This window comes from Salvelinus alpinus, chromosome 18 (genome assembly GCF_045679555.1).
Source record: "Salvelinus alpinus chromosome 18, SLU_Salpinus.1, whole genome shotgun sequence".
NCBI lineage: Eukaryota > Metazoa > Chordata > Actinopteri > Salmoniformes > Salmonidae > Salvelinus > Salvelinus alpinus.
This window is the reverse complement of record NC_092103.1, coordinates 39,635,890-39,780,068: the sequence shown is the minus strand read 5'-3', so window position 1 is coordinate 39,780,068 and position 144,179 is coordinate 39,635,890. Positions and strand designations below refer to the sequence as shown.

At 43.1% G+C, this 144,179-nt stretch overlaps 4 protein-coding genes across 13 annotated transcripts; 2 read left to right on the top strand and 2 right to left on the bottom strand.

Annotated features, from left to right (window-relative positions):
• The first annotated feature begins 23,595 nt into the window (after window positions 1-23,595).
• Window positions 23,596-100,489, top strand: LOC139544318 (solute carrier family 12 member 2-like). 2 transcript variants are annotated; one of them, XM_071351297.1, is made up of 27 exons: window positions 23,596-24,679; window positions 57,740-57,859; window positions 61,182-61,257; window positions 61,686-61,781; window positions 67,253-67,392; window positions 69,851-69,961; window positions 70,220-70,328; window positions 70,674-70,801; window positions 70,993-71,077; window positions 71,156-71,322; window positions 71,988-72,095; window positions 72,340-72,463; window positions 72,683-72,784; window positions 75,189-75,344; window positions 76,688-76,787; window positions 78,583-78,694; window positions 81,886-82,026; window positions 82,941-83,047; window positions 83,741-83,820; window positions 84,869-85,009; window positions 87,157-87,204; window positions 90,269-90,385; window positions 91,363-91,474; window positions 93,500-93,586; window positions 95,443-95,578; window positions 95,870-95,937; window positions 97,294-100,489. In XM_071351297.1, exons 1-27 carry the CDS (start codon window positions 24,143-24,145, stop codon window positions 97,427-97,429), a joined length of 3,444 nt encoding a protein of 1,147 aa, XP_071207398.1. In that variant the 5' UTR covers window positions 23,596-24,142; the 3' UTR covers window positions 97,430-100,489. The 2 variants fall into 2 exon arrangements, with proteins under 2 accessions (XP_071207398.1, XP_071207399.1); XM_071351298.1 differs by lacking the exon at window positions 87,157-87,204.
• A 5,958-nt stretch (window positions 100,490-106,447) lies between these two features.
• On the bottom strand, window positions 106,448-136,179 carry LOC139544316 (F-box/WD repeat-containing protein 2-like). 7 transcript variants are annotated; one of them, XM_071351290.1, is made up of 9 exons: window positions 118,108-118,538; window positions 117,772-117,888; window positions 117,054-117,340; window positions 114,114-114,336; window positions 113,645-113,839; window positions 112,972-113,105; window positions 111,434-111,520; window positions 111,070-111,239; window positions 106,448-109,155 (listed from the first exon to the last, which is right to left on the bottom strand). In XM_071351290.1, exons 3-9 carry the CDS (start codon window positions 117,318-117,320, stop codon window positions 108,843-108,845), a joined length of 1,389 nt encoding a protein of 462 aa, XP_071207391.1. In that variant the 5' UTR covers window positions 117,321-117,340; window positions 117,772-117,888; window positions 118,108-118,538; the 3' UTR covers window positions 106,448-108,842. The 7 variants fall into 7 exon arrangements, with proteins under 7 accessions (XP_071207391.1, XP_071207392.1, XP_071207389.1 ...); XM_071351291.1 differs by having other exon boundaries at window positions 117,772-117,872; XM_071351288.1 differs by having other exon boundaries at window positions 117,772-118,538.
• On the top strand, window positions 118,535-122,463 carry LOC139544317 (uncharacterized). Its single transcript, XM_071351296.1, has 10 exons — window positions 118,535-119,479; window positions 119,567-119,743; window positions 119,834-119,895; window positions 119,978-120,064; window positions 120,152-120,193; window positions 120,262-120,435; window positions 120,515-120,550; window positions 120,649-121,203; window positions 121,485-121,596; window positions 121,691-122,463. Exons 1-7 carry the CDS (start codon window positions 119,416-119,418, stop codon window positions 120,548-120,550), a joined length of 642 nt encoding a protein of 213 aa, XP_071207397.1. The 5' UTR covers window positions 118,535-119,415; the 3' UTR covers window positions 120,649-121,203; window positions 121,485-121,596; window positions 121,691-122,463.
• Window positions 126,061-131,925, bottom strand: LOC139544315 (zinc finger protein 271-like). 3 transcript variants are annotated; one of them, XR_011668844.1, is made up of 4 exons: window positions 131,489-131,925; window positions 130,998-131,157; window positions 127,215-129,122; window positions 126,061-126,645 (listed from the first exon to the last, which is right to left on the bottom strand). XR_011668844.1 is itself a non-coding variant. In XM_071351286.1 (3 exons), exons 1-3 carry the CDS (start codon window positions 131,615-131,617, stop codon window positions 127,351-127,353), a joined length of 2,061 nt encoding a protein of 686 aa, XP_071207387.1. In that variant the 5' UTR covers window positions 131,618-131,925; the 3' UTR covers window positions 126,829-127,350. The 3 variants fall into 3 exon arrangements, 2 of the variants coding, with proteins under 2 accessions (XP_071207387.1, XP_071207388.1); XM_071351286.1 differs by lacking the exon at window positions 126,061-126,645 and having other exon boundaries at window positions 126,829-129,122; XM_071351287.1 differs by lacking the exon at window positions 126,061-126,645 and having other exon boundaries at window positions 126,829-129,122; window positions 131,004-131,157.
• Window positions 136,180-144,179: the final 8,000 nt, after the last annotated feature.

The following is a 144,179-nucleotide window of genomic DNA, read 5'->3' as shown; positions in this document are numbered from 1 at the left end:
ATTACCGGACCTGGCTTCTGGCCTTTAAAACAGAATCTATTGGCGCTAATGATGATGTGGTTTTCTAGTTGTATTGGTTGCAACCTCCTAGGCAATTAATATGGCTATTGCCTGAATGTGATGTCAGAGATGCTAATGCTATCGTTAGCATCTGTTGTGGTTGTCTTGGGGAAATACATTGGCTAGCTAGCTGCGTGTTCTGTCTCCATAGCCTACAGCCAGGTGGGTGTCCCATTGGGGAAGGCAATACGTTAAATAAGCTTACAGTTAGCTATTTACAAATCCACAGACTGAAATGTTTGAGTCAAATCCCACTGGGCACAGAGGTCAATTCATCATCTATTCCACGTTGGTTCAACGTAATTTCATTGAAATGCCGTGGAAACAACGTTGATTCAACCAGTGTGTGCCTCATTGAATAGCCCTGAGGTATTTTTGCAGCTAAACACAGACAGTCCACCTCAAAACCAATACATGGAGTAGTCTAAATTAGACTGTGTGTTGTGACTGGGCAGCACAGGATTTCATAACACCTTCCATTGCATCTCTTTCATTTGTTAGGGAGTGAGCACCATATTAATATGAATAATTTCTGCAAACTAATGACAGAGAAAGGATTGTTCAGGGATTAGAAGCATTATTCCAATCATTCATGTCTTAAAATCTCAGACTTGTTGAGCTCATTTCCAACTTTAAACACTGGACTGGAAATTCTACTTTGGGACACTTTGTTGCGCCCTGCTATTGAAATAGTGGTACAATGGTGGTCTTCTATACTCTATATCGTCTTTGCTTTTTTTATAGACCAGTAGGTGTAACCTAACATAGTATTGTCAAACTAAATAGTAGTGAAAACACTATTTTGCTTTTCAATGATTGGATTTATATAAAATATTCCAGTAATTTGGTAAAGAGACATCTGGTGTTCTATGGAATAAATGTCATAAATTACATTTTCATTCATTGACTCATTTCAAAAAGGCTGTAGTTGGGTTATTGGGTTTGTGATCAAGGTGGAATATGCCTTCTGGGCCTTTGTTATTTGACATTTCCGAAGCATAAAAACCTGCCTACCTGAGGAGCACCATCAATATTGATACCCATAATGTTTACTTTAATTCAAAGTTCAGCCACTTGAGCAGCTAGCCCTTCATTACTTCACGCCTAATATCCAAATCTAAATTCTGGGGTTAGAACCTTGTGTCATGTCACAACAAACACTGGTGGCCAAAGGGGAATTGGCAAAAACTTTCCGTTCAACGTCCCATTCAAAATCAATCAATATCAAATCAAATGTTATTTGTCACATGCTTCGTAAACAACAGGTGTAGACTAACATTGAAAGCATATTTATGATTACTTTACCAACAGTTTAAAGTTAAAGATAAAAATGTAATCGCTCAAGGTGGGGTGAAACCTATGTATTGGGTTTGTACACTGAGTATTCAAAAAAGTAAGAACACATGATCATTCAAATCAAATTGTATCTGTCGCATACACATGTTTTGCTAATTATATTGTGGGTATAGCGAAATGCTTGAGTTCCTAGATCCAACAGTAAAGTAATATCTAACAATACACAACAATACACAAAAATCTAAAAGTAAAAGAATGGAATTTAGAAATATTTAAATATTAGGCCGAGCAATGTCGGAGTCTGGAGTATATACAGTACTAGTCAAAAGTTTGGACATACCTACTCCTTCAAGGGTTTTTCCTTTATTTTTACTATTTTATACATTGTAGAATAATAGTAAAGACATCAAAACTATGAAATAACACATATGGAATCATGTAGTAACAATTTTTTTTTTATACAAATCTAAATATATATTTTATATTTGAGATTCTTGTCACGGCTTCCCACGAAGTCGTTCCCTCTCCTTGTTCGGGCGAAGTTCGACGGTCGACGTCACCGGTCTTCTAGCCATCGCCGATCCACCTTTCATTTACCATTTGTTTTGTCTTGTCTTCCCACACACCTGGTTTCAATCCCATCAATTGCATGTTGTGTATTTAACCCTTTGTTCCCCACATGTCCTTGTCTGGTATTGTTTGATTGTAAGAGTTTGTGCACGTTATGTATGGCGTGCGAAGGGTTTCGTCCCATTGTATTTATTTATTGTTTTTGTTCACTGTGATTTTTTTATTATTAAACTGCACCGTTGTAACACAGTCTTTGCTCTCCTGCGCCTGACTTCTCTGCCGCACGCATTTCAATTCTTCAAAGTAGCCACCCTCTGCCTTGACGACAAGCTTTGCACAAACTTGTTTTCACATTGTCATTATTTTATTTGTATTTTTTTATTTAACCTTTATTTAACTAGGCAAGTCAGTTAAGAACAAATTCTTATTTACAATGACGGCCTACCAAAACGCAAAAAGCCTCCTGCAGGGACGGGGCCCTGGGATTAAAAATAAAAAATAAACACAATATAAATATAGGACAAACACACATCACAACAAGAGAGACAACACTACATAAAGAGAGAACTAAGACAACAACATAGCAAGTCAGCAACACATGACAACACAACATAACAACAACATGGTAGCAACACAACATGGTAGCAGCACAAAACATGATACAAACATTATTGGGCACAGACAACAGCCCAAAGGGAAGAAGGTAGAGACAACAATACATCACACAAGGCAGCCACAACTGTCAGTTAGTGTCCATGATTGAGTCTTTGAATGAAGAGATTGAAATACATCTGTCCAGTTTGAGTGTTTGTTGCAGCTCGTTCTAGTTGCTAGCTGCAGCGAACTGAAAAGAGGAGCGACCCAGGGATGTGTGTGCTTTGGGGACCTTTAACAGATGTGACTGGCAGAACAGGTGTTGTATGTGGAGGATGAGGGCTGAAGTAAATATCTCAGATAGGGGGGATTGAGGCCTAAGAGGGTTTTATAAATAAGCATCAGCCAGTGGGTCTTGCGATGGGTATACAGAGATGACCAGTTTATACAGGAGCATAGAGTGCAGTGATGTGTCCTATAAGGAGCATTGGTGGTAAATCTGATGGCCGAATGGTAAAGAACATTTAGCCGCTCGAGAGCACCCTTACCTGCCGATCTATAAATGATGTCTCCGTAAACTAGCATGGGTAGGATGGTCATCTGAATCAGGGTTATTTCGGCAGCTGGGGTGAAAGAAGATCGATTACGATAGAGGAAACCAAGTCTAGATTTAACTTTAGCCTGCAGATTTGATATGTGCTGAGAGAAGGACAGTGCACCGTCTAGCCATACTCCCAAGTACTTGTATGAGGGGACTACCTCAAGCTCTAAACCCTCAGGGGTAGTAATAACACCTGTGGGAAGAGGGGCATTCTTCTTACCAAACCACATGACCTTTGTTTTGGAGGTGTTCAGAACAAGGTTAAGGTTCATTAAGGGAGACTGTGTGTAGATATATTTTATCCATTTTGAATTCAGGCTGTAACACAAGAAAATGTGGAATAAGTCAAGGAATATGAATACTTTCTGAAGACTCCTTATGTACTGTATTCCTTGCAGGGGTCCCCAATTACATTCAGCCGTGAGCCAATTTTTCCTTGAGCGGGATGTTCTGGGGGCCCGAACCTGGTTATAAATAATTTATACACTGCAAATTGACTGCAAGAATCCGAAATAGATTAATTTAAAAAATTGATTACATTGGGATACGATCACATACAGTATGCCTCTCCATTTATGCGTGGGAATACTTGGGAAAATATTTCCTAAATTAAAATCACTTTCAGCTCATTTCCTGGTGCTTTTACAGTATTTTATGTCCAAAAACGAAAAAACATATCTAAAAAATGTAATCTTTAACCATGTCCTGCCCTTCTCTTTGCAATGGGAAAATGGCATAGTAAGCCTCCACCATCCAAGGATCGAGGTGTTAGTGTGCTCACTGGCAGACTCACCATTAGATAGAATAGGCAATTGCCTCAGCCCTCACATCATCAAGGGGCCTCATGAGCTGGGCTTTAAAAATGTAAATAAAAAACTATTTTTATATTAACAGTTGAAGTCGGAAGATAACATACACCTTAGCTAAATACATTTAAACTCGGATTTTCACAATTCCTGACATTTAATCCTAAATATTGGCCCATTCCTCCTGACAGAGCTGGTGTAACTGAGTCGGGTTTGTAGGCATCCTAGCTCGCACATGCTTTTTCAGTTCTGCCCACAAATTTTCCATAGGTTTGAGGTCAGGGCTTTCTGATGGCCACTCCAGTACCTTGACTTTGTTGTTCTCAAGCCATTGTGCCACAACTTTGGAAGTATGCTTGGGGTCATTGTCCATTTGGAAGACCCATTTGCGACCAAGCTTTAACTTCCTGACTGATGTCTTGAGATGTTGCTTCAATATATCCACATAATTTTCCTGCTTCATAATGCCATCTATTTTGTGAAGTGCATCAGTCCCTCTTGCAGCAAAGCACCCTCACAACATGATGCTGCCACCCCCATGCTTCACGGTTGGGATGGTGTTCTTCGGCTTGCAAGCCTCCCCCTTTTTCCTCCAAACATAACAATGGTCATTATGGCCAAACAGTTCTATTTTTGTTTCATCAGACCAGAGGACATTTCTCCAAAAAGTACGATCTTTGTCCCCATGTGCAGTTGCAAACCATAGTGTGGCTATTTTTGATGGCTGTTTTGGAGCAGTGGCTTCTTCCTTGCTGAGAGGCCTTTCAGGTTATGTCGATATAGGACTCGTTTTACTGTGGATATAGATACTTTTGTACCTGTTTCCTCCAGCATCTTCACAAGGTCCTTTGCTGCTGTTCTGGGATTGATTTGCACTTTTTGTGCCAAAGTACATTCATCTCTAGGAGACAAAACGGGTCTCCTTCCTGAGTGGTATGAAGGCTGCATGGTCCCATGGTGTTAATACTTGCTTACTATTGTTTGTACAGATGAACGTGGTACCTTAATGCGTTTGGAAATTGCTCCCAAGGATGAATCAGACTTGTGGAGGTCTACAATTTTCTTTCTGCGGTCTTGGCTGATTTCTTTTGATTTGCCCATGATGTCAAGCAAAGAGGCACTGAGTTTGAAGGTAGGCCTTGAAATACATCCACAGGTACACCTCCAATTGACTCAAATGATGTCAATTAGCCTATCAGAAGCTTCTAAAGCCATGACATAATGTTCTGGAATTTTCCAAGCTGTTTAAAGAAACAGTCAACTTAGTGTATGTAAACTTCTGACCCACTGGAATTGTGATGCAGTGAATTAAAAGTGAAATAATCTGTCTGTAAACAATTGTTGGAAAAATGACTTGTGTCATGCACAAAGTAGATGTCCTAACCGACTTGCCAAAACTATAGTTTGTTAACAAGAAATTTGTGCAGTGGTTGAAAAACGAGTTTTAATGACTCCAACCTAAGTGTATGTAAACTTACGACTTCAACTGTACCCTACTGTTCAAAAGTTTGGGGTCACTTAGAAATGTCCTTTTTTTTTAAAGAAAAGCAATTTTTTTTGTCCATTAAAATAACATCAAATTGTTTAGAAATACAGTGTAGACATTGTTAATGTTGTAAATAACTATTGTAGCTGGAAACGGCTGATTTTGTTAATGGAATATCTACATAGGCATACAGAGGCCTATTATCAGCAACCATCACTCCTGTGTTCCAATGGCACGTTGTCACGTTCGTTGATGGAAGGATCGGACCAAGGTGCAGCGTGGTAGGCGTACGTCATAAATGTATTAAATGAACACCAAAAAACAAGAAAGATAAACGACACGTAAAGTTTTGTAGCGCTAACACAGCAACTATCCAAAAACAAGATCCCACAAACTAAGGTGGAAAAAAGGCTGCCTAAGTATGATCCCCAATCAGAGACAACGATAGACAGCTGCCTCTGATTGGGAAGCATACCCAGCCAACAAAGAAATAGAAAACATAGATTGCCCACCCTAGTCACACCCTGACCTAACCAAATAGAGAATAAAAAGGATCTCTAAGGTCAAGGCGTGACAGTTGTGTTAGCCAATCCAAGTTTATAATTTTAAAAGGCGAATTGATCATTAGAAAACCCTTCTGCAATTATGTTAGCAGAGCTGAAAACTGTTGTGCTGATTAAAGAAACAGTAAAACTGGCCTTAGACTAGTTGAGTATCTGGAGCATCAACATTTGTGGGTTTGATTACAGGCTCAAAATGGCCAGAAACAAAGACCTTTCTGTTGAAACTCGTCAGTCTCTTCTTGTTCTGAGAGATGAAGGCTATTGCATGCGAGAAATTGCCAAGAAACTGAAGATCTTGTACAACACTGTGTACTACTCCCTTCACAGAACAGAGCAAAATGGCTCTAACCAGAAGAGAAAGAGGAAAAGAGGAGTGGGAGGCCCCGGTGCACAATTGAGCAAGAGGACAAGTACATTAGAGTGTCTAGTTTGAGAAACAGATGCCTCACAAGTCCTCAACTGGCAGCTTCATTACATAGTACCCGCAAAACACCAGTCTCAAGGTTAACAGTGAGAGGCAACTCCAGGATGCTGGCCTTCCAGGCAGAGTTCCAAAGACAAAGCCATCTCAGACTGGCCAATAAAAAGAAAAGATTAAGATGGGCAAAGAACACAGACACTGGACAGAGGAACTCTCTGTAATTCGCACACTGCTCATCACTTTGTGAGAGTAAGGGCACACACAATAATACAGTAATTCAGAACTGGAGCACAACAGTTGAACAATAGCAATTTTTTGGTCACAAAAGGTCTCCTCGCCCAATGGATTTGAACCACATTACTGTTAGTTGCAGTTTGAACATACGCTAGTCATTGTAGGATTCATCCAAATTTGAAGTTCTATCCATACACTGAAGTTCAATTCCTTTAGCCGGCAAATCCACAGTGCCTCTTCCTTGAGTATAAATATTTTCACCTGCATCCTATCTGTAATGGAAACCCTCTTGTGGTGTTGTGTTTGGCAATACAGTATATTTTCTCCTCATTGGAAGAGAACTAATACTAATCTAACACCCTTTAACATCTCTCTTATTGTAAAGGGAATTTCCAAGTAAACAGAAAGGAGAGCAGTCGTTGATAATGTCAGTCAAAGTTGCAACAGGGAGACAAATCCAGATAAAAAGCTGAGAAAACAGGCCTTCTCTGAGAATGAACTACACAGCACCGACGGTTCTGTAAACACCAGCCCGAGAGGCTTGTAGGAAGTCACAACATCAGCTGATACAGAATCACACATTGTCACAAACACAAGCATTTTGCTACACCCGCAATAACATCTGCTAAGCATGTGTATGTGACCAATAAGATTTGATTTTGACATTGTCAGTGTGTCCTCGGTTCAGCCTGGCGTCAAACTTTAACCATTCAACACTGGCAGACATTTGATGCAGGCAGTTAAACTGGTTAAAGGTAGACACATCAGTACCAGTGGCCGTTGGTGACGTTTAGGATGAGGGAGGACGATCATTTTTATTCTTATTTCTATGACAGCATATTGGATGACTGCCATTTTATATTCCATTCCCTCAGCTCAATGTAACATCGATAGGTTTAGGCTAATACATGATACTCTAATTTCCCTATACCCATCATGAGGTTGCTACAACCTAGCTTTGAAATGAAAGGTTGCAGCGTACAGGTTGAGGGAAAAATTTGGAGTAATCAAGGTGACAGACAGTGACACATTCAATACCGCCTTGCACACCCTTCCCTGCATCTAGCTAATCTGGGGTGTAATCATTAGTCCAACAGATGCAAACAAGAGTTTTTATTGAACAAATTCAGGTATGTTTATGCCCGTTTCGTTACGTTTGCTTCCATTTAAGAAGCGTTTTTTCAATAGAATCGGCGGTATGATTATACACATGATCACACAAAAACACAGTTCACTTTCAGACCAGCCACATACAAACAGCATGAACATTTTGATCATTGATAGTTCCTTCTCGCATCTACACGCTCTCCTCCTCTCACCTTTTTCCTTTGCTTGTGGACTTCAGTGCACAACACATCAGCTGTCTGTGACCAGGCAAAAAAAACTTTCCAGGCCAAACCTTCATATCATAACTGCTAACCTCTACACACAGCCTACATTGCTGTAACTATATTAGCTAACGTCATAGTCTACATAGCTACTACAACTAACGCGTTAGTAAACCTGCTACAGTCATGCAGTGCAGCGTACAGTCAGCAAGCAGTTTAGCAGTTACACCCACGGGCCCCGGTGGCAATAAATTAATAAAACCAAAAGCCTTGACTTGGAAGAGTTCCAGTGTTGGATAGCCATAGCCAGCTAGCTACCATAGCATCCCTTTCTGTTTGAGCCAGGCATTTGAGTAGGCTAAACTAGCTAACTGCATTCACTAGCTAAGTGAGAGTGAAAAAATACAACTAAATATCTCTCTCTCTCTGTCTCTCACTCTCTCTGTCTCTCTCTCTTTATTTCGCTCTATCTATCTTGTTTCTCCTTCCTTTTTAAATGAGACATTTGTTCAAAACTGTTAAACTATTGTCTTTCTCTCTCTGAGTCAACTACTCACTGCATTTTATGAACTGCATGGCTAGCTAACTGTAGCTTATTCTTTCAGACTAGATTCCTTCTCTGATCCTGGAAGGACAACATGTCAGTTCACACTGCAAGAGCTCTGATAGATTGGAGGAAGGTGTCATAATTACTGTGTAAGGGCCTCTCGAGTGGCGCAGCAGTCTAAGGCACTGCATCGCAGTGTTTGAGGCGTCACTACAGACCCGGGTTCGATCCCAGGCTGTGGCCGGCTGGGATTTCCCTGTACCATCGTGCTCTAGCAACTCCTTGTGGCGGGCCAGGTGCCTGCAAGCTGACTTGGTGGTGTTTCCTGGTGTTTTCTCTGACACATTGGTGCGGCTGGCTTCCGGGTTAAGCAAGTAGTGCGGCTTAGCAGGGTCATGTTTTGGAGGACGAATGGCTCTCGACCTTTGCCTCGCCCGAGTCCATAGGGGAGTTGCAGCGATGGGACAAGACTGTAACTACCAATTGGGGAGAAAAAGAGGTAAAAGTACAAAATAATAATTACTGTCTATGGAAGGATGTGAGAATCAGTAGCCTCCTAGGTTCAATGTACCTTAGAGGAGGTCGGAAACTAGCTGTCCTAATACCATACAATCCCACATCTCTTCCTGTTGAAAGTCTTCCCACGATGCTCAGTGACAGTTATTAACACAGACCTTAGCGTGGTTTAGGAGGAAATTCTCTAGTCAACGTCTTGGATCCCTTTTGACTGAAAGGCCAGAAATATGCCCCGACAAACCAGGCTGTGTTGACAAATAATCTCAAACAAGCTTTAACTTCCTGACTGATGTCTTGAGATGTAGACCTTGAAATACATCCACAGGTACACCTCCAATTGACTCAAATGATGTCAATTGGCTTATCAGAAGCTTCTAAAGCCATGACATGATTTTCTGGAATTTTCCGAGCTGTTTAATAAAGGCACAGTCAATTTAGTGTATGTAAACTTCTGACCCACTGGAATTGTGATACAGTGAATTATAAGTGAAATAATCTGTCTGTACACAGTTGTTGGAAAAATTACTTGCGTCATGCACAAAGTAGATGTCCTAACCGACTTGCCAAAATTATAATTTGTTAACAAGAAATTTGTGGAGTGGTTGAAAAACGAGTTTTAATGACTCCAACCTAAGTGTATGTAAACTTCTGACTTCAACTGTATGTAAAAAAAAAAATGATGTTGCATGAATACAACCAGTCATGGTGTTTTCATCTGATTGTAAAACAAATCACTTCCAAACGTAGGTTACCTTAGCACGTTAGCATCCGATCGACTGAAACAGCGATCGGATGGAGCCCTATTACAACAGAGATTACAATATGTAGCCCAACGTATCCGATGCGGTCTGGCAAAAAAGACAATGTCATACCATACTCGTTTGGTCCAGACAGCATCAGATACATGGTCTAGGCCCGCCCTAACGTACCTCCTGGCCCGCTGAGGCCCGCCCTGGCTGAGATCCCAGCCACTAGGTACCACTGTAAAGGACGTCACGCTGCTTGCTTAGCGAGTACCACTTCTTCCTGATTCGGCTCACACTGAGTCTCGAACCCAGGGTCTCTGCTTTGCTAGCACACGTGACCACCCTCACAAAAAGTCTTATCAGTCGCGTCGCATGGAGGCAGAAGTTTCACACATCCCCATGTGCTACACACGCACTAGAGTATCTAGCGTCCTGCCTAGCATATCTTTGCTCTTTTTATAAATAAATGATGAAAGACAATCATTGTAATTTAGAATTCCATGAAGTGAGACGAGAAAAATTATTGTTGTCCATCAACAATGACAAGCCACCTGGGTCTGACAACTTGGATGGAAAATTACTGAGGATAATAGCGGATGATATTGCCACTCCTATTTGCCATATCTTCAATCAAAGCCTTCTAGAAAATGTGTGCCCTCAGTAAGTAAAGCCAGTGTGGCTATGTATGCGGATGACGCAACACTACTGACGTCAGCTACTACAGCGAGTGAAATCACTGCCACACCTAACAAAGAGATGCAGTTAGTTTCAGAATGGGTAGCAAGGAGTACATTTGTCCTAAATATGTAAAAAACTAGGAGCATTGTATTTGGGACAAATCATTCACGAAACCCTAAACCTCAACTGAATCTTGTAATAAATCATGTGGAAATTGAGCAAGTTGATGTGACTAAACTGCTTGGAGTAACCCTGGATTGTAAAATGTCATGGTCAAACCATGTTGATACAACAGCTAAGATGGGGAGAAGTCTGTTCATAATAAAACGTTGCTTTGCGTGTTTAACAACACTATCAACAAGGCAGGTCATACAGGCTCTAGTTTAGTCTCACCTGGACTACTGTTCAGTCATGTGGTCAAGTGCCACAAAGAGGGACCTCGGAAAATTACAATTGGCTCAGAACAGGGCAGCACGGCTGGCCCTTAAATGTACACGGAGAGCTAACGTTAATAATATGCATGTTTATTTTATTAATTTAACCCTTATTTTACCAGGTAAATTGACTGAGAACACATTCACAGCAATGACCTGGGGAATAGTTACAGGGGAGATGATTGAGCCAATTGTAAACTTGGGATGATAAGGTGACCATGATGGTATGAGGGCCTGATTGGGAATTTAGCCAGGACCCTAGCACACCCCTACTCTTAGGATAAGGGCCATGGGATCTTTGAGTGACCACAGAGAGTCAGGACACATCCGAAAGACAGCACCCTACACAGGGCAATGCCCTGAGGAATTGGGATATTTATTTAGACCAGAGGAAAGGGTGCCTCCTACTCCCCCTCCAACACCACTTCTAGCAGCATCTGGTCTCCTGTCCAGGGACTGACCAGGACCAACCCTGCTTAGCTTCAGAAGCAGCCAACAGGTCGTGAGATGCAGGGTGATATGCTGCTGGTGGTATGCTGCTGGCATGTAAATCTCTCATGAGAGATTGACTTCATCATTACTTGTTTTTGTAAGAAGTGTTGACATGCCTTGCCTAGTCCAGTCATCTAGCCCCCTCCACAAAATACAGCTGAGAGATCTTTAAAAAAATAATTATGATATAACATGGGCTTAAAAATGAAGTTTAGTAACTAAGAACTGGGAGCAGCACATTGGATGTCTTCCAAAGTAGCTATGTTATATTATATTGAAATGTTAGGTGGCCAACTGTAAGTATCAATTGCACTGGTACATTAAGGGAGTATCATTTTGATTGGCTTATGGGACTTATCCTCATCATCCCCCTACTGAGTCATAATATAGTCCAGATGGTTAATTGGAGAGAATAATTATATCTTAACGGGACAAAATTAGGTTTTGAACGATTTGACAACTGAACATCAATCGCCTCGTGTTTCGCCCAGTATAAGGTTGAAATGTCAAGGCATAACTATGTTTCAAATGACATTGTTGGTCGTCATGGCATCCATTTGATACAGCTAATCCTGTATTACAACGTTGACCTTTCAACGACCTTTACTTCTAGGACAGATGTGTCCTAAACTAATCAATCCGTAAACCAGTCGTGTGTACATTGTGCAGAGCCACCAATTGGTTCCATCGAAGAATTATGTAAGCAATTTCTATTTTACTGAGAGGAACTAAAATCCTCCTATACTGGGTTTTCCATGTCGTCAATCGGATCAATGACTGAACTGGTTTCAATTTGGAAGAGAGAATGGAAAAACTTTCTCACTTCTAACATCATTATATCAGACCACAAACATTACTTTTCTGGCTCCATTTGGCTTCCAGTTTTCCTGGAAAAATCTCAACTCCTGATATTACTGGCTACGAAACAGGATGTGAGTAATATAGCTGCTATAAAGAATTTTAAAGCAATATTGAAGTTCTAATAATAGGCTACACATAAAGGAAGTCAATGATACTAGCACTGAATTAATGAGATCATTGCCGATGACACAACAGTGGTAGACATCGACAACGACGAGACCTGGCTGTGTGGTGCCAGGACATCAACCTCTCCCTCAACGTGATCAAGACAAAGGAGATGATTGTGGACTACAGGAAAAAGAGGACCGAGCACACCCCATTCTCATCGATGGGGCTTCAGTGGAGCAGGTTGAGAGCTTCAAGTTCCTTGGTGTCCACATCTCCAACAAACTAACATGGTCCAAGCACACCAAGACAGTCGTGAAGAGGGCACGACAAAACCTATTCCCCCTCAGGAGACTGAAAAGATTTGGCATGGGTCCTCAGATCCTCAAAAGTTTCTACAGCTGCACCATCGAGAGCATCCTGACTGGTTGCATCACTGCCTGTGTCACAACTTCCGCCAAAGTCGGCCCCTCTCCTTGTTCGGGCGGCGGTCGACGTCACTGGCTTTCTAGCCATCGCCGCTCCATTTTTCATTTTTCCATTTGTTTTGTCTTGTTCCCTGCACACCATGTTTTCATTCCCCAATCACACTACATGTATTTATTCCTCTGTTCCCCCTCATGTCTTTGTGTGAGATTGTTTTGTGTTACGTGTCTATGTTGAGGCGCTTTACTGGTATGCGTTTATTCCGTGTTTTATTTCATGAGGTATGTTCTTGTGTTTATACAATATTATTGTGACTGTTTGCGCGTTTGCACTTTTGCATTGGCTGGAGGTTTCGACGCAGTGGCGTCCGTCTGTTGGTTTCTACTGCCTCAATAAAGTGTGCGCCTGTTCACAACTCTCTGCTCTCCTGCACCTGACTCCGCTCCCAGTACGCACGCCGTTGACAGCCTGGTATGGCAACTGCTCGGCTCCGACCGCAAGGCACTACATAGGGTAGTGCGAAATGCCCAGTACATCACTGGCGCCAAGCTTCCTGCCATCCAGGACCTCTATACCAGGCGGTGTCAGAGGAAGGCCCTAAAAATTGTCAAAGACTCCAGCCACCCTAGTCATAGACTGTTCTCTCTGCTACCGCACGGCAAGCAGTACCTGAGCGCCAAGTCTAGGTCCAAGAGGCTTCTAAATAGCTTCTACCCCCAAGCCGTAAGACTTTTGAACAACTAATCTAATGGCTACCCAGACTATTTGCATTGCGCCCCCCACCCCCTTCCTTTACACCGCTGCTACTCTCTGTTGTTACCATGTATGCATAGTCACTTTAATAACTCTACCTACATGTACATATTTCCTCAACTAACCGGTGCCTCCACAGATTGACTCTGTGCCGGTACCCCCCTGTATATAGTCTCGCTATTGTTATTTTACTGCTGCTCTTTAATGAATTGTTACTTTTATTTCTTATTCTTATCCTTATGTTTTTTTTAAACTGCATTGTTGTTTAGGGGTGCGTAAGTAAGCATTTCAATATAAGGAATACCTGTTGAATTCGGTGCATGTGATTAGTAAAATGTGATTTGATTTGATCATTGAAAAAGCCTAAGCTATGCCTACGCATTCAAGTTGTTGCATTTGACTACACATCCTGCTGGTTCTGTGACCCAGTCACAGTTAATGATGTGTTGTGGTGGTTCCAGGCTCTGTTGTGCACTTATTGGTGCTTTCAAGAGGACTGGGAACGAGGTCAAATCATGACTTCAGTGATCTTCAGGTTGGAAAGTCAGAGCTCTAGAAAGATGCCTGAGTTTCCGACTTGGAATTCCGAGTTGGATAACCTTTCAAAACTATTTTTCCTTGTTCTCAGTTGTCCTGAAAGCACTGAAGTCGGAAGTCGGAGATTCCCAGTTCCCAGTTGTTTTGAAAGCAGCATATGAGCGCCATACGTTCATAGTCAACGAGCCTGCTGTTCGTTATCGAGCCTGATCGTCTCTCATTGCGTCACCCTCTCAGGGGACTCTCGGGGTACCTGCGTCATGCAGTCTTTGTTTGTGTGCAGTGGCTCAGTCTTGCTCACTGGCTGCAGGGCTTACGTGGTTTAGGCTACCAGCAGCCTGCATGGCTAAATGTTACATTTAATGGGGCTGCACATAGACACTTATCTTGAAAAAGCAAATAAGATGGGTTGTGTGGTTTATTTTTTGGGTACTGATAATATTGAGATGAATGAGTCTATGTCGGTTTCAGTGTGAACAGTAGACTACATTTAGAAATCTGGATCATATTCTTTGAAAAGGAATGGACACAATATTTGTGCAGTCAGTACTGAGAACTACCAATTGGACATGCATACAACAGTTAGATCACTAACATTTTGGAAGACACTTTTTAACAACAATCTAGTGTCATGTTCTGACACCTGACACCTCAGAGGCCTCCGTCATCCTAGAATGCCACCACTGCCTCTGTCCTCCCGGATCTCTACCCAGAACTCTCCTCTCGGATCTCTACCCAAAACTCTCCTCCCGGCTCTCTACCCAAAACTCACCTCTCGGCTCTCTACCCAAAACTCTCCTCTCGGATCTCTACCCAAAACTCTCCTCTTGGCTCTCTACCCAAAACTCGTCTCTCTCCCTAAAACTCTCCTCTCGGCTCTCTACCCAAAACTCTCCTCTTGGCTCTCTACCCAAAACTCTCCTCTCGGCTCTCTCCCTAAAACTCACCTCTCGGCTCTCTCCCTAAAACTCACCTCTCGGCTCTCTCCCTAAAACTCTCCTCTCGTCTCTCTCCCTAGAACTCTCCTCTCGGCTCTCTACCCAAAACTCTCCTCTTGGCTCTCTACCCAAAACTCTCCTCTCGGCTCTCTCCCTAAAACTCACCTCTCGGCTCTCTCCCTAAAACTCTCCTCTCGGCTCTCTCCCTAAAAACTCACCTCTCGGCTCTCTCCCTAAAACTCACCTCTCGGCTCTCTCCCTAAAACTCACCTCTCGGCTCTCTCCCTAAAACTCTCCTCTCGGCTCTCTCCCTAAAACTCTCCTCTCGGCTCTCTCCCTAAAACTCACCTCTCGGCTCTCTCCCTAAAACTCACCTCTCGGCTCTCTCCCTAAAACTCTCCTCTCGGCTCTCTCCCTAAAACTCTCCTCTCGGCTCTCTCCCTAAAACTCTCCTCTCGGCTCTCTCCCTAAAACTCTCCTCTCGGCTCTCTCCCTAAAACTCACCTCTCGGCTCTCTCCCTAAAACTCACCTCCATTTACAAATTCAACACTGCCTGTGTCCTCCCGGCTCTCTCCTCAAAATTCACCTCCATGTACGACAGGCAAGCCCGCTTGGTCGCTCAATTGGCTCTAAGGGCATCAAACCATCACTGAAGCTGACACGCAGATATGACACATTCCCTTGACTTTGCAGTGAGTGTCCTAATAGATGTCATAGTAGAGGTTTTGGTGAGTTACAGGAAGTAGGGGCGGCAAACATTGGTCTCATTTTCTATTAGGCGTTAAACCAGGGTAACTACCAATGTATAACTTATGTCATTATTACCTTCTATCGAAGTAGGTACTTTTGTTTTACTATATCGTTTTCCCACAATGCTAATTTCCCACATTTTTTCAGGGAGGTTCTCTATGAATGGAACACAATACAAGGAATACAAATATGCCATTTTTTTAATCTTCTGAGAACACTTAATTAACTGTGACAAGTAGCTACCAGTATTTATATAAACATTTATTTTGCTTATATACAGTAGTTTTGAATGAAATATAATTAGGACCTTTGAGAAAAGCATCATTAGGTGTCATATTATCATTACTGATGGATGTTTATTGGATCTTAGTGGAGTCAAGTTATTTTCTAACCTTAAATCACTATTACAAATGTAAGAGTCATGAATTGGGTGTTTAAATGTCATGGTTCGTAGGACACAAGTTTCTCACCAATCACACTGGTCTTTAAAGAGCACTTAGGTGCGCTCATGTGAAACAAATGGTTCCTGGATTTAGTCTTAACAATGTAATCAACATAGTATGGCTTGTTCGGAGAAAAAAAAGCTGTTGGAGAGATGACTGAAGAACGAGAAACTTGCATATGTAAGGATTATTTACACCAGTGACATCACTGAGTGCTCTGTAAAAACACTTTCATGAGAAAATAATTAAAATTGGAATAACCATCAATAAAACATGGAAGTCTGTGGGTAAGGAGTTTGTGACCGACCGTTCATAAATGCCATACTATTTATTTAAGCAGGGAGTCATGCTGAGACCACGATCTCTTTTGCAGATGAGCCGTGCATGAACACAAAAACTACACTATACATACAGTATCTATATACACATCAATTACACAATATATAAAAACAGAAAGCAATGAAAGCAAAACACTTCAGTAAAAAGGCCCTCTAACTTCCGCCTGAATCCAGCCTGTATCACAACCGGCCGTGATTGGGAGTCCCATAGGGCGGCGCACAATTGGCCCAGCGTCATCCGGGTTTGGCCGGTGTAGGCCCTCATTGTAAATAAGAATCTGTTCTTAACTGACTTGCCTAGTTATATAAAGGCTGGAGGTTGAATGTTTGAAGGATGTTAAAAAGTTTGGGAACCATTGCTTTAGACAGGTCAATAAAAAGGGCTGTGTTTCTTCTTATCCAACCAGTTAAGAACATCATTTACAGTGGGGAGAACAAGTATTTGATACACTGCTGATTTTGCAGGTTTTCCTACTTACAAAGCATGTAGAGGTCTGTAATTTTTATCATAGGTACACTTCAACTGTGAGAGACGGAATCTAAAACAAAAATCCAGAAAATCACATTGTATGATTTTTAAGTAATTCATTTGCATTTTATTGCATGACATAAGTATTTGATCACCTACCAACCAGTAAGAATTCCGGCTCTCACAGACCTGTTAGTTTTTCTTTAAGAAGCCCTCCTGTTCTCCACTCATTACCTGTATTAACTGCACCTGTTTGAACTCGTTACCTGTATAAAAGACACCTGTCCACACACTCAATCAAACAGACTCCAACCTCTCCACAATGGCCAAGACCAGAGAGCTGTGTAAGGACATCAGGGGTAAAATTGTAGACCTGCACAAGGCTGGGATGGGCTACAGGACAATAGGCAAGCAGCTTGGTGAGAAGGCAACAACTGTTGGCGCAATTATTAGAAAATGGAAGAAGTTGAAGATGACAGTCAATCACCCTCGGTCTGGGGCTCCATGCAAGATCTCACCTCGTGGGGCATCAATGATTGAGGAAGGTGAGGGATCAGCCCAGAACTACACGGCAGGACCTGGTCAATGACCTGAAGAGAGCTGGGACCACAGTCTCAAAGAAAACCATTAGTAACACACTACGCCGTCATGGATTAAAATCCTGCAGCGCATGCAAGGTCCCCCTGCTCAAACCAGCGCATGTCCAGGCCCGTCTGAAGTTTGCCAATGACCATCTGGATGATCCAGAGGAGGAATGGGAGAAGATCATGTGGTCTGATGAGACAAAAATAGAGCTTTTTGGTCTAAACTCCACTCGCCCTGTTTGGAGGAAGAAGAAGGATGAGTACAACCCCAAGAACACCATCCCAACCGTGAAGCATGGAGGTAGAAACATCATTCTCTGGGGATGCTTTTCTGCAAAGGGGACAGGACGACTGCACCGTATTGAGGGGAGGATGGATGGGGCCATGTATCGCGAGATCTTGGCCAACAACCTCCTTCCCTCAGTAAGAGCATTGAAGATGGGTCGTGGCTGGGTCTTCCAGCATGACAACGACACGAAGCACACAGCCATGGCAACTAAGGAGTGGCTCCGTAAGAAGCATCTCAAGGTCCTGGAGTGGCCTAGCCAGTCTCCAGACCTGAACCCAATAGAAAATCTTTGGAGGGAGCTGAACGTCCGTATTGCCCAGCGACAGCCCCGAAACCTGAAGGATCTGGAGAAGATCTGTAGGGAGGAGTGGGCCAAAATCCCTGCTGCAGTGTGTGCAAACCTAGTCAAGAACTACAGGAAACGTATGATCTCTGTAATTGCAAACCAAGGTTTCTGTACCAAATATGAAGTTCTGCTTTTCTGATGTATCAAATACTTATGTCATGCAATAAAATGCAAATTAATTACTTAAAAATCATACAATGTGATTTTCTGGATTTTTGTTTTAGATTCCGTCTCTCACAGTTGAAGTGTACCTATGATAAAAATTACAGACCTCTACATGCTTTGTAAGTAGTAAAACCTGCAAAATCGGCAGTGTATCAAATACTTGTTCTCCCCACTGTATATCCAAAGAAGTAGCAGAGATGGTGCTATGACCTAGTCTGAAATCTGACTGGTGTACATTTAGAATACATTTCGTAGTTAAAAAGGATACATCTTACATAATACCAATTCTGTTCATAATCGTATGACATAATGAATAGACTTGGTTGACATTTGAGTAGTGTATCAGTGAGAACTCATGTGGGAGACGTTGTCTTTTGCTGAGCACAAACTGCAAGTCTATTTCAACCTAATCAGAGGTGTAAAACAGATCTCAGTCATTGACAGTTTTAGGTCAGATTTGAAAACAATATTTAAAAAATAATAATAATGTAGCATACCACTAGTTGTTCACCCCGATAACATTTAGGTACATTTTTTCGTCAAATGGATTAGTATTGACTATACTTTAAAAACATAAGATAAAGTGTAAGTGACCCTTTATAAAACCAATAGAATCTCCACAAGACCTGTTTCACCTGACCCCAAACCTCCCAGGCACCCCTGCTTTGTTGCCAGGTGGATTCCCTCCCTTTCAGCTGCAAGAAGCCTTCAACCCTCAGCCCAGGTGGGAATTTATATATATTTTTTCAGCCAGGAGGACACAGAGAGATAATCTCTGTGATTCTCTGTGGCTCCAGAAAGAAAGGGGGTAATTGTGGGAAAAGACTGGAAGAGACCAGCGATGACCTGTGAAGTCCCAACGGCGAGGCTTTGTGAACAATCCCCTTATCCATCCTCCAAAAGTGGCTGGTTACGACACCCCTGCGCTCCTCTTCAGTGACTCTGTCAAAGGAGCCTTCCTGTTAGTGTGGAGGCTCGGAACAACTGGCTGTCTGTGAGAGAAGCCTTACTATAATTCACTCAAAAGGAGTGTAACTACTAGGCTACACACTTCTGAAATGGCTTAATGCAATATCATACGGCAAAATGTACAATTCACAAGAGTTTAACTAGTAGGACCGGTACACATTCATAATTCAATGTTCACTGTGAATAACAGAGTATACTGCTATAACCTAAAGGGTATAGTAGTAATCACTATTTCCAACATTTAATATCATGTTATTGTTGGAAAATAGAGTGTGTTATTGCAAGTGGCTACACCTACTAGGGAAAGTCGAACAGTCTTCACCAAGGTAAGTGTGAACACTCCAAAATGGATTACAAAACTAGTTAGAGGTGTAGACATTCAAGTGGGATGAAACTTCGTCTCCTGTGGTTTTAGAGACAAGCTGTGATTCCTGACCAAGAGGTGAAAATGATTTTCAGAGAAAGTGACAGAGGAATGATAAAGAGGGAGGTGTGGGGTGTCACGGTAACAGAAGAGAGAGAAAGGGAGGGAAAACAGAAGAGAGAGAGAGAGATGGGGAGAGACGGGAAGACTGGGAGAAAGGGGAGAGACAGAGAGACAAAAAGCCAGAGTGGAATTTTTCTCTTTCAATGACTCATTTAAATTTGATGAACAATGAACTTTTTTAGTGTGACCAATTTTATTTCATTTTTTGTAATTTCTTTCATTGCAGAGGTTACAGGTACAATATACAAATTCATATAACTTCATATTCAGTTGATTTCGCATTTATATGTGGGCTACCACTCAAAAATTAAAAATAAACATTACAAATTAAAAATGAACACAAAGTATTGATCATTTTTATCATATTACAGAGTTAAAAAGTAATAATAAATGTACTTAGAAGTTTCTCTCACCCCCACCCCTAAGTCACCCCCACAAACTTAAACATCCAAGGTTGCTTGGCAATCAAGGATGCTTTTCCATCCACCCTCCCACTCATCCTCCCAGCGATCAGATTATTGCCCTGAATTATTCACTTTTATAAAAAAGCACTTCTTTCATTCATTCACACAAAATTCCTACATTCACTTACAGCACCTTCGGGAAGTATTCAGACCCCTTGACTTTTTCCACATTTTGTTACGTTACAGGCTTACTCTAAAATGGATTAAATAAAAAAAGAAACTCAGCAATCTACACACAATAGCCCATAATGACAAAGCAAAAACAGTTTTTTTGAAATGTTTGCAAATTTATTCAAAATAAAAAACAGAAATACCTTATTTACATAAATGTTCAGACCCTTTGCTATGAGACACGAAATTAAGCTCAGGTGCATCCTGTTTCCATTGATCATCCTTGAGATGTTTCTACAACTTGATTGGATTCCACCTGTGGTAAATTCAATTGATTGGAAGTGATTTGAAAAGGCACACACCAGTCTATATAAGGTCCCACAGTTGACAGTGCATGTCAGAGCAAAAACCAAGCCATGAGGTCGAAGGAATTGTCCGTAGAGCTCCAAGACAGGATTGTGTCGAGGCACAGATCTGGGGAAGGGTACCAAAAAATGTCTGCAGCATTGAAGGTCCCCAAGAACAGTGGCCTCCATCATTCTTAAATGGAAGAAGTTTGGAACCACCAAGACTCTTCCTAGAGCTGGCCGGCCAAACCCTCCCCTAACCCAGACGATGCTGGGCCAATTGTGTGCCGCTCTATGGGACTCCCGATCACGGCCGGTTATGATACAGCCCAGGATTGAACCAGGGTCTGTAGTGACACCTCTAGCACTGAGATGCAGTTCCTTAGACCGCTGCACCACTCGGGAGCCATCTAATTCAGCTGATCAAAGTCCTGGGGAGTTGCCTGGCCATAACCAGACTAGTTCAGCTGATCAAGGTCCTGGGCAGTTGTATACTTTTGTTTTAAAGGCCATCATCGATCCATTATTTCCGCCATTTTGCTCTTTTACTTTCACAAATACACTGCAACCATTTAATTTCAAATAACAGATTACCTTCAAATGAAAAGACCTGCGCAAATAATGAAATAATTTCACAACAACAGATGGGCTGATGCCTATTGCCCACCAGTGCATGCAATGGAGTCTTCCACATTTGCCAATCTGGACAAACATGCGTTGATGCTGGTAGTGTACGTATGCATAAGAAGCATTCCTCCTCTTCTGAACCAGTCTGGCCTTTCCACATTTCATCCCCTGGCCACTATGCCCCATCCTAAACTCTCTGCTTTTCATAAGGACCATTTGACAGGCAAGGATCTTATACATTTACTTACCCTCAACCTCTCCAAAGCAAATTTTTTTATAATTCAATTATGTGACCAGCACACTTATTTGACTGGGTCGTGAGTGTCGGAGCTAGTGAGCTAGCTAGCAGACAGACTGAGTAGGTGGCTGTCATTGCCTGACCTGGCTGACTGGCTCACTGTAATGAGCTCTTGGGCTGTAGAGAATTGTATTAACAGGATTAAAGAGGAGCTAGGTAATGAGGAGAAGAAACTTTCTGATGGGTCTGACCTCTGGCCTTAGAACACTGCTGGGCAAAGATGTTGCGGTGCCAAGAGCAAAGAGCTGCAGTGCACACTGAAGCAGCAAGCTCTCCAACTTCCACAGTACAGGCAGACCTCCAGACCATTGAAGTGGAAATCTTATAATTTGCAACCAAATGATGGAGAGTGGACAGTAGTGTATTATGCAGTGAGGAAAGAAAGCTATGGGATTCATGGAAAAAAATCAACAGACAATCATAGGGCTCTAATTAATAATGTATTGTTCTAAATGCACTTGTCATTCATTAAAATTTCATAATCAATCACGATGATGTCTTCATGTGGTGCGGATGTAATTTTCTATTATACATTGCCATTTAAAATCCCCTCTATTGCCAATATCCAGTGGAAACATATTCCACATTTCCAATATTAATATCCCATATTCCCAACTTTAAGCCCCAACTTTTTTGTTAACAAGGACATTGGTTGATTTGGAGAGGGTAGATAGGGTTGTTGGGTGGGAAGGGTCAGGAATTAGGGGTGTGGTGTCACATTGCTGACAATCCATTGATATGAGTATGATCTATTGGTATGCATGTGGATGTAACAGTAAACAAACCCACAGCATTGTGCACTGGACACAGCTCTTCTCCAGACAGACATCCAAGGTCCTTATTACGCGTCAGAAAGGTAGCCTGCAAAAAACAATACTACAAACCCATGCAATCCAATGTCTTTTGTTTCTTCTGTATCTAATCTAGACTATAATGTATGTGTCAAACTCATTCCAAGGAGGGCTGAGTGTTTGAGAGTTTTCAAGCCACCCTTGTACTTGATTGATAAATTAAGGTAACTAATTAGTAAGGAACTCCCCTCACCTAGTTGTTTAGGTCTTAATCGAAAGGAATAACCAGAAACCCTGCAGACACTCGGCCCTCCCTAATGGATCGTTTTCTGCTGGACAAAAGTAACAATGAATAGCAACATTTACAACAAGTTTAGGGTGGCCCTAATTGAGCATGTGATAAACAAAAAGTACAACAGCCGGTGCATTTGACCCGGCCAACCTCCAAACACAGACCAATTACTGTTTGGTATAGTGTAAACCGTAATTTTTTTTTTAACATACCGTACATGATCATAATGTGTGGGCTAGTGGACCAATCCAAAAAGCATTATCTTTTGGACACATAACTCACTTGTAACTTTGAAATTATAAAAATGATTGAATTAAATTGCGATAAAACTCAAACCAAATCCTTGGTTTTGTCTGGACCTGCAAGTGACACTATGAATTGACACTTAGTACTTCAAAATTTTAATATTTTTTATTATCAGAATGTGTGTGTAATATATTTTATAGTATTTGAATGTGTATGTAGTATATTTTATATTATTTGAATGTGTGTGTAATATATTTTCTGTTATTTGAATGTGTGTGTAATATATTTTCTATGATTAGAACGTGTGTGAGGCAACTTTAATTTCATTATCATATTCCTTCTCTGTGGTTTGGGATGATGTATATACTATTTACCATACGCAATTGCACGAAAGTTACCCACATTTTTGCATATCTATAGGTGGTGTTACTATAATGATTGTACTTTTTTCTCTACCTACAGACTCTGGAACATCCTTTGTATTACGTAAAAAAAAAACATACCTCAGTGCAAATAACACGCTGCGCTGAAATCTCGCGAGCTCTACCTCCCGTTTGGAACCCACCCTAAAGCGTTGCCTTACTGCAGTGTGTATATATGAGCGAGGCGAGGGTTGTTTTGGGAATCTCGGAAGAGTTGCGGCAAGGTCGATAGAGCATCCTACTCTTAAAAAACCCCATCACACCGCGGATTTTATTCGCTTTCGTACAAGTGTGCGGAAAGCTAGAGGACCGAGAGGCTATTTGGAGATTTCATCTCTTGATGAGTAGCGTTGGCTAGGGCTGAAAGTTGATGCCTTTTTTTTAATCTCTGAGAGCGTATACTGAGACAGCTAGCAAGCCATCTTTCTCCATTTGTAGCTCTGCATGTTTTGTGGTTGTGCTACCTTTTTGAGAGGCAGAAGTGGCATTCGGCTTTTTCTGAATTCGAAAGCACCGCGTTTCTCTGGGACCAACTATCCAGACGGTCTTCCACCACTTGGGCGGTACCAGGAGTGTGAGCTGACTACTTATATGTCGGAAAGAACCGGGGTTTAGAAGCAGTGTAGTTTTGCTATTGCACACGAGTTGTGCCGGACATTTAGCTAGGATTTTTTCCCCTTAAAGGTCCCTAATTCACCGGTAATATTTGCAATGTCGGCGCCATCCTCCTTGCCTCCCGCCCAGGGAGAGAACCCCGCGCCAGAAAATGAGGGTCTGGCCGTGGATACAGGTTTGAAGCCCGCCGGCCCGACACCCAGCTCGAGTCGGTTCCAGGTGGACCTGGTGGCTGAAGCAGCCGGTGCCGCTGATAAAACGCTCGCATCTGGCGATAAAGACGCTCCCGCCCCCGAAGGTTCGGAGCCAGCGGCGGGTGGCGAGGAGGCAAAGGGTCGGTTCCGGGTAGTGAACTTTGTGGATCCGAGTGGAGCAAGCCCACCAGAAGCAGTGCCCGCTGAAGGTTTCCAGAATGGAGACACCGTGATGAGTGAGGGCAGCCTACATTCTTCGACAGGAGGCCAACATCACTACCATTACGACACCCATACAAACACCTATTACCTAAGGACTTTTGGTCACAACACCATCGATGCCGTGCCGAACATCGATTTCTACCGGCAAACTGCTGCGCCTCTGGGGGACAAGCTGATAAGACCCACCCTTTCGGAGCTGCACGACGAGCTAGACAAAGTAAGCAAACTCATGGCTTTGACACGGATGCTAGCGCGTGCTAGGACAGAGCACACATGGGGCGCCACTGCTGCATCAACGTTCCAAGCTTGTGGGGCGTAAATTTGTTAGCTTTAGTTTCTGTATTTAGACCACGTTGTGGTCAGTGGCTCATTTTACAGTCTCATGTTCGTTTATTGTACTTGGTTAAAAGGATGGCTAGCTACATGCCTGTCATTAGCAACATTGGTGGGATGTCGGTGTGGAACAGAGGAACTGTGCGCATTCTTCAATAGAAACGCATGTGGATAGGCTCCACCACGTATTCATTGTACTTGAATGATGTCGTCACACATTATTTGTCAGTTTTACAAGCGCATAGAATGCATGGTTTCGGGTCACAAGAATGAAAGCTTTTGTCACAAAGTAGGAAATTGGAATCAGGAATTGACAAAATTACGTTTTACTTAGCAAAAAATATATTTGTTTACCTAGCTATGGCAAGTAATCGATATTTAGGTATATTTTGATAGTTCCCAACTGAGTAATATATTAGAGTAGCTAATATTTCCCGAATATGTCCAACAATTGTGCTCACGTGAGACCCCCACTAGGATGAAAACAACATTTATCTCGCAGCTCAGCTATCGGTTACACTGTATCTAACTAGGCCTACTTATAATCAGTCATTCTGGTAGAGCTATTATTTAAGTATTCTATTGGCGTTAGTTATGCAGTTGTATTCACATGATAGGTTGTTGACGTATATTTGCTTGGATACATTTTACTTGGCTTTTGATGTGGTCTGTAGACACCCGGACTTCCTGCTTTGTAACATGAGAAGTTTTCTGACCCAGTAGTCAAATAGTTCATCCCGTCCTAATTTAAATTAACTTACCTGATAATATTGGTTACAACTAAGTAATACAATTTCAGTGTCTAGTAGCTTATGGGTTTATCTAAGTACTGATGTAATCTTTTACACTTGACCATGACAAATCAATCCCAAGCACACTGGCCATTGTCCACAATGTCAGCCCTTATATTTGGTCAGCAAATCTATGTAAATCCTGCTTTATTTAAAACTTGCCCCCATTAATAACCCCAACATAGCTCTCAATTCCAGAGCATTACTGCTAAGCATTGACACATTTCCCTGGCATTGAGATGGCATGCCAGTCCTGTGCTCTTCATATCGTTCTGTAAAACTTATTGGCGGATGAAAGAAAAACAACTGAAGGCCGGGTGCCATGTTGACATTCCATGGGCCATTATGTCTTGGAGGACTGGTAAGCAGGCGGGGGCGTTCCTGACTGACACATGGGCCATTATGTCTTGGAGGACTGGTAAGCAGGCGGGGGCGTTCCTGACTGACACATGGGCCATTATGTCTTGGAGGACTGGTAAGCAGGCGGGGGCGTTCCTGACTGACACATGGGCCATTATGTCTTGGAGGACTGGTAAGCAGGCGGGGGCGTTCCTGACTGACACATGGGCCATTATGTCTTGGAGGACTGGTAAGCAGGCGGGGGCGTTCCTGACTGACACATGGGCCATTATGTCTTGGAGGACTGGTAAGCAGGCGGGGGCGTTCCTGACTGACACATGGGCCATTATGTCTTGGAGGACTGGTAAGCAGGCGGGGGCGTTCCTGACTGACACATGGGAGGACGCTCAAGGTTAACTGGCAGCATGACCCCTCCCTTTATCCATTAGTCTTTGTCTAGGCTCCATATCTCCAGACATGAATTTCCACTTTTCGCCCATGTCTTCTCAATACCTACATTTTTTTGTAGTCTTTTTTGTTGTTGTAGTATTCTAATGGTGTCCATTCGAGCTGCCAGTAAGTATGGAGACCGTTCCCATATGGCTTTTATAACCACACGCCTTACAGCTTGTATGTAGAGAACATGGTTATGATATTGATAAGGCATGTGGGCTAATATATTTGGCATGATGAACTCATGAAGCGACAACCCTCTACATCAGGGCTGTCAAACTAATTCCATGGAGGTCCTAGTGTCTGCTGGTTTTTATTTTATTTTCAATTAAGCCCTAGACAACCAGGTGAGGAGAGTTCCTTACTAATTAGTGACCTTAATTTATCAATCAAGTACAAGAGAGGTGTGAAAAATCTGCAGGCACTCTACCATCTGTGGAATGAGTGACACGTGCTCTACATTTTAACTTTGACATACTGTATGTCCTTGAGGGCATTTGTGTGCTATGCTCTTGTGGCCTAATATAGGCTACACAATGAATAATGGTTCATTCTTACTCAAGACTGAGAATATTTTCTAGTCTTGTTACAATCGCCGCTTCAGTTTCCTACTATAGATCTGCGGTCGTCTCCTTATCCCAGCATATATCTCAGCAGCACAACACATTGCCATAGACATTTTGAGATCCAGACAGTTCCTGTTCGAATACATATTAAAGGAATGCATTAGTTATAATGTACACTGAACAAAAATATAACACAAAATGTAAAGTGTTTGTCTCATGTTTCATGAGCGGAAATAAAAGTTACCCGAAATTTTCCATATGCACAAAAAGCTTATTTCTAATTTTTTTTGCACTAATTTCTTTACATCCCTGCTAGTGAGCATTTTTCCTTTGCAAAGATAATGCATCCTTGACAGGTGTGGCATGTATGCAATTTTGTCACAACACAATGCCACAGATGTGAGGGAGTGTGCAATTGGCATGCTGACTGCAGGAATGTCCACCAGAGCTGTTGCCAGAAAAGGTAATGTTAATTTCTCTACCATAAGCCACCTCAACATCATTTTAGATAATTTGTCAGTACATCCAACTGTTCTCACAACCGCAGACCACGTGTAACCACGCCAGCCCAGGACCTCCACATCCGGCTTCTTCAGTTGCGGGATCGTCTGAGACCAGCCACCTGGACAGCTGATGAAACGGGGTTTGCACAACCAAATCATTTCTGCACAAACTGTCAGAAACCGTCTCAGGGAAGCTCATCTGCATGCTCATTGTCTTGACCTGACTGCAGTTTGGCATCGTGACTGACTTCTGGGGGCAAATGCTCACTTTTGATGGCCACTGGCACGCTGGAGAATTGTGCTTTTCACAGATTAATCCCGGTTTCAACTGTAACGGGCAGATGGCAGACAGTGTATGCCGTTGTGTAGGCGATCGATTTGTTGTGAACAGAGCGCCCCGTGGTGGGGTTATGTTATGGGGAAGCATAAACTACGGCCAACAAGCACAACTGCCTTTTATCGATGGCAATTTGAATGCACAGAGATGAGTGACGAGATCCCGAGGCCCATTGTTGTGCCATTCATCCACCAGCATCACCTCATGTTTTGACATAATGCACGGCCCCACGTCGCAAGTATCTGTACACATTTCCTGGAAGCTGAACATGCTCCAGTTCTTCCATGACCAGACATTTCACCCATTGAGCATGTTTGGGATGCTCTGGATTGACATGTACGACAGTTTCTGCCAATATCCAGCAACTTCAGCCATTGAGGAGGAGTGGGACAACATTCCACAGGCCACAATCAACAGGCTGATCAACTCTATGCGAAGGAGACGTCGCACTGCATGGGGCTAATGGTGGTCACACCAGATACTGACTGGTTTTCTGATCCACGCCCCTACTTTTTATTTTCTTTTCCTGAAGTATCTTGGACCACCATATGCATATCTGTATTTCCCAGTCTTGAAATCCATAGATTAGGGCCTAATTTAATTTAATTGACTGATTTCCTTATACAGTGGGGAGAACAAGTATTTGATACACTGCCGATTTTGCAGGTTTTCCTACTTACAAAGCATGTAGAGGTCTGTCATTTTTATCATAGGTACACTTCAACTGTGAGAGACGGAATCTAAAACAAAAATCCAGAAAATCACATTGTATGATTTTTAAATAATTAATTTGCATTTTATTGCATGACATAAGTATTTGATCACCTACCAACCAGTAAGAATTCCGGCTCTCACAGACCTGTTAGTTTTTCTTTTAAGAAGCCCTCCTGTTCTCCACTCGTTACCTGTATAAAAGACACCTGTCCACACACTCAATCAAACAGATTCCAACCTCTCCACAATGGCCAAGACCAGAGAGCTGTGTAAGGACATCAGGGATAAAATTGTAGACCTGCACAAGGCTGGGATGGGCTACAGGACAATAGGCAAGCAGCTTGGTGAGAAGGAAACAACTGTTGGCGCAATTATTAGAAAATGGAAGAAGTTCAAGATGACGGTCAATCACCCTCGGTCTGGGGCTCCATGCAAGATTTCACCTCGTGGGGCATCAATGATCATGAGGAAGGTGAGGGATCAGCCCAGAACTACACGGCAGGACCTGGTCAATGACCTGAAGAGAGCTGGGACCACAGTCTCAAAGAAAACCATTAGTAACACACTACGCCGTCATGGATTAAAATCCTGCAGCGCACGCAAGGTCCCCCTGCTTAAGCCAGTGCATGTCCAGGCCCGTCTGAAGTTTGCCAATGACCATCTGGATGATCCAGAGGAGGAATGGGAGAAGGTCATGTGGTCTGATGAGACAAAAATAGAGCTTTTTGGTCTAACTCCACTCGCCGTGTTTGGAGGAAGAAGAAGTATGAGTACAACCCCAAGAACACCATCCCAACCGTGAAGCATGGAGGTGGAAACATCATTCTTTGGGGATGCTTTTCTGCAAAGGGGACAGGACGACTGCACCGTATTGAGGGGAGGATGGATGGGGCCATGTATCGCGAGATCTTGGCCAACAACCTCCTTCCATCAGTAAGAGCATTGAAGATGGGTCGTGGCTGGGTCTTCCAGCATGACAACGACACGAAGCACACAGCCATGGCAACTAAGGAGTGGCTCCGTAAGAAGCATCTCAAGGTCCTGGAGTGGCCTAGCCAGTCTCCAGACCTGAACCCAATAGAAAATCTTTGGAGGGAGCTGAAAGTCCGTATTGCCCAGCGACAGCCCCGAAACCTGAAGGATCTGGAGAAGATCTGTAGAAGATCTGTAGGGAGGAGTGGGCCAAAATCCGTGCTGCAGTGTGTGCAAACCTAGTCAAGAACTACAGGAAACGTATGATCTCTGTAATTGCAAACAAAGGTTTCTGTACCAAATATTAAGTTCTGCTTTTCTGATGTATCAAATACTTATGTCATGCAATAAAATGCAAATTAATTACTTAAAAATCATACAATGTGATTTTCTGGATTTTTGTTTTAGATTCCGTCTCTCATAGTTGAAGTGTACCTATGATAAAAATTACAGACCTCTACATGCTTTGTAAGTAGGAAAACCTGCAAAATCGGCAGTGTATCAAATACTTGTTCTCCCCACTGTATGAACTGTAACTCAGTAAAATCTTGAATTGTTGCGTTTTATATTTTTTGACAGTGTAGCTCATGTTTATAGTGTAGTCTAGTTTTTAGCCTTGTGTACATACTGTATGTGGATTGTGTAAATTCTGCGTGCATTTGGAAAGTATTCAGACCTCTTCCCTTTTTCCACATTTTGTTACGTTACAGCCTCATCCTAAAATTGATTTAAATTTAAAAAAAAATCCCCTTATCAATCTACACACAATACCCCATAATGACAAAGTGAAAATGGGTTTAGATTTTTTTGCGAATGAATTAAAAACAGATACCTTATTTACGTAAGTGTTCAGACCCTTTGCTATGAGACACGAAAATGAGGTCAGGTGCATCCTGTTTCCATTGATCATCCTTGATGTTTCTACAACTTGATTGGAGTCCACCTGTGGTAAATTCAATTGATTGGACATTATTTGGAAAGGCACACACCTGTGTATATACAGTTGAAGTCGTACGTTTACATACACTTAGGTTGGAGTCATTAAAACTCATTTTTCAACCACTCCACAAATGTCTTGTTAACAAACTATATGTTTGGCAAGTCGGTTAGGACATCTACTTTGTTCATGACACAAGTAATTTTTCCAACAATTGTTTACAGACAGATTATTTCACTTATAATTCACTGTATCACAATTCCAGTGGGTCAGAAGTTTACATACACTAAGTTGACTGTGCCTTTAAACAGCTTGGAGAATTCCAGAAAATGTCATGGCTTTAGAAGATAGGCTAATTGACATCATTTGAGTCAATTGGAGGTGTACCTGTGGATGTATTTCAAGGCCTACCTTCAAACTCAGTGCCTCTTTGCTTGACAGCATGGGAAAATCGTTCATCTGTAAAAACAATATTATGCAAGTATAAACACCATGGGACCATGCAGCCTTCATACCGCTCAGGAAGGAGACTCGTTCTGTCTCCTAGAGATGAACGTACTTTTGTGCGAAAAGTGCAAATCAATCCCAGAACAACAGCAAAGGACCTTTTGTGAAGATGGAGGTAACAAGTACAAAAGTATATATATCCACAGTAAAACGAGTCCTATATCGACATAACCTGAAAGGCCGCTCAGCAAGGAAGAAGCGACTGCTCCAACCACCACCATAAAAAAGCCAGACTACGGTTTGCAACTGGACATGTGGACGAAGATCGTACTTTTTGGTGAAATGTCCTCTGGTCTGATGAAACAAAATCAGAACTGTTTGCCCGTAATGACCATCATTATGTTTGGAGGGAAAAGGGGGCGGCTTGCAAGCCGAAGAACACCATCCCAACCGCGAAGCACGGGAGTGGCAGCATGTTGTGGGGCTGCTTTGCTGCAGGAGGGACTGGTGCACTTCACAAAAGAGATGGCATCATGAGGCAGGAAAATGATGTGGATATATTGAAGCAACATCTCAAGACATCAGTCAGGAAGTTAAAGCTTGGTCGCAAATGGGTCTTCCAAATGGACAATGGCCCCAAGCGTACTTCATAAAGTTGTGGCAAAATGGCTTAATGACAACAAAGACAAGGTATTGGCGTGGCTGTCATTAAGCCCTGACCTCAATCCTATAGAAAATTTGTGGGCAGAACTGAAAAAGCGTGTGCGAGCAAGGAGGCCTACAAACCTGACTCAGTTACACCAGCTCTGTCAGGAGGAATGGGCCAAAATGTATTGTGGGAAGCTTGTGCAAGGCTACCCAAAACGTTTGACCCAAGTTCAACAATTTAAAGGCAATGCTACCAAATAGTAATTGAGTGTATGTAAAACTTCTTATCCACTGGGAATGTGATGAAAGAAATAAAAGCTGAAATAAATCATTCTCTCTACTGTTATTGACATTTCACAACAGGGCCTTAGTCAGCACATTTTGTTTTAGATGTCACCATTTTTGTCCTGGATGCATCAGTTGAACATGTGCCATTTTTGGCCACATGCTTGCCTTTGTACACGAGCAGCTGTACATTGGCAGCTGTCAGTAACTGGACACTGGTAAAATGTACTGTGACGCATCTTGTTTTGCTATGACAATAAATATAGATGTCACTTTTTTTTCTGCATGCATGCATGCACGGAATGCTGAAGCTTAGCATTCACTGTCATGTAGAAAAATAGCAAAGTAAATCCAAAACCCTAGGCTCTTAGCTATCGATGGCGATCAAGAGGGTGACACGCTGTCCAGACATCCAAGTTTTTAATGAAAAGTAGTGTCCTATTGGTCCAAGGTCATGTAGTTGGCAGAGCAGCCCTATTGAATTCATTTTAGGACTAGTCAGGCACTATTAAACGTTATTTCATCACCTTAGAATGACTTGTGCTCATGGCGTTAACTGATACACATGGTTCAAAACACGAGGGCATTTGCTGTAGTTGGCAGTTGCCCACATATCCTATATGTTCTAGTCAATCAATGTCAGTGTATTATGTATGTCTGTAACAGTGTGTCATATCTGATTTGTATTTTAATGTTTTAAGGAGTCCTGGAAGATTAGTCCAAATGAGGACTAAAAGAGAATAATCAAATCAATGACCCCTCATCCTCAACGCTAGATCATTTTTTTGCTCTATGCCACAGATGAAGCTTTCAAATGCAGTCTGTTCATTCTAGTTGCTTCAAGATCTCAACTAACATGGATTTGTTTTTTTACATATGTTTTTTTCCCCTTTCATCAGTAGAGCGAACTAACGATGGAAATTGGAAATTCCATTGTGGAAATGGAAATTCCATTGTAGCTAATCGACCTGTGCCTGTGGACTTACACCTAAATCAATGAGTAAACCAAATAGCCATTGTTAGTGCTGATAAAAGTGGACTTGAGTGATAGCCTGCTAAAGTTACCTGGCCATTGCTGGGCACCCTGGCTCCGTTCCACACACAAACTCTGTAACGAAACCAACGGCAGTTGCGAATTCCATTCAAATAAAATAAAAAGGGGCAGCATTTTACTGTGTTCTCATTGGGCCCTGAACCCGTTACCCGGCAGTAGCAGCATAAGCCGCATGAGACCCGTTATATTGACCAGCCAGAGGGGAAACCCTGACAGGACAGATTTATTCTGCGCCGGGCAGCCAAGCAGATTGTACTGAAATATTGATGTCTTCGCACTGCCACTACAGTGAGGGCACAAAGTCGACGAACAGGCCAGCTAACTTCCAACTCTAGTATGAGTCGGTAGTACTGTGTGCCTTCTTGGCCTTAGTGATGGGGAGCAGACATGTCTGCCTGTAAAGCCTAATTATATTTTTAATGCAATTTGAACATGTGAGACCCAGTAAAAAAGTGTGCGCAGCTCATGGTAAGCCTTTTGTATTAGCTAACCTTTTGTCAAAGTGTAATGCCTTTTGATGCAATGCCCTTATTGCTCCCATTACTACCTCTTGTGTGTTTCCAAAAACCAAGGAGTTCAAGTTGGGTACACTACAAAGTGTTTTGCTGCATATGCCATTGCTATCTGTTACAGGACAATGACAAACATATGTCCGCATGTTGCTTTTGTTCTCCTACATTCTTTGGATGGTGATGCCTAGTGGCGTTATTTTACTGTGTTCCTATTGGCTCATGTCGTTACACGCTGACCAATCCCTTCTTCTCTGGCAGCTAGCAAGCGTAGTATGAAGTCTTGACCCACTCTCTCTTTCTCTGTGGAGTGTTGGGTAGGCAGGGCCTCTCAATAACAAGAGGCCATATTAATAGGGAATTATTAAGAGACTGGTGTTTCTCCCTATAGACATTGTTGTGCTTTTCACTGGCTTAGCCCAGTCAACCAAACCCTTTTTAGTTATGTTTCCACTAACTCAAATAGGAAACGCTGGTGTTGGGGAAATGTGATGTGACACCCCACTCTTTTATTTAAATGTATGATAGGTAGCCTTTAAACATGAATCCTATTCTGAATGATTGGATAGTCTTACATTTTGACATGAAGCAGTCTGCTGAAATTACACTCCCCATAGCACATACTAGTTTAGTTGCGCTTCTCCAGTGAACTCATGTTGAGAAGGGGAACATGTTCCCTTGTTATTACACTTCTGTTGTACTGCTTTGAAGGATCTCCAGCTAATGTTACTTTCTTGTTAGGGACATTTTCTATTGGATGCAGTGAAAACACAATTGGTCATTTGGGGCTGAATTAAAGGGCTTTGCGTGGCAGATGTTTCCCAGCAGGTCAGGCATCACAAAAGCCCCCGTCTCCTAGCACTCATGTCCTTGGTCTCCATGGCGATGCCAGTCCTGTGGGCAGGGCTTACTGTCAACAGGTTGTCTCTTGTGGCCCTTTTCAGAGCAGGAGGCATGGAGATCAGGCTAGGTCTAATTAACTGATTGAGCTGGAAGTGACAATGTAGTGAGCATGCAATCCACAGCTAGGCTTTGCCCTCAATACTCACCATCAATCTCTCACACTTATGCACATTCTGTTGTTCAAAAGCGGAAGTTGTGTTCCGATGAAGATTTCACCTCAGTTGCCATTTCCTGTGTGCAATGTCACTAATTTCTTAGATCTAGGCTAGATCACATGTATCCAGATAAGCCCTCTTTGTTGAAGTCTTTTCATTATTGATAACCGGATATCAGTTGTAGCTTCTGGTCCCATGTGCTTGGAGCTCTATCACAACTGAGCATCAACGCTGGGAGCCTCCGCCTGCAATGGCAGAGGTCTGTCTGTCACTCACACTGGCGTGTTTGTGGTGACTTGTGAAAAAGTCCATCTGTCACCACGGGTTTACTGCAAATATTGGGGGGGTGCACCCTTCAAATTGAATAGGCCTGAGTTATGTCTGACTTCTACTGTAACCATAACAAGCCCAATGTTGTGTTACATTTGGATCCCGTGTCCCTGTCCAAATATTAAAACTGCACCCCATTAACCCCCATCGTTTTTGTTCTGGTACATTCCATTGTTATTAGTTCATTACACAGTCCGGTCTTACCAGTCTAAGCATGTCTTTTTTTGTTGTTGATAAAACAAAATGGATATAGTCTTTGTATCACCAACCACTGTATCAACCCTTCCTTTACAGGATTGTCAAGCAGGATTAATAGTTGAATGTTGTTTTGTAGCCAGGCTACCTGTAGCCTAGTTAGTTTCTTTGCAAGTAAACAAGGTCTGAGGTAAGACTTTGTTGCATCGTTTGTCGCAGTTAACCTCATGACGGCGTCCCCTTTTAACTAGCTTGCACAAGGGAGGCTCTGTGCAGTGGCCTGGCTAGGAACAACTCCACGTGGACTTGTTTATTCTCTCTCTCTCTCTCTCTCTCGCTCTCTGCCTCTGCGCTGGTTGTTCTCAAGATTGTATGCAGTGTCAGAAACAGGAGAAGGAGCAGGCTTCTGGTCTGGCCTGCGAATGGAGAGGGAGGCCTTTATTCAGTTCTAGACTGTGTTGTGGGCCTGCAGCTTGTGTAATGTATACACGCCATTTGGCAGTCACTTGTAAGTGCTTGTGCGAATGTTCTTGTATGCGTATGGTTTCTCTCTTGCCCACGGTCATATCTATTAGTGTCAGTGTGAATGTCAGAAATTACTATTTACTATCCCTTCTTGGAGTAGGCCTACTCTCTGGGAAGGACATAAGATGGCACTGCTACACAGTCACAGATGGAGCAATGTATTCACTCCTTTTATGGACTAAATACTTCCGTACTGACAACTGGTATTTCTATGGCTAGGTTTCCATGCAATTGGCGACAGCTTTTCATGTGAATATTCTAAAATCCGCATAGGCAATATTTCCATCGAACTGACTTGCAGATAAAAGGCTGTGCGTGATGACGTCATGCACATGAATAACTTTTTTAATTATATAAAAAACCATTTGAAAAAGTTAAATGGGTTTCCATTGCATTTTCAACTCTACTGATGGTTTTGTCAAAACATTTGTGTTTCTATAGCGATTGTGCCCACTCTGGTCTTGGACCATGTGCTCTATCCAACAGCTTGCTAATACAGTGCAGGGATAGCCTACTACATGATATTATGTACAAAAGAGTAAGATCATTTTAAGTTGTCAAACTGCAGCCAAGCATTGATCTTCATGCCACCAAAATAAGACTCTGTATTTATTGGAAAGGAGCATCAAGCTCATCACTGCACTTTCACCACCTTGTAAAGTTCATGACTTTATTTTCTCTGTAGCCTAATAGACTGCGTGTTTTCCCAAGTCATAGTGGAAGGACCAAGCAACATATCATCACGTCACTCCAAGTTTATTTCCATATGATGAGTTTAATATAGAAATATTTGCTCATAAAGGTGTTTCTGCTGCCACTCTCTCATAATACATTTGACAGACACAAAAATGATCCACCTCGTCTAGTGTATTTTTTGTTTTGTCGACATTTGGAAAGTTTCCAGACAAGTTTGGTGTTTCCGTCAGGCCTGTCGTGACATTTATCCAACGTGTACTTTACTCCCATAAAAAGGTTGGATGGAAACCTGGTTGGTGAGTGTAAAATATTCGCGCTATCTTTAATAGAAGACTTGTGGCTAGTTCTTATTTGCTGAATAGTAGCCCTTGACATGACCACTGATAGGCCACATTCTTATCACATGGCTTCTCAGAACATTTCCTTCGGGACAAAACACCTTCACGTAAACATATTTCCTGTCGCCTGCTATTACATATAGCATCAGAACCGATGACTGACTGATTCGCTGCTTGCCATGGCCACATGCTATCATCAGTATTGGTGACTTTTGAATGGTATACAACTTTTTCCCTTCATGCTGCATCTTCAAGAAGTCTCTCTCATGACCGACCGTCCTTAGACCTACATAACAGGTTTATTTATTTTTTGCACGTTGAACTGTAAAGTTGGGAAAAAAATTTGGCTATTGGGCTAACAGTAATGGCTTTTTAGGATATATTTTTTTTCTTTTTCTATGTCTCGCTTTCTCTGGGTCTCTGAGAACCATTTTAGATGCCACGGAGTACCCCACTTCATTCATTATTCATCTCCCATGTTCAAACTCTCTGGGAGTCGAACCCAGGGCTCTTAGTGTGTCGTACTAATGGAACTGCAATGGCCTGCCTTGTGTTGCTGCTGGCTGTTGCCTTTTGAATTGTGTTGAATTACCGCTTGGATCACCACAGTGAAACCGGTGACGAGTGAGTCCCCCGCAACAATGAGGGGCTTTGTTGCTAAGCGAGGTAGTCCCATCAGTAGAAGTGAAAGACTGGCTCAGGCGTTCTCGTTTGGCGGATTTGATGAAATAAAAAAACAAGCTAATCTCATTTTATATATATTGCTTTGAAGAATAAAGGTATCGGTCAGATATTGCAAACAACTTAAACCTACATTTTTGTTTTTTACCTTAATTTTTGTTTTGGCTGTTACAGCCTCAAACAACCAACCAACTTTTCGCCAGGTACGAAAGAACATCTTCTTTTGACCTCCGTTTGTTCTTAGACTAACTTTTCAACACGCTAGAAACCTCAACCAAGCCCATGGCACCTGCCACGTGTATTTTGTATGTCACCCCCCTCCCCTCACTACTCAAATGAACAGCATGTGACCCCGCAAAGCAACAATGATCTTATCATAAATGCACAGCTGGCTGATAGACAGAGTCCACATGACAATCAGCTGCAGCCTGCTACTGCTAGTAAACATGGTCTCCTTTTCTTTCCATCCCAACCCTGTTTGGTCCCTTTTTTTTATTCACACTCCCATAGACCACTGCTGGATTGTACTAGCAGCTCTGTGTGTGGGAGAGCGCTGCCTCAGTGTGTGGTTCACCAACTGTGGCCAGTTTAGTAACTATATGTTTGTGTGCTGCTACAGGCTTTCACTCCTTCACTCCACTTTGCATTGCATGTCAACTGGTCTTTCTTTGCCTTTTGGGTTAACCACTGGCCAGTCATGAGTACCCTCCTCCCATCGTGGTTTGATTGGAGGGCAATTCCACTGTAACGGAATTACACTGCGACTCAGATTTTTCACTTTAAAATGTATACCAAACAAAAAACATTTGATTTCTAAGTTTAACAAACCATAGAACTCTATGAACAAGGACTACTTAACCATTTTGAATTTCATAAAAACACATTTGCAGGAAGAACTGTGCAGATACAAAGTTTTGTAACAGAATAAAATTATTTATCAAACTTTGCATCTGCATTTTTTCCAGTAAATGTTTGAACAATTTACACAGTAAATAAATAAAAAGTTGTCATTGTGTGGAGATTTTGTGTGTTCAACTTTTTTAATTCAATCGGAGCCATCATCGGTCCCAGACCTCAAAAATTATGCCGATTTATATGGGAAGATGGTGTGATTTCAGATTTTTTACAAGGAAAAAAAGCTTGTATTGCAGTTTGTCTCCACACTTTTGTCTGTATGCGTCATTCAGTCGCTGTAAGTGGGTGCACATATTACATATGGTTTCCATTGATTTCATCAGTGTTTCTTTCGGCAATGCAGCTGGGATGTATTTGGGCTGTGCGACCATATATGGGTAGTCTAGCACAATTTGATGCTGTACTTGGGCACAAATAAGCCAGATCCCGTGTGTGTGTGTACGCTCATGTGGAAGGGTGCAAATAAACATGAACAGGAAGCCTGCCCATTTTAATCAACGCTGTCATCTGTCACTGGGTCACAACATGGAGGGGCTTGAGTTTGGTGACGTCATCGATCCTAATGGATCCAGGATGCTCCCAGAGCCCCTTGAAGAGCTCCAGTGTCCTGCTGGTCATCAATTATACTACTTTGATGATCCCGGCTTTCTCCCTCCGTGGGGAGACTATATAGGCAGTGGCCACCATTACAACTCGACATTCACTGACCTCTGAGCGTCTAGTTATCTAGATCTTTTAATTCCGAAAAAAAAGTGCACTTGTCAACAGCTGTATATACCTGTGGTATGCCGACTGCTAATTGCACTCTATAGACAAAGGTCTTATTATGAATGGGAGGAAAGATGGCGGGCGATCTTAACCCCAGCTCAAGGTAAAACCTTATGAGTGGGCCAGTTACAGGGGTTTGGACAGGTTTCATTTTCATTATTGGGCAGGTATGAGAGGAAAGGTGCTCATTTCCTGTTTAGAAATGAGCTCACCCTTGCATAAGGGTCACCTATAAAACGCAACCCAACAAAGCTGCCTGTTTAGCAGAGCCAAATTGGAACCTGGGTTGTGATGCAGGCAGTCGCTATTTTGTTCCGTGATGCCATTTGGGATTGCAGTGGGGGGAACGGGCTGTTCCAAGAAGACTGATATTAATTGGAGTGTTATTTGTTTTTTGATTAGAGGTGTTGCGTCAATTGTTGGAAACCTGCTAACCCACAGGAGAGAACAGCGTTTATTATAAAACATGTTCTATTGCCAGATTCCTTTGTGGATTTCATATGTCTACAAGGCCTAGCCCTGTATCCTATTGTTGGCTGTTTGCACACACAATTGTTCTCTATTGATTTTATTTTCATTCGTTATTCAAGTCTTTCTTTTTCCTGAGGTCAATTTTGCTTGGTGTGAAATCGGATCGCTCTCGTCATTTTTTTTATTTTTTGGGGGGAGGCCATCTTCTCCTTGGCTGATCCAACTACAGTTTCCTTTGCCCAGCTAATGCTTTGGCATTGTTGTGGAACTCTGCTCTTTGTGTTACTTCACCCACGTAGATAATGTTCTCTGACTCGTTCTGTGCCGTCTGCTCTCCAGTGGCGTGAGTTTCGGAAGCGTTGGCTCTCGCTGGCACACCGAGCAGATTCTGTAGAATTCAATACTGCTTTGCCCACTTATTTTATTACCGCTCAAAATGTGCCAAGACTTAATGCTGTTTTAACAGGAACATTTGAATCTCTTTATATGATTTTGAATGAATAAATAACAGATGGGGTACAGAAGCGACATGGGAACAGAAGCTGGTCCATGTTTTAACTCCTAGTACCCAGTTCTCTTCCATCCCAGCATTTCCTCTGTAGACATGAACAGCTCGTCTGTACACTATCAGGTCTTACTACCAGGTACACAGCAGTCCGAGCATGTCAGCTGACTGACGCTCACAGGAGCTGGCAGTGGGCTACTGTCTTGAAGCATCCACCGGTAACAAGGTGATAGTCATAAACCCCGGGGAAGAAGTAAAGCACTTTTTATGTATGTTTTTTGAGGAGATTGTCGGAAGTACAATATCAGTTCTCAGCCTCTCCTCAGGCAGTATGTGAGCTACCCTGGTCTCGCTCTTTAGCTCGAAGCAGAGTCTGGTGTCCCTGCCAGGGAGCAAAATGTGGTGTAATAAAAATTCCTATTCAGTCCATCTACACACACGCACACGTTTTTTTTTTGTCTCTGTAGTTGGTCCAAATTGCCTCTACTTTGTGTAATTCACTGTTGACATCAGATCTCTGTTCTCAAGCCAGAGCAATACAAATGGGTAGACAGAAACATATCTAGACACCGTTTGTAGTCAAATGCAATTGTTAACTTCATCCCTAATGTTTTATGTAGGTAATGTTTCACTTGGAAGTAAGCATACAACTAGACAATGCTAAATGAAAGATGGAAAGCATGGATTTCCACAAACAATTTTAGGGTCATTGGTCCCTAGATCACTTTTTAATTATTGCCTTTTGGGTAGGGCTACACGATATGGGCAAAAAAATCTATTTATAGATGAACTGTTGGAATCATAGAAGGATTTTATATTAAGAAGCAAAGTGGAAAGCGTTTGACCTAACAGAACAACATCTAACAGAGGAGAAGGAACTGCGCTGCTTGAGTGACGGGGTGGGGCTTGGGAGGGGGGTGGAGAAGGAGCAAACCATAAAAACGGTTGTTACACGTGGCTAAGTGTTTCAAGATATTGCATGCAATATGGATCTCTTGCGATATGGATATTGCTCATGTCAATATTGTGAATTGTACTAATTGTGCAGCCCTACCTTTTGGACCCTCATACTTCCCTTGATACCTGACTGCGGGTGACTCCTTTTATTTGTTATAAAATAAAAATGTACCCCCTTTTTCTCCCCAATTTTTCCTGATTTCAATCTTGTCTCGTCGCTGCAACTCCCCAACCAGCTCGGGAGATGCGAAGGTCAAGTCATGCGTCCTTTGAAACATGCCCCGCCAAACCGCACTTCTTAACACCCGCCAGCTTAACCCGGAAGCAACCCGCACCAATGTGTCGGAGGAAACAACAACGTTCAACTGACGACCGGAGTCAGCCTGTAGGCGCCCGGCCGGCCACGAGTCGCTAGATCATGATGAGCCAAGTAAATCCCCCCCGGCCAAACTCCCCTAACCTGGATGACGCTGGGCCAATTGTGCGCCGCCCTATGGGATCAAACCCCAGGCTGTAGTGACGCCGCAACACTGCAATGCCTTAGACCGCTGCGGCACTCGGGAGGCCCGGTGACTATCCTTTTAATCTGCCATTGGCGTGACTGTTCCAGACCTTATAGATTATTGTTAACCTTTTTGAGTGGACATGAAACAAACAACTAATGAAGTAAACCAAAGGGCGGCTTATTACAAGATCCAAGCTCCTTATCTGTCAACTGGAGGGGGGAACATTATGCCTCCAATGACCTCAATCTTCCCTACCAAAACAGTAGAAGCGGAACTGATTTGGCCAAGCTTGGACTCTGAGCTTTTGTGTCACAATTCCAAGTCACGAAAACACTTTGTCCACGGTGTCACACTACAGGCAGTGTGTTTGCCATTCATCAAACCAGTTGGCTCATAATAGTGATTGAGTACTACTTTACATGGATGACTGAAATTAATTACCCCGTAAAATATTAGACTGATCAAATGTAAAAAAATATATATATAAATGCACTTGTCTTTTCTTACTAACACTGAATTTTCTGGTAACTACTTTGATGGAAAATATACTTGCTACAACTGTGATATGTGGTTGTGTCACCTAGATACTCTACGTCACTATGTATTCCATTTTGAATTTAGACTAACACGACAAAATGTTGAATAAGTCAAGGGGTATGAATGCTTTCTGAAGGCACCGTACATCTTGCACTGTGGAATGAGGAAGTTGGCCTAACATGCTGACTAGACTGGACACGCGAGTGCGTCCGCTCATCGCGAATGTTTGATTTTTATTCCTCCACACCAGATGAGATTTAAGGACACTCAGGTTAAAATATCAAAACGAACTCTGAACCAACTATATTAATTTAAGGATAGGTCAAAACTTGCCATTGCTAGCTTATTTGTTCTGGGATATAAACATTGAGGTGTTGTTTTTACCTGAATTGCACAAGGTCCTTTTTCTGGATCTTTGTAGAGTTTTGACCAATTGTGTGTGCTGTACTCCGACAATGAATCCACAGATAAAAGGGGAAACCTAGTTAGTTTCTAGTCATCGCTCCTCTAGTCTTCTTCTGTGGACTTTATGCTGGATGGCAACCAACTTTTTAAGGTGCATTACCGCCACTGACTGGAGTGTGGACCTCGGTTAATCTTTCAATCACCCACGTGGGTATATGCTTCTAAAAACCAATGAGGAGATGGAAGAGGCGAGACTTGCAGCATGTCAAGCGTCCAAAATAGAACCAAGTTCAATTTTAGCACCTGGCTATGCAGACGCTCGTGAGCAGTTTGGATAAAATGATTAACATGTTTGTAATACATTTATTTTGCAACGCTCACCCACGCAACATGGGCAGTGTGGTCAGCTTGTAAGGCGTGCCCATAAATCTCAATCCACTGGGCTTAAAAATAGATCAGGGCAGGGAATTTGACAAGACCAAGAGGGTTTACACCATGAACATACTACTACCAAGATTGTATTTGTTTGACGCTCAATCCGCTTGTCTTGAGTTAAGATTCATGGTCTAGATGGCATTACGATTGTTGGTTTGCTTTCGGAGAGAATATAATTTATCCCCTTCAGTCCCAAGAGCATCCATCTTGTGTGTAATTCATCCCCTTCAGTCCCATGTAAAAGCATCCCATCTGGGGTGTACTCTTGAATACTTGCTTATCAGTGGTTGAGTCATGGCAGGGCTCTACAGTGCTACTATTTTGGTCACATATGCTCCTAAATATTTTGCTGTGCTACCTGGAATTTTAATTTGGAAGCACCAGTGCCCCCTAGAAGAAGAGAAAAATCACCAAGATGATAACATTTAGTGGAACAGAAGGAAAGGAAAAGGGAGAGCTTCTTCTGGATATGTGCTTCAAAAGTAGCTAGGATTCTTATAGGCCCAATGTAGTCTACATCTTAAAAATATTTTTTTATGGAGCACCTTTACCCTGTGTTTTGTAATTGCTGCCAATAATTTTTTCATTGTGCTCCTACATTTTTCAATGTAGGAGCACATATGCTACATTTCAGTGAAGAGCTCTGCATAGGGAGGTATGTGTGGCCCTATGTTCACGTGAGAAAGGGCCTCCTGTGGTGCCCCAGACCTGAGAGGTCAACTAGCTCATTTGTGGTGGGACAGAGGTTAGTATTTTCTCTTCTCTGGGCAGGATGAAGTTACTGTCAAATTCTCCCTCCAAAAAGAAGCCTAGCTGAGCCACTCCCTGGAGTTACGCAAGAGCAGCAGACCTTGATTACTATGTTGCATAATGGCCCCAATAACATGACCCAGTCTCACTTTTTTTATTTTTTTTATGAACACTGTCCGTCACCCAGCTGTTCATGCCACTGATGCCAAAAAACAGATTACTGTTTATCTTTCATTAATGGGCAGGCATGGGCATCACTGTGACATGCAAATGGATGCTGCTACCTCTGGTTTCCAAGCAACATGGGTAATGCACCATCCTTTAGGCATATAAGTTTGTTTAAATATCACTCCTTGGCTAGGTCTTTGGCCTGGCCAGAAAGCTATCCTTTTAAATGTGGTTGCTGCCTTTCCTTAGATGAGAACATTCAGTTTTAATGTTGCTATTTACAACCTTTTCACACCTCTATCATCGAGCAGCACTTGATTTTGGGGAAATAGTTGCTTTGACCTCACGGTCCTCCCTTTTGAGATTTTTAGGCTGTTATAGCTTCAACTCCCTTGACCCAGCGATCATGCGCCTTAATCCCTTGATATTTTCTTCCCTTGGTAACTAGCTAGCTAGCTACCAAAATAAATCCGCAGCATACACAAACACGCACTGTAGTAAGAATACCAGGAAAAACATGCTGTTCATATCAGAGCACCCAAGGGAGAGCTTGCCCATTTAAAAAAAATAAAGAAATAACAGCCATGTGTGAAGGAATTAGATTTTCCTCTGTTTCTCCATAAATACTCAAGGGGAAATAGGGAGGGAGGAAGCGAATGAGAGCACAGAACAAACTTTACCCAGTCTGTCATGGGAATTAAACATGTATTGAAGGTTTAAGGAGTCAGAGTTCAGATTCACAAACACTAATTCAGTAAATTGTCACCTTCAATCTGGTTTCTATAAATAGGCCTACCCCGCCAATCTATACAAATATAATTGTCTCTAGTGTTGATACACTGTTGTATTCTGTTGCTATCTGATGACTTCCTTTTGACCCAGCTTTGTTTCTACAAGGGAGTCAAAACCCCTGGGGGATTCCAGTGATACAGTATTACTTTGCTAGCCTGGTCCCAGATCTGTTTCTGTTGTCTTGTCAACAGATCTGGGACCAGGCTATCACTTTGCCAGTGGTTTTTGACACGCTCTTGGGGGAATGTAAAACAAGAAGCCTTAACCTAAACAACTGTATGTGATAAACCAGTAAGAGGAATAAATAAAATATGTAGGACTGTCCCCGACCCCAAAAAAATGAATTATTGGTTCGACCAATCGATTTGTAATTTTTTTTGTATTTTTCCATATAGACACATCCTATATGTTTTCAGTCAAATCAACTATATGCACTGAGCTTGTCGGATGCTTTAAGTGCACTGTTTGTGTGCCTTTTAATTATTTGATAAATGTTCCCTTATTTTGTTCATCACTGAGCAAATTTCAGGTCTGCTGAGCGCAAACTTGAACGTTGTGAAAATTTACTGTGAACATTGAGGCTGTACCGGCTTTAAGTTAGCCACAGTAGCCTACTTAAAACTATTTGATCATAATGTAGGCCTACCATCAAAAACAATGAAGAAAATCCCATAACATTTTAACATGGAAAGAGCTGTTCTATCATTCCACCTACAGTAGCAGTCAATGTGTGGTGTTCAATGTAGGCCTACATTCCATGAGACTTTTGGGGGGAAAAACATGTAGGGCTTGACATTAACCTGTTTATCCACTTGACCTTCAGACAAGAAGGTGACTGAAAATGCTGTTTGATGCAAGAAACAGCCATACAAAATAAAATAGTATTGGCATGCTAGTGTGCAGCTTAGAGGGAACATTGCACACACATGACTAGAGGGAGTACGACCGCAATTAATTTGATTGTGTAGGGCCGGGCTCAGACTTGCTGCTCTGTGTTAAAAAATAAAATGATAATAATAGACAGCCAGTGACTGTGACTAGCACCCGTTGTCTCGCTCGCTCTTCCTGCTGCAGCGACCACCACAGACCATCAGTGTTTATCGCGCTGTCCATGTTGCTAAACCTGCAACATAATTACAGCCATTTCTGACTGAAAAGTTCTGTTACCGAAATCCCTAATTTAAGGAAAACATTCCCACAACCCCTGCTCTCTTTATGTGACACGTATGCATCGCATGCATGTGACCAATAGAGCCTGACCTATAGCATATTATTATATCACATAACCAATTTATTGATATCAAACACCGTAACACGTGACAGCAAAATGGATGCAGAGGACGTGCCAAATAAACTGAACTAGAAACGCGGGAATGTTTACTGGTTGCTCAGGAGGTAAAGGGCAAGTCAGATGTGTGGAATAAATTTGACTAGTTTTGGAAAATACTGGAGCTCAAGAAAAAGGTAAGGCGCTGCATATTATGTGTGCCAAACAGGTGCTGTTAGATTACAATATCATTTCCCTGACTGTTTGGAACAATGTAAACAACACTAAATAAATGATAAGCGTACCAGAGTCTAACGCTTTTTTTCTCCTAAAGCCTTTATTACAGCAAAGACTAAAACAGACGCATTCATTTGTGAATGCAATTTCCGAAATTGAACGGTTTATTTATCGTTTATGCTAATTATTCAAGGGTCGCTTTATTTAATTTAACATTTAAATGCTTATTTGCATTTCAAATCATGAATGACTCGTGTGATGACATGAACAAATGAATGATTGATACAGTAGCCTAAGTACAGTAAGTTAGTGTGAAGACTAAACAGGATGTACTCTTAGGCCTACAGCTCAATGGTGGTTATACAAGGCTGTAATATAAGCTCACTAATAATGACATTACTTATTCATTATAATGATCAAAGAAAGGGTTATTATAAATATTTTCGGACAATTTGGAACAGTGTTCTGTCAAGCATTTATTACAGCAAAGCAAAGATTTAAAAGCCGCCAAATTTGTTATTGTTGATCTAACGTGGTTATGTGACGCTTGTTGCTCACGGAATCAGTAGGTTATTAAACAAACACTCAAACAGGCAACAGAAGCAGGATCTTTCTTATTCCTGTAGATACACACTACATGAATGGCGCCGGAAGAAATGGCAGCAGTTTTACGGGCGCCCAACCAATTGTGCTATTTTGTGGGGGTTATTTGTAACTTATTTTGTACATAATGTTTCTGCAACCGTATCTTACGGCAAAAAAGAGCTTCTGGATATCAGGACAGCGATCACTCACCTTGGATTAGACAAAGATTTTTTTCTTCAACAAGCAAGTCGCACAGGACATTCTCCAAACACCGGACAGGGCCAACATCCCTGTTATTTGCCATTCTACTGTCAATGTATGTTTATGGAGATTGCATGGTTGTGTACTCGATTTTATATACCTGTCCGCAACGGGTGTGACTGAAATAGCCAAATCCACTCATTTGAAGGGGTGACCACACAAAAGTATGTGTATATACAGTACCAGTCAAAAGTTGGGACATGCCTACTCATTCCAGGGTTTTTCTTTATTTTTACTATTTTCTACATTACATCCGCGGGCCAACTCATCCCAAACCATCTCAATTGGTTTGAGGTCGGGTGATTGTGGAGGCCAGGTCATCTGATGCAGCACTCCATCACTCTCCTTCCTGGTTACACAGCCTGGAGGTGTTTGGGTCATTGTCCTGTTGAAAAACAAATGATAGTCCCACTAAGCTCAAACCAGATGGGATGGCGTATCGTTGCAGAATGCTGTGGTAGCTATGCTGGTTAAATGTGCCTTGAATTCTAAGTAAATCAGTCACCAGCAAAGCACCATCACTCCTTGCTTCACGGTGGGAACCACACATGCGGAGATCATCCGTTCACCGGTTGGAACCAAAAATCTCACATTTGGACTCATCAGACCAAAGGACAGATTTCCACTGGTCTAATGTCCATTACTCGTGTTTCTTAGCCCAAGCAAGTCTCTTCTTCTTATTGGTGTCCTATAGTAGTGGTTTCTTTGCAGCAATTCGACCATGAAGGACTCATTCACACAGTCTCCTCTGAACAGTTGAAGTTGATGTGTCTGTTACTTGAATTTATTTGCACTGCTGTTTGAGGCTGGTAACTCTAATGAAGTTATCCTCTGCAGCAGAGGTAACTCGGTCTTTTCCTGTGGCGGTCCTCATGAGAGCCAGTTTCATCATAGTGCTTGATGCTTTTTGTGACTGCACTTCAAGAAACTTTCAAAGTTCTTGACATTTTCTGCGTTGACTGACCTTCGTGTCTTAAAGTAATGATGGACTGTTTCTCTTTGCTTATTTGAGCTGTTCTTGCCATAATATGGACTTGGTCTTTCTTCTGTATACCACCCTTACCTTTGGCTCAAACGCATTAAGATGGAAAGAAATTCCACAAATGAACTTTTAACGAGGCACACCTGTAAATTTAAATGCATTCTAGGTGACTACCTCATGAAGCTGATTGAGAGAATGCCAAGAGTGTGCATAGCTGTCATCAAAGCAAAGGGTGGCTACGTTGAAGATTCTTAAATATATAAAATATACACTACCGTTCAAAAGTTTGGGGTCACTTAAATGTCCTTGTTTTTGAAAGACCTTTTTTCTCCCATAAAAAAAAAAGAAAAAACATCAAATTGATCAGAAATGTAGTGTAGACATTGTTAATGTTGTAAATGACTATTGTAGCTGGAAACGGCAGATTTAAAAACATATATATTTTTTTATATCTACGTAGGCCCATTATCAGCAATCATCACTCCTGTGTTCCAATGGCACGTTGTGCTAGCTAATCCAAGTTTATAATTTTAAAAGGCTAATTGATCATTAGAAAACCCTTTTGCAATTATGTTAGCATAGCTGAAAACTGTTGTGCTCATTAAAGAAGCAATAAAACTGGCCTTCTTTAGACTAGTTGACTATCTGGAGCATCAGCATTTGTGGGTTTGATTACAGGCTCAAAATGGGCAGAAACAAAGCACTTCTCAAACTCATCAGTCTATTCTTGTTCTGAGAAATGAAGACTATTCCATGCGAGAAATTGCCAAGAAACTGAAGATCTTGCACAACGCTGTGTACTGATCCCTTCACAGAACAGCGCAAACTGGCGCTAACCAGAATAGAAAGAGTGGGAAGCCCCGGTGCACAACTGAGCAAGAGGACAGGTACATTAGAGTGTCTAGTTTGAGAAACCGATGCCTCACAAGTCTGCAACTGGCAGCTTCATTAAATAGTACCTCAAAAACAGTGAAGAGGCAACTCCTGGATGCTGGCCTTCTTCTAGGCAGAGTTGCAAAGAAAAATCCATATCTCAGAATGGCCAATAAAAATTAAAGTTTAAGATGGGCAAAATAACACAGACACTGGACAGAGGAAGATTGGAAAAAAGTGTTATGGACAGACGAATCTAAGTTTGAAGTGTTAGGATCAGAAAGAAGAACATTTGTGAGATGCAAAAAAAAAGAAAGATGCTGGAGGAGTGCTTGACACCATCTGTCAAGCATGGTGGAAGCAATATGATAGTTTAGGGGTTCTTTGGTGGTGGTAAAGTGGGAGGGTAAAAGTGATCTTGAAGAAGGAAGGCTATCTATATTTTGCAACGCCATACCATACCCTGTGAACCGAGCTTAATTGGAACCAAATTTCCTCCTACAGCAGAACAATGACCCAAAGTACAGCTCTAAACTATGCAATAACTATTTAGGGAAGAAGCAGCAGCTGGTCTGCTGTCTGTGCTGGCCACTCTATAGTCACCCGATCTCAACCCTATTGAGCTGTTGTGGGAGCAGCTTGACCGTATGGTACGTAGGAAGTGCCCTTCAAGCCAATCCAACTTGTGGAAAGTGCTTCAGGAAGCATGGGGTGAAATCTCTTCAGATTACCTCAACAAATTGACAACTAGAATGCCAAAGGTCTGCAAGGCTGGAAATGGAGGCTTCTTTGACGATAGATAAGTTTGAAGGACACTATTTCAATTAAAAATCATTATTTATAACCTTGTCAACATCTTGACTATGTTTCCTATTCACTTTGCAACTCATTTCATGTAGGTTTTCATGGAAAACAAGGACATTTCTAAGTCACCCCAAACTTTTGAACGGTAGTGTATTTTGATTTAACACACTTTTTGGTTACTAAATGATTCCACATGTTATTTCATAGTTTTGATGTCTTAACTATTCTACAATGTAGAAAATAGTAAAAATAAAGAACCCTTGAATGAGTAGGTGTGTTTGACTAGTACTGTATATGTGGATTGATTGATGGATTTAAACAAAATAAGAAACATCCTCTCACTGTCAACTGTGTTTATTTTCAGCAAATGTAACGTGTCAACAACTGAGACATAAACTGAACAAGTTCCACAGACATGTGACTAACAGAAATGGAATAATGTGTCCCTGAACAAAGGGGGGGGTCAAAATCAAGTTACAGTCAGTATCTGGTATGGCCACCAGCTGCATTAAGTACTGCAGTGCATCTCCTCCTTGTGGACTGCACTAGATTTGCCAGTTCTTGCTGTAAGATGTTACCCCAATCTTCCACCAAGGCACCTGCAAATTCCCAGACATTTCTGGGGGGAATGGCCCTAGCCCTCACCCTCCGATCCAACAGGTCCCAGACGTGCTCAATGGGATTGAGCTCCGGGCTCTTCGCTGGCCATGGCAGAGCACTGACTTTCCTGTCTTGCAGTAAATCACGCACAGAACGAGCAGTATGGCTGGTGGCATTGTCATGCTGAAGGGTCATGTCAGGATGAGCCTGCAGGAAGGGTACCACATGAGGGAGGAGGATGTCTTCCCTGTAACGCACAGCGTTGAGATTGCCTGCAATGACAACAAGGTTGTCATTGCAGGGTTGTCACTGTGACACACCGCCCCAGACCATGACGGACCCTCCACCTCCAAATCGATCCTGCTCCAGAGTACAGGCCTCGGTGTAAAGCTCATTCCTTTGACGATAAACGTGAATCCGACCATCACCCCTGGTGAGACAAAACCGCGACTCGTCAGTGAAGAGCACTTTTTGCCATTCCTGTCTGGTCCAGTGATGGTGGGTTTGTGCCCGTAGGCGACGTTCTTGCCGGTGATGTCTGGTGAGGACCTGCGGGCAGTCTGAGCACTGATGGAGGGATTGTGCGTTCCTGGTTTAACTCGGGCAGTTGTTGTTGCCATCCTATACCTGTCCCGCAGGTGTGATGTTCAGATGTACCGATCCTGTGCAGGTGTTGTTACACGTGGTCTGCCACTGTGAGGACGATCAGCTGTCCGTCCAGTCTCCCTGTAGCGCTGTCTTAGGCGTCTCACAGTACGGCCATTGCAATTTATTGCCCTGGCACATCTGCAGTCCTCATGCCTCCTTGCAGCATGCCTAAGTCACGTTCACGCAGATGAGCAGGGATCCTGGGCATCTTTCTTTTGGTGTTTTTCAGAGTCAGTAGAAAGGCCTCTTTTAGTGTCCTAAGTTATCATAACTGTGACCTTAATTGCCTACCGTCTGTAAGCTGTTAGTGTCTTAACGGCCGTTTCACAGGTGCATGTTCATTAATTGTTTATGGTTCATTGAACAAGCATGGGAAACAGTGTTTAAACCCTTTAAAATGAAGATCTGTGAAGTTATTTGGATTTTTACGAATTTACTTTGAAAGACAGGGTCCTGAAAAAGGGACGTTTCTTTTTTTGCTGAGTTTAGATATGTTAGTGCCACTGAATTAATTGAAAATTGAATGGAGACTGTTAGAGTATAACTGCTTTTTTAGGCTGGATCATGTTGTATGTTTTAATTATGTAATGTATTGATTGTTGCTGCCTTCTTGGCCAGGTCTCCCTTGAAAAAGAGACTCTGGGTCTTAATGGGCTTTTCCTGGTTAAATAAAGGTTAAATAAAAAAAATGTAACTTAAGAATGAGTGAGATTTTTGTCACATTCCGACTCGTGGGAAGTGACAAAGCTCTTATAGGACCAGGGCACAAATAATAATGTAATAATAATCAATAATTGTGCTCTTTTATTTGACCATCTTACATATAAAACCTTATTTATTAATTGAAAATTGTGAATAACTCACCACAGGTTAATGAGAAGGGTGTGCTTGAAAGGAGGCTCATAACGCAATGTTGGGTTGTATTGGAGAGAGTCTCAGTCTTAAATCCTTTTCCACACACAGTCTGTGCCTGTATTTAGTTTTCATGCTAGTGATGGCCGAGAATCCACATCAGTGTCTTAACAAAGTGATTTTCCAAGGCAGGATACTCAATCCAGAAATCTGGCAGTGGCTTCTGATTTTAAATGACATTTTCACAGAACCGCTTGCAATTTCGATGAGGCTCTCTTGTTCAGATATCGGTAAGTGGACTGGAGGCGGGGAATGAAAGGGATAAAGAATCCAGTTTGTCATCCATTTCGGGAAAGTACCTGTGTAATTGCGCACCCAACTCAGTCGTGTGCTTCGCTGTTTGACGTTGTCCATGAGCTTGTTCATTTGCACACACAATGATGGAAAGACCTGTGTGTTGTCCTTGTTAATGCAGACCGAGAAGAGCTCCAACTTCTTAATCATAGACTCAATTTAGTCCCGCACATTGAATATAGTTGCAGAGAGTCTCTGTAATCCTAGATTCAGATCATTCAGGCGAGAAAAAACATCAAATTTCCTGACATTTAATCCTAGTAAAAATTCCCCGTCTTAGGTTATTAGGATCACCACTTTATTTTAAGAATGTGAAATGTCAGAATATTAGTGATTTATTTCAGCTTTTATTTCTTCACATTCCCAGTGGGTCAGAAGTTTACATACGCTCAATTAGTATTTGGTAGCATTGCCTTTAAATTGTTTGACTTGGGTCAAACATTTCGGATAACCTTCCATAAGTTGGGTGAATTTTGGCCCATTCCTCCTGACAGAGCTGGTGTAACTTAGTCAGGTTTATAGGCATCCTTGCTCGCACACGCTTTTTCAGTTCTGCCCACAAATTTTCTATAGGATTGAGGTCAGGGCTTTGTGATGGCCACTCCAATACCTTGACTTTGTTGTCCTTAAGCTATTTTGCCACAACCTTATGAAGTACGCTTGGGGTCATTGTCCATTTGAAAGACCCATTTGCCACCAAGCTTTAACTTCCTGACTGATGTCTTGAGATGTTGCTTCAATATATCCACATCATTTCCCTTACCTCATGATGCCATCTATTTTGTGAAGTGCACCAGTCCCTCCTGCAGCAAAGCACCCCACAACATGATGCTGCCACCCCCTGCTTCATGGTTGGGATGGTGTTCTCTGGCTTGCAAGCCTTCCCCTTTTTCCCTCGAAACATAACGATGGTCATTATGGCCAAACAGTTTGTTTCATCAGACCAGAGGACATTTATCCAAAAGGTACGATCTTTGTCCCCATGTGCAGTTGCAAACCGTAGTCTGGCTTTTTTATGGCGGTTTTGGAGCAGTGTCTTCCTTGCTGAGCGGCCTTGCAGGTTATGTCGATATAGGACTCGTTTTACTGTGGATATAGATACTTTTTGTACTGGGTTCCTCCAGCATCTTCACAAGGTCCTTTGCTGTTGTTCTGGGATTGATTTGCACTTTTCGCACCAAAGTACGTTCATCTCTAGGAGACAAAACGAGTCTCCTTCCTGAGAATTATGACGGCTGCATGGTCCCATGGTGTTAATACTTGACTACTATTGTTTGTACAGATGAACGTGGTACCTTCAGGCGTTTGGAAATTGCTCCCAAGGATGAACCAGACTTGTGGAGGTCAACAATTTTTTTTCTGAGGTATTGGCTGATTTCTTTTGATTTGCCCATGATGTCAAGCAAAGAGGCACTGAGTTTGAAGGTAGGCCTTGAAATACATCCACAGGTACACCTCCAATTGACTCAAATGATGTCAATTAGCCTATCAGAATCTTCTAAAGCCATGACATTTTCTGGAATTCTCCAAGCTGTTTAAAGGCACAGTCAACGTAGTGTATGTAAACTTCTGACCCACTGGAATTGTGATACAGTGAAATAATCTCTGTAAACAATTGTTGGAAAAATTACTTGTCATGCACAAGGTAGATGTCCTAACCGACTTGCCAAAACTATAGTTTAACAAGAAATTTGTGGAGTGGTTGAAAAACGAGTTTTAATGACTCCAACCTAAGTGTATGTAAACTTCCGACTTCAACTGTACACGAGAGTTCAGGGGCCTTGCTTTAACAAAGTTAACCATTTTCACTGTAGTGTCCAAAACGTCAGACATTCCATTGGCATCAAAAGCCTCTCGGTTGATGCTGCAGTGTACACAAGTGGCGTCGGGCGCAACTGTTGCACGCGAGTTACCACTCCACTTTGTCTCCCTGTCATAGCTTTTGCGCCATCAGTACAGATACCAACATCAGCAGCAGCTACATACGGACCGTTAGTGGTCTTCCCGCGAGAGAGTAACGGTTAATGTGATTGGATGTTCATTATTTGACTAGGCTACCTGTATTTGACATTGTGTTGTTATTTTGCTGAACACTAGATGGTTTCATTTTAAATTTGGCAGTGAAACGAGGCTACTCAGGCGAGGTGGGGGGGGGGAAACTCACCCAAATGTATAGCCCAGTTGGAAAATATAAATGGACTGTAAAAATGTGAAGGGGGGGAAAAAAGTGAATCATTTTTATTTGGCGTACCCCCTACGGCATCCAGTTTGGGAATACCTGGTCTAGGAAAAGGAGACAATTCAACAGTTTACTGATGTCTTTCAGAACAGTGGATAGCGACCACAATCCAAAGCGGGACAAAGCGCGCCTGTTATGAAATAATATTTATATTAGTGTTGCACCATTGTTCTTACATAATATAACCACATACATTTTCAGTAGCACATGTCTTTGAGTGATGGACTGTGCCATCCCCACGGCCTCCACAATGGATTAGTCCCCTCAGACAGGTGAGAATCAGACAGGTGTCTTGTACACCATGATTTAAATTTTTTTTTTGCTACTGCTCGACTAAAGAAATCTCGGTCGACTAATAGCCTATCGACCAAACAATCGACCAGTCGACTAAATGTGGTCAGCCCTAATCATATGGGATGACTGTTCACATGAAATGCTCAATTAAGACAGAATTCGCCTATAATGTGCTCAGGGATAGAGCGAGCATCTTTGTAACTAACACTGACCACCTGCTCTACCAAGATATCATCATTGGCTATTAATTAAAGCACCGGGTAATTGACTAGTTAACATTCAACACGTACTTGTGACTGACAAGGTCATTTTTAGCTCTAAAGACTGTACTCCTGGTCAACATTGTGCTAGTAATCTCTCGGGCTCAGGACGTGATGCCAAAAGTGATTAGAGGACGTGTTCTAGATGTGTGAATTCTTTCCCTGCTTTTAAAACCCCCTGTAGATTGTAGACTTTTTTTTTAGACTCACTAGAAGGCGGAGTAATGCCATGCTGCTGTATGTTGCAAAGTCAAGAATCCATGGTCCCAGTCAGACCAAAATGACTACTGAAGTGCATTTTTCTTCCTGAACAGTAGGTTGCTGACATGAGCCTGACATGTCTCAACGTGGGTATTCTTTTAAACTGCTGATCCGCTTAAGATATTCCAGACTGACCTAGCTAGCTTCAGGGCTCCTATCCAACAGTGGCTGATGTCATGCCTACCTGCTCAACGACTTTCAGAGGATTCCTGTGTCCCAGTCAACTCTCCGAGACGCCCCGAGGGCTGCTGACTAACAAAGAGACAGAGTTAGATGGGATGCATGACTCACTTCCTGAGGCTCTGGGTCTTGCCCCTCACTAGCAGCTAATCTATTGTTGGTCTATCCATGACCTAACACTATTGGTTGTTTTCCAGATCTTCGCTTCCTCCCGTGTTGAGAGCAAATTACAAGAATTTTACTTTGTCTGCTTTTCATGATTTCTTCCTTGTGAGCTGGGAATTGGGACTGTCAAATTCGAGTCTCACTGCTATCATAGCTGAGAAGAGCTAGTTTGTTTGAGAAGAGGTTGGTTACTTAGTGGTCTGACTAGACAGATCTATTGAGGCAGTAGTAGAGACCTATTTCCTAGCTCAATGTGGTTGCTGTTCATCCAACCCTCCCGATGCTTGTCCACACATGGTCCCCACATGCCCCCCCCCCCTCACCTGGCCCCTGGCAACGACTCACGGGTCCCCCACTGAGAAGCGTTGACAACCCTAACCGACAATACCGTCCCTTTTTTAATTTCCTAGAATCTCCCATCACCTCCCTCAATAGCCCAGTGTACCTGCCACTACCAGACCCCAGCGAAGCTGCTGAGTCATTGTTAGGGGACGCAGGCAGGGAGCTCTTGTTGACAGATGGCCTTGGCAAAGCTGAGCACCCTTCCCTCTACACAGCCCATCCCCGTCACATGCTGGGGTACACGCCAGAGGCGCCGTGCTCTTTTATAATTTACACACCTATTTATACATCTATTGTAATGGAACCACACCTCCGATCAATTTACCTACCCGACATTCTAGAGTAGATGGTGACGTTTCCCCCCCCCCATAGGTTTCATCCTTCCATGAACCCGTTTAATCTCCTGTATACCCAAAGCGAGGATTACGTTTTGTTTGATGGTGTCAGAGCTTCCCAACAGAATCTTCTTTACCATCAGATAATACACAAACACTTGGTAGGCTATTCTGTTAAGTGGCTGAGTGTAGCACTGCGTTACTTCAGGCATCAGCCGGTGGTTGCTAAGATGAGTGAAAGGGGATGGGGGGGGGTCATCCTTGAAGGAGGAGCGCATAATGCTGAGGAAGAGGACAAGAGAGCCCCAAGGGAAGGGTGTGAGGAGGAGGAGAAGAGAGCCCCAAGGGAAGGGTGTGAGGAGGAGGAGAAGCTCCACTCTGTGTGTCTCCACTTCTCTAGAGACACACAGAGCTGTGAGTGACTCATGTAGAGACCACATCTAGCATCAACTCATTTTTATGACTCATGATCTATTGATCTTTACAGGTAGAAAATAGTGCAAAGTCATTCTGCATTGGTCGATCAGTAGCTATAGTAGCGTACCTTCCAAAACAGTTAAGTGAGTCACTATGTACATGATGGGCAGAATGAAAGTTAAAACAAATTAAATGAATGATCATGGAATGGAATGGTGGAGCTTTGTTCTGCAACTCGATAACGCTGGCCAATAAATTTGACCATCCCGATAGCTAGCATGATGAGTCGGTCTCCTAGTGCCTGGACCATCACTGTCTTTATCACTGAACACTGAGGGCAATGCCCCTGCTGTATCAGCCAGCCTGTATCTGTTTTGTAATGTAACACGGTCACCCTGCGGACTGGGGCGATCAATAAACCCAAGGTCATCCATACATTCAATGAACACTCTCCAAGTCGTCTCTCATCACCCTCTAATGTGCCTGAGGGCACAGTACGACAACTGACTTTGTGGCGTCGTGGGCCTTGGAATGCCAAATCCTAGGTAAACGAATGACCGTGGACGAGAACAAGCCCTGTATTGTCACGTCGGACAGACCTTATCTCCTCTTCCTGTGTCATTCTTCCTGAAATGGAGGCTGCGGACCCGTGTCTGGCCCTCTCTGGGCCTGAGTGGTGTATCGAACGCTGGCAGAACATCAATACCCTTTCGAGCGCTCAGCCGGGTGGACGTTTGCATGCAGTTGATGGTTACTTATTTTTCCACACTGCCAGTGGCGACTGGGTTAATCACTATACATGTGTAAATGTCGTTTGGGGTCAGCTTTTGGTTCAGTGCCCGTAAAGCAGGAAGTCTAGGCTGATTTTATTTATTTTTAAATTTAAGATCCTGTCTTCAAGCTTCCTCTTTTTCTGGGCCTTATTTCTGCCTTAATAGGTGGGGAGTACCAGGGCCGGGATGTTATAAAGGCCTTTGAATGCATGGCTTCCTCTCCTGTGCTGTCCCTGGTGAGGGTGGGCTGGGGGACTGCAGACTGGGTGTGTCCTGGGCCACATAGATGGAACAGCATGGGGCGGTGGGCACTGAGAGACCAACCCAGTGAGGCAGCCACCCACTTCACGGCATTGTCTATGCACAGCAGGGATGCTTCCTGTGTTTGACCTTCTCCAGCCAATACAACCACAGATGAATCGTTGTCTGTGTGGGAGCTAGGGTGTTTTCTCTGTCGGATAAAGATCAAAATAAGATCTTGTAGATTGTTCATAGAAATTAATGAACATGGGTGAACAACCGTTTAATTCAGAGATAATAGTATTCAGATGTGTCAACTGCACATTACTTTAAGGGTCTTTTTCCATTGTGTGCTGACCATAGCCTGTCTGTCTCGTTCTGTTTGCAGGAGCCGTTTGAGGATGGCTTCGCCAACGGGGATGAGCTCACCCCGGCCGAGGAGGCCGCAGCCAAGGAGGCGTCCGAGCCCAAGGGAGCAGTCAAGTTCGGATGGATCAAAGGGGTGCTGGTGAGTAGTCAACCGACACTCTGGTCGGACCTTTTTCACATCCTGAGAGCGTTGTCCCCCTGGTTACCTTTTTGTTATGTGACACTATCTGTGTGTGTCTGTCTCTCATTTAGCAGACATTTTCATTCAACGTGGCTTACAGTAATGCTTGCATACTGTTGTTTTACGCCTGGGTGGTCCCTGGAATTGTATCCACTATCCTGGCGTTGCAAGAGCCACGCTATAGCAATTGAGCTACAGAGGACCAATGTGAAATTTCTGCCTCTACAATTGGTACCGCATAAGCACTTCTCTTTTTAGTCCTGACATTGTAGGGAATGCAGTGTCCTCAAGTTATTCTTGAACACAATGTTCAATGGCATAGACCAGGGATCATCTAGATTCAGCCGCTGGACTATGTTTTTGTTGAGCGAATGGTTGCGGGGGATGGGGGCGGGACATAAATGCTAATAATTTCTAGACTGCAAATTGACCGCAAGAAGCCCCCTCATCCAAAGTACAGAAAATTCCTTCACACTCCCACAATTAGGCTCTGTAGTATAAAGTTCCCAGGTGGTTACTTAAACTTTATTTGGAATTCAGATATCAATATGCACATATTATCATTGGACTAAAAGAGTCCTGTGGCTGGCCTTTTTTTTTTTTTTTTTTTGCATATTTTTATTAGTTCCTATTGCAGTTGAAGAGGTTGAAGTGGTAGATTACATGAGCATGTCACCAAACAAACTGAGGTGTGTGTGTGTGTGTCGATCACACTCTACAGGATTCTAGCAAGAATAGCTTTTGCTGATTAATCCTTCCAGGTCTGTCCAGGCCATAGCATGTTTCTGAGACTCTAGTGCACATGTGTCAAACCAATTCCAAGGAGGGTCGAGTGTTTGCGGTTTTTCGCTCCTCCCTTGTATTTCATTTGATGAATTAAGGTCACTAATTAGTAAGGAACTCTCCTCACCATGGTTGTCTAGGGCTTAATTGAAAGGGAAAAAAACAAAACCCAGCAAACACTAGGCCCTCCATGGAATTAGTTTGACAGCCCTGCTCTAGTGTGAGCATCTGGCATGGTTGTAGCACGGTGTTCCCCAAACCTGGTCCTCGGTACCCCAAGGGTTTCGTGTACATTTCGTTTGATTTTTTTCTCCCCTTGCTAAGCTGAATTCAAATAATTAAAACTTGATGATTAGTTGATTATTTTAATTAGCTTTGTAGTGTTACGGGAAAAAACTAAATGTACACTTCTGGGTTCCCCAGGACCGAGTTTGGGGAAACTTTGTTGTAGCTACTTGTCACAGACTGTTGAGTTAAATATCAAATGTGTCTACTCTGGTCTTGGCACCTGTGCTCTAGCCAACAGCTTGCAGATACAGTGCGGCTAGGCTGATGGGGGTTGCTAGTCTACATGATGAGTTTGTTATGGATATGATATTTTAATTTGTCAAGCATCGATCATCATGTCACCGGAGTTAGACCCTCAAGCATCGATCATCATGTCACCGGAGTTAGACCCTCAAGCATCGATCATCATGTCACCGGAGTTAGACCCTCAAGCATCGATCATCATGTCACCGGAGTTAGACCCTCAAGCATCGATCATCATGTCACCGGAGTTAGACCCTCAAGCATCGATCATCATGTCACCGGAGTTAGACCCTCAAGCATCGATCATCATGTCACCGGAGTTAGACCCTCAAGCATCGATCATCATGTCACCGGAGTTAGACCCTCAAGCATCGATCATCATGTCACCGGAGTTAGACCCTCAAGCATCGATCATCATGTCACCGGAGTTAGACCCTCAAGCATCGATCATCATGTCACCGGAGTTAGACCCTCAAGCATCGATCATCATGTCACCGGAGTTAGACCCTCAAGCATCGATCATCATGTCACCGGAGTTAGACCCTCAAGCATCGATCATCATGTCACCGGAGTTAGACCCTCAAGCATCGATCATCATGTCACCGGAGTTAGACCCTCAAGCATCGATCATCATGTCACCGGAGTTAGACCCTCAAGCATCGATCATCATGTCACCGGAGTTAGACCCTCAAGCATCGATCATCATGTCACCGGAGTTAGACCCTCAAGCATCGATCATCATGTCACCGGAGTTAGACCCTCAAGCATCGATCATCATGTCACCGGAGTTAGACCCTCAAGCATCGATCATCATGTCACCGGAGTTAGACCCTCAAGCATCGATCATCATGTCACCGGAGTTAGACCCTCAAGCATCGATCATCATGTCACCGCAGTTAGACCCTCAAGCATCGATCATCATGTCACCGCAGTTAGACCCTCGATTATTTATTGGAAAGCAGCATCAAGCTCATCACCATGTACTTTCACCACCCTGTGATGTTCATCATAATGTATTTAATCTGTAGGCTCATGAACTGCATGCTTTCCTGAGCAGTAGTGGGAGGACCACACACCATGTCATTGCATGACTCCAAGTTTACTTAGAAATAACAGTTATTATATCAATATTTGCACATAAATGACTTTTCCACTGTCATTTCCCGCATAATTAATTTTACAAACACAAAAAGATCCCACAATGTCGAACAAACATTGTTCGGCATTTATAAAAGTACACGAAACTTCCTGTTTCCATCACTGCTGTCATCATTTTTTTATTAGGTCTTTACTGTCGATGGAAACATGGTCAATGATTTTTATGCACTTGAAATGGATAAAACGGTGGTAGATATTAATGAATGTTCTTAAGAGGTTGACAGTGATTTGAATAGGCTAGTTATTTTATTTTTTTTATTTTTTAACTTACATAAGCCTTGGCCAGGCTTAGTCGGGCAGCCAACATTTATTTCATGATATCAACATTTTAATATCATGTATTTCATTGTTTTCCAATTTATATCAGGACTTTAATCTCTGTTTGAACCGTTCTTCTGACCGTAAATTGCAATCTTTGCGCTTGTAGCAATTTTGAATAGACAAGTCGATGCCAAGGCGAAACTGCTACTTTCACTAGGTTTGGAATTTTGCCCTTTAACTTTCGGTTCAAATCTTGATTGAATACTCATCAGGGCCCAGTTTTTCAAAAGTTAGCCTATCTATCTGGATTTTGCCTATCGGATAGGATTAAATGCATAGAAATCATTGACTTGAATGGTACTCCCGTTCTTTTCATAGAATTAAATGCATTGAAATACAATCCGATAACTTTTGAAAAGCTGTGCCCAAGTCTTGGACATCTAATCAGTGGATTCCCACCGGCAATGTTCCAAGACCAGGTTATTGGAAAGCTGAGTGTTCACATTACCTGACATGCGTCCTAACTGCCACCCCTTCCTCTGTGCAGGTGCGCTGCATGTTGAACATTTGGGGCGTGATGCTCTTCATCCGCATGTCATGGATCGTGGGCCAGGCGGGAATTGGTAAGACCACACCCTGGAGTTGAGCTTGGGAGTCTGTGTGAATTAATATATATTTTTTTTTATTTTATTAAAAAAACATGTTTTATTCACACAACCTCACCCCAAACCCCCACCTTCCCGACCATCCCTCCTCCCCTCACCTCTCGACCATTCACCGTCCAGATGCGAAATGTTGCCACACGGCGACATATGCAGTCAACTGTCACGCACTAGCTTGTTTTTCTAGCGGCGCCGCTACTATTCACAGGCCTTCTCAGAATGTATGAATGCCAGGAGAGGTAGAGCGAGCGAGAGAGGGGAGAGCCTCAACAAGCAGATAATTGGCTGCTCATTATTGCAGTTATTTGCCTCTTAGAAGATTGTAGAAATGTTAATGTTGATTATTTTTGTTGTTGTTAATCAATCATGACCTCCATTTTCTTTCACAGTTCTCTCCTGTGTGATCGTTCTCATGGCAACAGTTGTGACTACCATCACCGGCCTTTCGACCTCAGCAATTGCGACCAACGGCTTTGTACGAGGAGGTATGAACACTTGCATCTTTAAAGCGTGTTTCCAAAGAACCCCCAAGGACTCCCGGTTCTTCCCAGCCTAGTCTCTACTATAAGACTAGTTAGTTGCCATGTTCATCCCTCTATGAAACCATAAAACGCATGAGTAAATCAACATGGATCGCTAATGTATCATGAAAAGTAGTGTTATCTGTGTAACGGAAGGCTCGTTTTCTGATGGTGTAATAAATCTGACACTCCAGGTATAGTCATTGCAGTGCAGGCAAGTATAACTCAATCTGGCTTCAGGATGCGGTCAGTCAGGGTTTCATCCAGGTATAGTCCGGGGTGCCCTGGGGTGAGTTGAGCTGGGATATTCATCTTACCTCAGCTAAATGTCCACCTGAAACAGCTGTGAGGTTTAGCCAGCAGCATACCACCCTGCATCCCACTGCTGGCTTGCTTCTGAAGCTAGGCAGGGTTGGTCCTGGTTGCTCCCTAGATGGGAGACCAGATGCTGCTGGAAGTGGTGTAGGAGGCACTCTTTCCTCTGGTCTAAAGAAATATCCCAATGCCCCAGGGCAGGGATTGGGGACATTGCCCTGTGTAGGGTGCCGTCTTTCGGATGGAACGTTAAACAGGTGTCCTGACTCTCTGTGGTCACTAAAGATCCCATGGCGCTTATCGTAGGAGTAGGGGTGTTAACTCTGGTGTCCTGGCAAAATTCACGATCTGTCCCTCATACTATCACGGTCACCTAATCATCCCCAGCTTCCAGTTGGCTCAATCATCTCCCCTCTCCCTTGTAACTATTCCCCAGGTTGTTGCTGTAAATGAGAATGTGTTCTCAGTCAACTTACCTGGTAAAATAAGGGTTAAATAAATAAAATAAAGAGCCGAACAACTACGAATAGTGGCGTGCCACTGCACCATTAGCACATGCTTTAGTCAAGACAACAGATACAGTGGGGCAAAAAAGTATTTAGTCAGCCACCAGTTGTGCAAGTTCTCCCACTTAAAAATATGAGAGAGGCCTGTAATTTTCATCATAGGTACACTTCAACTGTGAGAGACGGAATCTAAAACAAAAATCCAGAAAATCACATTGTATGATTTTTAAATAATTAATTTGCATTTTATTGCATGACATAAGTATTTGATCACCTACCAACCAGTAAGAATTCCGGCTCTCACAGACCTGTTAGTTTTTCTTTAAGAAGCCCTCCTGTTCTCCACTCATTACCTGTATTAACTGCACCTGTTTGAACTTGTTACCTGTATGAAAGACACCTGTCCACACACTCAATCAAACAGATTCCAACCTCTCCACAATGGCCAAGACCAGAGAGCTGTGTAAGGACATCAGGGATAAAATTGTAGACCTGCACAAGGCTGGGATGGGCTACAGGACAATAGGCAAGCAGCTTGGTGAGAAGGAAACAACTGTTGGCGCAATTATTAGAAAATGGAAGAAGTTCAAGATGACGGTCAATCACCCTCGGTCTGGGGCTCCATGCAAGATTTCACCTCGTGGGGCATCAATGATCATGAGGAAGGTGAGGGATCAGCCCAGAACTACACGGCAGGACCTGGTCAATGACCTGAAGAGAGCTGGGACCACAGTCTCAAAGAAAACCATTAGTAACACACTACGCCGTCATGGATTAAAATCCTGCAGCGCACGCAAGGTCCCCCTGCTTAAGCCAGTGCATGTCCAGGCCTGTCTGAAGTTTGCCAATGACCATCTGGATGATCCAGAGGAGGAATGGGAGAAGGTCATGTGGTCTGATGAGACAAAAATAGAGCTTTTTGGTCTAACTCCACTCGCCGTGTTTGGAGGAAGAAGAAGTATGAGTACAACCCCAAGAACACCATCCCAACCGTGAAGCATGGAGGTGGAAACATCATTCTTTGGGGATGCTTTTCTGCAAAGGGGACAGGACGACTGCACCGTATTGAGGGGAGGATGGATGGGGCCATGTATCGCGAGATCTTGGCCAACAACCTCCTTCCCTCAGTAAGAGCATTGAAGATGGGTCGTGGCTGGGTCTTCCAGCATGACAACGACACGAAGCACACAGCCATGGCAACTAAGGAGTGGCTCCGTAAGAAGCATCTCAAGGTCCTGGAGTGGCCTAGCCAGTCTCCAGACCTGAACCCAATAGAAAATCTTTGGAGGGAGCTGAAAGTCCGTATTGCCCAGCGACAGCCCCGAAACCTGAAGGATCTGGAGAAGATCTGTAGGGAGGAGTGGGCCAAAATCCCTGCTGCAGTGTGTGCAAACCTAGTCAAGAACTACAGGAAACGTATGATCTCTGTAATTGCAAACAAAGGTTTCTGTACCAAATATTAAGTTCTGCTTTTCTGATGTATCAAATACTTATGTCATGCAATAAAATGCAAATTAATTACTTAAAAATCATACAATGTGATTTTCTGGATTTTTGTTTTAGATTCCGTCTCTCATAGTTGAAGTGTACCTATGATAAAAATTACAGACCTCTACATGCTTTGTAAGTAGGAAAACCTGCAAAATCGGCAGTGTATCAAATACTTGTTCTCCCCACTGTAGGTGATTCGGTTAGTATTGGTCCATTTTCATAGCTGGTAATAGTTGTGAATGGAAGTCCAGAAGTTAGTTGTTTTCCTTCAATTTGTTACATCCCTTATCGGAGGTATTTTTTTCCTTCTGTGAGGAAGCTGATTTTCTCTCTCTAATTATCAGCTCAAACTTCTCCCCCTCGAAAGTCAAGGACAACTTCACTGTACATTTTGCTTAACATCCCAAACCATTGGGTTTTAATTAACTCCCTCCTTCCCCGGGCCCTAGATATGCCATCGCCTCCACTCTCTAATCTCTTTACCTTGAGGAAGGTCAGGATATTGCAAACAAGAGCCTGACTGAGAGTGCCTTTGCCAGATTTAATAATGACTTGCCTGATCACTCGCTGATTTCTCTTTCGCTAGAATTCTGATGCAAATCACTTCTCTCGTCCAATCATATCATTGTCCTTCAGTCAAGTTATGCAAATCTACCGGAGTGTGTCAGAGCATGCATCAAATGTAAATAAGTACAGAAACAGTTGTTTTTCTTTTCCAAGCCCACTCCATGTAAATTCCTCCTCACTTTGATGAGAAACCATCAACAGAGGATAAAGAAAACGTGGAGTGGCTTTAATTGGGAGTATGGAACGTTCTGCCCCGGTGTTGCCTAGTGTAATCGGAGATGGCATCAGGTCAGATCACCAAGCGTTCATCAGTGGACTGATTGGGAGGTCATGGGAAGGGCACCACACCGTTATTCTGCCTCTCCCACCCCACCTGGCCAATGTTCATCAGCGTAGACCTAATTAATGTCTGGTGTTCATGGCCACAAGTCTTTCTTTGATCATCTCCGGTGACGCAGTAGCTCTTCAGGTGTCGATGGCTGCAGGTGTGTTGTTGCCTTTAATCTTCAAAGCAAACATTTGATAGCTGTTGTTGGTTCTGTCTTGAACAGAGAGCCCTTAGACATAATAATGTTATGGACCCATAACAAAAAACAGAAACCCTTAATCAAAAAGCTCAAGGGCATGTTGTTAGAAACCAAGACTACAAGACTGTCATTGTTGCTATTACAGTCCAGCCAGTTTGTTTACTGTTTTTACCAGCTCTGTCTGACCTCTGCTCTTCTGAACACTAGACTAGCCACTGGTGCATAGAAATGAGACTCTCGCCAATAGATTAATACTGCAGCTCATTTTATATTCATTCATTCGAGGGCTCGCCAACAATCTGCTCAGTGCTCAGGTTTGCAATCCTAATTCTACCCTCGTCTCTCATAATAATTGACTGATGAGTTGCTCAAGGTGGCGTTATGCTGATTTACAGTACTGTTTTGTTCCCTTTTCTTGGCATGTTTGGATTAATTGGGCTGAGGGTTCCCACGCTACCCATAAACTTACTTAACATTGAACTTCTCTCTGGAATCAATTCAAATATGCAACCTGCAGAGCAGTGGCCGGCTCACATGACATTTGCTTAGTCTCCTGTGTTTGGATATGGAATTAGGTGTCCTCTACAGGTGTGATTTTTACCAGCTGGACCTGGCTATCGTTTACTTCCCTCATCCACGGAACTAAAGATGTATTCTCTTAGGACCTCAACGAGATGTGCCCTGGTTCATTTGGAGTGGAATGAAAGGATGGGGGGAAAACACTGGCCACACATTGCTCCCAGTTTTCGCAGCATGAGGGGAAATTCAATAGTGTGTTTCTAAATCAGTGGTTCTCCCTCAAGTCACTGAGAGCTGGCAGGGAGGTCTGATATTGATATTAGGATGCTGTCTCTGTGAGGGCAAGGGAAAACCAAGGATTCCATTTTGTTTAAAATATCCTAGTGAGGAAAAGATGAAACTATATCGTGGTAAATGATATTGGTGTTTTCAGCGAGGTATTCCTCCTGGAGACCGCATATTCGATTAATTCTCATAAGGTTTCACGTCTACCACTGACCGATTGTCTTTGGCGTCAGGCAGCTAGGGAGGCTCCATATAGTGTCTGTTTTTGTTTAGAACAGCACAGTAACCATCAGCTCCTCCTCTGAATTGATTTATTTCGAAGTAGACTAATCCATTACCCTTGGGTGGAATGCTAAAACCTTTTTTCCCCCTTGGTAATATTTGTAACGTGTTCAAACATGAACGTCCCCCCCTGCTGCTACTGCACCTGCTTTAGCAGGGTGAAGTTGGTGCACTGTGATGCAGTGAACTGAGTGTCAAGAGTAGATTGAAATCACATGCCTTTCGTAGGGTTTACTGTAATACTCCTAATCACAGCACCGTGTAGGTTTCTAATCCCATCCAAACTAATCTTTCCAAGTATTCCAGTTATTCCCACATCTCCCTCCAAATGGTCTCTCAATATCAAAATGCCCCCTTCAAAAGGGCAAATCAAAATGTGCTCTCTGGAAAATGGTTTTGCAATTTGACTTTGATGCTTGAGTGTACTTGATTTAAGTGGAACGAAGAGAGCCAGCAAAAAAATCAAGAATAATCCCACATGAATTTCTCTACCTACTCATGCCCTCAGAGATGAGTCGTTTTGGTTCCTGCCTTTGTCTTGTCCCCCACTTGTGTATGTAGGAGCACCTGAAGTGCTCTCCAAAGCTGTCAGCAGAGACATGGCATAAAGAGAGCTCAACGAGGAACACTACTCAGCCTGTCGCACTACGAACTCATCGGGCAGCTAAATGTGTCAATTAATTTTGTCTCCCATCTTGGAGCTACTCTACCATCTCCACTCTCATTTGAGCTGATATGTTGGTTTAAGCGTGTCGTTGAGAGGAGTGCTGCACTGCAGCGAAGGTTTGACTGATGTAGGAGAATGCAATAGGCTAGCCTACATATGACAGTTATTTGATTAAACGATTTGTGTTGAACCTTTTTATGAGAGACATTAAATGAAACCCAGTTTTAAATGCCATGTCCATCTGGCCAACTGTCTGTCCATCTGTCTGTCTGTCAGGAGGGGCGTACTATTTGATATCAAGAAGTTTGGGCCCAGAGTTTGGCGGCTCCATCGGTTTGATCTTCGCCTTTGCCAACGCTGTGGCCGTCGCCATGTACGTGGTGGGCTTTGCCGAAACCGTCGTGGAGCTCCTTGCGGTAAGTCACTGAATCTTTCCCCATGTCGTCATCGACGGTTACGTTTCTTTCACTCTTTCAATACTTTCTTTTAGGCATTTTTTTATTGCTTTTTCTGGGTACATCTTTGGTTTTTACTCAGAAGGTTTTGCTGATTCATTTAGTCCATGTTGACCGAGCCTACCGTTTGGAACATTGTTTCAACATCTGCAATAAGCCTAATCTAATTGGGCTTTGGTTCTCATGATGTTGTTCAATGTTTTATTCTTGGGTTGTTTGCAAGGAGGACTGAAAACCCACGTTATTTTTAAAGGATGGCTCATGCAAAATTCATAATGACTCTTCTCCTTCCGAGGTCTTTCAAGTATTTTAACCAAGGATTGGCGCAGTACAATCGTGGCCTATTGGTCACTCCTTAGTCACAGACAAGGGTAGTTGTTTTGCGCTTTGCTGATTGAAGCATGCCATTGGCGTCAGTTCTAAGCAGCACGAAATGTATTCGAGGTTAATGTCCTCTGTTCATCAGACTTCAATTTGTTTTGTGTTTTAGTAGTGCTCTGTAATAAAATGAGGTCCGATGTTTTGGGCCTTTCTAAAAGTGGTTGCTTAATGTACAGTACCAGTCAAAAGTTTGGACACCTACTTATTCAAGGGTTTGTCTTTATTTGTACTATTTTCTACGTTGTGGAATAATAGTGAAGACATCAAAACTATGAAGTAACACATATGGAATCATGTAGTAACCAAAAAAGTGTAAAACAAATTTAAATATATTTGAGATTCTTCAAAGTAGCCACCCTTTGCCTTGATCAAATCAAATGTATTTATATAGCCCTTCTTACATCAGCTGATATCTCAAAGTGCTGTACAGAAACCTAATCCTAATTAAATTAAAATTATAATAATTAATTAAACCTAATCCTAATCCAGGCACTTGTCATCTCCCGTCTGGATTACTGCAACTCGCTGTTGGCTGGGCTCCCTGCCTGTGCCATTAAACCCCTACAACTCATCCAGAACGCCGCAGCCCGTCTGGTGTTCAACTTTCCCAAGTTCTCTCACGTCACCCCGCTCCTCCGCTCTCTCCACTGGCTTCCAGTTGAAGCTCGCATCCGCTACAAGACCATGGTGCTTGCCTACGGAGCTGTGAGGGGAACGGCACCTCCGTACCTTCAGGCTCTGATCAGGCCCTACACCCAAACAAGGGCACTGCGTTCATCCACCTCTGGCCTGCTCGCCTCCCTACCTCTGAGGAAGTACAGTTCCCGCTCAGCCCAGTCAAAACTGTTCGCTGCTCTGGCACCCCAATGGTGGAACAAACTCCCTCACGACGCCAGGTCAGCGGAGTCAATCACCACCTTCCGGAGACACCTGAAACCCCACCTCTTTAAGGAATACCTAGGATAGGATAAAGTAATCCTTCTAACCCCCCCCCCCCCTTAAAAGAGTTAGATGCACTATTGTAAAGTGGTTGTTCCACTGGATATCATAAGGTGAATGCACCAATTTGTAAGTCGCTCTGGATAAGAGCGTCTGCTAAATGACTTAAATGTAAATGTAAACCCAGCCTAAAACCCCAAACAGCAAGCAATGCAGGTGTAGAAGCACGGTGGCTAGGAAAAACTCCCTAGAAAGGCCAAAACCTAGGAAGAAACATAGAGAGGAACCAGGCTATGAGGGGTGGCCAGTCCTCTTCTGGCTGTGCCGGGTGGAGATTATAACAGAACATGGCCAAGATGTTCATAAATGACCGGCATTGTCAAATAATAATAATCACAGTAGTTGTCGAGGGTGCAGCAAGTCAGCACCTCAGGAGTAAATGTCAGTTGGCTTTTCATAGCCGATCATTAAGAGTATCTCTACCGCTCCTGTTGTCTCTAGAGAGTTGAAAACAGCAGGTCTGGAACAGGTAGCACGTCCGGTGAACAGGTCAGGGTTTCATAGCCGCAGGCAGAACAGTTGAAACTGGAGCAGCAGCACGGCCAGGTGGACTGGGGACAGCAAGGAGTCATCATGCCAGGTAGTCCTGAGGCATGGTCCTAGGGCTCAGGTCCTCCGAGAGAGAGAAAGAAAGAGAGAATTAGAGAGAGCATACTTAAATTCACACAGGACACCGGATAAGACAGGAGAAGTACTCCAGATATAACAAACTGACCCCAGCCCCCCGACACAAACTACTGCAGCATAAATACTGGAGGCTGAGACAGGAGGGTCAGGAGACACTGTAGCCCCATCCGATGATGACAGCTTTGCACACTCTTGGCATTACTGTATGTTGCATTGTACATTCTATTTTGTGAGTTAAGTATTAAATTGTAAAGCTGTTGAAAATAACTTTAGCAAAATATTTGCAATGCTTTTTCAAATGGCCATTATCACAAAGTATTTGAACAGCGGAAAGCCAGGGATGATTTTGAGTGGATTTCTCCTACCTCTTGGCCTGACAGTGAAGTTGATATTCTTCTGTAATTTCTCACAGAGCGTGGATTGCATCATGACTGATGAAATCAATGACATCCGAATCGTCGGAACCATCACAGTCATCCTTCTCCTGGGTATCTCCGTGGCAGGAATGGAATGGGAGGCCAAGGTAAGATAACATACAACTATGTTTGATTGAATAGAGCTCTCAAACTATGACTATCTAGAACTTAAGGTGATATTGAACTGCAACTTGTCTCTGATGTCGAGCCTCAAGTAAGCAGAATTCCTTCCAGACTGAGTGAATGCAGACATTGATGTGCGCTGTGCAGTTGGCTAGATTTAATGCATGTGACTAGTGCTAGTTGTAGTTGGGAGGTGTGGTGAAAGTCGAGCTAACCTGTCCATATGTTCATTCTGTCCACAGGCTCAGATTTTCCTGCTGATCGTTCTGATCACGGCCATCTTTAACTACTTCATTGGCTCCTTCATCCCCCTCCAGTCCAAGGAGTCGCAGGGCTTCTTCGGCTACGACAGTACGATGCCTTTGGTTCTCCCTTTACATAACACAAACTGACATGACTGTCAAACAAAATTGAAGACTGTCAAAGACAATTAGATTGACACATTAGCGGCGGTTGGATTGTGGACCTATAATAATTCTGATGTCATGAGCTCTGTATGAGCACGGGCTAAAATTGTGCCAGAGATGTTTTTGCTGAAATCACAAAACCAAACGAACTGGATTATTTGAAATTGACTTTGCGACCTGATTCCCAGCTCTGAGATCGAGTCTGACTGTCCTAACATACACACTGCTTGCTTTGTCAGCATTTTCTCAGTTTTGCTTAACCCCCCCTCTCCCCCCTCCTTGCTCTAAGGTGGGATTATGATGGAGAACATGGGTCCGGACTTCCGGGGCACAGAATCGTTTTTCTCGGTCTTTGCCATATTCTTCCCTGCAGCCACTGGCATTCTGGCCGGTGCCAACATCTCAGGAGACCTTTCTGTAAGAACCCCAGGTCATTGTTTAAAACAAAATCACAAACAAGCAAAAGACTAACCTCAATTTATTTACAATGAATACAATCAATGGAACTCCTATATTGCCTTGATTTAAAAGCCTACTGTGTGTGTGTGTGTGTGTGGGACTTGATATGAAATCAATGTTGGAGACTAAGCATTTATTTATATTCACAGGACCCACAACTGGCCATTCCAAGAGGAACACTCTTGGCCATTCTTATCACCGGTATTGTCTACCTGGGTGTTGCAATTTCTACTGGTATGTGGTATTCGCCCCTAACAAGACCAAATAAATATAACAGAGACAAAGTTTGACATTTTGTATTTTTCATTAAAGGCTCATGCATCGTGAGAGACGCAACAGGAAACGACAATGACACTCACAGCGCCCAGATCATGGCCAACTGCACCGACGCCGCCTGCAAGTTCGGCTACGACTTCTCCTCCTGCAAGAGTGACGACGGCCTGTACAACTGCAGATTTGGACTCCAGAACGACTTCCAGGTATGTCTGATTGTGTGCCGTTTACCACCTAGAACGGAAGCCATTTTGTAGCAATATCACAGTTGAGTAGTGTTAGGTTCTCATTCTCAGAGTAAAAAAACTCTAAGGACACTGTGGAAGCTTAACCAAGTTAAATTCTTCCCAGAGGGTCAATACAGCTGCATTCAGACAAAACATGTTTCCACCACAACAAATGTATATATACTCCAATTTAGGCACTCCTCCTTCTCTCCAATCCTTACATCTTTTATGGTTCGACAGGAAGACGAAGTGATGGGGTAATAGACCATTCCTTCTCCCTTAAGGGGATCTTACCTGACCTCAACCCCCTTGATGCCTAATCCAAAGACCTCCACCCGTATCCCCTATAGCAATCCTGTGACTTCCTCCCGTCTACTCAGCACATTCCAAAGCCATCTGGCTCCTACAGATAACCATTAACTTCTGATGTAAAAACCAGTCTCTATCACCCCTCAGATACTATAGTTTTACTTCTGATGTATCATGTCTCTAGGATAGCAATGTTCCAAGTTTGTCCCAGAATCCAACAGTAGTGAGGGGAACTTGAAAAAGCGTACTTGGTTCTCTTCATCCCGGGTGGGACATAAGTTGTTGAAGAAACGTATGAACTCTGCCATTTAACCTTTCACATGCTTTTTCCTCAGGTCATGAGCATCGTGTCTGGTTTCGGACCCATCATCACCGCCGGGATCTTCTCCGCCACTCTGTCCTCTGCCCTGGCCTCTCTGGTCAGCGCCCCCAAAGTATTCCAGGTAAGTCCCTAGACTACCCTCCCCAGATACCACTTCCCTCCTCTGTCCCTGCTAGTCAGTCTATGCTTATACTATCCATACTGTATGAAATACTAACATTGTCATGTTAGTTACTGTCCCATAGACGCAGATAAAAGGCAAGATTGTGATCTCGGAATCCCAATGTTCCTTCATCATGTAGTGTCCTATCCGCAGATTAGTATAGCAGTGTCCAATTCCAATGATTGTGTTCCTTCTCCTCCAGGCTTTATGCAAAGACAACATCTACCCTGGCCTGGAGATGTTTGCCAAGGGCTACGGCAAGAACAACGAGCCCCTCCGCGGCTACATCCTCACGTTTTGCATCGCTCTAGCCTTCATCCTTATTGGTACGTAGTACGCTATCCAGGTTTCTGCATCGAATGACAACACTGTTATTCACAATACGAAATTCTGTAGTGTGTCAGGAATGTGACATTTCGTAGTATAGTTCTGTCCTGTTTGGGACTGCCAATTACCTAAAGAGCACTACTGAATGTCTATGGACAGTTGCCAATGAACATATACAAAATGCTAATCTAAATGGCCATGTTTTTGTTTCATTTTAGCCCAGTTGAACATTATCGCTCCCATCATCTCCAACTTCTTCCTGGCCTCCTATGCTCTCATCAACTTCTCTGTGTTCCACGCCTCTCTGGCCAACTCGCCAGGTAAGGCCTCTCTGGCCCACTCGCCAGGTAAGGCCTCTCTGGCCCACTCGCCAGGTAAGGCCTCTCTGGCCCACTCGCCAGGTAAGGCCTCTCTGGCCCACTCGCCAGGTAAGGCCTCTCTGGCCCACTCGCCAGGTAAGGCCTCTCTGGCCCACTCGCCAGGTAAGGCCTCTCTGGCCCACTCGCCAGGTAAGGCCTCATTTCCTGAGGAAAAGTTATATATGCAGAAAGACCGGAAGTTTAATACAACAACAAAAACTGCCACAAAGGTCCTGACTATAGCCACAAATACAAATATGGTACTTTGCTGAAGAAACCTCCTAGATTTGCTAGTTAAAGGGGCAATCTGCAGTTGTTAAATCCTTAAAAAAAAAATGGACAGCTTTTTACTGAAACGGGTGGGAAGAACGCTTTAAACGTTTCAACTGCGGATTTCCTCTTTAAGAGTAAAGTCATGAGTCTTAACTTAAGTCATTGGTCACAGGTCCTTTTGGCTTAAATACTTGATTTAATAGGAAATGATAGGACTTCCACACTAATTACTTCCAGTACAAGGCATACAATAGTCATCCCTTTAAACCACTTCAATGCAGTTATGCAATGGTGGCTCACAAGTTGTCATTCCATTTACTATAGATGCTAGCCACATGGAGAAGACATCATACCCAGTGGAGTGTTTTTCTTTTTTAGGTTCACTTTTAATGGCTCATCCAGGAATACCTTTTAAACTGATGTCAACTATATAATTACAAATAGCATTTGTTTACACTTACACAGCACTCCATGGACGGTCTTCCTAGAAGCTAGGCACAGCCATTCTATGACGGCCTGTATAGGGACTGACAAATCATCTTGAAGGCAGACTCTTTTGACATTGTGGAGGGAGATGGGGCAGTCCTAACTCTGATTCTCAGTGAATAAGACTTGTTTAATATGCATGGCACCAGTGAAATGTGCTGCATAGTCTTATCTATCTTTGCCATTCCCAAATAACTCAGCTTAAGTAATGACATGCCTATCTGAACATTTTCATATCCGGCGAGTTGTTTTCTTAAATAACGGCTACTGCGATCTTTATCTTAGGAAAGTAGTTTGGAATGAATGGGAATGTCTCAATGACTCATAATACACACTCAATATTATGCAATTGATACTGTACTTGGCTGAAAACAATACTGCTGAAAAGCAGCGTGCTGCTCTTTATTATTCAATGTAACACATTCTCTATTTTGGATTTGACCCTTGTCTGACTGATTTGTGTCGAGGTCAAACCTCCAGAGGATGGGGTTTAGTACTGAAGCTAGCTTGGGCATAATGGGACAGTGTCATTAATTATCACTCGGTTGATCAAAGATGGACGCTGTCCACTCAGTTTCAACTGTCAGTCTAACGGTGTCAAGAAATCAAGATCTCTGCTTAGATTGACTTTTTTTTTTATGCCTAGTTGAAATCACTTATGCTTTAGTCATTTTCAATGTGATATTTTTAACCTGTTGTATCGTTCAGCAGTCGTTGTATAAAGTGACGTTTGTTTTTCCCTTAATACCAAAAAACCCTAGGAGAACAGAAGGTAGAGTTGATATCTAATTCTGACATTGTCCGCACAGACTTAAAGGGTACATGACTAACCAAAGGCAAGGAAATAGACACTTGGCTTCTCACCTCTAGAAACTCTCAACCTGGCAATGTCTAACGCCTTCTTTTCTGGCCCATTGTCTCTCTCCCTTGACTGCGTGTAAAAACAGTCATGTGGCAAAGAATGACGTCACAAACAATGTACCCTTTAGGTCCTGTGTTTTTTTTGTAGTTCTTGTCATTGTGTAACCGTGCACACAGTCAAACTGTGCCCCATTGTTCCAGTTTACTAAACTCCCACTGGTCTAGTGTCTTTAGTACCCAATAAACGGGTTTCCAGTAGCCGTGGATGTAACATTCTCTTACAATGTTTTAACTGGTTGCTAACTCTAAATTTTAACTCCATTTTTAATCCAAGTGCATATCCATGCTCTTATTCATTCAGTGACATTGCCATATTAAGCCGCCTCCCATTGTTTTGTTTTTTTAATGATTCAGTAATTTCACTAAAACCATGTATGTGAAGACGTAATGCAAGTCGTAAATGTGCTTTACGACAAGAGCTTTCAGCTATGGTAAGCGGCTCGTCATAGAATCTCTGGTTCTTCATAGACATGAGGGGCAGATTTGATCGAACCTTTTGGATTCTACCTCTTTTCAAGTTCACATTTTCTTCCTTAAATTTGGTTATATAATTCCCATACCAGCCCCTCTGTCTTTTACAAGGACAAATGTCCTATGCTGTCACCCCTTGGTATGGCTGACCCCTCAAGTGCATTTTATGAGGGTCCTTCTAAAGAAGTTCACCTAACGTTTCGCTGAACCCTAGGATGGCGCCCCAGCTTCAAGTACTACAACATGTGGGTGTCCCTGGCTGGAGCCGTGCTGTGCTGCGTGGTCATGTTCGTCATCAACTGGTGGGCAGCCTTGATGACCAACGTCATTGTCATGGGCCTCTACATCTACGTGAGCTACAAGAAGCCCGGTGAGTGACTCGTCAACAGGCCAAGTTGGCCATCTTGGATTGCTTCAACATCGACTAGTGTTATTTTGCCAAGATAGGTGCTCATTGTGAAACTTGATGTGGATTATCGTTGACGTGGATTATCGGTTATTTTACTTTACAAATTATAGCAGAATCTTTCATGAATTAGCCTACAAAAAACATTTCCCGAAAGAGGTCCTATTGAAGGTCAATCGATGTAAATTACACTTTCACCACTTAACGTAAATAATTGCCTAGTTCTTTTGATTCCACTGAAATGTCATCCTCTATGATGAAGCCACATTAGCACAGTGCACTGGAAGTCAGTCCCTTGATGCACAAAGATGCTTTGAACACAGAATGTGAAACAGGTCCCAGTATTGATATTTCAAGTTATTTTATTGCTGATGCACATATGTATTTTGGTGAAGTGGTAAGCATTTGCATCACAATGAGGTGTTTGTTATGCACCCTCTGCTGCAGTGCAGCCCAGGCCAACACGGTTTAAATGTATTTATAGCAAAACGCAGGGTTGTGGAAACTGTCTGAATTCAACCGGAATGAGCTGGCTATTCACAATATGATATTGCATTAAGAGTGGCTTGTGGCTCCATTTGCAGGTTAGAAAATAACATTTTCGTGGGAAACTTAGATTTTCTGTTAATTAGCATATGGATTTCTGAACAACTTTTTGTTCCTTCTATGACGTTATCTAGTACATGAAGAGACTTTCCCTCCGGTGTTTCTATGGTGATTTGCCAAAGGGCTGGCTCGTTCTGTTAAGCTAGCCGCCCACGCAAGGCAGTGTGACATTAAATGGGGGCCTTTTTGAAATGTCTAGAGCTGGGAGGGTGCAGCAGGTGGGGGACCAGCTACATGCTGCTACATGCCCTCGCCTGTGTTGGTGCTCAGCCTCTCTGGCCTGGCTGTGGAGGTCCCCAAAGGGGTCAGGTGGCTATCTGGGTCCCCAGATGATAGGAAGGCCCCATATGGGACCTCTGGGTAAACACACCTGACCTGCGCTAGAAACCCCAGCAGAGCACCAGACACCAATATAGACATCTACAGAGAGGCTTTGTATGAACCCACAAATACACACATGGCTTCACACACTCAGTTTGACATGCATCTCTAATACACAAATGCTCTCCATCACAGATTTACACACACACTCACACGGTGAGTCACAGCTTCACACAGCTCTACACACACACACACACACGTACACAGCATCCCTACTGAGTCCCACACTGCATGGAAGTTGCCCCAGTGGCCTGACCGTCTTAATGGCCACCCATACAGGGTCCTGACTCCAGAATGTGACTGTTTGTCCTGTCTTCCAGATGTGAACTGGGGCTCTTCCACTCAGGCTCTGACATACCACCAAGCCCTGACCCACAGTCTGCATCTCAGCAGTGTTGAGGACCACATCAAGAACTTCAGGTACTGTACAGAACCCATTCCCATATACACACGCTTTCACTTCTTAGACCAAAGGAAAGGTATGTCTCGTCTTCAAAATGTGCTCGCCCGTATTTATTTAACTAGGCAAGTCAGTTAAGAACAAATTCTTATTTACAATGATGTCCTAACCCGGCCAAACATGGACAACGCTGGGCCAATTGTGCGCCGCCATATGGGACTCCCAATCACGGCCTGATGTGATACAGCCTGGATTCGAACCAGGGACTGCAGTGACACCTGTTGTACTGAGATCCAGTGCCTTAGACCGCTGCTTCACTCGTGAGCCCGAAAGGCTAGATTCTTTAGTCACTAAACCACCTCATTTTCACCACCGGCGTCCGTTCCGGTGTTTAAGTTTCATTATGTTACATTTTAAATATTTACTGGGTAAAATGTATCGTATTCAGGAAATCTCTATCATTCACATTGTCATAAAGGCTGTTGCCCTCTTAGTTCTAAAAGTATCTGATTGGCAAATTTGATTAACGACGACTCCTTCACTTAATTACCGTTCGATGCTGCTCGGCGAATCGTCCCTAACGCATGCTCACTGTGACTTATAGATCAGGCTGCAGTAGGCTCAGGCTGCAGGCGGGGTAGCGGGGGAGGAAACTGCTGTTTGTCGAGTCAGGCTGCAGCCAGAGCCCTCTCTTGGTCTCGGCACGACACACCCCCCTGGAGAGGGTTGTGTAACTGCACACCTGGGACAACAATGGCATATGATTGGCATCCTTCGCACTCCCTCGCCTCAGGACAAAGGAGCTAAACTAAACCATCTATTTTCAGGACAAAGGAGCTAGACTAAACCATCTATTCTCTGAAACCTAGCATCGGTCATTATCTAGCCACGGTAGAGAGCATGGGGATTAGAGTATCGGTATAGAACTGCGTTTCTCAACTGTGGTCTACTGTGCAGTGTCCTTTTTATCTGACTAACTAGATATGTGATGCTTTAGTACTATCATTTTAGTGATGCTTGATTAAACTTACCTGGAGTTTAATCAAGCATACCCAGTGGGTCTCGTTCAGAAACTGATATAGGAAAAGTGCTTCAGTAGAGCTAAACCAGATGAATTTTAAGAAAACGATGAAACCGTTGTCGACGTTGTCCGAGCCACAACACAACAACCTTGCGCTTTATTGTTCAATAGCTATCACATGGACTGTACGAGGCGCTACAGATGCTATTCGGACTGCGCCGTTTGCCCTGGAAGCGTTCCAATGGCAATTAGCCGGCTGGCGAGGGATTGGGGAGCGTCTGACATTGTCGTCAGAATTCAAACATGTTACTCCAGGCCTTTTCTCCCCCCTTCCTGGCTCCCCTAATCCCATGTGCTTAACATATTTGCTTTGATGTGTGCTACTCTGGAGCTCTCGGTCTGTTATCAATCCTCATCGAGGATATGACCACGTCTTCTCTCAAGGTCATGAGAAGACACGGTGTGAGATGACGCATTAAGTACTGTGTGCATGTGACCTAGCAACGAAAAAAAAGTCAAAATGGTTAAGCCAGCGGTGGCTGTTGGTCAACCCACCTAGACAGCTACTGGGTGCATGCTTTTGTCTCGGCGCTGCTCTAGCACGCCTGATCCGCTGCTCCTCAAAACTTGTAGAATCAGTTCTGGAGCAAAGGCTTGGAACCAAAAGCCAGTTGCTCCCCGGAAGGACGATTTACCACTCCTGGGTTAGGTCTTTGTGTTAATTTGTGCGCCACTTACTGTTAGCATGGATGTTAGCTAAATGCTAACTCCGTTTTGATCTTGTTGTATAACAGACCTCAGTGCTTGGTGATGACGGGCTACCCCAACTCCCGTCCGGCTCTGCTCCACCTGGTCCACGCTTTCACCAAGAATGTGGGCCTGATGATCTGCGGCCATGTTCGCACGGTGAGTAACCAGAGACGTCGCCCAACCGGAGGCCATTTTGTCTCCATCCCATAACCGTACCATGGCACAGTGTGGGCTCCATTTCATAGTTTTTGACTTGTCTCATAGGGTCCATTGAGCCATAGATGAACAATGTCATAATTACTTCTTGTTGACTGCAGGTGACTAAGTGCTGTATTAACTCCCATGAAGACCATTAGAACCGATTTACAGGAAACCGAACACAGTGGCTCCTGTGTTGTTCTGGACTCCTGTGTTGCTCTTATTAGTCCCCTGTTTACTTTTAAAATCCACATTTCCTGTTGAGTGAGTCATTGCTCCCATTTTAGTTGTTTTGTATTTACGACTTTTAGCTCCTTTTTAAATCTAAATCCCTCACCTGGGGGCAATAAAATGACCTGTCCAATAAGACGGTGTGACGACTGGGCTGATGTAATCGTCCCTCCGCTGTGCCCACAATGTGAAAAGGCACTTTACTGACACTCTACTGTCAATAGCAGCGAAAAGTCTCTGGCCTTAATCAATTTGCCTCCACCAGAGTGTGAGTGGAGCGTGCCAAATTTGACTGGAGCGAGATTCCCAGAGGCTGGAGCGTCGGCCTTATTGGCCACTCCAACTTCTCTCCAGTAGCGCCCACTTCACGAGCTCAGAGCATGCCTGGACCAGCATGCATTTGTAGTTTACTTGTGCTGCTATAGCTACTTTAGCCACTGTAATGGAGTTTGCAAAATATTTTCATGAAGAAACACAGGTGCAAAATCAAGGTGCCTTACAAAGATGAGGAGGACCAAGAGCAAGAGAGGGAGTGTGGTGATGTGGTGTCCACAACTAAGGAATCATTGTAGAATCTGAAAAGACCCGTATCCTGAAAGCATGATGGTGTACTAGGTGCACATGCTAACAGAGAGGAACAAGGTGGGTAGCTAGCTAAGAGTGTCATTGTAGCAAAGTACTTATATAAAGAAAAAAATTGGCTCTCTTAAGTTGTTCATTTTTGTTATATTATCTATACAGTAGGCCATAATTGATATTGGTTTCAATACCGCCGGCATATTCCCAGTTTCAAGGAGCTTTACGTTTTGAACTTTTAGGCCTTACCTATAAAGAGAAAAAATCAATAAAACAACTGCATCTCTGCCCAGCCTGGCAAGAGTGGCACAAAGGGTGTTCAGCATTCCTAGTAGCTCTGCAAGCAGGGGAGGGGATATTTTCTGCTGCCGGCCTGCTCTGCAAGCAGGGGAGGGGATATTCTCTGCTGCCGGCCTGCTCTGCAAGCAGGGGAGAGGATATTCTCTGCTGCCGGCCTGCTCTGTAAGCAGGGGAGGGGATATTCTCTGCTGCCGGCCTGCTCTGCAAGCAGGGGAGGGGATATTCTCTGCTGCCGGCCTGCTCTGCAAGCAGGGGAGAGGATATTCTCTGCTGCCGGCCTGCTCTGCAAGCAGGGGAGGGGATATTCTCTGCTGCCGGCCTGCTCTGCAAGCAGGGGAGAGGATATTCTCTGCTGCCGGCCTGCTCTGCAAGCAGGGGAGAGGATATTCTCTGCTGCCGGCCTGCTCTGCAAGCAGGGGAGGGGATATTCTCTGCTGCCGGCCTGCTCTGCAAGCAGGGGAGGGGATATTCTCTGCTGCCGGCCTGCTCTGCAAGCAGGGGAGGGGATATTCTCTGCTGCCGGCCTGCTCTGCAAGCAGGGGAGGGGATATTCTCTGCTGCCGGCCTGCTCTGCAAGCAGGGGAGGGGATATTCTCTGCTGCCGGCCTGCTCTGCAAGCAGGGGAGGGGATATTCTCTGCTGCCGGCCTGCTCTGCAAGCAGGGGAGAGGATATTCTCTGCTGCCGGCCTGCTCTGCAAGCAGGGGAGGGGATATTCTCTGCTGCCGGCCTGCTCTGCAAGCAGGGGAGGGGATATTCTCTGCTGCCGGCCTGCTCTGCAAGCAGGGGAGGGGATATTCTCTGCTGCCGGCCTGCTCTGCAAGCAGGGGAGGGGATATTCTCTGCTGCCGGCCTGCTCTGCAAGCAGGGGAGGGGATATTCTCTGCTGCCGGCCTGCTCTGCAAGCAGGGGAGGGGATATTCTCTGCTGCCGGCCTGCTCTGCAAGCAGGGGAGGGGATATTCTCTGCTGCCGGCCTGCTCTGCAAGCAGGGGAGGGGATATTCTCTGCTGCCGGCCTGCTCTGCAAGCAGGGGAGGGGATATTCTCTGCTGCCGGCCTGCTCTCCAGGCACGAGCATGAAGCCACAGACTCTGGCCAAACTGGTGTTTCTAAAAATCTATTCAGACCAAGCCTAATAAGGCATTTTTAGATTAATTTGTATTTAATTCTAAGTAAGTCACAGCCTATATGCGCAATTTATAAACTAATGATTTAATACAACGAAATTGTTTAAATGCTGAGTGCTTTATGTCCCTATCAGCCTAGTGTGTCGCATTCGAAAATGCTTCACAATGTATTTCTTTGTAGGCTATAGCCTTGAAATGATATAGCCTAAATAATGAATTTTCATTCCTTATGCTCCCTGTCTGGCTCCTGACCTATTTACATTGTCATATTAAACACCATATAAACATTCACCTTTTTCATGTTTATTAAAATAAATCATATGGTTTGGTTTCAATACTTCAAAACCAAGTGGTAGGTCCAGGTAGTCACAAAAACAGATGGGTGTTGATTAAATGGTGATTTTAGAGGGGGCATTTAAAAAAAAAAATTGAGCGAGGAGTGGTTTTTAGCTTAGCGGTTGGAAAGAATGTGGCGTGCCTCCATGAGCGGAATATCCCTCCAAGTCCACTGGGTGTACTGCGGAATATAGTGCCCTCTCTTTGTCTTGCTTGCTTACTCTCTCTCACACACACCCTCACTCTCTCTATTGCAAAATAAGAGCAAGTACAACGACACAAGCCAACAGTGAAAACATTCACTCATAATGGCGGTACCTTTTCTGGCTTAGGGCTGCTTCTTACACTGAAGCCCCTCTTTAGATATAAGCAAGACTCCATGGATAGGCCTTTTTAAGAGTGGTTTGAATTAGGGATTTTTTCAGGACAACTTGAGAACCTTTTCTAACGATTAGTACTGTAAATATATCCAGCTGTGATTTGACTGCAAGGTGGAACTGGTTCTGTTTTGTTAAAGAGTTACTAAATACTACACTTAGCCTTTAGCGTGATTCTATTTTCTTTGTGTTGTGTTCACAGGGCTCCAGAAGGCCCAACTTCAAAGAGCTGTCCAATGACCAGACACGTTACCAGCGCTGGCTGATGAAGAACGAGACCAAGGCATTCTACACACCCGTGTTCGCTGAGGACATTCGGGAGGGCACCCAGTATCTGCTACAGGTGAGAACAGACAAACGTTACAATTATTGGCAGTGTACCAAGCCATAGAAGTTAAGTGGGCAGTAATTTTAAATACATAAATTGTGATAGAACTAAAATAACTTATTTGAATTAAAGGTATTTTTATCATCAATGTGACACGAGGTCCAACCGGAACAGAGGTGTGGGTGGTTAACGGCCTTGCTCAAGGGCAGAATGACAGATTTTTCACCTTGTCGGTTTGGGGATTCAAACGGGCAACCTTTGTTACTGGCCCAGTGCTCTAACCACTAGGCCACCTGCTACCCTACTCTAGTTGCCCTTGAAACACAAGCCTTTGACCTTATACAAAGTTGTTGTTATTTATCCTAAAGTTCAAGTACATTCAGTCAAAGTGCATGAAAATATATTGAAACCCACGGTAGTGAGCATTGGAGTGAACTCCAGTTCAACTCCATGGAATTGTCATTTGACACTGAAAACTAGAATTAATGATGGATTGAGATTGAATTGACCCTGATGCCGATAGTGCTCTTTGATATGATTGCCTGCCAACCAGACTTTTTTTTTATGCTTGAAAGCGATTGCGTGAGCTGGTTTTTGGTAGATGCAGCACCGTGTGAAATTCATGTTTTATTGAACCTTTATTTGACTAGGCAAGTCAGTTAAGAACAAATTCTTAGTTACAATGACGGCCTACCCCTCCCCCCCCAACCCGGATGACGCTGGGTGAATTATGCGCCGCCCAATGGTACTCCCGATCACGGCCGGTTGTGACACCGCCTGGGAACGAACCAGGCTCTGTAGTGACGCCTCTAACACTGCAATGCAGTGCCTTTGACAGCTGTGTCACTTGAGGGGGAGGGGGGGTTAAACTCCTGACCGTGATTTATTTAGTGGTTTCTTTAGGATGTTCTGACCTGTGTTTTCTCAAGGCGGCTGGCCTAGGTCGTCTGAGGCCCAACACTCTGGTGATTGGCTTCAAGAATGACTGGAAGGACGGAGACATGATGAACGTTGAGACCTACATCCAGATGATCCAGTGAGTCAGCGGGGGCCTCGCAAGCCACCTTGTCAAAAGGCTGTCCACAAAGATGCCTGATTAGAAAAGTCATTTGTTTTAAAGCACATGAACATGTGATGGGTTGTGAAGATAACAAGCTTTGACATGCAACCAAAGTAGCTTATATGGAGTAGAATATATATATATACACGAACACACACAGCTTGGACTTCTGAAAACCTTTATCAACTTAATCAGAGTCACGTAGGTATTAAAACCAATGGATTTAGGTTGAATCAGTTCCTGGTGTAAAGTGTGGGAATGTTTGTATTAGATTGGAATGTTAGAGATGGTTCAGCCACAGTATATTAAAAGCTACGCTAATACTTATAGGAATGTGCTCTTTAGTTTTCAATTTATGCTAGCTTCACCTATAGACATCAAAGTATTATTAATTGGGTGAAGTCTGGCTGGCAGTTTTCACATCATCATGAAGTTCCCACCTCTACCAGTAAGGCATTTTGCTTTGTCCTTTGAAGCCATTCATTGTGGCCTGAGTCCTTAGCTTGTTTGTTTGTGTTAGCCTGGTTAGTGTGTTTTGTCCAAGTGGAAAAGTACAGGTTTTAATGTAGTGTGTTATACACGTAAACACAGAACCAGGCCCATTTCTGTGTCAAGCGGCTTCCTGTGAAATGCCAACAGCGTGTGTTTCTTTCTGTTTTTGTCTTTCAGTGATGCTTTTGACTATCAGTACGGTGCCGTGGTCCTCAGACTGAAGGAGGGTCTGGACGTGTCCCACATCTCAGAACAAGGTGTACTCACACACACAGTAACACTTCTGTACCAAACGACATGATACTCTTACCCACCCACCCACACACACACGCTAAAACACTCTCTTGCCAAACGATTAATCTCATCAGCTTGTCTCATATTGGTTTACTCATAAAACTTTATTTTATTATTGAGAAAATGAATTTAGCACCAGTGCTTTGCTGCGTCATGTCAATATGTTCTGCGACTACACAGGGAATCGAGAGCAACCAATAATGAGGTGTGATTCTTTAACTCAATGTGGCTCTCGCCAGTTGGAGAGACTTGTTTAATTAAATCGCTAACTCAAAGAGATGTTTTATTAGATTTGCTTCCCAAACACAGTCCAACTGCAGATTCTAGAAGATCATCTGGGTCCCACGCAGTCACTCCCTGTTAACCTTCTTATTCATCTTCACCTGAAGGTTGATGTTTTTCTTTCCCCTGTATTTGAAACCCATTTTTTTCTACATATTGTGAAGATGATGTCTTGGTTGAAGAGTAGGCGTGTTACTCGAGCACCATTCCTTCACCAATAAACCTTAGTCAATACATGTAGATAATTGCATTAAAGGAAAAAGTTAGGCCCAAGTCCTTGCTTGTTTGTGGGAAGCGGCTGTATCATATTACCGAGCAGTTCCTAACTGTGTACTTTTCAGTTGAATTAATCTTCCTCAGTCCAGTCACTTGACTTGGCTTGTTACGCAGCCAAAAGTCCACCCAAATTCACCTTAATTGGTCCAAATGGCTCGCTGGCCATTTTCAAACACACTGTTTCCCTTTCACCCATCAAATAACCCCATCATCAAGATAATTACCTACATTTTAACAGTTACTGGCCACTTCTGTGTTTAGTGGACACAAAATGGAGTCTTGCTCAAGTTGTTTTCCACTCAGCCCGGGCTACTTATTTTCAATGTTAACAGGATGTTCTGTTCGCGTTATGCTAATAGTTTAGCATCGCAGGTAATTTGTTCACCATGTTTGCAGGATGTTCTGGTAACGTCAGTTTTAGTTGGCTAATAGTTTAGCTTTGTTGTTTTGCAGATGACCTGCTGTCGTCGCAGGAGAAAACGTCGGGGATGAAGGATGTGGTGGTGTCCATCGACATGAAGGACTCTGACGGAGACTCATCCAAGCCCTCGTCCAAAGCCACCAGCGTCCAGAACAGCCCAGCCATCCAGAAAGGTCAGGAGTTGTAATGGGAATTTCCAGGTGAACCAAAAGGAGCGCAGTTGTTGATAATGTCAATCAAAAATCGATCCGGTTTATTACAAGTTGCAACAGGGAGACGCCTCCAGATCAGAAGCAGAGAAAGTGTCTAACGAGTCTTCTCTGATATTAATCACACAGCACCGACAGAAGTCACAACATCAGCTGCTACAGAATCACACAGTGTCACAGATACATTGTCAGTGTGTCCTCGGCTCAACGCTGGCAGACATTTGATACTGGCAGTTAAGCAGGTCAAAGGTAGTGAGCCTCAGCAGATAATTATAGGCTCAAATACAGGAAAGTAATTCATCGTATTTCCCATTACAAGCGTCATTCTAAAGTATCCCACATAAACAGGAACACGCGTCGAGTGCCTTTTTACTTAGATTCTACACCAGTGGTTTTGCGCACATACCTGCTTCAGCTAATGGAGGTCCTGAGAGCTGGACAGGAAGAAAACACTAGCTCTTCAGGAGCAGTAAGGTTGGTTCACCCCTCTTACTCAACCTAATTGTCCATAACTTCACGTCAGCATGTATGGAAACTTTGGCGTTTGCTGACATTCGATGGTCTGATACTGTGCCAAAGTGAACGAGGTTTCTTGTGAAATCACAATGTGAACGTGCTTGAGAAAGAGGTCAGGATGTAAACTGCTTTCAGAATTCTTATCGCCACACTCCCTATCCCCTCTAGATCTCTCAAAGGCCTCCCTTATATCTCGCCAGCCAGTCTCTAGGATACACTGAGTGGGCGGCCCTGTAAGTCGCCCTACTCAGAGAGGAAGTGGCCTCTGACCCCGTGACCCCCAGCCTTCCCACTGGGCCCAGTTTGTTAGTCCACAGCCCACAGATGGCTTCACTACAGTGTGTGTGTGTGTGTGTGTGTGTGTCTGTCCTTGTTTGTTTACACACACGTACGTGTACGCACACACATGCACACAAACATCTCATGCACTTAGACGCATATGCACACACACAAACCCAAATACACACACACATTGCTTCACTAAAATGTGTGTGTTTTCCTCCTTCAACTATGACCAAACAAACAGGGAAACTGTTCCCACAGTGCAGCATGGACAGGCTGGGAACTTCAGTTTAATTCTATTTCCTCCCATAGGGAAGATCATGTCCCTGATCCTGTGCAGTGACAGAGGAAGTGACATTTCTCACGATTCACTCAATTCCCTCCCACAGTCAATAATGAAGAGCATCTGAGGCTGTGTGTTTGTGTGGGTTTTGTAATGTTACCCTGACGTGTGTGTGTGTGTGAATACTTCAGTGTGCACTTGTTTGATGGAGAGAGAGGGTGTTTGTGTGCATGCCGGTTGACTACTTAAACTAAGGTACATGTTTGTACTACATGGTGAACTTTTAGTGCCAAGTGACGAAAACAGCTAGTTGAAGATTAATGTCACATCTATAATCGGCTTAGCAGTAAGCAATTCTAATGCCGGAAGCTTAATTATTTTTCTCAGATTACTTGCGTACATTACTTTCACACTTTTGACACTACCAGAGAACCTCCCCCAAATTCTTCAGAATTAAGTGATTTAGACCTAGTTATTTAGTATGTTATTTAAACTGAAGTGATTTAGACCTAGTTATTTAGTATGTTATTTAAACTGTTAAGTTGTTGTAAAGCAGTGTTTCTGATTTTGCCCTCTAAAGACTAAAGAGTCCTGGCTAGAAACACTGGTTACACTAATCTGTCTTTACACTATTCCAGTAGCTTTTAAAGGAGTCAAACATCTAAACCACTGTCTTAAAACTCTCAAAAGTGCTCGTCCACTACTAAGCCAGTAGTGGAGTTTTCTGACTCCAGATTTCTAACCATTGCCGGGGGTTCCTTCCCTGAGAGACCCCAACAGTTGGTGTTACCACTGATGCCCATTCCATTTTGTTTGGCGCAGGGATTAACTGACGTAGTGCCCCCCCCCCCCCCCCCCCCCCCAACACACCCACTCCCCACCCCCAGAAAAGTCCCCTCATTGTAGTGGGGTAGATGGGTTTCCCATCATGGCGACAGCAACAAAAACATTAACCCTTCCGTTCTCTATTTCTCTCTCTGTATTTTTTTTCATTTTCTCTCTCCATCTTTTTTGTTTTTACATGATCCAGGTGACGATGATGAACGCAAAGCCGCAACGAAGCCGCTGTTGAGAAAAGGCAGGCAGTCCACCTTATTGAGTTTCTTTACCTTTCCTTTTCTCTCTTTCTATTGCTTTCACATGTGCTCTTACACCTACTCACTGCACGCACCCGCACGCACGCACGCACCCACTCACACGCACCCACACGTACCCACGCATACGTACACACGCACGCACACGTACCAACGCACACATACACACTCGCGCTCACCGCACGCACACGTACGCACGCACATACACACTCGCGCTCACCGAACGCACATACACACTCGCGCTCACCGCACGCACTCGTACGCACACACATACACACTCGCGCTCACCGCACGCACTCGTACGCATACACACTCGCGCTCACCGCACGCACACGTACGCACACACATACACACTCGCGCTCACCGCACGCACACACTCGCGCTCACCGCACGCACACACTCGCGCTCACCGCACGCACACACTCGCGCTCACCGCACGCACACACTCGCGCTCACCGCACGCACTCGTACGCACACACATACACACTCGCGCTCACCGCACGCACTCGTACGCACACACACGCACCCACACGTACCCACGCACACGTACCCGCTCACACGCACCCACTCGCACGTACCTGCATCACCCGTACCCACACTCTGATTCAGAGGGGTTGTGTTAAATGTGGAAGACACATTTCAGTTGAATGCATTGTTGTACAACTGACTGTATCCCTCTTTCCCTTCCCTCACACATTATCTTCCTGTCATGTTGCCTTATTGTAATTCTCTTTCTCTTACTCTCACTCACAGTCATGTGCTTTCGAACCGTGGAACCTGGTTGAGTTTGGTTTTCTTTTCTGTTTCTATTGCTCTCACACTCATGCGCAAACTCTGTCACCCTTTGTTACCGTCTTCCTCTGTCATCTAGGGTTAGTCTTTCCTGCCTGGCTAGCTGTCTGGCTCTGGGTTAGGGCTAGCGTCCTAGCTCTGGGTTAGGGCTAGCTGTCTGGCTCTGGGTTAGGGCTAGCGTCCTGGCTCTGGGTTAGGGCTAGCGTCCTGGCTCTGGGTTAGGGCTAGCGTCCTGGCTCTGGGTTAGGGCTAGCGTCCTGGCTCTGGGTTAGGGCTAGCGTCCTGGCTCTGGGTTAGGGCTAGTGTCCTGGCTCTGGGTTAGGGCTAGCGTCCTGGCTCTGGGTTAGGGCTAGCTGTCTGGCTCTGGGTTAGGGCTAGCTGTCTGGGTTAGGGCTAGTGTCCTAGCTCTGGGTTAGGGCTAGCGTCCTAGCTCTGGGTTAGGGCTAGCTGTCTGGCTCTGGGTTAGGGCTAGCTGTCTGGCTCTGGGTTAGGGCTAGCTGTCTGGCTCTGGGTTAGGGCTAGCTGTCTGGCTCTGGGTTAGGGCTAGCTGTCTGGCTCTGGGTTAGGGCTAGCTGTCTGGGTTAGGGCTAGCTTTCTGGCTCTGGGTTAGGGCTAGCTGTCTGGCTCTGGGTTAGGGCTAGCGTCCTGGCTCTGGGTTAGGGCTAGCGTCCTAGCTATGGGTTAGGGCTAGCGTCCTAGCTATGGGTTAGGGCTAGCGTCCTGGCTCTGGGTTAGGGCTAGCGTCCTAGCTCTGGGTTAGGGCTAGCGTCCTAGCTCTGGGTTAGGGCTAGCTGTCTGGCTCTGGGTTAGGGCTAGCTGTCTGGCTCTGGGTTAGGGCTAGCGTCCTAGCTCTGGGTTAGGGCTAGCTGTCTGGCTCTGGGTTAGGGCTAGCGTCCTGGCTCTGGGTTAGGGCTAGCTGTCTGGCTCTGGGTTAGGGCTAGCGTCCTGGCTCTGGGTTAGGGCTAGCGTCCTGGCTCTGGGTTAGGGCTAGCGTCCTAGCTCTGGGTTAGGGCTAGCTGTCTGGCTCTGGGTTAGGGCTAGCTGTCTGGCTCTGGGTTAGGGCTAGCGTCCTGGCTCTGGGTTAAGGCTAGCTGTCTGGCTCTGGGTTAGGGCTAGCTGTCTGGCTCTGGGTTAGGGCTAGCTGTCTGGCTCTGGGTTAGGGCTAGCTGTCTGGCTCTGGGTTAGGGCTAGCGTCTGGCTCTGGGAATAACCTGTATGTTTATTTTCTCCTGTCTTTCCACTCACTCCGGCTTCCTGTAGCTCTAGCGCAGTCCCTGAAGCGCCGTCGTGTGTGTCTGCTCTGACGTTGTATTTTCTCTAAATCCTTTCTTTGCTGGACTTCCTGTCGGTCTTTAGTGCCTGTTTCTTCTCTTTCTGCGGAGATGACACTGTCTTCAGTACTTTGTCACTGTCTCTCTCCCTTCCTTTCTGGCAGGCATGTATGTTGCTGTTGGGGTTTGTCTGCTTTTCTCTCCTCTCCCCCTTTTTCTACCTCATTCTACCCCTCTATTCTCTCTCTACCCCTCTCTATATTCTCTCTATTTTCTCTGTTCTACACCTCTCTGTATTCTCTCTACCCCTCTCTATATTCTCTCTACCCCTCTATATTCTCTCTACCCCTCTCTATAGTCTCTCTACCCCTCTCTCGGTTTTACCCCTCTTTGTATTCTCTCTACCTCTCTACCCCCCCCCCCCCCCCCCTCTCTCTCTCTGTGTGTATTTGTCATGTGCTTTTCAGGTACAGCTGTTTTATAACTACTGTCTACTTATCCAAGTCCCAGACAGACAGACGGAGAGCAGAGAAAGGAATGTTACAATAGACACTCACTGACTGCACACCGTTTACATTCCACTGAGCCCACTTCAGAGAAGGTTTCCATTGTACTGTGACTGTTAGATAAAATACACATAAGATCCCACTTCCTTTGATTTCTATCACACATATCCTGATCCCAAGTCTTGCTAATGACCTTAGGAGTTGGCAAGATCACACAAACAACATATCTGGGACCAGGGCAAAAAATATATATAAACTAGGAGACAGTGCTGATCTAGGATCAGGTCCCTCTTGTCTGTATAATCTGGTTCATTATGATCTGAAAGACAAAACTGATCCTAGAGACTTTATGATTGCGGGCCCATTCTGAGTCACACACAGAGAGGAATTCCTACCTAAGTCATCTCCCTAAGTGAGCATACAGCTTCCTGTCCTGTCTTGATCTTAGTGTCTGACATGGCAGTTTTTGGGCCCCACAGAGAAAAGCCCCCAGACGTTGAACGTGGCCGACCAGAGGCTACTGGACGCCAGTCAGCTGTTCAAAAGGAAACAAGGCAAAGGCACTGTGGACGTGTGGTGGCTCTTTGACGACGGCGGTGAGTTAAGTCTGGTCCTCCAGAGCACAAGGGGGTGCTATATGATTACTTACTGCCTAGTGTTTCTGTTACAGAGCAGCTTTGATACCCCAGTTTTAAGTTGACAAACACTCCCTGCCCTCCCCTTTGAAAGATAATGATTTGTATAGAAGTATGGTGGAAACCGTCTAACCAAGAGTTCCTCAATCCTGGTCCTGGGGACCCAAAGGGGTCCACATTTTTAATTTTGCCCTAGCACCACACAGCTGATCCAAATGATCAACTCATCATTTTTGATGATTTCAATCAGGTGTGTAATGTTAAGGCAATAACTAAAATGTGCACCCCTTTGGGTCCCCAGGACCAGGATTGAGAAACTGGTCTAGCCCATGCTCACACTAACCCAATGCTTTTGAATGTGTTGGGAAGAATGTGCACTTCAGGAGAAAGAGTAGATAATTGGGACGCAGGGAAACACTTAAGGCTATAGATGGATTAGCTGACAACGTCACAAACAATGTGCACACGTAAATGGGGCAAAAGTCAGTGTGTTATGATTCTGGATGGCCAGATAGCTAGCAACAATGACAAGAAACTGCCATGTGGGGAAACGTAGGTGGCTCGTTTCATCTTGTTCTTTAAACCATGTCTTGTTTTGACTGATTTCATGTCAATGCTATTATGGCAAAAATTTGCTAGCTAACCAACAACTGTAACAGTCTATTTTAGAGACAACAAATGCTCTCTGTACAAATGTATATGTTTTCAATAAACATTGGAGACTAAATATAGTTGACATGTTGTCAACAGTCTGTGGCTGAGAAATGGGGACAGAAATGGGGACAGAAATGGGGACAGAAATGGGCATTGCAGCTTTGAGGACACTAGAAAGCCCTTAGACCCTAGAGATATCCCAAGTCTGCACATCAGCAAGAACAAACCACAGCATGGCCCCACAAACAGATGATGAGTGACTGTCTTTCTCGTGACTCTGCCAGGCCTCACCCTGCTCATCCCCTATCTGCTCACCAACAAGAAGAAGTGGAATGACTGCAAGATCCGCGTCTTCATCGGAGGCAAGATTAACAGGATCGACCACGACCGCAGAGCGTGAGTGGATAGTCCTAGTTGCTGTAGATCTATTCTACCTATGCCAATGTGTTGAAAGTACCTGAAATAACTGAATGCCACATTTAACTTCATGGCTAGATTGCTGACATAGGCTAATGCAGAAATACAATGACAACAAAACACACAAAGAACCTTTAGGTTAAATTCTGAGGAAAACTAGTTAAAAAAGGTTAAAAATAAATAAATTAAAACACACCTAATGCTACATGCATAATGGGAGAAATGTAATTATTCATTTTTCTTTTCTCTTATGGCCTAGATTTAAGTCTGTCTGGTGAACTCACTCTAAAACTGCTGAATAATATCAGTGTGTTAATGGTGCCAGGGATTGCCTTCCAAAAACACTGACTGGCATGGGCACAGCCCTATGGGATTAAACCCACGTTGTTGCATCACCACATTAAACCTGCATGTCTTTTTATATAAACGCTTTATCGTCATCTGTGTGCATTCGCTTCACATAAGCAGGTTAGGGTCTCTGTCTCTTTTTCTCCTTGTCTGTGTTCTGCGTATTACAAACCCACATGGCAGTAGTATTATTGTCCAAAATGTCCTGTCCCTCACTGTTATTGTCCCCCCACAGCTGCCTCCCTTTTGTTGGCAAAAATTACCACCTTCCTGGCAACCCAAGCCTTTTATCTTATCGTGTGCCACAACTCATTTATTTTGTGTGTTTATTACTTGAAAACCAGGACCAGACATTTGATAAAACTAGGACCAGACATTTGATAAAACCAGGACCAGACATTTGATAAAACCAGGACCAGACATTTGATAAAACCAGGACCAGACATTTGATAAAACCAGGACCAGACATTTGATAAAACCAGGACCAGACATTTGATAAAACCAGGACCAGACATTTGATAAAACCAGGACCAGGCATTTGATAAAACCAGGACCAGGCATTTGATAAAACCAGGACCAGGCATTTGATAAAACCAGGACCAGGCATTTGATAAAACCAGGACCAGGCATTTGATAAAACCAGGACCAGGCATTTGATAAAACCAGGACCAGGCATTTGATAAAACCAGGACTAGGCATTTGATAAAACCAGGACCAGACATTTGATAAAACCAGGACCAGACATTTGATAAAACCAGGACCAGACATTTGATAAAACCAGGACCAGACATTTGACAAAAATTACCACCTTCCTGGCAACCAAAGCCTTTTATCTTATCGTGTGCCACAACTCATTTATTTTGTGTGTTTATTACTTGAAAACCAGGACCAGACATTTGATAAAACCAGGACCAGACAATCTGATAAAACCAGGACCAGACATTTGATAAAACCAGGACCAGACATTTGATAAAACCAGGACCAGACATTTGATAAAACCAGGACCAGACATTTGATAAAACCAGGACCAGACATTTGATAAAACCAGGACCAGACATTTGATAAAACCAGGACCAGACATTTGATAAAACCAGGACCAGACATTTGATAAAACCAGGACCAGATATTTGATAAAACCAGGACCAGACATTCGATAAAACCAGGACCAGACATTTCCTTGCTGATTTGAACAGAGTTTCACTACTGGCTAGCCATCTTTCTTGAACTTCATTTGTTCAATACTTGGACCTCTTTATTGCAATAATATCCCATCCAAACTCTCCACATGTCATTGAGGATTCTGGTATCCTTTGATATGAAAGTCCTTTGACAAAAAAAATGAAAAAAAGTTGCAGTTCTCACGCAGACATTCCATGTTTGTAGTCGCCGTGTGCCGATGCTGAAGATGTTTTGAGGAGACGTTATCCCAATCTTTTGAAGAAAAAAGCCTAGGGAAATGACTGTCATAAAGAGAGAGCCTCTCAACAGCCACAACGGCTTTTCCCCTACAAAATATAAACTACAGCTTGCACCTGTTTGCTGTGATACTTCAAAATGGCTTCTTCGTGCCCTCAGTGGCTTGTGTTTGCAGTCTCTCTAAAGCTTCTGGATGTAAGTGGCTTTTCAGTGTTTGATCAGGCATTTGTTCCTCCTCAGGATGGCCACACTTCTCAGCAAGTTCAGGATAGACTTCTCTGACATCAATGTACTGGGAGACATCAACACCAAGCCCAAAAAAGAGAAGTATGTTGTTTTTCTCTCATGATTGATTCTCCCTTTTGACAGATCTCAGATTGTCGGGTGGGTGTGGGTTGGCGACCGTTTCTTTTTTAAATTTGTCCTTAATTGAATTGTCATTGCAAAATGTATGTAAAAAGAAAGTGAAGTAACTAAGCAGACTGCGTTCTTTGAGCTGGGAGTCAACAAGTCTACAAGCACTTAAATACTTACAGGAAACCTTTTATTGACATTCACAAATATGAATAATAGGATAATTCCCTTTTGGACACTCAAGTGGCGTATTGCAAATGTAGACTGCAAGCCGCAATGTTTTCCACGAGTTGAAAACAGATTATTGTGCATAGTAACATACAGTAGTGTTAATTTGAATTGAAACATATATTTTGAATAAAACTTATTACTGCGGTGTGTGTCAAATGTTTTAGAACACCTACTCATTCAAGGGTTTTTCTTTATTTTTGCTATTTTCTACATTGTAGAATAATAGTGAAAACATAAACTATGAAATAACACATGGAATCATGCAGTAACCAAAAAAGTGTTAAACATATCAAAAATATATTTAATATTCTTCAAAGTGGCCAGCCTTTGCCTTGATGACAGCTTTGGAAAGCATTTAAATTAACAGGTGTCTTGTTAAAAGTTCATTTGTGGAATTTCTTTCCTTCTTATTGCGTTTGAGCCAAAGGGTGATATACAGAGGAAAGCCCTATTTGGTAAAAGTCCATATTATGGCAAAAACAGCTCAAATAAGCAAAGAGAAACGACAGTCCATTATTACTTTAAGATATGAAGGTCAGTCAATCCAGAAAATGTGCAGTTGCAAAAACCATCAAGCGCTATGATGAAACTGGCTCTCATGAGGACCGCCACAGGAAAGGAAAACCCAGAGTTACCTCTGCTGCAGAGGATAAGTTCATTAGAGTTACCAGCCTCAGAAATGACAGGCCAAATAAATGCTTCACGGAGTTCAAGTAACAGACACATCTCAACATCTGTTCAGAGGAGACTGTGTGAATCAGGCCTTCATTATTGAGTTGCTGGCAAAAAAAACACTACTAAAGGACACCAATAAGAAGACTTGCTTGGACCGGTGGAAATCTGTCCTTTTGGTCTGAGTCCAAATTTGAGATTTTGGGTTCCAACCGCTGTGTCTTTGTGAGACGCAGAGTAAGTGAACGTATGATATTCGCATTTGTAGTTCCAACTATGAAGCATGGAGGAGGAGGTGTGGGGGTGCTTTGCTGGTGACACTGTGATTTATTCGGAATTCAAGGCACACATAACCAGCATGGCTACCACAGCATTCTGCAGCAATACGCCATCACATCTGGTTTGCGCTTAGTGGGACTATCGTGTATTTTTCAACAGGACAATGACCCAACACACCTCCATGCTGTGTAAGGGCTATTTGACCAAGAAGGAAAGTGATGGAGCTGCATCAGATGACCTGGCCTCCACAATCACCTGACCTCAACCCAATTGAGATGGTTTGGGATGATTTGGACTGCAGAGTGAAGGAAAAGCAGCCAACAAGTGCCCAGCATATGTGGGAACTCCTCCAAGACTGTTGGAAAAGCATTCCAGGTGAAGCTGGTTGAGAGAATGACAAGTGTGCGCAAAGCTTTCATCAAGGCAAAGGGCGTCTACTTTGAAGAATCTCAAATATAAAATATATTTTGATTTAACACTTTTTTGATTCCATGTGTTATTTCATAGTTTTGATGTCTTCAATATTATTCTACAATGGAGAAAATAGTAAAAATAAAGAAAAATCCTTGAATGAATAGGTGTGTCTAAACTTTTGACTGTGTGTTGTGCAATGGTTTAACAACCTTTGATCCCCTGTGGTGTTTAAGTGTGACTGCCTTTGAGGAGATGATCGAGCCGTACCGGCTGAAGGAGGACGACATGGAGCAGGATACAGCAGAGGCACTGAAGGCCAGCGAGCCCTGGAGGATCACAGACAACGAGCTGGAACTCTACAGGGCCAAGGTGAGTCTAACCACTAGCCATCACCATATCACTTATTCCTATCCAGTCCTTTCAGATCTGTGAACATGGAGTGGTAGGGGCTAACTGTAGGATGCTAGGAGATGAAATGGAACCAAGCCGATGATGAGTTTTGTATTGTGCCCAATGTATTTTACTAGCTATATGGGGAGGAATGTGCTCCGATATCAGCCTATCTTACAGCCAAGTGTGGCTTCAGTCTTAGATGGTAATCTCGTAACCCAATGCCTGTGTATGCAACTTAACCTGTATTTTTGTTTTGATTCTTCTCAGACTAATCGTCAGATCAGACTGAACGAACTGCTGAAGGAGCACTCGAGCACAGCCAACCTCATTGTCATGTAAGCGCATTTATTAATGTGTGTTGCAACCTGCCTGTGTGTGGGCATTATGGCTTTGACCTCTGGCAACCACCGGCAGTGTGAAGATGTGGAGGAGGCCTCGTGTCTGTCAATAATGGGCGCTAAGTGAATCAGCTGGCTGTCCTGTAAACTGAGACGCCAGCAGCCCTCCCATAAACATTTTCCTCTGTCACCCACCCCCAGGTCTCACCTTCTCTCATCTGGACTCCCCTTACCTCAATTTCTCCCACTTCTCTGCCACTTCACTTCCACCTTTGCTCTCTGTTGCTCACACTCCTTTCTTTCTCAATCCACTCTTCATCCTCTTCTCTCTCTGCTATATTTACCCTCTCCATTTTCCTCTCATCCTCATTTCATTCTCCCACTGCTTCCTCACTAATCCTTCCCTCTCCTATGGACACACAGACGATAGTCCACACATACATACACACACACACACACACACACACAGACGATAGATAGTATGCACACACAGATGATAGTCCATACAGACGATAGTACACACACACACACACAGATACACAGACGATAGATAGTACACACGCACACACAGATGATAGTCCATACACAGACGATAGTCCGCGCACACAGACGATAGTCCACGCACACGCGCACAAAGACGATTGTCCACGTGCACACACACACAACACACACACAGACGATAGTCTACGCGCACACAGACAATAGTCGACGCACAGACAGACGATAGTCCACACACTCTTTCAGTAGGGCTGTGGGTTAATTGCCTTTGCATTCTTCACAACTGGCTAGGCTTTGCTTCAGTCCCTGCTATCCTATTCACAACACCACTGCTCTTCTCCCCTCCACCACTGATACTGTACTGATACCACTATAATGGAGGCCATTGTCCTCAGTGTCACTGGACCTCCATTTTGTGTCTCATTAATGGATGTTTGGAATAGGATGTGTCATTGCTGTCTGTTAGTCATAATGCACTTTATTGAAGTAGGTTTGAGTTTGTGCTGATACACGGATGGGGCACGAGGTTGGGGTCTGAAATGGATAGTGCGATCTGAAGGGAAACCCAGACTAATGCAATAAAATCAAGTGGGACTGGATGGTGCAGCTGGTCACATGATTGACAGTCAGCCTATGTGAAGATGTCTCTATGTAACTGCCCAGGAAGTGGGACCGTATCGGTGAGGTAACAGTAGTGTGATGGTCCATCAGACCTAGGGTGAATCTGAACTACTCTTTCGTGGACATACACCCAATCCCAAATCTCCCCCCTCGGGTATTTTTCTCAATAGGTTATACTTTCTCTTGTGCATTTTGCCAAGGACACTGTATGACTTCTTAATATCTCTCTTCCAGGAGCATGCCCCTGGCCAGAAAGGGAGCAGTATCCAGTGCTCTCTACATGTCCTGGTTGGAGACTCTGTCCAAGGACCTGCCTCCCCTCCTCCTGGTACGAGGCAACCACCAGAGCGTCCTCACCTTCTACTCTTAAAATCACACACACACACGCTGCCTCTGGGACCGCCCACACCTCCTATCCCAGTGCTAGCCCTAAGAGACACACACACACTCCAATGAAGGTAGAAACCGTAGCCATTTGATGATGATGATGATGATAATGATGATGATGAAGGATATGGTGTTGCTCTGGAGGTCCAGCCTCTTATGTGAAAGTGGGGGGTCGGTCGGGGGGAAGTCCACACTACTCTTTTCAAATTGTACACAGCACACGAAAGAAGTGAACAATTTGAATTTACTCAAAGTTGATTTCCTCTGGCTTGAAAGCATCTGTTCATGCGATTCACACAGCGTTATTATCATTATTGTTTTGATTCAGATTCTTCTCCATGTCACGTTTTTAAGTTAGATCATTTTTGCTTTTCTCAAAGCAGCAATAATCACCCTCTAATTTTTCCTTTTCTTGTGTTGGGAGAGAACCATGCCGAATGCTTTGCTACTCCTTTTATAGCCTTATGGATGTGCCTTCCAGTTGAAATTAGAGGATATAATTATGAATCACTCTACCCAGATTGAATGGTATGAAGAATATAGATGGATAAGTTATTTTGTTATTGGGTTTTAAATGTTTTTTTTGAGGAATGTTTTTATGCGAGTGGATTGTAGGAGGTTAGCAAAGAGTCTCCACTTGATGGAACAAAAAGCTTTCTGGTGTTTATTTCTCCTCCCTAAACGGTTTCCTATTGTTTTCTGACCTCTGATTTAATTTTACTCCACATTTGTCTTCCTTTAAGGTGTGGAAATTAAACAGTGTTCTTAGTGCAGCACCCTCTACTTTCTAGTAGACGCAATCAACTTCAACTCTGAAAGGTGATTTGGTTGGTGCCCAAGAATGGTCTCTTAACAAAGATATCTGCAGGTCTACACTTGGAAGGTCCAGGGGTCTTACTACCATGCTGTCAGAAATTACTAGACGTGGGTTTAGCTTCGGATTAGCCTCAGCAGCTTTTGAGAGACAACTGGCATGACAACGCGAACAAGTGTTTCAACCAAAAGCAGCAAAACCCTCGGCTGAGTTCTTAGTCCACGTCGGATTTGAGTAGGTTCCCCTCATTGACGTCTGTCTTCATAGTGGAATCTATGGGCTGAATCCTAATTTGAGACGCTCCAATTTTACTCAAACTTTTTGTGGAATTTGTGTATTGATGTCTAAAGGAGACTTGAAAGTCTGAGTTGGTAATTCATATCTCAAGTTAGGACTCTGCCCCTCAGGTCCCCCACATTGGAGTGACTACAAAGGAACCGGTCTAGCCCTTACAACCGAATTAAGACTTTGCCTTAACTTTGCTGAGTGTCTTTGTTCAGAGTTTGAGTTAGTTCCGTGTTCAAAAGAGGGGAAATTGTAGGTAGAAGCTATGGATTAGCATGTTTCAAGAGGGAACTGATACATGTCTCTATGCAGATGAGCTGTAATCATTACTTGTTATAAAAGCCCATACATGGTTTATTTGAAAGGTTCCACTGTCCCTCAGTTCATTTTTGGACCATTTAGGCTGGTCCTTAAACCTATTGTCAGCCCACTTTGCCATTGTTCCGGGAGAGTAAAAATTGTAGTCATAAGGCCGACCATGTCATTGCCCCGCTCTTACCTAGTTCTCATCATTTTATCATTTTATGCAATTAAAAAAGTTTTTTTTGGGCAGGAGGCTTGGGTCAGTTGAATGTAAATCTGATTAACACTAAAGTGGGAGTTGATGAAGGGATGGTCTCTTTCTGTTGCTTTTATTTTCAACAAGCTACAGGTTTTTTAGATTTCAGTCCCACATGGAAATCCACATGCAGTGTGCTTTGCATTTCAGGTTCATTGTACTATTACCACCCACACGACTGCATCTCCCCATTCTGTGTTCTTTATCTAGACCATGACTACGCCATGTGATTATGAATGAATATATATATATATAATCTCTCTCGTATGTGTGTGTGTGTATATATATACATATATATATATATATATACACACTAGTGTATCAAAAATATCTCTCAAATGTGCAAAGCATGTCATTATCTTTTCTTTCTTCTTTTTTTTTTTTTATGGTTGGGGGATTGTAAATCTTTTTAGAAACCAGATGGTACAATCTTACTAACCAAGATCTGTTCTGTGTACTGGTGTGTAAAGCACTCAACCCTCAGTTACTGTTACAAAGCGACAATGTTACAAACAAAAACACGGGTTACTCTACATTTTATATTTAAATATATGAATAAGAAAAGATGTATCAATCCAACCGGGCGGGGCTCTTTGTCATTGATGTCACGTAAAAATACAAAAAAACTTGCTATCGATATGTCACAACCAAATAAGGTGCGTTCTTTTTTTTTATTGATGTGAGGAGTGTAATACTGTAACATCCTAATCAATGTCATTATTTAGCAGGAACTTGACACTACTGTGCTCTATCCAAGAGACCAAAACATGTCGCCTGCAACTGGTATCCACGCCATGTTGAGACGTCTTCATCCTCTTTGTAACCAAAGCCCCCCCCCCCCTCCCATCTGTCTTGAGTTGTGAGCCATGACAATGGATGAAGAAAAGCATTAGTCAAAAATTCTCATGACTCAGAACCCTTAGTTCACACTGTAACTCGAAGAAAAACTAACGTGTAAATAAAAGTAGTAGTCTAACTAGGTAAATTAAGGGAGTAGAATATTAATGGCAAGTTAATATGGAGAAAGATATATATTTATTTTAGTTTAGAATTCTCCAAGTTTTTTTTCTTTTCGTTTTAAATTAATTTGCATGTTAATTTTTGCGTTTTGATCAACAACAAAAAATCAGTTTCTCTTTTTCAGTCTGGACATTTCTATCTTTTATATGCCTTTGAACGAAAAGTTGTGTTGACAAAGCAGTTTAAAGATGTTTTCTCCTGCTCTTCCATCTGGGTAGATGTGATCTACCTAGCTGGTTGAAACAGTAATGTTTGATATACTGTACTGTTAACTGTCACATGTTTTTTTCTAACATTTTAACATTTAAGGTTACCAATACTTTGTACATCTATTGCAATAAATAAATTAAATGAATCAATCATTATTAATGTACCTGGGTGTTTTTTTTTCTCACATCTCTTGGAATTGTGAGTTTGTTCAAGTTCTTTCTCCAAATATAACTAGCATCAAATTGATTTGCTAGTTGGTCTGACTGGGATTCAATCCATTATTGATTGGTTTTAAACAAGGTAGCACTTGCAGAAGGGCTTCATATGTAAAGCAGCATATCTCCTCCTGAAATAGAGGGAGTTGACCTGGGATTTAGAAACTAGACGTCCCAGGGTGAGACCTGTTCAGTTTGAAAACCTGTCTGATAAATAATCCAGTGCAGCCGTACTGAACATTTCTCTACCAAGTGTCTAACTCCCTCCTTTCAGGAGATGCTGCTGTGCAAGTCACATGCAATCGCTATTTGGAAATCCACTATCTAGAACTGATTGAATGCCGTCCTCAGTTCATTTGTCATTGCACAGAAGTACAGCTGATGAAAATCCACATCTCTACCACCATCTAGTGCTCAGTTAACAAGACACACGTTGAAGCCATCTTGTTGAATACTGTACATTTACAATCCCAAAACATTGTGGATTATTTAAGCAATAAGGCCCGAGGGGGTGTGGTATATGGCAAATATACCACGGCTGCAACGCAGAGTGCCTGGATACAGCCTATAGTCGTGGTATATTGGCCACATACCACAAACCATAGAGGTGCCTTATTGCTATTATAAACTGGTTACCAATGTGATTAGTGCAGTAGAAAATGTTTTGTCATACCTGTGGTATATATCTGCGGCTAATCAGCATTCACCCAGTTTATGCTAAATGTATGCTTAATAGATCAATTTACTTTGAAGACATACCAGCAGCACATTCCAAACTATTACTAAGTACAATAGACACACCATTCAAGCAATCAATTACACACATGTTCTTAATCTTATTTGCTTTCATATAGGCTACTTGTGAACAACCATTTACAGGTGGGAATATTTACCAGTTTATCAAGCACGATAGCTCCACTTGTGCAGCCTGCCTAAACTGTGCTGTAGTGTAAACACATTGCCAAACAGTCTGACAACAGTTGTAAACCTCCCCACACAGTCAAAAAATTGCTTTGTCCTACTCTAATACAGATAATTACTGGTAGCTTTTGCTAGCCTGTCAAGATGGTGCATAAGCTGGCCATTGAGCTCCCTGTCCCTTGGTAAGCCTCTCTCTGTCACTAGCTGCCTGTGTGTGTTATCCCTCTCATTAAACAGCTATTGTTTCTCTGACCAAGCCACAGAGCGATTAGCACACAACAGCTAACAGTTCCGCTGCCAGATCAAGACAACGTTGACAGCCTATAATTGGTGATACCTTTAAACCACCCTGAGTGATTGTGTAGTAGGCTAATGATTTAAGAATTAGAAAGCAAAACCATAGGTTAATGCAAGGTGTACCAAGGCTATACTTTTTGAGAAACGGCATCAAGATTTTGACCTGGTCCCTAATCCAGTGCCTACTCCACTATGTCAGCATGTGGTAGGGCACCATTCATGTTTTTTCACCTATATTAAGTTTGTGATTTAGAATGTTCATTGATTAGAAATTTGATTAAAGGTCCAATGCAGCTGTTTTTATCATTTTTTTTCTAGGTGACAAAGGCCAAGTGCAGTTAACATGACTTATATTGAGTGTACAACATATGTTCTAGAAACACTCAAACCCGGTGTGCGCCTGGCACCTACTACCATACCCTGTTCAAAGGCACTTAAATCATTTGTCTTGCTCATTCAGCCTCTGAATGGCACATACAGTGCATTCTGAAAGTATTCAGACCCCTTAACTTTTTCCACATTTTGTTACATTACAGCCTTGTTCTAAAATTGATTCAAGTTTTTTCCCCCTCTTCAATCCACACACAATACCCCATAATAACGCAAAAACAAATTTTTGTAAATGTATCAACAAAAAAACTGATTACATTTACGTAAGTATTCAGACCCTTTACTCAGTACTTTGTTGAAGCACCTTTGTCAGCGATTACACCCTTGAGTCTTCTTGGGTATGACGCTACAAGCTTGGCACCCATTCTGCTCTGCAGATCCTCTCTAGCTCTGTCAGGTTGGCTGGGGAGCATTGCTGCACAGCTATTTTCAGGTTTCTCCAGAGATGCTTGATTGGGTTCAAGTCCGGGCTCTGGCTGGGACACTCAAGGACATTCAGAGACATACTTAAGGTTGTTGTGCTGTTGGAAGGTGAATCTTTGCTCCAGTCTGAGGTTCAGAGCACTCTGGAGCAGGTTTTCATCAAGGATCTCTGTACTTTGCTCCGTTCATCTTTCCCTCAATCCTGACTAGTCTCCCAGTCCCTGCTGCTGAAAAACATCCACACAGCATGATGCTGCCACCACCATGCTTCACCTTAGGGATGGTGCCAGGTTTCCTCCAGACGTAACGCTTAGCATTCAGGCCAAAGAGTTCAATCTTGGTTTCATCAGAACTGAGAATCGGGTCTGATGTTCTGAGAGTCCTTTAGGTGCGTTTTGGCTTCTGTCTGATCACTACCATAAAGGCCTGATTGGTGGAGTGCTGCAGAGATTGGTGGAGTCCTTCCTTCTGGAAGGTTCTCCCATCTCCACAGAGGATCTCTGGAGCTCTGTCAGAGTGACCATCGGGATCTTGGTCTCCACCCTAACAAAGGCCCTTATCCCCTGATTGCTCAGTTTGGCCGGGCGGCCAGTTCTAGGAAGAGTCTTGGTGGTTCCAACCTTGTTCCATTTAAGAATGATGGAGGCCTCTGTGTTCTTGGGGACCTTCAATGCTGCATACATTTTTTGGTACCCTTCCCCAGATCTGTGCCTCGACACAATCTTGTCTCTGAGCTCTACGGACAATTCCTTCGACCTCATGGCTTGGTTTTTGCTCTGACATGCACTGTCAACTGTGGGACCTTATATAGACAGATGTGTGCCTTTACAAATCATGTTCAATCAATTGAATTTACCACTGGTGGACTTAAATTATTATTATTTATTTTTTTCACCTTTATTTAATCAGGTAGGCTAGTTGAGAACAAGTTCTCATTTACAACTGCGACCTGGACAAGATAAAGCAAAGCAAAGATAAAGCAAAGCAAAGCAATCAAGTTGCAGAAACATCTCAAGGATGATCAATGGAAACAGGATGCACCTGAGCTGAATTTCAAGTCTCATAGCAAAGGGTCTGAATACTTACATTATTTACTTATTTGTTTTTTAATTTTTAATAAATTTGCACACAAAAAATAAACTTGTTTTTCGTTAGTATTGTGTGTAGAATGATGAGGGGGATTTAAAAAAAAATCCATTTTAGAATAAGGCTGTAACTTAATGTGGAAAAAGGGAAGTGGTATGAATACCGAATGCACTGTATACAATCCATGTCTCAATTGTCTTAAGGCTTAAAACTCATCCTTTAACCCGTCTCCTCCCCTTCATCTACACTGATTGAAGTGGATTTAACAGGTGAAGTCAAGTTATCATAGCTTTCACCTGGTCAGTCTGTCATTGAAAGAGGTAGAATTCCTAATGTTTTGTACACTGTGTATTTTCCCAAAATTTCTGCCTGTTTTGGTTGGACGGAGTTTTGGCCTGCCTGGTGTCATCACCAGGCGGTAAATTAGTTAGACGAATAAGAAAGAGTTACAAACCTCTGCCAATAACAGCAAGTTTTCAGTTTTCCCCTCCCCACTCAAACAGTCCTAGTAAAATTCTTGCTTGAAAAATGCATCTTTGCTAAGAAGCTATTTGATCATTTTTTACCATTTTAATTTAAAACAATCACAGTAAAGTACGTAATTGTTACCCAGAAATGATTTGATATTGAGATAAAGATCCAATGCAGTTGTTTTTAAGTACAAGAAACAAATCACGTTGACTACACTGGAAACGCTGCAGTAATTGGTTAAACCTACCCCCATTTCCTAGCGCCTAACCCTCATGTCAGAAAGAACTTATGAAGTTCTATGGAATCTTCTCTTATTAAGCCCTGTTTATACTTGGTTCTAACATGTGTCTTTGTCCTGATCTTGTCCACATTCTGATTGTGCCCACATTTCTAGACAGCTGTAGATGATTAAAAGACACATGATCTGATCGTGATCAAATCTTCCTGACGGAGGTAGTCAGGCAAACATTGTGGCTGGATGTTACAAGTGACAGATCTGGACAGTGAAACCATTTAAACCGTCATTATGCTGCCCTCTTAAAATCGTTGACACCATTGATTTACGGCATCAATATGTGTCTTAAAATAAAAAATAATTGTCAAATAATTTAGGGGGTAGGCCGTCATTGTAAATAAGAATTTGTTTCTAAACTGACTTGCCTAGTTAAAGGTTAAATAAAAAATGTACATACAGCTAGGGACCAGGATATCTTGTCATAATGCGGACACAGTGGAGGGAGAGAGACATTTTACTACCATGTGTAAACGCAACGGCTACAATCAGAATGTGGATAAGATCAGGACAAAGGATGGATGTTAGCACTCGGTATAAATGAGACTTTAGCGTGCTTTACATATGACAGAATCTTAACTTTCAGTTTTTCAAAAATATCTATGAGGTAAACTTTTATAAGCAGATCTAACAGCTGAGAAAAGACGATACAGTTTTATCGAGTTTTAGAACTAAGGGCTGGATTCAATCCGTACCTCAAATCATCCTTGTTTAAAATCTAAAGGTAATTTCAGATTGAGCCAAAATGCAGTATGCAGCGTTTACCATGAATGCAGTCTCCGCAACCGCGGGAAACGTGGCCTTTAATGGTCAATCGCGCTATAAAGCGGCTTTTCAGCACTACGGATTGAATAGAGCCCTTAGTTTGCTTGATCTGAACGGTCTCGTTTTAGAACGTCTCATGTTGGTTTATTCAGTTTCCACTATTCAACATGTCAAATCTTAGTCCGTTTAACCAATCAGAGAACAGTGCACGATTAGCTCTTCCACTCTTTGCCCTACCTCTCAAAGTGTATTGGAGGAGAAGATCCTAGGTCCCTCCCCGAGATTTGAGAGAGGGCAAGAAAATGAAAAAAACAAGGTCAGACAAAGCATGAAACAGCAGAAACAGCCATGGTGAAAAATCTATGCCATCTTTCCACTCATGAGCTGGTCACATCATGGAAACTGGGAAGACTGTCCTGATACTTTTGAAGTCTCTTTCAGAGTATGGAAACACAATCTTTGGGCAAAAATTCACCTCAGAGCAACAAATGTGATCTTTAGAGAAAATCACATATGTAAATAAACTCGGCAAAAAAAGAAACAGCCCTTTTTCAGGACCCTGTCTTTCAAGGACCCACCGTCGCTGGACCAGACAGGACTGGCAAAAAGTGCTCTTCACTGACGAGTCGCGGTTTTGTCTCACCGGGGGTGATGGTCGGATTCACGTTTATCGTCAAAGGAATGAGCGTTACACCGAGGCCTGTACTCTGGAGCGGGATCGATTTGGAGGTCGAGGGTCCGTCATTATCTGGGGCGGTGTGTCACAGCATCATCAGACTGCCTGCAATGACAACAAGCTCAGTCTCAACCCTGTGCGTTACAGGGAAGACAACCTCCTCCCTCAGGTAGTGCCTATCCTGCAGGCTCATCCTGACATGACCCTCCAGCATGACAATGCCACCAGCCATACTGCTCGTTCTGTGAGTGATTTCTTGCAAGACAGGAATGTTAGTGTTCTGCCATGCCCAGCGAAGAGCCCAGATCTCAATCCCGTTGAGCACGTCTGGGACCTGTTGGATCAGAGGGTGAGGGCTAGGGCCATTCCCTCCAGAAATGTCCAGGAACTTGCAGGTGCCTTGGTGGAACAGTGGGGTAACATCTCACAGCAAGAACTGGCAAATCTGGTGCAGTCCATGAGGAGATGCACTGCAGTACTTAATGCAGCTGGTGGCCACACCAGATACTGACTGTTACTTTTGATTTTGACCCCCCTTTGTTCAGGGACACATTATTCCATTTCTATTAGTCACATGTCTGTGGAATTGTTCATTTTATTTCTCAGTTTTTGAATCTTATGTTCATACAAATATTTACACGTTAACTTTGCTGAAAATAAACGTAGTTGACAGTGAGAGGACATTTCTTTTTTTGCTGAGTTTAGTATTGAAATGGGCATTTAAAAACTGCATGGATTGGGATTAACTCTGAAATGAGTGACTCAGTTCCTCCAAGTACACTGCTGAACCTAATGTCACAATAAGACATGCAGTGCTTTCAGAAAGTATTCATACCCCTTGACTTATTCCATATTTTCCTGTTACAGCCAGAATTCAAAATTGATTAAATATATCTACACACAGTACCCCAGAATGTGAAAACATGGAACATGTTTTTTGGAATCGTTTGCACATTTATTGAAAATGAAACCCTGAAATCTCATTTGCATAAGTATTCACACCCCTGAGGCAATACTTTGTAGAAGCACCTTTGGCAGTGAATACAGCTGTAAGTCTTTCTGGGTAAGTCTCTAAGAGCTTTCCACAACTGGAATATGCAACATTTACTCATTATTCTATCCAAAATTATTCAAGCACTGTCAAATTGGTTGTTGATCATTGCTAAACAAATGTTTTCTGGTCTTCCCATAGAATTTCAAGTAGATTTAAGTCAAAACTGTATCTCGGCCACAACATTCAGTGTCTTCTTGGTAAGCAACTCAAGTGTATATTTTGCCTTGTGTTTTAGGTTATTGTGTTGCTGAAAGGTGAATTAATCTCCCAGTATCTAGTGGAAAGTAGACTGAATAAGTTTTCCCTTAGGATTTTGCCTGTGCTTAACTCCATTCAGTAAATTTTTTATCCTGAAAGACTCCCCAGTCCTTAACAATTTCAAGCATACCCATAACATGATGCAGCCACCACTATGCTTGAAAATATGGATAGTGGTACTCAGTAAGGTGTTGCATTGGATTTGTCCCAAACATAACTTTGTATTTGGGACAGAAAGTGAATTGCTTACCAATCAGTATTCATTTAGTGCCTTGTTGCAAACATGTTGCATGTTTTAGAGTATTTTTATTCTGTACAGGCTTCCTTATTTTCCCTTCTGTTAATTAGGTTAGTATGGTGTAGTAACTACAATGTTGGTGATCCATCCTCAGTGTTCTATCACAGCCAATCAACTGTGTAACTGTTTTAAACGTCACCATTGGCCTCATGGTGAAATCCCTGAGCGGTTTCCTTCCTCTCCAGCAACTGAGTCAGGAAGGATGCCTGTGTCTTTGTAGTAACTGGGTGTATTGATACACCATCTAAAGTGTCAACTACACCATGCTTAGGGAAATTCAATGTCTTTAAAAAAAGAAAAAAAACCTGGTCTTTGTGGTGTAAACATAAAATACCCCATAACGTTAGTCAAATTATGTAGGCCAGTGACAAAATATCAATTGAATCCATTTAAAATTCAGGCTGTAACAAAGTGGAATTGTCCACTTTCAAATCATTACATTGTGAAAACTTCCAACCTCAAAGCCTTTTAGAAAAATAACCTGGAACTGAACTTGGTCTATACTTCAAATACTGCAATTCACAAAATATATTCTAGTGAATCATGTAGGGTAAATAGTGGTATTAGAAATACATTGTATGCAGTTTGTTATAGTATGAAATAAAATGTACAACGCAGTCATGTTATTGCAGTGTGCCTGCGTAATGGAATTCTTATCACACAGATGGATATTTAAATCAAACGAAAAAGGCACGACTAAATTTCTCAAGTTGACTTTTAAAACAAGCACCACTAAGAAAAGCATTATCAAACGATGGAGTTACACTGAATATCCAACAAACGCTTCACATTGTACAAATCCAATGCACTAAACCACTTTGAAAATGTCAACATGGAACTCTCATGGGGATGGTTGGTCACAGTCTATGAAAAACCTAGGACACAGTCAAAATGTATTTCATTGTAAAGTAGTACTGTGTTAAGGCAACTCCCCGTCTGAGCTGCTTGAAGAACCCTGTCCGAAGTGTAAAGGTCCCAATACATAGTAATACAGTGGAAATATCTACAGCTGTAGAGCCTGACATGACCACGCAGTTTTTCGAGAGTTCCGTCTTCATTCAGCCACCCTCCCAGTCGTCGTATTTCCTTCAAGAGAGAACCCATGGCAGGGTTGGAACTAACACCAACCGCTGCCTTTGCCCTCTGAACTGGGCCTTTCATCCCCTTGTATTCATAGCAGCGTTTCAGTTGGTGAAACCATCTCCAATAGTCTTTCTGAAAGCACGTTGCATGATGTTTGATTATGAGAGCATGTGTTGAGAAAGAAAAGGTAGAAAAAACATTAACACTTTGGTCCATGCATTATCTAACTTGGCTATGGGTTTCAAGTCAGAGCACCCCGTTTACATGGCAGTTGACAACCTAGCCATCGTAGGTTTCACCTCTAGTGGTGTTTTCCTTCCACAGAACCAAGTGAATGCTATGATCGGGCATGCTGGTGGCGAACACGAGGCCAGAGTCATTTCTCCCATCCAGCCCATTGAGCCAGGAGGTGACTCCCGGCAGGAAGCTGGAGCCTCGTTTGGACTTCCTGTAGGCGGGCAGGGGCCAGCGGCCAGTTATTTTTTCTGTCCTCAGATCCATGACATACAGGAAGTCGGTGTCAAAGAGGAGCGAGAACACCTCACCAAAGCTGAGCAGGGAGAGGTTGGCAGGGTCCTGCGTTTTGATGACCCTGGAAAGAAGCACAAGGAAATTCAGTAACTGATTGTTGACAGGTAAAGTTCCGTTACATTCCATTGTTGGCAGGTAAATTTTCGTTGCATTCTATTGTTGGCGGGTAAAGTTCCGTTGCATTCTACTGTTGGCGGGTAAAGTTCCGTTGCATTCTACTGTTGGCGGGTAAAGTTCCGTTGCATTCTACTGTTGGCAGGTAAAGTTCCGTTGCATTCTATGTATGAACACCCACACAAGTAATTTTGTTCGCAACCACGGATATTGTCATTGATATACTTATTCTGATTGCAGCGGTCTCTAGTTCTTTGTCTAATTAATAAAACTTGTTCCTGGTTAGTGGCGACTTGCACTGACCTGCTTAGGCCGTCAGCTTCTCATCAGGTAAAGATTGACATCTATTGGTCATATTTAAAGGGTAAAATATGTCTACTGCTCCATGAATGGCATTTAAACAAGAGGGAATCAAAATCATTATGTCAAATGCTTAGAGGCCTTTTTTACCACCAGAATATTGCTACATTTGAATAACTACACACACTACAAAATGTATAATACCACCATACGTGTGTGTGTGTGTAGAGTGCGTGTGCACATGTACCTTTGTGTGTCTTTTACTACTTGCATCAGTTACTTGATGTGGAATAGAGTTCCATGTAGTCATGGCTCTGTGGTACTTTGCACCTCCCATGATCTGTTCTGGACTTCGGGATTGTGAATGTCTTGTGGGGTATGCATGGGTGTCTCAGCTGTGTGCTAATAGTTTAAAACAGACAGCTCGGTACATTCCGCTTGTCAACACCGACAAAAACAAGTAGTGATGAAGTTAATCTCTTCCACTTTGAGCCATGAAGGATTGACATGCATGTCATTAATGTTAGCCCTCCATGTACATTTAAGGGCCAGCCGTGCTGCCCTGTTCAGAGCCAATTGAAATTTTCCTGAGTCCCTCTGTGACACCTGACCACAGTACGAACAGTAGTCCAGGTGTGACAAACTAGGGCCTGTAGGACCTGCCTTGTTGATAGTTAAGGTAGAGCAGCGCTTTATTATGGACAGACTTCTCCCCATCTTAACTACTGTTGTATCAATGTTTTTTGACCATGACAGTTTACAATCCAGGGTTACTCCAAGCAGTTTAGCAACATCAACTTGCACAATTTCCACATTATTTATTACAAGATTTAGTTAAGGTTTAGTGTATGATTTGTTCCAAATACAATGCTTTAAGTTTTGGCAATATTTAGGACCAACTTATTCCTTGCCACCCATTCTGAAACTGCATCTCTAAGTGTTGGTCATTTCAGTCGCTGTAGTAGCTGACATATAGTGTTGAGTCATCCGCATACATAGACACAGGCTTTACTCAGAGCCTGTGGCATGTCGTTAGTAAAGATAGAAAAAAGTAAGGGGCCTAGACTGCTGCCCTGGGAAATTCCTGATTCTACCTGGATTATATTGGAGGCTTCCATTAAAGAACACCCTCTGTGTTCTGTTAGACAGGTAACTCATTATCCACAATATAGCAGGGGGTGTAATGCCAGCAGCAGACTATGATCAACAATGTCAAAAGCCGCACTGAAGTCTAACAAAACAGCCCCCCCAATCTTTTTATCATCAATTTCTTTCAGACAATACATTTGTATAAGTGCTGTACTTGTTAAATGTCCTTGCCTATAAGTGTGCTGAAAGTCTGTCGTCAATTTATTTACTGTAAAATAGCCTTGTATCTGGTAAAACACAATTTTCCCCAGAAGTTTACTAAGGCTTGGTAACAGGCTGATTAGTCGGCTATTTGAGACAGTAAAAAAGCCGAACACGTAAGTGTTTCCGATCATACCTGGCCTGTCTGAGCATAGAAGATGAAGCGCTAAGTTCTGTTTTATCAGGAAACAAGGCCCCGGACAGTTTTTACCTGAGGATATCGAAGCTGGCAAAGTCCCACTGGTAGACCCCCAGATCCGAGCTACAGACAATGTAGCGGCCATCAAACTGCAGGCGAGGCTGCAGACACACACCGCGGTCCTCTGACACGGACAGGGTCTTCAAGCACTTGCAGTTGATTTCCCTGCCTATAGGCCAAACCTGTGAAATACATAGAAATTAATAAATATATACACACACACATAACACAGTGCTGTGGCCAAATGTTGCTGAGGGGGGACACCGTGTGGGCATCTTAAGTATTACAGTGACAAGACAGAGCACAGGGTCAATCGTTGCGTGAAAGTTGACGAGACGCTGGATACAAAGAAGCAGAAATGAATGAACCACATTACCTTTATTTCAAATTTATCAGCACTCAACAGGATGTAGTCGCCAGGACAGTGGACCATGGACTCTACTTCACTCTTCTGGAGAATCACCTACAGGGGAAAAGGTTTGAGTCTTAAGACTCCAGTTTGGCTCCATCTAAACTCAGCAAAAAAAGAAACATCCCTGCTTTCTACTGACTTTGAAAAACACCAAAAGAAAGATGCCCAGGGTCCCTGCTCATCTGCGTGAACATGCCTCAGGCAAGCTGCAAGGAGGCATGAGGACTGCAGATGTGGCCATGGCAGGATGGACAGCTGATCGTCCTCACAGTGGCAGACCACATGTAACAACAACCGCACAGGATCGGTACATCCGAACATCACAGGTACAGGATACAACAACTGCCCGAGTTACACCAGGAACGCACAATCCCTCCATCAGTGCTTAGACTGTCCGCAATAGGCTGAGAGAGGCTGGACTGAGGGCTTGTAGGCCTGTTGTAAGACAGGTCCTCACCAGACATCACCGGCAACAACGTTGCCTATGGGCAAACCCACCGTCGCTGGACCAGACAGGACTGTCATAAAGTGTTCTTCACTGACGAGTCGCGGTTTTGTCTCACCAGGGGTGATGGTCAGATTTGCGTTTATCGTCGAAAGAATGAGCGTTACACCGAGGCCTTTACTCTGGAGCGGGATCGATTTGGAGGTGGAGGGTCCGTCATGGTCTGGGGCGGTGTGTCACAGCATCATTGGACTGAGCTTGTTGTTATTGCAGGCAATCAACGCTGTGCTTTACAGGGAGGACATCCTCCTCCCTCATGTGATGCTCATCCTGACATGACCCACCAGCATGACAATGCCACGCCATACTGCTCGTTCTGTGTGTGATTTCCTGCAAGACATGAATGTCAGTGTTCTGCCATGGCCAGCGAAGAGCCCGGATCTCAATCCCATTGCCTTGGTGGAAGAGTTGGGTAACATCTCACAGCAAGAACTGGCCAATCTGGTGCAGTCCATGAGGAGGAAATGCACTGCAGTACTTAAACAGTTGTTGAATCTTATGTTCATAGAAATATTTACACAAGTTTGCTGAAAATAAACAGTTGACAGTGAGAGGAAGTTTGTTGTTGCTGTGTTCAGTATTCCTATTGAACACTGGGCAGCTTAGTATGGATCCTTCATCTAGTATTCCTATTGAACACTGGGCAGCTTGCAGTTTAGACAATTTACCAGCAGGAAAAGCCGTGTGTGCTAGACAGGGCTTTGCTCAGGAATGCAACACTGTGCAAACTTCTCCTTTCATCCATTTTGCAGGCATTTGCACGTTTGAGATTGCAATCAGGACTATGCACAACATACCCAATCAGTGATCTACAAATCACCTTGTATCCAAAAATTGCTACTTATTATGTGATCAAGACTTGCAATTCTGCACTATTCTGCCCCAGGACCTCAACGGATCCCCACAAACATACAGATATAACGTTCTGATTCAAAACCATCTGCAGCCGAGCAGCGATCCTGAACGTAGTAATTCAGGACAAATTGGTAGGGTTTACCTTGGTGACCCACTCGGTGTGTCCCGTCAGGGTGTTGAGGCAGGCGCCTGCCGACAGCGCCCACACCTTCACAGAGAAGTCGGCCGAGCCGCTCACCAGTGTGTCCAGATCATCATTGTAGTCCACGCTAAACACTGACCGAGCCAAGGAGAGACCTGGCGTTAGTACACCAATCCAAAGGGCTATGCAACATAATTCATACACTCAGAAGTTATTTTCTCCATGTAACATAAGAAATATAAGGATTGATATGTGAAGAGACATTTGATGCTAGAATACTGAAAAGACCGACAATTTCTCTGCAACAGAGGCTACTTGGAGTGGCAGCTAATGCATAAAATCAGTTTATATTTGCCTGTCAATCAAAACCCAACAGATCAGCAGAGGTCAGCTGTCTTTAGGAACCACCAGGCATAATATAAAAGTATGGGAGAAAGACTGCAATACTACAACACCCACAAAACACTTTTTATCAGAAAACCTCAGAATTAAATATTTCTTCACAAGTTGGCTCATATGGAGATATTTTGTAAACAAAAAAACAAAGCTTGTTCATTACGCCACTATTGTGGAATATCCCTTCATGTCAGGAATTGGACACAGTACGCATGATCTGCAAAACACCTCAAGTCAGCAAATGGGAAGGTTCGAGACGACCCAGGGGTCCCCTGACCTGCACCCGTGTGCCCACGGAACTGCTGGATCTTTGCCCCCGTGCTCCACTCCCAACAGGCAATGGTGTTGTCAAAGGAACCAGTCACCAGCTTCTGCTCATCAAACTTCACAGTGGCGCAGGTGTGCGTCTGAATTCCGTAGATGCACTGCCCGGTGCATACGTCCCACAGTTTGGCAGAAAGGTCATCAGAGCCTTCAAAATAATTTGTGACTTTTACAATAAGGAATTACACACCGAGTGTAACAGCATCATTTTAACAGACTACAAAAGATGACCAGCAAACTAGCGATTGTTATAGATATTCCATTTTGCACAAAAAAAAAAACACTTAGCACTCACAGCTACTTACACCAAAACCTTAAATTCAACCCAAAAAGCCAAAGAGGACAAAATGAAGAGGCTCGTCCCGTCAACATTATGGCAGAAGAATACTACACCCCAAAATGACCATAAGCCTATAACCTACCTGTGCAAAGAAGGCCGTCCTTGTAGTAGAGGGCGTAGACGCGCGCACTGTGCCCGATGAGCGACGACGTCTCAAACGCCTCCTGGTTCTTCAGCTGCATCATGCGCAGCTTGGCCTTGAGGTAGACACCCTTCCAGTGGGACGCATCCTGGATGGAGTCGTCGATTCGCCAGCCCAGGTCTCGACACACGCCCTGCCACACCTCCGTGCACGCACTGATCACCTGAAAGAATGTTCACAGTTCAACCGAAACCACAAAGGACAAAGAAACCCAAATATAACAGTGGCAAATCTTAGGGGGAAAGGTACAAAATGTGAAGAGCCAATATCAAAGTGAAGCTCAGTAATGGGGTAAAAATATCAGTGTCACGTGTGGGAGACCCTGGCCTTATTCAATAGCTTGCACACCAGCTTGTAACAAAATACCCCTTTCATACATAATGGTGTGGTAATGAAACCACTGGTCTGGTTAGGCATTAGGGCTGTGACGAAGCCAGTATCGCAATATTTTTTCCACGGGAAAAATATTAACACGAAGCAGACCAAACTCTGTTGTTTAAAAACCTGCTGTATGACAAATAGTGTGTGCTATAGCTTGGGAAATAAATGTGAATCTGGATGACAACATGTGCATCCAACGTTAGGGCGGTTTTCCTAAAGAAGCTATATCTGCTTCATATCTTGTTTCCTTGCCACGATACTAATGAGAAGGGCGATACTGGTATGGTCCCGCTCAGTGCTTAATTTGAGACGGATCCTGCCGGAACAGAATCAGGCACCTCTCCGTGTTGGACTGTTTTGTTCCGGAACCTATTTGGCCGGATCCTGTACCTCTCTTGGCATGGAAAAAAAAATTAACTTTTTTCAATGTAAAAATCATAATAAAAGCAACCAAAGTTCATTCGAGTTGCCTCTTCGTTAATTCTCCTGCCCCCACAAAAAAAGTAAAGTCGATTTTCAGCCCGGGCTTAATATTCTATGAGTTCGGGTTGGGCCATACTGGGTTTATGGTTTGCACAACATTGTAACCTGTTTGAGACCAATGCTAGGCTGTGGCTGTGTGAGAAGCGCACCAGTATCTCACATAACGAGAATTAGATTAACTTTCTATGATCTCTCTCTCTCTGCTCTGATAGACATGAGCCTGCAACTCTTATCTCTCCAGCGTTGCACTTCACCATTTATTTCCTTATAGAAGCATAGCTGTGCGAAGGGTTCTGAAGGAAGTGCAGCAGCGCTGATAAAGTTAAATACATTTGCCAAAATGATAGAATTACTGCTGTCTGTTAATGAATTCCCTCAGAATAGCCTACTACATCATTAGAATGCCTATAAATTAGCCACAGAGGATCAATAGCGTGTTTGATTTTTTTCTTTACCTTGGTGTAGCCCAATAACAAGGAATAGCCTACAGTCGGGGACGCGCGGCAAATCTGTTTGAAGAAACAATGCAGACAAAACAGGCCTTCTGCAATATTTCAAATACAATCAAGGGAAAACACAGGTTGGAATGCAAATGGCTTTCCAATTGTGTAGTAGGCTATTCAGAGTTATTTCATTAACAGACAGCAGTAATTCTATAATTTTAGCAAATGTATTTCAATTTATCAGGGGTGCTGCACTTCCTTCAGAACCCTTCGCGCTTCTATAAGGAAATAAATGAAGTGCAGCGCTGGAGAGATGAGTTGCAGGCTCAACTCTATCAACAGAGGGGGAGAGATCATAGAACGTTTAGCTAATTCTAGTTATATGAGAGATACTGGTGCACTTCTCACACAGCCACGGCCAAGCGTTGGTTTGAAACTGGTTACTATGCCCAAACCATAAACTCATGCCGGCCCAACTCTTAGAATATTAGGCCCGGGCTGAAAATACTTTTACAATGTTTTTTTTTGGCATTTATGAAAGGCCACATTTTCCCAAGACCCTAGGCTACTAAAAATGTTCCCCATGTGTTCAACTTATTTAAGTGCCTCCACTCTACTGCTCTGTCACTACGCAAATGCCATGATATTTACTATAAAAAGGTGTTCCGGTACCTCAGAACTCCCCAGGTCACCCACCGCTCGCATTCACTTTGTTCCAGCGCCTCCCGATTTACAAATTAACCACTGGTCCTGCTCCTATTATACATCCACCAATAGCTGCTAGAACGATGCTGGAAAGTTGAAAGTGAACAGAAAACAACAGAGCCAGCATAGTACGGTTCAGCACATAGCCCTTGATCACTCTGTTCCATTACACATAAAAGTCAACGGACGAAGGAGTCTTCTGTAGGGGGAAGTTTTGTGAAGAGCGTGGCGCTTTACTGAACATTAACATATTATTGCTAGTGGTACGGCGTTGGAAAAATAAAGACTTTATCTTTAATATCGTTGAGAAAACATTTTCAAAGATCTAAAAGGTTCAATAGAAACAACTTTAAAGGGTTAGGGTTCCCACACAGACTAATATTTCCATGTTACTGCGCTTGTTTACAGAAAACAGACTGAAGACAATGGACTACCTGTGCTAATTAGCTATATGCGTCTCCGAACACCTGAAAGTAAATGGAAGAAAGACGCCACAAACGTGTTTTCAATTAAAAATACTGTTGGATGTAACTGTATGAAAACAGTTTAGAGTGTGTATTTTGCATTTGTGAAATTATTTAGTGATATGAATGTAGAGGGATTTATATATCTAGAACCATACTGCAATTGAGAACAGATTCACATTTAGATTAAGTATTTGGCTGTTTTAGCGTCAAGAGCCAATTCGCCCATTAAACTGAACATGTAAAGTCCTTGGAATAAAGACTAACGTTAGGCTCCTATAGTCCAATATTGGGCTAGACAGCACGATGGTGTGAAAAGAATATAACATGAATTCTGAACTTGGTTCTATCTACTGCTTACACACCAGAGAGCCAACCATCATGACAGAGCGAGAGAGCCTGACCTTGTTCCACTGCTTGCACACCAGGCAGCAGGTAAGCAGGGTCTGCGGGTCCAGCCACCGCAACAGGTAGAAAGTGAGCTCCAGGGGCAACAGGCGCAGGAAGTCCCTCTTAAGCAGCGCCTCCAGCCCATTGGACAGATGCCGGAGCTGGACAGCATTACTCAGCGAGATGAGCTGGTCCAGGGACTGGTTGCGCTGCTGGTCACTAAGCGAGAGGAAAGAGGCGGAGACTGACTCCAGCCACCCCTCAAAGACCGCCTTCTCCATGGGCACATGAGAACGACGACCTGCGGTTTCAGGGTTGAGTAATGATAATTAACTACATAACATTATCTACTTAAAATCACCTTTGCCAGTTTGGAAAACACTACCAGTAAACGTCTACTTCCAAATAATTTACTTAGGCCTAGTTTGATTCATGTTCACGGCGAAATGAGTTCTTAACTAACGTTAGATGCAAGACTGCTTTTGTTGTTGTATTGAGTAGAAAAGCTACTGTTCTAAGTAAAGTTATCTAGCTAGTTAGCTATTACTTTAAACGGGCAACGGTAAGAATTCAAGGAATGTAACTAGCTAGCTATGCAGATATTTAGTTAACGTTAGTGTACAAAGCTAGCAACTTGGCTAAGTAACTGTTACCTTATCACTGAAACTAACTTAAGTGGTATATACCTTGCTAGTTGGTAAATAGTACAATACAAAAGCTAGCAAAACGTACCATTTCCCGTAGAACCCGTATCGGTGGGAGGTATTATGCTAGCTAGCTCACAAGCTAGCCAGCCAATGCGGACAGGAAAAACTTATTCTTGGCCTGTCATTCTACAAAACATAAACTCTTACAATAGAACACTTAGTCAGAAAAGTCAACTTAGCAAATGTCAACTCGTTAGTTTATCAGGTGAAGAAAAACAAAAACGTTAGCTTTACTGGCTAGCTGCATTACGTTAGCTAGCTGGAATGAGGGAACCTGCTTATTTCCGAAGATTGTAAATTAAAGGTTAGGTAATGCTAAGCATTACACGCACCAAAGACCTTGCATAGAGATACTTCTTACCTAAACGTAGATTAATAGTTTTACAACGTTAGCTATTCAGGTCCAATCTAGCTGGATACATCCCTCTTTTTTGCAAACTACTATTTCTGTAAACCTCTTTCCGGCTACTTAGCTATGTTGTTCCGGGTCAATCTCTTTCACCTTTGTCAAAATATTAAAACTTCACCAAGATGGTGAATAAATGGCTAGTGCTATTCGCAATCCTTGGAACGTATGGCAAGGACCGTGGATAAATGACGATATCAAAGAAAGAACAGTATGAAGATTGAAGCAATTTCTGTCTCCAAAGATTGAAGCAATTTCTGTCTCCAATAGAAATCCCCGATCGCACCTGTAGGCGATGTCATGGCTAGCTAAAACTCATGTTCAGAAACACTTAATATTATCCGTCGTCTCGTGCTAAACTGCGCATGTGCAGGGTCTCAAATCAAATGCACTCCTTTGATATAAAGTTGTTTTCGACAAAACGTGTCAGTTTGTCACTTTCACGAGATTGGATAAAAAAACATGTTCAACTACTTATGACATTTGCTTGAATTTGGACTGGGTCTTTAGATTGAGTAAATTAACTTGTAATGAAGAACGTTCTGTTATTGACTACTCAAACCCCGGCCAGGGGCCTGTTGCACAAAAGTAGAATTAAGACATCCGGGATAAATGACTCAGCTGAGCTCAATGAAGCCAAAACATGTGCGTCCAGGCTTAATTGGTTGCACAAAGACCAAGCCAGGATGAGCAGACACGGATTCATTAAGCCAGGTGAAACCAATCCTGGATAGGTGCGCGCTCACGGCTCACTCAAATAGACCCCGCCACAGATCACAGATTAACTGATTTACCATGGCAACTAGAGCCGCGTACTTTTCCCCGTCGGAAGCACAAATCCTCATGGAGGCATACGAGGAGGTAAAAGATATAATTAAGAAGAAAGGCAACACCGCCACAGTGATAAAGCAAAGAGAAAAAGCGTGGCAAAGTATTGCAGACCGCCTGAATGCGTAAGTAGTGCACAATTACACACTCACCGCTCCGCTGAAACATCACAATTACAATTCAAATATTTAATTCACATCTCCAAAAATGCAGTTGTACTGTAATTATGAAACGGTTAAATTTTTAATTGAAATGCACTGCAGATATGAGTGAAATTGTGTAAAGTAACTCCATCACACTGTATAAAGCTATGATAAATTTTTTGATATTTTTACTGAAAACAAGACAAAAATACCAAGTAATTTTTTGCAGTGTGACTCCATTAAATGTGTGTGTGTGTGTGTGTGTGTGTGTGTGTGTGTGTGTAGATTAAACATGAACGGGCCAAAACGGACATGGCAGCAGGTCAAAATCAAATACAAGAACATTCTGCAGAATGGTATGGTCCCTGACTAATATTTAACAAAGCACAAGCATATATTGTACCCAGAAGGTGCCTGCTCACACATTGTCTGTACTGTTTTAGCAGTGAAAAAGAATACCCACAGACAAGGCACGGGTGGTGGGTCACCAAAGGCTGACCTTACCCCAGCAGAGGACATGGCCTTGGAGCTAAATAAAGGCAGGCCCGTCTTAGAGGGGATCCCTGGGGGGAAAGAGACGAGCATAGGTTCCTCCCAAGATGCCACCCGCTTCATTCAAGGTATGTCCTTCCATCTCTACATGGGATACAACCACATTCATATTGAATCAATTTGGACTGTCTGACTTTGGTTTACCTATTGCCTTGCAGTGTCTGGCAGCACTGTGTTCCTGTTAGAGCCACCAGCACAAGCACCAGACGATGCTGATCCAGTGAGTACTCCATCAAAGGCATACTGTAGGCCTGGCATGTCTTGTCTACTAGCTTCAATATGAATCCGATTAAATGTGATAGGGTGAAGGCCCCAGTGCAGCAGCAACAGCACATGATGGAGACGATGATGAGGAGGAGACCATCTCTCTGGATTCCAGAAGGCATGAGGTATCATGTTAAGACTGTGAAAGTACTATTTACTCTACAATGGTGAGGAGTCCTCATCAAAATCAAAAAATCTAATTTCTTTTACAGGACCCAGATGCTATACAGTGGGAAAACCAGCCTGGCAACATAGTGCGTATTAATAAAAGGACACCACATCCTGCCAAATTCCAGCTGCGCTAATTGTATTGTGTTCACAGAGCTCACAAGCTATCAGAAAGTTGTATGGCAACCACCTCCGGCGCCAAATAGAACTGGCAGACATAGACATTCAGTACAAGAAGAAAAAGATGGAAAATCTTGCACTGGAGTCCGAAATAAAAAAGAGGACAATTAGGAAACTGGACCTTGAAATAAAAAAACTTGAGAGGGAGGTGAGATATGCCTTCAATGTACACTGTATGTTAACTGTAACACAAATGTATTAATCATTATTTTTCTTTCCTCCCCCAGCTCCAAGAAGATGACACAGCTCAAAATAAAAATTAGGTATATTCTCGTAAAGTCAAGTGAGCCATGACATATGAGCTCTTATTGTGAGCACACAGGACGGTGGCATCTTTCTAAGTTTTTTTTTATTTCCCCAGCAATCAGTACAACCAAGTCATCGTTATAAGGCATCGCCCTCTTTTGCCCACCCCCCCAGCACCAGGTGTGGCCACTAGCCTATATGAAGGCCCAAAATTGTGTGTTCCTTTCTGCTCTGACAATGGCATGCCCATTCGTGCGAGATGTGGTGGATGAAGAAGCACTTGTGCTGAGGAGAGCCTTCAGGCGAGAAAGGGTCTTCAGGGACCGGTTGGACCCACTGGCCTTCCCTGATGACCATCTATATGAAAGATACAGGTTTTCTGCAGATGGCATCAGGTATCTATGCAGACTACTGGGTCCCAGGATTAAGCACCGCACTGCACGGAGCCATGCACTGAGTGTGGAGCAAATGGTTTGTGTGGCCTTGCGCTTTTTTGCTAGTGGAGCCTTCCTGTACTCAGTGGGGGATGCAGAACAGCTGAACAAGGCCACAATTTGCCGCACAATAAGGAGTGTGTGTCTGGCTATCAAAGCATTAGCAGATGTCTTCATCTCCTTCCCTGGCCACAGAAGACTCTGTGACATCAAAGAGGAGTTCTATAGGATTGCAGGTAAGAGGATCTACAAATTACAGGACAACTGTTAACACATAGTAGGATACTCATTACTTTGTGTGACAGGTTTCCCCAATGTCATTGGTGCAGTGGACTGCACACACATAAGGATAAAAGCCCCCTCAGGTGCCCATGAGGCCGATTTTGTGAATAGGAAATCCTTTCACAGCATTAATGTTCAGGTGAACATAACTTTTTGATATTGTCCATTGACGAACACTCTGCATTGCCAGTGATGTGCATTGATTGGTGTAATATTCCTCATCTTATGATTTCAGATGGTCTGCAATGCTGACTGTGTGATCAGCAATGTTGTGGCAAAATGGCCTGGCTCAGTCCATGACTCCAGAATCTTTCGGGCCTCTGAAATCTATCAGTGCCTATCACAAGGTAAGCCACACAACCCCTATTTATAACCATCATGGCTGTGTCAAGAATATCACTGTGTTTATGAGGTAGTAATGATGAGATTTTGTGTTGACAGGTGAATTCTCTGGTGTGTTGCTGGGAGACAGGGGGTATGGCTGCCAGCCTTTTCTCCTGACACCTTTCACAGACCCCCAGGAAGCACAGCAGGCCTACAACCATGCCCATGCCAGGACCAGGGCCAGAGTTGAAATGACCTTTGGCCTCCTGAAGGCACGCTTTCACTGCCTTCACAAATTAAGGGTCAGCCCTGTTAGGGCATGTGATATTACTGTGGCTTGTGCTGTCCTCCACAATGTGGCCTGCCTGAGGAAGGAGAGGGCCCCCAGAGTGCCACCAGCCATGGACTGGGACAATCCGGCAATCTTCCCTGATGACGACAGTGGTCGGCTGCTGAGGGACCAATATGTGTTGAATTATTTTAGTTAGTATGTGTGCTTTCAATTTTGGTTAAATATGTCCTGCGGTGGCAGAGGAATTTGGGTTTTTTTGGGTTCGTTTTTTGACGAATTTGGCCTCTTATGATGTTTGTGCGGTATACTGTGTGTAATACAAGGCTGCAGGGAGGCTACTGCATCCATTCATTTGTCTGTTCAGTTGATGTGTATGGATTTGTCCTGCATTTATTTTAGTGTGCAGACATGCAGGGTGTGTTATATACAGACCTTTGAATGTGTATGTATCATTTTGTATAATATGCTTGGCTTCTGTGCTTTCCATCTTGTAGAGTCACTGTGACTTCAGTTTCGAAAGGAGCTGATGGTTTACCTGCTTTGTTTTGTCCTTATTCAATAAAGGAACATAATGTTACACATTGTGTTTTTATATTCATATGGAATGTGTATTTGTTTATATGACAGAGTACTAGGGCCACACTGAAGAAAAAGGATAAAGTCATAAATTTATGAGGCTGGTTCTTTCTGCAGAAAAGCTACATATTGTTTTTACAGTTTTGATACTTATGACAATGTGATACTTAATATTCTGGCACATCAGCATGTCTTTGTTTATGAAACCATACTGAAGTACAATTTCACGAAATGCCCCACATCTGTCATTTTAACAACTGTCCTCCTTTAAAACAACTGGTTACAATATTATGACTTGTGTTTTTTTCCCCTCTGTGGCCCTAATATTCTATCATTTTATATATAGCCTTATAGTCTATGGGAAACTGTAAATTATCTAATGATAGCAACATCATCTAAAAATCATTTTTTATCCAAAATCATTGAAATTAATGATCACAAACGTTTAAATAATAACAGTGGGTCTAGTTATATGTGATAACAATGTATAGTGAGCAGTGAAATAACTATTGGTTTCCATTTGTGGTGACTGCTGACTGACATTAGGGATGAGATTAAATAGATCCTGGAATTTAGCCTGGTCTGGAGCAGGCTAGCTCCACAGAATAAATCTCCATGGTAATTTATACCATAACATATCCTCCTGCCCCCTATCCATCTTTAGTGCAACCGGATTACGGATCAATTGAGCCAGGATCACCAAGATATCCTGGCTTAATCCCTTATCCTAGTTTTGTGCAACAGGCCCCTGGTCTTTTCGCCAGCGTTCCCGCGATGTTGCGCCTCAGTTTGAAAACTGACGACAGTTCACGCAGGCCTTAACCGGGTGGTATTAAAGACGCCCTTTCTGTGTTGCCAAACATTGCCGCACGAGGGCGATGCGCGCAAGTTGGTGGCAGAACACGAACGAGTTATTACAGAACGCAAGCAAAAATAGCCGCTATTTACATGTTGCTTATGAGTGCATTTCATACTACTTTTGGATTGTAATTTTATTTAGGCTCGTATGAAAGCTTAATATAATGTGTGTCACTATCGCAAACCAACTGCATTATAAACACTTCAACCAGTAAAATGGTTATTTGGTTAGCTTTTGCTACAGACTCAACGAGTGTAAGCAACTGCTGCATCCAAAATAGTTATTTAGCAAAGATCACAACCAAATATAATGTTAGCGACTGGTCAAGCAACAATCAAAACATAATTGTAAGTATGAGAACCCAAAACATTATGTTTAGAAGTATTAACGTAAATCTAGGCTACAGATGTCTTACTGCATCTGTGCATGATTTAAGGATGTCTTGTACTGGAAAGAGGTCACAATGGGTGGGTCTCTCAGACACCAATATAGCTGGGTATGGTCTTAGTTAATTGACTTTCATTGAAAACATTTGAACCAACGAGGGAGAAGGCACCCACCTGTACAGTATCAACCCACAAAGAAGATTAATGGAGGACTTCAATAAAGTGATCGCATACTGACATGAACAAGATGTTCAACTAAACTGAAAAAGTATTGTTTTTATTTAAGAAGTTGCTTAACTTTAATTCACAATTATCCACTCATGTGCTGTTAATAATTTAAAAACCTAATTGAACCAGGGGGTCAAAAAGAAAAAAAATGCTTCCTCTTCTGTCACTGATTCACCCTTATGATTGTGGATTCACAGGATGCAATATTGCCACCTTAACTAGGACGAAAAAGCAGCAAGTCTAATTATGAAGAGTAAAAAAAGTGTAGTTTCCACCCTCTATGATAGGGTCAACAGCTGATCATTGGGAGGCTTAGTTCAGCTCACTATGTATTTTTACACATCAGCCAAATGTCTATTAACATATGATAAATCCAATGTTAACTGGTTTGTCCTGACAATTCTATCATGTGGCATCTGACTTATTATCTTTTTTACAATTTCCCCTGAATTCCCAAGTTGGTAAGAACACTACATTGCCTAAAGTATATGGACAACCCTTCAAATTAGTGGAGTTGACTATTTCAGCAACAGCTCTTACCGACAGGTGTATACAAATCAAATTAAAGAGCACACAGCCATGCAATCTCCATAAACAAACAATGGCCTTACTGAAGAGCTTAGTGACAATGTGGCACCGTCATAGGAAGCCACTGTCCCAACAAGGGTCAACTGTAAGTGCTGTTATTGTGAGGTGGAGACAACGGCTCAATAACGGCGCAACAACGGCTCAGCCGCGAAGTGGTAGACCACACAAACTCACCGAATGGAACCGATGAGTGCTTAAGACCATAAAAATCATCTGTCCTCGATTGCAACACTCATTACAGAGTTCCAAACTGCCTCTGGAAGCAACGTCAACAAAATAACTTCGGTTGGGAGCTTCATGAAATGGGTTTCCATGGCCGAGCAGTCGGACACAAGCCTAAGATCCCCATGCGCAATGCCAAGTGTGAGCTGGAGAAAAGCTCGCCACTATTGGACTCTGGAGCAGTGGAAACGTATTCTCTGGAGTGATGAATCACGCTTTACCATCTGGCAGTCCGACAGACGAATTTGGCGGATGCCAGGAGAACGCTACCTGCCGGAATGCATAGTGCCAACTGTAAAGTTTGGTGGAGGAGGAATAATGGTCTGGGGCTGTTTTTCATGGTTCGGGCTCGGCCTCTTCGTTCCAGTGAAGGGGATTTTTTACGCTACAGCATACAGTGACATTCCAGATGATTCTGTGCTTCCAACTTTGACAACAGTTAAGGGAAGGCCCTTTCCTGCTTCAGCATGAAACGTGAACAAAGCAAGGTCCATACAGAAATGGTTTGTCAAGATTGGTGTGGAAGAACTTGACTGACCTGCACAGAGCCTTGACCTCAACCCCATCGAACACCTTTGGGATGAATTGGAACGCCGACTGCAAGCCAGGCCTAATTGCCCAACATCAGTGCCCGACCTCACTAATGCTCGTGGCTGAATGGAAGCAAGTCCCCGCAGCAATGTTCCAAAGTCTAGTGGAAAGTCTTCCCAGAAGAGTGGAGGCTGTTATAGCAGCAAATGAGGGGGACCAACTCCTTAATGGCCATGATTCTGGAAATTAGATGTTTGACAAGCAGGTGTCCACATATACTTTTGGCAATGTAGTGTCTGGCTGACCAATTTAACTTCACTAAACACAAAATACTACTTATTACAAGACTGGTGGTGCCACTGACAGTGAAGAAAGTACAAAACCTGTTTAAAGAGCTACCTACCGGTGTGTTTTAATGCCAAGATACGTAACCATGTGTAAAGGCAACATGATTCTCTAGCCCACCGTGCAACATATTTACAGACCTGCGTCTGCCTGTTTCGCTATGCTTTTCCCACTTTGGAGGGTACATTCGTGGTTGGTGGACCGTTCTGATAAAAAAATTCGTTGTTTGCTATGGTAGGTTCGCTCAGGCAGGATGAAAACGACTACGTCGACAATGATCCTTTGCTAGTTACGGTCAATTCCACCATGAACAGTAGCAATTATTTTCGCCCGGTGCCTTTCAGCCCCAATAGTGTATTTCAAATTTTTCCGGCTTCATGCTCCATAGGAGTACGTGACTAACGTCAGCACTATCACCATCTACTGGTTTTAATGTCTATGATATTGACAGGCTGATTAGCTAGGACAAAAAGGTGTGAAAGACAGATTTGAACGCAATTGTTAGATACTACCACCCCATTCTTAAATTCAGCAAACGTTGCGTGCAAATCTGTCACACCATTTTGTCCTAGCTAATCTGCCTGTCAATATCATAGACATTAAAACCAGTAGATGGTGACAGCGCTGACGTAAGTCACGTACTCCTATGGAAAACTCCTGATGGTGCATGAAGCATTTGAAATGCACTATTAGGGCTAAAGGGCACCAGGAATTTTTATTTATTTATATATATATATATATATATATATAATGTATGGGTTCGTTCATGTCCTTCGAGAGCTTGCCTAAGAACAAATTTCTTTTCACACACACACACACATACATACATATATATAAAATCGCTACGGTTCATGGTGGAATTGGCCGCAACTATTCCAGATATAGGCTCGGACGTCGGAAGTGTCGTCAAACAGGCACCGGTAGACAAATAACTCAGAACTCTGACCTACTTATAACACCTCACAACTCAGTCAGGAGAAATGATATACTCACCGCAGTGGATGCTGGTGGGCAGAGCTATAGGAGGAAGGGCTCATTGTAATGGCTGGAATGGAAAAAATGGACAGCTGTCAAAAAAACATATGGAAACCTCTTGACTCTATTCAATTTATTTCATTCCAGCCATTAAATGAGCCCGTTCTCCTACAGCATCTTCCACCAGCCTCTACTGCACCAACACCTGAATAAGTGTCACCAAGCTGTCCTGTCTGATAGACAAACTGCAAAGTTCTGATATTTGTATGTGTTTTAATGATCTTTACACAATAGAAAAAAATATATTAAACAGACAATTCAGCAAACTGTCAAAAATAATGGGCTCATGAACATAAACCCTGGATCTCCAAGCATTACCTCAGGCACACACCTCAATTCCTAAACAGCTAACCTTAACTCCTAAAAAATTTGTAAACCAAAAAAAATAAAAGATAAGCTTTGTAGTTTAGCTGAACAGAAATAAAACAAAAGTCAAATAGGCTCTCCCCAATGTGAGCATGCCTCAAAGTAAGAGCAAACTAGGATGAGGCAATAGGGGCTCTGGGTTGTGAGGAGCAAATTTACTTGTGCCTGGGTTGTGAAATGTAATATGACAGCTGAGGCACTCCAGAAACTCACCCCAGAACTTTTCACCCTGCTGAATACATCCCTGTTGTTCCTGATGTCTGAATGCAGGAAGTTGCCCCACTGTGAATGATAGAGATTATATCACTGAGTCTACATCACAGCAGCATTAAGGCAAGCACTCCTGTCTCTACCGCATTTCTCCTTTTCTACATCTGAAAGTGCGGTCAGAAGATTTGTTCGACTGATCGTGTGTCACTGCCACACCATTACAGCTATGGTTTTTGTAGTGTCTTATGTCAGAAAAGCCCTTTCCACATCTCTTGCAATAATAAGGCCTAACTCCAGTGTGGACTTGCATGTGGGCTTTGACGTTGTTGGCTTGGCCAAAACCTCTCCCGCAGACGTCACATTTGAATGGCTTCTCTCCCGTGTGGACTCGCTCATGCCTTTTGAGATTGGTGTTGACTGCAAAAGTCTTGTCACAATAACTGCATTTGAAGGGCTTTTCACCTGTATGGGTTCGCTCATGTCCTTCGAGAGCTTGCCTAAGAACAAATTTCTTTTCACAGTATTTACAAGTGTAGGGCTTCACTCCACTGTGAAGTCTCATGTGATAGTCAAAAGTATGTTTATAGGCAAAGGTCTTTCCGCAAATGGAACAAGAGTATTGCTTTTGTCCTGTGTGAATTCGTTGATGGTTTTTCAGAGTTAGCATGGAACTGAAACCGTTCAAACATATGTCACAACTGAATGGCTTTGTTGAGGTTCCCGGTCTCTTGGCGGTTCTCTCTCTCGTTCTCTCTTTTCTCTCTCGTTCTTTCTGCTTCTCTCCTTCAGCTGTGTGCCATTTTAGATGGTGTCGTCTCATTAGAAAATTGTACATAAAAGTCTTCCCACATAGGTCACACATAAATGGTTTGGTTGCCCCATGACGGTGCATGTGAGCTTTTAAGAGGGTGGACTGAAGGTAGCTTTTCCCACACACTTTACATTTGTATGGTCTCTCCCCTGTGTGAAGCACTTGGTGTCTCACAAGGTTTCCTTTATGGCCGAAAGCAGCTCCACAGGTCTCACATGTAAATGGCTTCTGCCCTGTATGGATTACCTTGTGCTTTTCAAGGCTGGATTTAGTTATAAAGCGCTTACCACACTCTGAGCATGAATGCGGACGTTCACCTGTATGTGTTCGCATATGATAACTCAGGCCTCCACTCTGTGTGTAACTCTTCCCACATACAGCACAGCTGTATGGTTTTTCACCGGTGTGGATTCTCTCGTGCTCGATAAGCAGTTTCCTTTTTGTGAAACCCTTTCCACAAGTCAGGCACTTGAACGGTCTCTCCACTGCATGAACAAGTTGATGTCGTTTCAGATCTTTTTTGGTAAAGAATGTATTTCCACAGACTTTGCAACTGAGCGTTTTGTCTCTGTGACGCAACATGTGATGTTCGAGCTGCTTGGACATTGTGAATGTTTTGCCACATTGACCACAAGCGAATGGCCTCTCTCCTGTGTGAATTAGCTTGTGACGTACCAGCAAGCGATTCCGGCTGAAGGTCTTGTCACAATCATCACACTTGAAGGGTTTTGTGTGAGTTAGCGTGTGAGATTCCAGCGACCCTTCCTTGCTGAAGGTCTTTTCACAAACATCACACTTGAAGGGTCTTGTGTGAGTTAGCTTGTGTTGTATCAGCCGTTTGTTCTGGCTGAAGGTCTTCTCACAAATATCACACTTGAAGCGTTTGGTTTCTTTGGATCGTGTCCCTTTAGTATTGCTGTTTTTCTGGCTTTCATGGCTGTCTCTCCCGTTGCCCTCTGGCATAGCAGCTCTCATATGCTCAACGTTGGATTCAGTGTCTCTTGGGGAGAGGTCTGTATTCAGTCCATCTGTGTCTCCCAGAGAGGAGTCATTCTCCAATGAAGATGTCTCTGTGGGTTTACCGCAAAAATTTGCAGGACCTAAAGATGAAAGGAATATGAGTAATATACATATTAGCCTATAGATCTCCTGTTTGTGTAGCATGAGGCATCTTGATGTACAAATAAACCAGCTGAACAGGACACTTGTCTAATTTAGTTAGTCAAATAAGTCTACCAATATATGGCAATTAGGGTTGGGCGATATTAGAAACGTATCAGATATCGAAGATGATTGACAGCCATCGTCGATGCCGACGACATTGTGATATGACAGACGATGTATAGCCTATTTCAACTTGACTGGCACCCCGCAGTAATGAGCCAACCGGGTAGCCCACAGCAGGACCATGCCAAGTAGCCTATTATTTTGCTATAGACTGCATAACATATTTCAATAAATATGTTAAAAACAATTTACAGAATGCAAGAGAATGTAGACATAGCTAAGATTTAAATCAAAGCAGCTCTAACGGTCCAGTAAAAAATATATTTTTTCCATCTCAATGTCGGATGATCTGGGCCCTGTAGCCTAATCCTATTACATTTGTATTTATTTTATAGCGGACACTCGAGTCTATTTTAAAAGCCACATTTTATATTTTCTGTCCATATATGAATATGACTTCAGTTTTTATGCATGCTGGCTTTCTCTCATGATCAAACCATTAATTTATCTAACGGTCTTCTATGCTCTCAAAGTTCTCAGTTGTTTTTAAATAACCCCAAAACATGATAGGCCTAAGGTAATAATGAGAGCGGTAGAACAATAGGAAAATAGATACATCTTACAATAGTTTGAACAAACCTTACAGTTGAGCAAAGCTTAGTCTACTATAAAAGAAACACATGCATCCCCCTCCTTGCCGTTGGGAACCAAACGCCAAATCCTACTAATTAAAATAGCCTATCAAAAGCTATGCAGAGTATTTCCCAAATAAGCTATTATGTTATGTACTGAAGTATCAGCTTTCAAATGGGAACTGAAAGTCAGTCTATATGAGACTCTTTATCACAGCTTTATTTTGAATGACAAATATTAGAGGCAACAAGTGAGATTGAGCAAACAATATCAAAATGGAAACATTTAATGATTAGTCAAAAGAACTTACAGCTGAGCAAAGCTTCTGAAATAAATTGTGTAGTGTACGCCCTTTTCAATGATAATAGGAGTATAGAAGCCTAGGCCTAATAAGAGAGGAAGATAGTGCAAAAATGTGAATCATTGAATAATTATCCAGTTCTGGGGACAGCAGAGTTGCAGCAGGGCTCTGATTCAGAGGGGTTGTGTTAAATGTGTTAGACACATTTCAGTTGAATGCATTCAGTTGTACAATTGACTAGGTATCCACCTTTCCCCCCTTGGTGATTTAAAAGGCGCTATATGGTCAATCCGTTATCTGTATTGATGTTCAGCATTTATGGTGATTTGGCCTCTGCAGAAGCCAGGGCATTCATACGCAGAGCTGTTGTAAAGGAAGTTTTTAAGGAAGTGAGTTTGTGTTTATACAGGACCTCCCGCCCTCATCTACTGTCAACAGGAGCCCTCCGAATTTACAAAACATTACAGGCGCACAGCGATGTGGTATGGAGCTCGATTTGGCCGCTGTGTGCCACCGTGGGTTGCGAAATTACGCCCAACAATCCAGGGCGCCTCCGACCACATTTCGGATCAAGCATAAATTGCATCTTACAACACGTCACAATATGCACAGCCAGCGAGGCTCCTCCTTGACTGTCACTTGCATTACCGCGCACACACACGTTTTACGTGTCACTGTTCCAACAAAGAGGAATAGGTTACTAAAAAATGTTTTTTCATGTTTTATGGGTACTTCATCACGATAAGACAAAGGTTGACATCGCCCAACCCTAATGGCAACGTACATTTGTACATGAGCGTTAAAATAAGCATACTTTTACCAGGCTGTGTATTGTTTTCAAACAACTGGGTCATCTGCTCGACCTTGGTCTTCAGTTTCACGTTCTCATTTTGTAAACTCGAGGAAGCCACTAGGAATAGTTGGCAGATTTTACGAATAGCCTCTCCCGTCACCAGATTCATAATTGTGCAAAACTGTGTAAAGAACAGGGAAAAAAACACGTTACCTAAGTAGCCAGCTTGCCATACGTGCTACATCAAAGATGTGAAACCAATAACGTTCGCCAACAAGCTTAGCCGAGGACTAGCTAGCTTGATAAGCAAATTGCATGAAGCTAACGTGGCTAGCTTACTTTGACAATTACATTAGAGATGATCATATTTGGTTAAACACCAACGTTTGATAAACGATCTATCTACTAGACAACGTAATGCAGCTAACGTTAGTTACCAGTAAATGTTGGTGCAACTTTAGCTAACGTTAACTTGTGCAACTCCGTAACGTCATTAGTCACGCTGTACTCACCTCTCTCTCCGGATTGTACGAGTTTGGCACGACGCGCAAAAATGGACTAAATTCTGTAATTACCGTCTCGACGACAACGGCCATAATCGATGTTGTTTCTAACTGAAACATATTGTAAGCTGTAGCCATTTTGCCCTCAGACTCATTCGCATAGAATAAGAACCAAGCTAACTATATACTGTAGCTACCTAGCATGCTGCCAGCAATGTGAAGCTAGTCAGATATGGTCTTGTCTCCGCCCTAACAGAGTTGTTGTCCCAAAGGCGGGAGGGAAGGGTTTTGTCTAGAAGGGATATAGCTTTTGTCAAAATTGACTTTACGTAGCAGGTTAGAACGTACACCGCAGATAAGGAGAATTAGGTCATGATTAGCTAAAAATGCACATTAAAAAATGTGACTTTAAATTAACAAACTGTATCCAAGACCGGAAGGCATGCGTTCTTGCATGCCGCCACCAACTGTGTGGGCTGTGTCCGCCTACTGTTCTGGAGTGTGAATTCATTTCACTTTGTGACAGAAAGGGGATAGGGAACAGGGAATAAAAAATATATAATCATTTGGGGGGTGCTTTGTACTTGTCCTGTTTTTATGTGTATGTGAATAACTCAGGTCGGAGAGTTTGGTAAAGTTTACTCAGGTATAACATGTTACAGGTCACTACTTCCCAATCAAATAAAATTTTATTTGTCACATACACATGGTTAGCAGATGTTAATGCAAGTGTAGCGAAATGCTTGTGCTTCTAGTTCCCGACCATGCAGTAATATCTAACGAGTAATCTAACCTAACAATTTCACAACAACTACCTTATACACACAAGTGTAAAGGAATTAATAAGAATATGTACATAAAAATATATGAATGAGCGATGGCCGAACGGCATAGGCAAGATGTAGTAGATGGTATAGAGTACAGTATATACATATGAGATGAGTAATGTAGGGTATGTAAACATTATATAAAGTGGCATTGTTTAAAGTGGCTAGTGATACATTTATTACATACATTTTGCATTATTAAAGTGGCTAGAGATGAGTCAGTATGTTGGCAGCAGCCACTCAATGTTAGTGATGGCTGTTTAACAGTCCGATGGCCTTAATAGAAGCTGTTTTTCAGTCTCTCGGTCCCCGCTTTGATACACCTGTACTGACGTCGCCTTCTGGATGATAGCGGGGTGAACAGGCAGTGGCTCGGGTGGTTGTTGTCCTTGATGAGCTTTTTGGCCTTCCTGTGACATCGGGTGGTGTAGGTGTCCTGGAGGGCAGGTAGTTTGCCCCCTGTGATGCGTTGTGCAGACCTCACTACCCTCTGGAGAGCCTTACGGTTGTGGGCGGAGCAGTTGCCGTACCAGGCAGTGATACAGGCTGACAGGATGCTCTCAATTGTCCATCTGTAAAAGTTTGTGAGTGTTTTTGGTGACGAGCCGAATTTCTTCAGCCTCCTGAGGTTGAAGAGGCGCTGCTGCGTCTTCTTCACCACGCTGTCTGTGTGGGTGGACCAATTCAGTTTGTCCGTGTGTAACAGATGTATAGTGTACTCTCCATGCGTTGTGTTTTAAAATAATAAATCACTTCGGCCAGTGGTCCCAGTTGAGCATCATTTATTTCTGCTGTGGTTAAATGGGAAACAGCACGTTAGTTGTGCAGGACTTAACAGTGATGATGGCTGTCGATGGCAAAATCCCTCGCATCACATTTTCATACTGGGTGAACAAAATACAAAAATACAATACAAAATATAACATGTGTAAATACCTGTGATTAAATGGGAAACAGCACGTTAGTTGTGCAGGACTTAACAGTGATGATGGCTGTCGATGGCAAAATCTGTAGCATGAAGACAACTGTGTTAGCCGTGGCTTATGTGACCATGACATCGGTGTATGCTAGCTAACACAATTATTTACAGCAATCATATGCCAAAGCACATCCCAGAAAGCCCCTCAATCCCTAACAGGTACCATATAACCACACATGTATAAAATCAGTAACGTACAGCAAATTTGTACACATTGTAAAATAGAAAATAGAAAACAGTATTCAGAACGTGACCTACCCCTCGCATCACATTTTCATACTGGGAAGACCTGACGTTCGCGATCTCCCCCTATCTGCAAGCGGGGCCAATCACAACACCCCTTATTGTCATCAGAGTTGAACTAACCAATAAGAATGCTTGAACATCAAATACACATTTCTTTAGAGGCAAGTGGAAACATAACCAACCCTGTTACACGTGATGTGTACGCCGAGGAACTTAAAACTTTCCACCATCTCCACTACTGTCCCGTTGATGTGGATAGGGGGCTGCTCCCTCTGCTGTTTCCTGAAGTCCACGATCATCTCCTTTGTTTTGTTGACATTGAGTGTGAGGTTATTTTCCTGACACCACACTCCGAGGGCCCTCACCTCCTCCCTGTAGGCCGTCTCGTCGTTGTTGGTAATCAAGCCTACCACTGTAGTGTCGTCTGCAAACTTGATGATTGAGTTGGAGGCGTGCATGGCCACGCAGTCGTGGGTGAACAGGGAGTACAGGAGAGGGCTGAGAACGCACCCTTGTGGGGACCCCGTGTTGAGGATCAGCGGGGCGGCGATGTTGTTACCTACCCTCACCAGCTGGGGGCGGCCAGTCAGGAAGTCCAGGACCCAGTTGCACAGGGCGGGGTCGAGACCCAGGGTCTCGAGCTTGAGGACGAGTTTGGAGGGTACTATGGTGTTAAATGCTGAGCTGTAATCGATGAACAGCATTCTTACATAGGTATTCCTCTTGTCCAGATGGGTTAGGGCAGTGTGCAGTGTGATGGCGATTGCGTCGTCTGTGGACCTATTGGGGCGGTAAGCAAATTGAAGTGGGTCTAGGGTATCAGGTAGGGTGGAGGTGATATGGTCCTTGACTAGTCTCTCAAAGCACTTCATGATGACGGAAGTGAGTGCTACAGGGCGGTCGTCATTTAGCTCAGTTACCTTAGCTTTCTTGGGAACAGGAACAATGGTGGCCCTCTTGAAGCATGTGGGGACAGCAGACTGGGATAAGGATTGATTGAATATGTCTGCAAACACACCAGCCAGCTGGTCTGCGCATGCTCTGAGGACTCGGCCGGGGATGCCGTCTGGGCCTGCAGCCTTGCGAGGGTTAATACGTTTAAATGTTTTACTCACGTTGGCTACAGTGAAGGAGAGATGCTATCGCATGGCACGCAGTACCGGAGAGCCAAGTCTAGGTCCAAGAGGCTTCTAAACAGCTTCTACCCTTAAGCCATCTGAACATCTAATCAAATGGTACCCAGACTATTTGAATTGCGCAACCCCCCCCTACACTGCTGCTACTCTTATTATCTATGCAGTCACTTTAATAACTCTACCTACATGTGCATATTACCTCAATTACCTCAACTAACCGGTACCCCCTGTATATAGCCTCGCTATTGTTATTTTACTGTTGCTCTTTAATTATTTGTTACTTATAATTCTTATTCTTATTTTTGTTGGCGTTTTGTATTTTTTTAGTGCCATTGTTGGTTACGGCTTGTAAGTAAGCATTTCACTGTAAGGTCTACTACACCTGTTGTATTAGGCGCATGTGACAAATACAATTGATTTGATTTATCTCTCTTTCAATGGCGCCCTGCTCCGGAGAGCAAGGCAAGTCACAGGTCTTGTCCCGAGGCGTGTGGGGTCGAACGCCCACTCCCTCTGGATAGAAGAGACACAAAAAATCATCACGAGCCCATTTCGACTTACTTTCACCGATTCAACAGTCCCCAAACTCTTCTCCACCCAACCTGACACCACATATGGATCAGCCAGAAGGCAAGGATACATTTTCTCAAAAAATGTGATTCCCAACGGGCCAGAATAATCTTTGTCATCATCAGGGCAAGGCTCCAACTTGACGGTCTTCCACACCTGCCACCGCAGGTAATTCATCCAAACTTTTGTCAGGTTCAATTTCTGAGCTACCGGATTACGTTTTTTGCATTTGTACATGACGCCAAACTTTCTCAACGCACCGCTCCCCGCTACACTCAACTCCTTTCCTCAACGCACCGCTTCCCTCAGCTCCTTTCCTCAACGCACCGCTTCCCTCAGCTCCTTTCCTCAACACACCGCTTCCCTCAGCTCCTTTCCTCAACGCACCGCTTCCCTCAGCTCCTTTCCTCAACGCACCGCTTCCCTCTACTCTCAACTCCTTTCCTTTTTCCTCGCTGCTATTTCCACATGGGAGAAACCAATTTCCCTCTTGGCCCAAGGGTGACACTGATTTTGAAGTCGCAGGCTGGTTAACCTCACCTCGCCCGCTACATTAAACTCCCCTTTGACCTCCTTCCCTATGAGAGACCGCTCCATGTTGGGTGCTGAACCTGGGCCTCCCATGGGAAATTCTCTAATGGGCTGAGGGTGACACTGATTTTAAAGTGGCAAACAGGTCTACCTCAACATCTCCTACCTTTTCACTAGACTTGATTACCCCCATCAAAACCATGCAATTTAAACGTTACTACGAGCCCACCTGTGCATTGATTGCCTTGCGGCGCTCTCATTGAAAGTTACATGTTGCCCATATCGAATGCATAATGTTTAAAACCATATGGTAACTTTAGTGGTAAACCTACAGTATTTACATGGTGAAAGTCATGCTATCACTAACCAAATATTGTGTTAGCTGTTCTTACCCTGAAGTTTACTTAGAGCTGCAAGACAAAGCGTCTCACTTCCTGGTCGTCCAAACGGCAGTGCAACTTTCCATGCGCTCAAACTTGCACCACCAAGTTTAAAGGGAAGGCCTAGTGAAAATCATGTTACTGCGGCATAAATATTGAATCATCTATTCAGCACTATTATGACATTAATGTTGTGTAAAACTAATGTTAAAAACTTTGAATTCACTACCTTCCTAAAGAAATGCACTTTTTACTCCCTGACACCCAAAAGTACTTGATATATTTTGAATGCTTAGCAGGACCGGAAAATGGTCAAATTCACACACTTATCAAGAGAACACCTGGTCATCCCTACTACTTCATCTGGCAAACTAAACACACCTGCTTTGAGTATAAATTGTCTGAGCATTGGAGATAGCCCCTGGCTATCCGTAAATAAAAGGAAAAAAATAAAATTATGCCGTCTGGTTTGCTTAAATATAAGGAATTTAAAATGATTTATACTTTTACTTTTGATACTTAAGTATATTTAAGCAATTACATTTACTGTTGATACACAAAACTAAATACTTTGACTTTTACTCAAGTAGTATTTTACTGAACTTTCACTTATACTTGAGTAATTTTCAATTAAAATATCTTTACTTTTACTCAAGTATGACAATTGAGTACTTTTTCCACCACTGCCAGGATTCTTCATGTTACATTTAATCGTAATTTTTTTTAAACTACGGAGTCCACCCACTCTGCCCTTACGTTATAAAATACATTTTACTGGAGGAAAGGAAAAACCCACACTCACTGAAATATTCTTTACGTTTTATTGTCTTATTCTTTGCAGCAGAGGTCAAAACAAACTGAAGCGTTTTGGTGATAGCCTTCGTTAGCATTTGGAGAACAATAGACATCCACCCATATTTATAGAGGATGGCACATTGTAGTACTGCTTCTTTCTTTTTTGTCAATCATTATTTACGTTCATTTCTGTTTCCCACAAGAGCTTAACAATAAATAATAAGCAAAGAAAAAGCTCACCTGTTGTTCACAGGCAGCAAACTAACAGGAGTTCTAAGGCCTCTAGGGCTCTCTGTAAGGCATGGATATAATATGACACTCTGTAACAGCAACTGTTCTCTATCCCCTCCTCTGTTAAGTGGCTGTACAACTTCTAAGCCCTGGCACCGGTTGGCACACAGGTGTGACTGCCTTAAAATGTCTGGCTACAGGGGATTTATTTCACCAGTTCTGATGTTGCTCTTGTGTTCTGTAATACGAACTTTTGTTGGATAATTGTGTTTCTAAAGTACATAATGTTACACAGGACAGCTTATTGACCCCTAAACCTATCCCTCCTAATGATCAACCTACTGTATTTGTGTCCACTAAAAAGCATTGGTATGTTCTGTTTATGGACACCTCTGCAAGCAGGGCTTTTCAGAATATCACTCCAGTCGATTTTGAACGTGCTAGAAACCTATTTTACCATATGTGTACATTAGTACGCGGTAAATTGCCGCGTACCGCTCCGGCCGCCCAGAGTGGTCCGCCCAGAGTGGTTCGCAACATAACAATTAAGTATATAAAGGTCTGGTTATTAAATGGGTAAATAGTTTAATCCAGTCTCCATTTCATGAATTTATTCACAGGTAAATAGTAATATGCTCTAACATTTCTAAAAACCAGTGTTTTTCTTTGTCATTATGGGGTATTGTGTGTAGATTTCCCTCAATCTACACACATTACCCCACAATGACAAAGTTAATTAATTTTGCACATTTCTAAAATAAAAAAAATAAAAAAATTAAATATGAAATTTACATCAGTATTCAGACTCTTTACTCAGTACTTTGTTGAATTATCTTTGGCAGCAATTACAGCTTTGAAGCTTTGTGTTTTTTTGGGGGTTTTGGCTACAAGCTTGGCACACCTGTATCGGGTTCAAATTTGGGGAGTTTCTCCCATTCTTCTCTGCAGATCCTCTCAAGCTCTGTCAGGTTGGAAGGGGAGCGTTGCTGCACAGCTATTTTCAGGTCTCTCCAGAGATGTTTGATCGGGTTCAAGTCCGGGCTCTGACTGGGCCACTCAAGGACATTCAGAGACTTGTCCCAAAGCCACTCCTGCGTTGTCTTGGTTGTGTGCTTAGGGTTTTTGTCCTGTTGGAAAGTGAACCTTTGCCCCAGTCTGAGATCTGGAGCAGGTTTTCATCGAGTATCTCACTGTACTTTGCTGCATTCATCTTTCCCTCGATCCTGACTAATCTCCCAGTCCCTGCAGCTGAAAAACTTCCCCACAGCATTATGCTGCCACCACCATGCTTGGCATTCAGGCTAAAGAGTTCAATCTTGGTTTCACCTGAAAGTCTTTAGGTGCCTTTTGGTAAACTCCAAGCGGGCTGTCATTTGCCTTTTACTGAGGAGTGGCTTCCGTATGGCCACTCTACCATAAAGGCTTGATTGGTGGAGTGCTGCAGAGATGGTTGTCCTACCGGAAGGTTCTCCCATCTCCACAGAAGAACTCTGGAGCTCTGTCAGAGTGACCATCAGGTTCTTGATCACCTCCCTGAAGAAGGCCCTTCTCCCCTAATTGCTCAGTTTGGCCGAGAGGTCAGCACTAGGAAGTGTCTTAGTGGTTCCAAACTTCTTCAATTTAAGAATGATGGAGGCCACTGTGTCTTGGGGACCTTCAATGCTGAAGAAATGTTTTGGTACCCTTCCCCAGATCTGTGCCTCGACACAATCCTGTCTCGGAGCTCTACGGACAATTCCTTCGACCTCATGGCTTGGTTTTTGTCATGTCCAATCATTTGAATTTACCACAGGTGGACTACAATCAAGTTGTAGAAACATCAAGGATTATCAATGGAAACAGGATGCAGCTGAGCTCAATTTCGAGTCTCATTGCAAAGGGTCTGAATACTTATGTAAATAACGTATTTCTAAATAGCTGTTTTCACTTTGTCATAAGGGTATTGCGTGTAGATTTATGAGGAAAAACATTTATTTAATCAATTTTAGAATAAGCCTGTAATGTAACAAAATGTGGAAAAATGAAGGGGTCTGAATACTTTCCAAAGGCACTGTACATGCAGACACAGCAGCATTCAAAGACTGGAGTTTGATACTCCTGGTATTGGATATGACTGAAAAAGAATGTCTCACAGACATTCATACCTGAACCGCACCTTTATTTGCCAAGGTAGGATACATGATCAGTGAATATATTCAATGTACTGGCATCAATGTGAGGATCTCATGCTTGGCAATAACTACATGTATATACAACTTGCACCCGTGGCACAATAAAGTTATATTATATTCTACTCAATCCATTGGCTTCATTGATGCCATTCAGACTGTTTTAAAGTCGATACAACCGGCTATGATAGCTGAGGTTCATAGCTAGATTCTGAACTAATATTTATACCAAACATTTTAGGGTCCCTACACAGATCGGCTACATAGCCAGCTACACATCCATACGCATACAGTTATTTTAATCCTCCACTACACAATAAGCAAGAAAATAGTTAGTTAGCTATGTTACTTCAGCTGCATTGCATGGCAAGTATCAGCAAGGCAAGCTTACAAAATTGTATGCAATTTCAGTAAATGCTTTAGCTAGCTAGATTCTTTACATCCACTGTTAAACAAGACAACCTGGTTTGGTGGTTTTCTCAGGAGTCCCGAAAACATTCAACAACACAACTTACAATTTCATAACCTACTCAATGCCCATCAAGCTAGCTGGCTAATGTTAGCTAGTCAGCTAGCTTGCTAAATAGCGATTTTCGTAAGTTAACTTTATGACAAAAAATATATAAATAATTGTTTGTCTCTACGTTAACTAACATATTCCTCTCGACTGTAAATGTTTTGCATGATTCCTTATTTAAGTGATAATGCCCTCAAAGCCGGTGTCTGGAGGATATATTGGTACGGGTTCGCCTCAGGCCGGCAAACTGTGCCAATATATCCTTCAAACACCGGCTTTGAGGGCATTATCACTTTTATACAAAGGGTTACCAACATATTCAAATAATGATTGATATATTTTCATTAAAAATGTTATTTTGATTAATTTATTCATACTATTTCATCCTTCCACAAGATGTAGTCCCGACACAAATCTAGGGTTGCTAGAGACGCGACTACTGTTCCATTGCCATACTGGCTGGCAACGTTCTTATTCCTTCCTCATTAGCCATGCCAACTACGGATAATTTAGTCATCAAAATAACAGCCAGAATAACAGCAAAGTAGCTGCATTTGCATAAACTGTTTTCTAGTGACATTTATGGGTGATTATGCAACTTCGGGCACTTTGGCCATGCAAACTTTCAGCAATTAAAACTTATTCAAACACCATTTTACCAGTATTGTACTCTTCTTTGATTTGTCTAGAAACTATATCTGATAATGGCTGCGATCGTACTATTCAGGAATGTATATATTTTTGTCATTTTTCCCAGACAGCAATAAACAAATGTCATTTCCATCACGTCATTAAACATCCATTTTAGTTGAAAATTAAATATCAAACAGTTGATTTATAACGGATGTCTTATACATTTGTACATGAACTTGTATTGAATATTATTTAAAGAGATTTTTAAGGTTTTCCTAATATTAATAATAAAACGAGGCGTGAATGTATAACTTACCTTGGTGACAGCTGAAAACATTTATTTATCATAAAAAATAAGATATTTCCACCCAACCTTTTTGTGAGATTATGATAACAACCATATGATTTCCATATCTAAAACCAATAAATGAATGTAAATTATACATAATATATTCATTTATCTGAAAATATGGGTTGTGATGGAAATGACAAGGTGTGGTGGAAATGACAAGGAGTGGTGGAAATGACATCTATGTAAAAAAAAAAAACGTATCAAAACAATCTTTTATTGCAAACATTTTGAACAATAACCATTGTTAAACATTTCATTAATATAAGACAAAGTAAGATTCCAAAACACTGGAACTAGCACTTGAGAACAATGTGTTACAGATCCTACAAATATCAATTCTAGCACATATATAGAGGGAAGAGTTAACTGAGAGCTACACATGTTTTATTTAATGTATGATTTTATGCCCTGCTTTGTATGTACTGTATAGTGAGTTTCCAAGTGTATCTAAGGCTTAGAAAGAGAGCCAAGTTCCTCCCAGACCAAGGCATCCAGCTCCATGTGCCTTTTGGTCACTGGGTGGGGCTCAGGGACAAGTCCAAGCACATGCTGTGGTCTGTACCATATGATGTCGTCTCTCATTGGCCAAAAACAACGGTAGGGGCCAATGCGACTCATGGTTTTCACAAAAGCACCATTCTCTGCGTGAACGTCTTGCACGATACCAGGGTAAACGTCGTGATCATACTCAACCACACACCACTTTCCAATCAATGCTTCACTTAGATCTTCAATGGGCTGGATGGTGCTTTGAGATGAGTTGAATTTTCCATCTTGGTCTGCTTCAGTTTTTTCAACCAGAGTCACAGTCTGTGGGCTGAAACAGCTGCAGTGATGTGGAAAGGAACAGAAGCAACTGAGTATCTGCCAAGTTATCTCCCCTGGACTGTCGGTGACCATCTGGAAACACAGGAAATTCAAAAAGTTACGCACATTCGGAATATGTAATCATAACATAGTCTAGTGATACATAGTGTAGTGATAATATGTTTGTATAACAAATGTGAAATTCGACATAAAATAACCCACAATTATTACCTGGTGTATCTTCATTGTCCGACGGATTGTCTCCAGGTGATCCGGTAGGAGGGCTTCGATGCTCTCTATCTCCTCCTCTGAGATATATAAGAGCTTGACAGCTGACTGATCTTTTGACAGTTCCTCAAATACAGTTTTTGCATTTGGGAGGTCCTTGCCTTGTGCCACAATTTCATCCGCTCTTCGTTTCACAGCTGCTCCTACCCCATCAGCTGGGCCTTTTCCATGTCCGGCTTCTAGGGAATGCCATGTAACTCTCTGGAGGCCCATTTCAAAGGGACGGGTGGAGAGATAGTAAAAACTATTTTTAGACCTATACTGGGTTGTAGGCCCATCACTCACAAAGTGTACAGCAGTAGCCGATGGGCAGAGCTCAAGGAAGTAGGCCAGTGTTTTTGAGAGATGGGCCCAGATAGCAGAGGGGTCATGCCGCATAGAAGAGCTCAGTGAGCAAAGTGAAACTGTATCATTTGTGGTATATCCAACACAGGTGTGGAGGGTCACCTGCTTGTGAGAATCACCAAAGTGAACTGCCTGGATTTCACTGGTGTATTTACACAGGTAGTTCTCTGCAAAGTCAATATGCACAATGGTCTCCTCTTTCCCCAGATTCTCTTTTAATTCTCTCAGTTTGGAGTATTGGTGTCGAATGTTGTACACGTGTTTCCCCAACTTCTATTGGAGAAGTCCTCCAATAGAATCTGCAGTGTGCCACATATATTTTCTTTTACTGTCAAATGCATAGTGAACTTCTCACTCCAGACCTGACTGCCCTCGACCAGCACAAAAACATCCTGTGGCGAACTGCAATAGCATCGAAGAGCCCCCGCGATATGCAACTGTTCAGGGAAGTCAGGAACCAATACACGCAGTCAGTCAGGAAAGCAAAGGCCAGCTTTTTCAAGCAGAAATTTGCATCCTGTAGCTCTAACTCCAAAAAGTTCTGGGATACTGTAAAGTCCATGGAGAACAAGAGCACCTCCTCCCAGCTGCCCACTGCACTGAGGCTAGGTAACACGGTCACCACCGATAAATCCGTGATAATCGAAGACTTCAACAAGCATTTCTCAATGGCTGGCCATGCCTTCCTCCTGGCGACTCCAACCTTGGCCAACAGCCCCGCCCCCCCCCCGCTGCTACTCGCCCAAGCCTCCCCAGCTTCTCCTTTACCCAAATCCAGATAGCAGATGTTCTGAAAGAGCTGGAAAACCTGGACCCATACAAATCAGCTGGGCTTGACAATCTGGACCCCCTATTTCTGAAACTGTCCGCCGCCATTGTCGCACCCCCTATTACCAGCCTGTTCAACCTCTCCTTCGTATCATCTGAGATCCCCAAGGATTGGAAAGCTGCCGCGGTCATCCCCCTCTTCAAAGGGGGAGACACCCTGGACCCAAACTGTTACAGACCTATATCCATCCTGCCCTGCCTATCTAAGGTCTTCGAAAGCCAAGTCAACAAACAGATCACTGACCATCTCGAATCCCACCGTACCTTCTCCGCTGTGCAATCCGGTTTCCGAGCCGGTCACGGGTGCACCTCAGCCACGCTCAAGGTACTAAACGATATCATAACCGCCATCGATAAAAGACATTACTGTGCAGCCGTCTTCATCGACCTGGCCAAGGCTTTCGACTCTGTCAATCACCATATTCTTATCGGCAGACTCAGTAGCCTCGGTTTTTCTAATGACTGCCTTGCCTGGTTCACCAACTACTTTGCAGACAGAGTTCAGTGTGTCAAATCGGAGGGCATGTTGTCCGGTCCTCTGGCAGTCTCTATGGGGGTACCACAGGGTTCAATTCTCGGGCCGACTCTTTTCTCTGTATACATCAATGATGTTGCTCTTGCTGCGGGCGATTCCCTGATCCACCTCTACGCAGACGACACCATTCTATATACTTCCGGCCCTTCCTTGGACACTGTGCTATCTAACCTCCAAACGAGCTTCAATGCCATACAACACTCCTTCCGTGGCCTCCAACTGCTCTTAAACGCTAGTAAAACCAAATGCATGCTTTTCAACCGTTCGCTGCCTGCACCCGCACGCCCGACTAGCATCACCACCCTGGACGGTTCCGACCTAGAATATGTGGACATCTATAAGTACCTAGGTGTCTGGCTAGACTGCAAACTCTCCTTCCAGACTCATATCAAACATCTCCAATCCAAAATCAAATCAAGAATCGGCTTTCTATTCCGCAACAAAGCCTCCTTCACTCACGCCGCCAAACTTACCCTAGTAAAACTGACTATCCTACCGATCCTCGACTTCGGCGATGTCATCTACAAAATAG

Bases quoted from the DNA above. Each gene is read 5' to 3' on its own strand.
- LOC139544318 (XM_071351297.1), top strand. From the start codon at position 24,143: ATGTCGGCGCCATCCTCCTTGCCTCCCGCCCAGGGAGAGAACCCCGCG. The intron at 87,205-90,268 runs GCAGGCAGTCCA...TGGGCCCCACAG, and splicing joins GAAGCCGCTGTTGAGAAAAG to AGAAAAGCCCCCAGACGTTG. The intron at 90,386-91,362 runs GTGAGTTAAGTC...TGACTCTGCCAG, and splicing joins GTGGCTCTTTGACGACGGCG to GCCTCACCCTGCTCATCCCC.
- LOC139544316 (XM_071351288.1), bottom strand. From the start codon at position 117,320: ATGGAGAAGGCGGTCTTTGAGGGGTGGCTGGAGTCAGTCTCCGCCTCT. The intron at 114,337-117,053 runs GTCAGGCTCTCT...ACATTCTTTCAG, and splicing joins TGTGCAAGCAGTGGAACAAG to GTGATCAGTGCGTGCACGGA. The intron at 113,106-113,644 runs GTCAGGGGACCC...TGGCTCGGTCAG, and splicing joins CCGTGGGCACACGGGTGCAG to TGTTTAGCGTGGACTACAAT.
- LOC139544317 (XM_071351296.1), top strand. From the start codon at position 119,416: ATGAACGGGCCAAAACGGACATGGCAGCAGGTCAAAATCAAATACAAG. The intron at 119,744-119,833 runs GTATGTCCTTCC...ATTGCCTTGCAG, and splicing joins TGCCACCCGCTTCATTCAAG to TGTCTGGCAGCACTGTGTTC. The intron at 120,436-120,514 runs GTGAGATATGCC...TTCCTCCCCCAG, and splicing joins TAAAAAAACTTGAGAGGGAG to CTCCAAGAAGATGACACAGC.
- LOC139544315 (XM_071351286.1), bottom strand. From the start codon at position 131,617: ATGGCTACAGCTTACAATATGTTTCAGTTAGAAACAACATCGATTATG. The intron at 131,158-131,488 runs GTGAGTACAGCG...TTCTTTACACAG, and splicing joins CGTACAATCCGGAGAGAGAG to TTTTGCACAATTATGAATCT. The intron at 129,123-130,997 runs GTATGCTTATTT...TTTCATCTTTAG, and splicing joins CAATACACAGCCTGGTAAAA to GTCCTGCAAATTTTTGCGGT.